This window comes from Equus asinus, chromosome 2, assembly GCF_041296235.1.
Source record: "Equus asinus isolate D_3611 breed Donkey chromosome 2, EquAss-T2T_v2, whole genome shotgun sequence".
Lineage (NCBI taxonomy): Eukaryota > Metazoa > Chordata > Mammalia > Perissodactyla > Equidae > Equus > Equus asinus.
The window spans coordinates 99285558-99415929 of record NC_091791.1 but is presented as its reverse complement, the minus strand read 5'-3'; the positions used below and the strand labels follow the sequence as shown (position 1 = coordinate 99415929).

Sequence of the window (130372 nt, the reverse complement as noted above, 5' to 3'; positions counted from 1 at the left end):
GGATTTTATTATATGGATACTGTAAATTCAGATCCTAAACCTAGATAGAGCCAAGTTTTTCATTTCTCCAGGAGCTTTCTTCCCCCTCCTTAGATCCAGCCAGAAATAGCCGAGCTTCTCTGCTAACTTTTCCAGTGGGTAGACTTCACCCTTTCTGGGTGGGATTCTACCCTACTTACAAGCTCGTACTTTACCATGTTACTGTTTCACAGATGCTGGCAGGAGGTGTGAGATTCCTCCGTCAGAAACATTGCACAGCAAGCAGCATGAACATTGTTTTTGTGTCAGTTCCCCTTACCCACCAAGTCCCACAGGGGTGGTTCAGAAGGCTGCCTACACATGCAGTGGGTTCTGTTACAGGAAAGGAACAAACCTGCTGTTTGCCCCCGAAAGAAGGCATTACCTCGTCCCTGAAAGTTTTTCACTGCCAACTCAACCCTGAGAAGTGGCCCAGTAAAGAATGATCAGAGCTTTGCATTTGTGGCATAACCAACCAGAGCATCCAGGAATGCTCGGAGCCCATAGAGGGTTGCCTCTCCCAACACACCCTAGGGGGCAGCCTTTGAGGGTCCTGGCTTCAGTTCCAAGTCTAACGCCCTGGCTCGTGAAACTCCATCATCTCCTTTTACCAGTGGGCATTAAAAACTAAACTCCAACTGTCACAGCCAAGAGGGGCCTAAGGTGACCTGATGACTAAATATAATGTGACATCCTGGAACTGAAAAAGGATAATAGGTAAACACTGGGGAAATCTGAATAAAGTATGGATTTTAGTTAATTAAAAAAAACAAGCTTGAAACTCCTAGATTACCGGGATTACTGGGATAAATAAGCAAGTGTTTAGTATCTAATTTTTAGTCACTTGAGGATTTTTCTCATGAGCTCAACTATGCATTACAGTTTTTGTTGTTTTAGCCAGGATTTCTAGGTGTTTTACTAAGTTTTCCATTTACTTTTGTCTATGACTTTGTTGGAACCCAAGCATTTGTTTAAAATCTACATTCCTGGATCCCACGCCGAGAGATTATGATTTATGCAAACTGGGCTGCGAACCAGGATTCTGCCTTTATAACAAATGATTCTAATATAGGTGGTCTATGATCAAACCTTAAGAAATACTACCATTAAGAATGGAATCAGGGGCTAGCCTGGTGGCGTAGTGGTTGGCAACGGATGTTAGCTCAGGGCTAATCTTCCTCACCTGAAAAAAAAAAGAATGGGATCATAGAATGGGTCAAAGAATTAATATGGCCTGTATTTTTCAAATTAAGAGCAGCTAATGTCTTAGAATGGTCAACACTCCCTCCAGTCTTCTAGTGCAGAAATCAGAGAGGCATGTGGCACTTCCCGGCTTCCCTCACAAATGGGGTTGGCCATGTGACCCATGTGGTTACTGAGACATAAGGGAAAGCCTGTTGGAAAGCTTTTAGGAAAACTTTTGTTTTTCAAATCAAAGGGACATATTCAGGGGCACAGGGGTTAAGTTCATGTGCTCGACTTTGGTGGCCTGGGGTTCACAGGTTTGGATCCTGGGTATGGACCTACACACCACTCATCAAGCTATGCTGTGGCTGTGACCCACATACAAAATAGAAGAAGATTGGCACAGAGGTTAGCTCAGGGCCAATCTTCCTCCCCCCGAAAAGAAGAAAAACAACCCCAAAACAAAGAGACATATTCAGCTGCAGCAAGCCCCTTTCTCCTTTATGCTTTGAATAGAGAAGTGATGCCTGGAGCTATGGAGCCATCTTGCAACCATGAAAAGAGAAAGCATAAAAACAAATTCAGGAGCCAGCCCTGATGGCCTAGTGGTGAAAGTTTGGTGCGCTCTGCTTCAGCGGCCCGGGTTTGGTTCCCCGGTACAGAACCACACCACTTGTCTGTCAGTAGCCATGCTGTAGCAGCAACTCACATAGAACTAGAAGGATCTACAACTAGAATATAGAACTATGTACTGGGGCTATGGGAAGGGAAAAAAAGGAGAGGAAGATTGGCACCAGATATTAGCTCAGGGCGAATCTTTTCCAGAAAAAACCAAAAAAACAAATTCAGGATTCAGAAAGATAGAAAACCTTGCTCAGGTCCGCATTGTCGAGCAGTTAAACCAACACCTGCAACTGCTTTCCTCTAGACTGATGTGAAATAAAGCTAACCCGATGTGTTTAAAGCACTGGAAGTCAGTTTTCCATCTCTTGCAGCCCACATCATTCCTGGTGCACTTAAGTAAAGACCCTTAATTCTTTTTTTTTTAACTTAATTTTTACGTAATTTTAGACTTGCAGAAAACTTGCAGTATTATAAAGAATTCCCATATATTCTTTATCTAGATTCCCCAAGTGTTAAGAGTTACTGTACTTGCTTTATCATTTCTCTGTGTATATTCATTTCTTCTAAACTATTTGAGAGCAAGTTGATATGATGTCTCTTTACGTGTAATCACTTCAGTGTTTATTTCATAAAAACAAAGATATTCTCTTACATAAATAATCCCAGTAAAATTATCAAAATCTGCAAATTAACATGGGTATAGTACTATTCTCTAATCTACAGATATTATTAAAAATTTTACCAACCGTCCCAATATAAAACTATGGCAAAAAGAAAATCCAAGATCACTCATTATATTCAGCTGTCATGTCTCTTTAGTATCCCTCAATTTGGAACAGTTATTCAGTTTTTGTCTTTCATGATTGAAAATTTTTGAAGTGACAGGCCAGTTATTTTGTAGAATGTGCCTTAATTAGAGTTTGTCTCATATGTTCTCATGATTGGTTTCGGATTTTGCATTTTGGGCAGGATTGGAACAGACGCAATGTCGCATTCTTCCCAGTTTGTCAATCCGGAGGTGTATGGTGTCAAGTTGTCCATTACCGACGTTAAGCTTGATCCCTTGCTGAAGATGACATCTGCCAGGTTTCTCCATGGTAAAGTTTCTGGGTTTTTCCCTTTGTAATTAATAAGACTCTTGAAGAGAGATACTCTGAGGCTATATAAATATCTTGTTGTTCAACAAACTTGCACTCACTGGTTTCAGCATCTATTGATGATTCTTGCCCTTTCTCTATTCACTTGTTTATATCAGAATGGGCTCATGAATTCTTATTTTATCCAATAGGTTATCCATTACTGTTATTATTTTCATACTTAAATTACCCCAGATTTGACCTTCAAACTGGCTTCTGTGTCCTTTTAACATGTTCCCATCTACTTTTTAGTATTTTTTTTTCTTCTAGGCACAAAAGATGTTCTAGGCTCATCTTATACTTTTTATACCCAACCCTGGAATCAGCCATTTCTCCAAGCGGTCCTGGGTTCTTCTCATGGAGAGGGGTGTTTGAGCTGCTCCTTATTTTCAGAAGCTAGTTCTTTCTGAGTTGGCTTTTTATGAGAGGAGTTATCCTTTAACTTCTATCACATCATCCTTTCTATCATGTGCCTGTTCAACTCCCACCTCCAGATTCTTCCTCCATCCTCCAGACCTCTGGGCCTCTGAACCTACAGGAACGGGGAATGGGTTTCTCCAGAGACAAAAGCCAGTGGCTATGAGCAAGTACAGTGAGTTTATCAAGTATCCATTCCTACATATTCAGATCAAAATCATTTCCTCGACAAGTAGGTGCAGAATGCAGAATAAATATCTGCAATTTAAGGCCAAAAGTGTTCAACAAGTAATTTTGCCAAACTCGAATTGTGGAATGGAATCCAGAATTCTTTAGGGAATGTGAAATACAAGTGCACATTTTTGCTTTTTTGTTCCCTCAGTGATATTTACCAGCTATAAAAAGCTTCAAGTTGTGTTCTAGCCTCCTCTTTCTCCAGCCGTTCAGAGTGCATTCCATGAACGTGAGTTTCATAGGTGGCCAAAGGAGCTTCCTGAAAAGAGGGGTGAGATGGTACTGTCAGATCCATTTGGGGAGAGCTAGGTTACATGAAGTTAAGCAAGTTTCTTGACTGCGGGACTTCTCAGAGCTTTTAAATATGCTGATGTGTGTTGTGACCTGCAGGTAGAATGACGGAATACAGCACTTCTAAAATTTTCTTGATCGTAGAATACTTCCTGAGGGGCACTTGCTGGCGCAGTGTCCCACTGTCCCCTCAACGGCCAGTACATCGACTCTGTTTCCTAACTCTCTCTAGAATTCACCCACCTTTTTCCATCCTAACAACCACTATCCAATTCAGGCCACCAAATCTCTCACTAACTGAGAACTTAATTGGTACACTTGTGTATCAGTCAGGGTCCCAGCAGGAAACAGATGGCACACTCAAACCGGTAATTTGGAGAAAAGCTAATAAAGAGACAGGGCAGGGTTTGGGGCTAGCGCAGGGCCCCTGGGGCTAGTTACAGCAGGAATCATTAGCACTCTGGGCCTGGAGGGTGGGGAGGAGGGGCTGCTTACTGCGATGTTCCAGAGAGGTGGGTGTCTGACAGGAGCTCTGGCCTTTGGCAGGGAGAGGCAGCCAGTTCAGTGACCTGGAAGAATAAATCCTAACCTCGCTGTCTTCCAGACCTCCAGTCTCCTTGTGATGCCTGCCATTGGCCAAGCCCAACAGGAAGCTGGAGGAATACAGTGATGCAGTCCTTGTGGCCATCTTCCCAGGCCACAGAGGCGAGTGAAGGGTAGAGAGCGGGTCTGGAGGGCCAAATAGAAGCTATCTACACAACCTGTCTTGAGTCTTGCCTCCTCATCCCCCTCCATCCTCCACAGTTCTAAGGCCCAAATTGGATCATTTCTTGCTCTTCTTCTTAAAATCCATCAATCGCTCCCTATTATTCCCGGAATAAAACAGTAGTTGACTACTAGCTCATGAGAGCCGACTGTTAGCACCTCTTCCCAACTCCACATTCAGTGACCAGTGACATCAAGCTTGAAATCAGCTATGGGCAAGTATTTATACCGGGGAATTGGCAAATGCTACTAATCAGGGCTTTTTTATTTTTTTTCTTTCATAGACCTGCATATATTAAAAGTATTTTATTAAAAAATTTGTTTTGTTATGAACTCAGGAAATGTTCTCTTTAAAAAAAATACTGCCTGAGGCCGGCCCCGTGGCCGAGTGGTTAAGTTCGCGCGCTCCACTGTGGCAGCCCAGGGTTTCGCTGGTTTAGATTCTGGGCACGGACATGGCACTGCTCATCAGACCATTCTGAGGTGGCATCCCACATGCTACAACTAGAAGAACGCACAACTAAAAATATACAACTATGTACCAGGGGGCTTTGGGGAGAAAAAGGAAAACATAAAATCTTTAAAAAAAAAAAAACTATTTCCGTTCAAAAAGCTAAGAAAAAATGACCAACCTAATAGTGACGAGGACCCCTAGCACCCAGACTGTATTCTCTAAATACCATTTCCCACTAAAAGGAACCAGCACTGCTTGGAAAAATGGTTGATTCCAGGTGTGGGGTGAGAAAAGTAACAAGACAGGGCTGGAACATCTTATGCCAGAAAGCAAGGAAGCTATCAAAGACTACTGGGGGCATGTCAAAGGACTCGAGAGTCACCACAAAGGTACTTCTATTAGCCAAAAAGGGGACAATTTGAGGATGGGGGAAAAAATCTGCATTGGATTGAAAGACATCAAATATATTAAAAATTCAGGAGTCATAGTGATTTTGAAAGACAAAATTTCATTGGTCACCTTTAGATGTTAGGGAACCAGCTCATTCTGAAAACTGGTAAGTAATGGGAGTGAAACAAGCATTCATCATCTTTTCCTGTATAAATACTGTTCAAGGTAACGAAATAGTTGATGGTAAGAAATTCTTTTTAGAAGAATTCTAACTGATACATGAAGAGGGAATGATTGGCTTAAAATATCACCATTCTGCAACCCCTAATGAAATAAGAAATCTAGGCAGTCATGGTCAGCAGCTGCTGGATCCACATGTGATGAGACGCTCATGGGAAGCTTTGTAATTAACGGGTCAAGTCGGCAGCATTTGAACCCAGTGACCAGTCTTTATTTTCATCGTAAAAAGATAAGCCCCTGATGTAATAGGAATTCTGAAATATTTTTGCCAAAACGTTGAAACTGAGTCTAATCCACAAGGATGTAATAAGAAACCCAGAATGTAAAACTTCTACAGGATCAACATCAAGTAAATTGCAAGACTAACAAAAAAAAAAAAGAGGGAGGTAGAATTTATAGATTGAGGGATATAAGAGACCTATTGACTCAAAGTAATGGGTGGACCTTGTTCGGGACCTGATTCAAGTGTACGAACTGGTTAAGCAGTTATAAGATGACCGGGGAAATGCAAACACTGCATGTTTGATATTTTAAAATTATTTTTTAGGTGATAATAGTTTGGGGATTTTTTAAAAAGTCCTTGCCTATAAAGAGTGGAATTTCTCAACCCAGTACCATTGACGTTTTTGGACTGGAGAATTCTTTGCTAAGGGAGGCTGTCCTGTGCGCTGTTAAGATGTTTAGCAGCATCTCTGGCCTCTACCCACTAGATGCCAGTAGCACCCCCATAGTTGGGCCAACAAAAAGTATCTCCAGACATTGTCACATGTCTCCTGGTGGCACAATTGCTCCCTATTGAGAAACAGTATGTTAGAGATACACACTGAAGTATTTACAGTTGAAATGATACTGTATCTGGGATTTGTCAAAATAACTCAAGGCAGTGTGGGTGGAGGTGGAGCTGAAACAGTGTGATGATGTGTTGATAACTTGAGTGTGGATGGTGGGCACATGGAAGTTCATTATGTTAATCTCTCTGTTTATGTTAGAAGTTTTCCAAAATAAAAAAAGGATGTTAAAAAATTGTAGTGCCAACGGAGTATTAAAATATTTCTATTTTTCCAAAGCATCTTTAGCATATTGGGTTAAACAAGTTGTCTCTAAGTCAAAAGGTTATGAGTGTAATTCATAATCATTTGATAAGTCTTAGTAAAGCTCCTTGTCTAATTCCCAAGTCCTGACAAAGTGGATGATCTAATGACTGGATGATAAATTCTTTTCCAAACTAGGTAATCCCCCCCTCTTTTTTTTTGGCTTTCAACAAAATTGGAGGACATAATCATAATTTTTTTTATGTTCTTTTTTTTCCTGAGGAAGATCCACCCTGAGCTAACATCTGTGCCAACCTTTCTCCACTTTATACGTGGGTCGCCGCTACAGCATGGCTGACAAGTGGTGTAGGTCTGCACCCGGGATCCAAACCTGTGAACCCAGGCCACTGAAGCAGAGCATGCCTAACTTAACCACGGGCCAGCCCCATATTATAATTTTTTATTATAAATCATTGAGTTTTTGGATAAAACTTAGGAGTCCTATGAAATGTGTGACATTGCTATCAACAAAACACCTTCCGTTTCCATTGCTTATTATGACAGCAAGGCTTCTCAGAGCTTACATTTCTAAAAGTGAAAAATAGGAAGAGAACTGGTCATGAGCCCTATCTCGCTCTAGCAAGTAGTAATAGTTACCCATAAGTTCTTTAAACATTCATTTTAAAAACCTTCAGGGCCGGCCTGGTGGTGCAGCGGTTAAGTGTGCACATTCTGTTTCTCAGTGGCCTAGGGTTTGCCGGTTCAGATCCCAGGTGCGGACATGGCACCGCTTGGCAAAAGCCATGCTGTGGCAGGCGTCCCACGTATAAAGTAGAGGAAGATGGGCAAGGATGTTAACTCAGAGCCAGTCTTCCTCAGCAAGAAGAGGAGGATTGGCAGTAGTTAGCTCAGAGCTAATCTTCCTCAAAAAAAAAAAAAGAAAAACCTTCATTTATCTCATTAAAAAATGGACTTCAAATATGTGACTTTCAGAATTGTTTGTCAAGACAATATATTACATTACTTTGATCAAATGTGCACCAACTATAATTATGATGATGCAAAATACTTTTGTGGATTAACAGCCTTATGGTACAGGAAAAAATAATCAAAACTAAGACATGCTTAAAAATACTACATTTGGATAAAATTCTGAGGGAAGTGGAATAGAAACGAGTTTAAAGAGAAAAAAATGTCAAGTTTCCAACCAACAAAGAGCTTTGTTCATGTACCTTTAAAATGGATGGGGTTCCACTGGACACCTTTACCTGGGATGATTTTTGGGGTGACTTTTACCTGGGAATTCACAATATGTTGGCAATTAAACATTTTAAAATTTAAACATAAAAAAAATTTAGGTGTCAAAACGGTGGAGGAACGTAGTCTTCCCGAATTCTTTCCGGGTTTACACAGGCGTAACAATGGGAGCAGGACTGCTGTGGCGGGTGGCAGGTGGCGGCTCCCGGCTCCCTCTCCATGTGGCTGCACTGCCTGGCCTTCACGGTCTACCAGCATCACGGCAGGCTCCGTGTCACCTTCCTCCTCCTAGTTCCCCTTTGTTCTGGTTTCCTCACTGAACATCGTCATACCTTGATAAGCACCTTCCTAACTCACTTGACTTCTTTGTGGGCCAACGTGGAGCATGCTGTTAGAACAGACTTTGTTTCAATAACACACCTACCGGAGCATCCTCCGTTCCAGAATGAGAAAGCTGCGGCTCGGGGGGCACCTCCCACAAGGGACCACGGCCAGGAAAAGCCCGTGTTCTTACCACATCACGCGTCCTCACACGGGGTCATCTCAGCCACCCACATAAACCATCGCTTCCAATTTTTCACTTATGTTTACTTTAGAATTATTCCGTTTTTCCCCTTATTTCTTCTTGTCACTGATTTTCCAACCGAGTCTGGCCACAGTTTATAAACACAAAGGATACTTATATACATATTTGTGTTTTGAAGGTCTGCCCCCCAGGACCTTACTTAGAAGGAAACCGCTTTTTTTCCCTTTTGCTGCTGTTTCCTTTTTCCATATCCAACTTCCCTAGTCTTTTCTGGTGACTTGTGTGTAACACAGTATGTCCCTCAGGGAGCTTCTATGACTGTGTGCTCAACACATAGCGTGCTGCTGTTCATAAAATAATATTAAATGCTGCCGCAATTTTAAGCTTTCAGCCATTAGCCAGTCAGAACTAAGTGATGTATTTGTCCTCCCCACTCACTGTCTTTTTATGTCGAGCTACTTCAAGCATATTACATTTACAAAGGCTAAACTCACGTTAAAAAATCACTTTGAGATACTTCACTGATCTGATAGCTGACTTGCGCTCACTCCTTCAAAGACTAGAAAGAGGTTGTTTCCTGTGGTGGTTTTCAGTTATTAAATCTCATTCTCGTCAACACTGTTTAGCAGGAACTGCTAACAATGAAACTGAGAAAAATAAACAGAAACATGAACAAATGACCTTTTATTTCAGAGATACAAAGGCGACTGTGTGCAGCAGTAGTCTGACGGGCAGGCCAAATTCTCGGGAGGAGGTAAATTCATGGTAACTGTCATGATGGCTGGCGGAAAAGAAGGTCAAGGAAGCAGAGAGATGAGACAGGGAAGGCTACAGCTAATAAATAAAAGTAGTAAGAGCTACATGGTTTCAATGTCATGACTTAAGTTTGTCCGGACATTCTCAATGGTATTAAAACCATAATTCTGTATAGTTACCATCAAAATTCTTGAAGTGCATTTTGTGCTCTTTTGCATTAGAAGTTGTCTCAAGGGATGTATAATCCTTACAAATAATTGAAACACCCTGTTTTATTGAAGGAGTTGTAAACTTTGCTCAGTTTGTCATGGGGCCCGACAAGCCTTTGGGATGGGTATCCTCTTTTAAGGTAAAAAGGTTGACGCTTTGGTTGGTACTAGCTTTTGAGGCAATGCTACTTGTTAACAGCATCTTCTTTTAATCCGGGGAAAATATTTACTAAAAATTTGTCTTCCAAAAAACAAGATCGGGTAGCAGCGGCTCCTTCCGCGGCGCTCCACGCCTGTCTCGTCGCCTGCCGCGGGCCGCCTGGGTGTGGAAAGACCCACACAGCTTACATCTGCACCTGCGGCCCTGCCGAGCCCACCATCTACCACGAGAAACATGTCTCCAATACTCACACTTGTAACAGGGACACTGCACATGATTTGTTATTAATGAAACAGTTTATTGGCTTTAAATATACATCAGTAAATTTTTAAATGTTAGTTTATGTTCTATCATAAAAGAAAACTGAACCAACACATCAGAGAAAGTGGAGGCTCAGCAGCATGATTTCAATATATTTTCCTGGATAAACAGATTTTTAAAAAAATGTATATGACTTTTTATCTAAGAAAAAAAGCTTCCTAAATTCAATGTTGAGAACTGAATTGTTTCTGACTAAACCCATAAAACTGGAGCTCATAAAAATAAAGGCACCATGTGGGCAGCAAGAGAAAAGAGAAAGAAATGAGGGAAAACAGATTTTAATATCAAGTGTAACAGCGTCGGCTGGTTTTGTTTGGTTTTGTTTCAGTCTATTTCAGGCAGGATTCTCTCTCTGCAACCCTGCAGATAAATCCTAGTGTTTCAGCTATAAGAAAGTTCTAAGAGTTCAGATATACAGATAAGCCAATTTTTAAAAAACCCTTTTCTTACAGTATTCTAAAGGCTTTTGAAGCATTATATAAATCTTTAAATTCCTATCATCCACATTTTAAGAAGTAAATCTACACTTTAATAAGGCACTCTTAAGATATAAAACAGTTTTGAAAACAATTCCCTTCTCCACTAGGGCTAACCCGTTCCTCTGCTACAGGGGCGGGGCGCATGTCCTCCCGGACCTAGTCAGTCTCTGGGCACCAACACAAGGCGTGGGCGCCTCAGACTGTCCTGAATTTACCTAAATAGCCGAATTCTATCAATGGGACTCTCCCATTCACTGATGAGACAGCTACACTAACAGAATTGTCCAAGTTTAATGGCAAATTTAAAACCAGTATCTTGCCTTTTCTGGAAATGCTTCCTTTGAACACAGAGCAGTGACTTCTATTAGCCCAGAGAGAACAGAATGAAGAGAACCCATGATGCCCATATCCTTCAGTCTTCCTCATGGGAGAGAGTCATAAAGGAACTCCACTTTCAATGACAACCTAAGGAATCATAGATAACCTGACACTGTAACTGTGTCTTAAATGTATGTATGTTATTGATGCTCATATCTTCCTCTTCTAAACAAAGAATTCAAATCCCACCATCCCTGTTGCTAATTAAAACAAACACCAAAGCTTACAACATAGTCATGCAACAACACAGAAAGCGTCTAGTGGAGCCGCCACTCTTTCCTAAGTGACAGAAAACGAAGGCACAAAAAGGGTCAGACTAAGCCTGAAATACAATTTCCCTATGAAAAAAGGGCAACAACTGTCCCGTCAGAGCAGGAGGAGTTAGAAATGTGGCAGTGGGAGTGTATCAAATTGAGGCATTGTTCTGGGCTGGGTCTTTGCTTCCGATGAGTAAAGAAGGACCTAAAAAGGAGGCTGTGAGGTGCTTCTTCCTTCATCCTTCTGGGGTGGCAGCACACGGTCAACTACTTCCCATAGAACTTTTTGTTGAGAAGGAAGATCAGAAGGTTGACGTTTACTTTAGCTCTATCGAATAATTTCATGACTGCAACTCCTTCATACTGTAGCTGCAGCAGGTCCTGTTCAAAAAAACATTTTGACAGTTAAGTCTGTGCCAGAAGAAAAGAGAGGACGCAATGTAGGCAGGGGTCCAGCAGGAACGAGGCATGCCTGGTGTGCCAGATGTGAAATGGGGTGAGAAAAAGTTCCCAACTATGGAACTGCCCACTGCCCAAGCACCCGGCGAGCTCGAGGAATAGGGCTTGTTGGTCAATTGAATTTTCTAGTACCTTTGGAGTTAAGAAGTCAAGAGGTTCATATCAAAGTACGCCGAACATGAAAAAGCCACATATTCAGGCATCACACACATTCATACTTTGTGTTTCAGAAGCTACAGTGATGCGCCTCCAGTTTGTGTGAGTGATGGCTCACTGGAGAAGGTGAAGGCATTTCGATCTGTGATGAGACACGCTAATCACTGAAAACAAGACACGGCCAGTAATGCTGTCTCAACAACGGGCCAAGTTCTATTTCACATGAGACAGCTTTTATATTCTAAAGGCAAGAGAAAACAAGAGGACAAGATGTTTCTTAGGAGCCTACTATGTGCTTGTCGTTGTAGAAGCACATTATACAGTGTCCTCTAAGTCCTGACAGAAGTCCTATGAGGTGTCATTATCCCAAGTTTAAAGATGAGGCTGCTGACAAGACATGGAAGCAACCTAAGTGCCCAGCAACAGACGAATGGATAAAGAAGATGTGGTACATATATACAATGGAATACTACTCAGCTGCAAAACAGAACAAAATCATTCCATTTGCAACAACATGGATGGACCTTGAGGGAATTATGTTAAGTGAAATAAGCCAGCTAGAGAAGGATAATCTGTGTATGACTCCACTCATATGAGGAATTTAAAAATGTGGACTAAGAACAGTTTAGTGGCTACCAGGGGAAAGGTGGGGTGGGGGGGATGGGCACAAAGGGTGAAGTGGTGCACCTACAACATGACTGACAAACATTAATGTACAGCTGAAATTTCATAAGATTGTAACCTATCATTAACTCAATTAAAAATAAATAAATAAATAAAAGGAGAGAGAAAAAAAAAAGATGAGGCTGCTGAGGCCCTGGGACAGCAGCGCGGAGTGGCCATTGGGAATCTGCATCTGACTCTTCCCACTGCCCTCCACCGTCCAGAACAAACTTAGGAAATCTAAGTGGCTCACCCCTAAATTTCAGAAGAGCAGTGATGAGAAAGCAAGAGGCAAAGGGCTTGAAGGGACCTCAGAAGTTCAACCAATTCATCTTTTGTAAAAATCCTAGCAGCTCCATGAGGACGAGGACCCTGGTGTGTCACCTGTGCCGAACATAATACCTCGCACCTGGCAGTCATTCCACGTTCCATCAATCTATGCATGGCTGAATACATTACCTGAGGCAGACTGGGCGGCCTACGTGAATTTGGTGACACTGAGGGACCAAAAGAATCTTTTTTTGTATAAGTACGTTAATTAGCCGTGTGCATCACAAAATCATTTCACATTTGTTCAGCCAACATGTTTTGAGGGTCGACTAGTCATCAAGAAGGAAACACAGAAATATGACTTGTCCTTAAAGAGTTCACAGTTTGGGAGGATGAGAGAGAGAGAAGTCAACATTACTGTTAACAGAGGCCATCTCTAAAGGTGATGGAAGCACAGGAGAAACCGACTGTGGCTGGGCTGGTCGGGGAGGCTCCAGCGGCGGGAACACCCGTGTGAGTACTCAATAAATGACAGAGGAAGAGAAGAGAAGGAGAGGGGAAGGAGGGCCCCCAATTAAGGGGGAGCAGAATGTGCAAAAGCCCAAATGCACGTTCAGAGAAAGGCACCTGCCCAGCCTGATGGGCTGCAGCTGTGCGAAGCAGTGAAGGAAAGAGTCGGACTGACGAGGAAGCACTCAATACACAAAGCTAAAGGAGTCTGGACCTTACCTAGGCATCCCTCAAGGCCCAGAGAGGTTTAATGCATAAAAATTAGAGATATGTCAGAATAAAAACTAGGAATAACTATGTTACAAAATGATTCACAGCAGAGTTCTTTTTGAATTTAAAATGACATTCAATTTACAGAGATGCAATCTACACACACCTTGTCAGAAATACACCTTTAAGCACCTACATCAAGTCAAAATGAGAAGAAAAACCCCACGAGATTTCAAGCTACTGAGAGGGCTTATAATTTTGTACTGTCGAGATTCATACTTAAGCATTTGTTCAAGTCCCCGGGATCAGCTCACTTCAGCGGCAACACTAAGTGGAAGCTTCAGACAAAGGCTTCCTGAAGACACACACATCTGCACACGCACTCTGGCATGGACCAGATGAGACCCACACAGACCCCCGCCTCCTCCCCCCGGTGTGGAGCCCAGCTCAGTGCTGACTGTGGACAGCTTTCCCCAGATGGGTCTCCTTTCTAAGGACTCTCGCAGCTTACAAGATCGGCGCTGCCTCCGACAGAGCACTTGGCCCTCTCTGGGGGAACCCACCTGATAATGTAACATAAACGTCTCCATCTGAACTCCCATGAATTTGGCTTTCACTTCAAAGTCGCCAACTTCTTCTGTTGGACTGATTTCAAAGATAACGTTTTTAAACCTGTTGGAACACAACATCATTAGGGTGTGATTTTCATCTTCTCTTATAAACATAGTCTGAGAAGTGGCGAGGAGATGAACAATGTCTCCAAGAGGGAAAGGAGTACAAAATAAAGGTGCAAAGGACTTCTGCGGGTGCGGGGCTGCTACTCTGAGTACCAAGCGCTCTGGGACTCGGGGAGGACGGCAGCCTCTCCCCGGAGCGCCTGCAGTCCACAGATGGAGCACCACTGAGGGAGGCCACAAACGGTCTCTAAGCAAGGCTGTCAGAGTTCTCCCAGCCTCCCATGGGGCCATTGCTGAGACCTGACGATAAAAGGAGAATCAAGAGGAAACTGGGCTGGAAGGAGAGGGAGGAAAGGGTGTGTGTGTGAATGCACACGTTTGAGGACTGGAAGAAGTGAGTAAATAAACAAAATGGGGTCGGAACAAAAGAACCAAGAGAGGAGGTTTTCTGGAAAGAGTAGGTGCCATAGATATAAATCGCTATTACTGAAAATGTTTGAGGTATCACTCGTTTTCAACATGTTAACATGCCGGCAAATTATATGGCACCAGAAGAGGGTGGGAATGTGCTGTCCCCAGGTGCTCAAAGTATATCACCCCAGATTTCCAGACTCAGCTGTGGAGCACCCGCATCTGCTGTGAACAGAGCTGAGAACCAGGAAGGATGCAGAAGAGGCCACTGAGAAGCTAAAGGAGAGTCACAATGTCCATGCACTAAAACACACGCATTTTACTCAACAGGAAATCCTCACAGGTTATCCCTTAAAGATATTTATTTCATGTATAAATAATTTTACTTTAACTAGTTTGGTTTGTTATCTGGTTTCTAAGCCCATAGTAGCAAATTAAAAAGTAAGAGAGGCAGAGGCTGGCCCCGTGGCCGAGTGGTTAAGTTCCCACGCTCTGCTTCGGCAGCCCAGGGTTTCACCGGTTTGAATCCTGGGCGCGGACATGGCACCACTCATCAAGCCATGCTGAAGTGGCGTCCCACATGCCACGACTAGAAGGACCCACAACTAAAAATACACAACTATGTACCGGGGAGCTTTGGGGAGAAAAAGGAAAAATAAAATCTTTGGAAAAAACAAAACAAAAAGCCGGAGTTCTTTGTATATTTAAAAAAAAAAAAAAGTAAGAGAGGCAAATAATGGTAGGCCCTTAACAGTAGGGAAAATAATGACAAAAAGAAGGGAAGACTCAATCATAAGTAGAAGATAAAAACAACCACAAAAAAAACACATAGCATTGGAGATTGGACTGGTGGTTACCATTGGGGGAGGGGGGAGGGCAAAAGGGGTGATTAGGCTCACATGTGAGGGGATAGACTATAATTAGTGTTTGGGCGATGAACATGATGTAATGTACACAGAATTCGAAATATGATGTACATCTGAAAAAAATTAAAAAAAAAAAAGAAGTGAAGGGATAATAAATATTATGTTATGGGACAGATTTGAAAAATGCACCAAGTGCTCAATCAAAAAATCCCCCAGGGGCTGGCCCAGTGGCACAGTGGTTAAGTTTGCACGCTCCACTTTGGCAGCCCAGGGTTCGCTGGTTTGGATCCCAGGTGTGGACCTACACACCACTTACCAAGCCATGCTGTGGTGGTGTCCCACATATAAAACAGAGGAAGAGGGCACAGATGTTAGCTCAGGGCTAGTCTTCCTCAAAAAAAGAAGAAAAAAAAAATCCCTCAAAAGACCAAGGTCCCCAATCGAAAAAAATGACCAGAGAAAATATAAGCCATAATTAAAAAAATAAGTCATGATGAAAAACACACACATACACAAACTCAATCAGAACTCTAAGAAAAGCAAAATTTAAAAATGAGATACTACTTTTTAACTACTGAATTCAAAAACATCAAAAATTATTTTATTACTCAATGATGGCAAGGAACTATGAGATAATTAAGCACTTTCATACACATTTCAGACACTACTGGACACATTTCAGACACTACTGGAAAGTACCCTGACAATATATATGAGCTAAAAATTCTTCTTCAGGGGCTGGCCCTGTGGCTGAGCGGTTAAGTTCGTGTGCTCCGCTTAGGTGGCCCAGGGTTTTGCCATGGGCACGGACATGGCACCACTCATCAAGCCATGCTGAGGCGGTGGTCCACATGCCACAGCTAGAAGGACCCACAACTATGTACCTTTGGGAGAAAAAGGAAAAAATTTTTTTTAATTCTTCTTCAACTGCTATGGAAAACAGTATGGCAGTTTCTCAAAAAATTAAAAACAGAACTCTCATATGATCCAGCAACCCCACTTCTGGGTATACATCCAAAAGTACTGAAAGCAGGGTCTTAAAGAGATGTTTACAATTCCATATTCATAGCAGCATCGTTCACAACAGCAAAGAGGTGGAAGCAACCCAAATGTCCATCAACAGATGAATGGATAAACAAAATGTGGTCTATCCATATAATGGAATACTACTCAGCCTTAAAAAGGAAGGAAATCGGTCACATGTTACAACATGGATGAACCATGAGGACATCACGCTCAGTGAAATGAGCCAAGTAACAAAAAGACAAGTACTGTATGATTCCACTTATATGAAGCACCTAGAGCAGTCAAACTCAGAGAGACAGAAAAGAGAACGGTGGCTGCCCAGGGCTGGTGGGGAGGGGAAGTGGGAGTTGTTTAATAAGTATAGTTTCAGTTTTGTAAGACGAAAAGGTTCTGGAGATCAGTTGCACAACAATGTGAATATACTTAACACTACCGAACGGTACACTTAAAATAGTTAAGATGCTAAGTTTCATGTTTTGTGTTTTTTGAATAAAAAAGAATTTTTGGGGGCTGGCCCTGTGGCCGAGTGGTTAAGTTCCCGCGCTCTGCTGCAGGCAGCCCAGTGTTTCGTCGGTTTGGGTCCTGGGTGTGGATGTGATACTGCTCATCGAACCATGCTGGGGCGGCGTCCCACATGCCACAGCTGGAGGGACCCACGACGAAGAATATACAACTGTGTACCAGGGGCGTTTGGGGAGAAAAAGGAAGAAAAATAAAATCTTTAACAAAAAAAAAAAAAAAAAAAGAATTTCTGACCAGAAATTCCATCTTTAGGCATCTATCATAAAAAAATAATCAGAAGTAGGATCAAAGATTTACATAAAAAGGCATGATCACATGTATAATAATGTAAAAAGTAAGATCACCTTAAATGTACAATAGATGAATGGTTGAATTAGAACTACATATGAAATATTATGTGGCCATTAAAAAGGATGCTTTCAAAGAATGTGAAAAATGCTCACAATATGTTATAAGAAAAAAGTTGGATACATGACTATAAACAGTATTATCCCAATTTATGTTAAAAAAAATACTAAGTATGTAGACAAGTAAGTGGGTTGTTGGATAATCTTTATGTGAATAGAGGCACAGAAGAAAATATACTAAAATGAGGCTGGCCCGGTGGCACAGCAGTTAAGTGCGCACATTCTGCTTTGGCGGCCCAGGGTTTGCCAGTTCGCATCCCGGGTGCAGACATGGCATCGCCAGGCACGCCATGCTGTGGTAGGTGTCCCACATATAAAGTAGAGGAAGATGGGCATGGATGTTAGCTCAGGGCCAGCCTTTCTCACCAAAAAGAGGAGGATTGGTAGCAGTTAGCTCAGGGCTAATCTTCCTCAAAAAAAAGAAAGAAAAAGAAAATATACTAAAATGATTTCAGTGGTTATCTTTGGCTTGCAGGATTATAGTTGCTTTTTCTTTATGCTTTTCCATATTTTCAAAGTTCAATAATCAATACATATTATTTTAGAATCAGAAAAACATAAAAATTTCCTTTTAAACAAAGTTTTTTGACTTTTTACACAGACACAGGAACAGAAAGCTCAGCTGCCTGAGATCACAGGGCTGACTGAGATGGTGCTTAATAAATGCTCGCTAATGACAGCTGGGCCAGGACCCGAGGGAGGACGGAAAGGTCAGCCTGCGTGTCACGTGCAAAGCAAGCCACAAGTGGAGTAAACTCATCTTCTTGTTATTCTTGTTTATTCTTGGCTTAGACATAGAAGAAAAGGCTTCCTTCTTAAAGAGGAAAAATTAGGACGGGGCCCACACGGGCAGGTGTAAACCCGTCCTGAGACAAGCGTTCCACAAACAAGGAAAATAAGGACTTTCCTTCTGTGACAGACAAATCAAGTCTATTAGGCCAAATTCTGCACATAAAGATATATATATAAATAGACAGAAAATACCAAAATGACCACTCCAGATAAGAAAAATAAAGGCAATAAGATAAAGATGTGATAAACCCAGAAATAAAAAATCAAGGCATAAAACAAAGTGAAAAAGTAAACACTCACTGGTTCACTTGCAGGTCCTCAATTTCCAGAAGAACTCCTTTTTCATGCAGTCTTGCTGCTGTGTATTTCAGAGAAATCTTTTTGCTTTTCTTTCCTTTCATTTCCCTAGGCTTCTTGGAGACCCTGTAAAAATTGCATCATGTTACTTTCTATAAGTAACTATCCACCATAAGTCTGTTGGTAATTCAACGATATGAGATCAAAAAGCAAACTTCTGGGGCCAGCCCAACAGTGTAGTGGTTAAGTTTGCACACTTCGCTTTGGCAGCCCAGGGTTCATGGGTTTGGGTCCCAGGTGCAGCCATACACACCACTCCTCAAGCCACACTGTGGTGGAGTCCCACATACAAAACAGAGGAAGACTGGCACGGATGTTAGCTCAGCGACAATCTTCCTCAAGCAGAAAGAGAAAGACTGGCAACGGATGTTAGCTCAGGGCCAATCTTCCTCACACAAAAAAAGAGCAAACTTCCCATACACAAGCATAAACAACATACCAATTCTAAAATGGCAAATAAATGTTGGGATTAGCCTAAGAAACATCTCTGCAAAACTGGGCAAACATTACTAAATTGCTTTTGTCTTTAATTTATATCTGAGAGCACACCATGAATCTGACAGTGTCTTAATCCTGCTATGCCCCTCTTGGAACCTAAGCTCCTACGAGTCAGTGTGAAGGCTTCTCATGCCAGCCTGAGGGAACCGTCCTGCATCCCAGAGAAGTTGCTCTAAGCCCCTCAGCTGTGGAGGAAAAAATAAAAATATCTCATAATAAAAGAGTTGAAGCCAGCATAGCAATTACAGACAAATGGGAGCAAAGAAAAAGAAACAGATGTTAGGAGGCTACTGGGATAATCAAATTGAGAAGCGATAAGAAAAGCAAGCAACGGGGGCTGGCCCCGTTGCTGAGTGGTTAAGTTCGTGCGCTCCGCTGCAGGCGGCCCAGTGATTCGTCAGTTCGAATCCTGGGCGCGGACATGGCACTGCTCATCAAACCACGCTGAGGCGGCATCCCACATGCCACAACTAGGAGGACCCACAACGAAGAATATGCAACTATGTACCAGGGGGCTTTGGGGGAAAAAAAAATCTAAAAAAAAAAAATATCAAAATCACAATTGTACAAAACTTCTGACCTAGCAATTCCACTTTTGGGAATTTACCTTAAAAAATATGCCCACATTTGCAAAATGACAAATATGTACAAGAGGTTATTTGTTGCAGAGTCTTTTCTAATAAGTAACTGGAAACAATGCAAATGTCTATCAACAGAGGACCTTGATTAAATCAATTGTTATACCTATCCAGACAATGGAGTACCATGCAGCCATTAAAAAGAAATGAGAACCTAGCTCTGTCTGCTGAGAAGGCCTAGAAGCAATGACGATTCCACGGGAAGGAGCACACCTCGTGCCTAGATCTTGGTTTCCAAATACCATTCCTCATTAGAAGGAACCAGGGATGCTTGGAGAAATAGCTCATTCCAAGTCTGGGGAGGGGACAGTACAAGTTGAACCAGAAACATCTTGTGCCATAAAGTCCACAAGTGCTCAAAGAACGATGGAGACATGTGAAAAGGACACAGGAGCCAGCTCTGCAGGCAGGGTTGGGTGGACCTGATTTTTATCCCTTCACATGAGCTCTGCCTCACTTCAGCAAGTCTTTCAAGGAGGGAGAGAAAGAGAGAGAGAGAGAGAGTGGAGGCAGAAGAGTAAGTGAGCCAGAGAGAGGGGAAGCTGATGGGGCAAAATGTTAAAAACAGGTGAATCCGGGTGAAGGGTACGTGGGTGTTTATTTTTTATTCACTCAACCTTTCTGAGGTTTGAAAATTCTTAAAATGAAAGGTTAGGAGTAAAAAATAAACTAAGCCTACAAGTAGCACCTGCACTTTGCAACTCAGCTCTCTGGGTTTTCAGTTCACTCCCTGTAAAATGGGCACACGGATGGTCTGTGGCTGCATCCGACTTTCCTCGGCAGCTGGGAAAATGTCAGGTCTGGGATCTCGTCCCCAGGACGTATAGAGAAGGCCAGGGAATCGAAATGTTTATAACACTGCTAACGTGATTCTGAGGCACATCCAGGTTTGGGGACCACTAGATTATCTCCTTCCATGATTCTTTAATTTCTAGGGCCAAGAAGATATTTTGGAACAAAGGATGCTTAGCAATAAGCATCTTTGAAATCCTCCACACATTATTTATTTACATCCTACAATAACAAGTGGAACCAGGAAATTCTGCAAATGCCAGAAGCAAAATAAAGAACTGATGCAATAAGTAGATCCAGTGTGTTTTAACTAAAAGTTGCCAATGTCACTTCAGTTGCCTCTACTTCTTTTTCCTCTGACATTAATTTTTTTTTTTTTTTTTTGAGGAAGATTAGCCCTGAGCTAACATCTGTGCCCATCTTCCTCCACTTTATATGTGGGACGCCTACCACAGCATGGCTTGCCAAGCGGTGCCATGTCCACACCTGTGATCCGAACCTGTGAACCCCGGGCCGCCGAAGCGGAACGTGCGCACTTAACCACTGCGCCACTGGGCTGGCCCCAAACCTCTGACGTTGCTTCTTTAAAAAAACACTCACTTGCCCTTGCTGGCTAAGTTGTCCAAGCAGGTTTTGATGTAGCTTTTATAGTAATCCACTTGCTCGCCATAAAAGGTGGCCTTAGAGTTCAGAGCAGCATACGTTTGTTGCAATTTCACCAGCTCAGCCTTTCTCCTCTGTCGGTATCTCCGCTGATTCCGAATGTCCTGAGACATAATTATTAAAATTAGGAAAATAGTGCCAGATACCATATGTTTCTTGAATCATTAACACTAGAACCCAGCAGCGCTTAACTTTGCCTTGCATGACCACACATTCTTAATAGGCAGCAATTTATGTTCAAAAATAAAGAAATTCAGATCTCATCAGTTTTTTTCCCCATTTGTATTTTCTAAAGGTAGGGAACTGTGTTACTTTTACAGACTTCTACATTCTTAGAATTTACTTGCAAAGCTGGTTTAAACCTCTTAAATATGTTGTCAGGAGAGGGAGAAAAAGATAATTTTACTCTCTCAGTGACGAAGCTCCCAGGTGTGCACGGCACTGTCTCAGTGCAACAGCAGAGGACACGTAAACCCTCAGCCCACCCCAGAGGCCCTTTCTTGAGAAGATTCACACAAATCAAGGACTTGATGACCAACTGATGTGAACTTATATTTCATGGTAATCGTTAAAAAGATCTGGAAGAAGTCTTTAAGGCCAAAGACAAACTGAACGCAGGCAGCACTAACGCGGGGCCTCTCCCTATTAATTTAGGCAGTGGATTAAGTCATCAAGGGGCGGGCAAGGTCCTTGTGCTGCAAATCAGAAACAATTCTGCAGGAGAGGACACTAATTTGCCCATGAACTGAAGGCGGCTTGCTGTCATCTGAACAGCCATTGTCTCTTTACGAGCCTCTGAGACAGCCTTAAACTCAGCCAGGCCATCAACGTGCCCCACGTGCAGTACCCTGGCAATGTCGTTGATCAGTTCCTGGTATCTGTTCTTTGGGTCCACGGTCCCAAGCTCTGTCAGCTTCTTCAAGCCCGACTGGATCTTCTCCTTCTTCTCCTGAAGAGTGAGGTTGTTGTCTTCCTTTACAAATTTTGACTTTTTCATCTTGTCAGGAGTTTTGGCGTCACGAATAGCACGTCTCTGCATGGCCCTCTGATGTTCTGCTTCCTACAGATAAGAAGAAGAAGTTCCTGGCAAATTCACCACACTCATCTGAAACCTGAATTTATATAGCGTATCCACACCTGAATTTATATAGCTCTCAAACTCCATTCTGGAAACAGAGGGGAACAAACTGACCGCTGACAAGTGACAGACAGAGAAACTGCACGGAGCAGAGGAGATAGATGCATCAATGAGACCACATGGCTTCCTCCTGGACTCAGGGATGGTCAGGAGATTGGGCTCTACTGGCTACAAAATCCCTTTTTTTCCCTACCACATTTGGGACATGGAAGCCGTTGCATTTTATCTGAAACTCAGCTCAACGAATGTTGTAGCGTCACCAGTGCTCAGTAAATCCCTGCTAACTCTTTTCGCTGCTTTGTCCAGGCTGAATCACGCTCAAGCCTTCTGTCTGCTTTCAAACATGCTGCAAACACCAGTATCTTGAAAATAAAAAGACCTTGGCTTGGTCCTGCTATCTTTCCTAGTCAACACGCAACATTCGTCCATTATGTCCCTGCCCAACATATGATTCACACTTGCTATTCCATTCTTCCAGCACCTTCTCCTTTAATTCCTAGCAATCTGGCTTCTGCATCTACTGCTGTCATTACCAATTACCATTCTCCCCAGCCCAAATCTAGTGCCTTTTCTTAGTTGTCACCTTGCTCATCACCTCTGCATTTTCTCCTTGCCCTAAGCATGCGTTTGGTACCTCCAAGTGACCCATGGTCATTTTGCTGCAACTGTTCACTCTCAACGCTTCAAAGATCACCTCTGTGCTGACAGATCCCAAAACTACCGAAGGTTCTGGTACCGTATCTGGAACTATTTGTGCTGGGATGTTTACATTTGGAACAGCTTGTGGTTCCTCCCACGCTGGAGCGATTCCCTCTTCCTCTAACGTCAAGACTACTCTGCATCACGTAACGCGAAGAGCAGGAACTCTGGACTCAGGCAGAACTGGATCCAAGTCTGGTTCTGCCACTACCGGCACGTGATCTTGGGCCAGTTGTTTAACCTCTAAGGGCCTTGGTCTCCTCCTCTGTAAAATCAGGAGGCCAGGACTCCCCGCACAGGGATAGTGTGAGGATTAAATGAAACAACATCGGTGAAAGCGCCCAACCAACAGGGGGTTCTCAACAAAGACTGGTTCCTCCTTCTCTCCTTCCATCTTCCTTCTGGGTTAAACAGGCGGCAGTTACTGGCTTTGCCTCTCTTCTGCCCCTCACACAAATGTATTCAGTAATCAAACACAGCATCTGAAAGCTGGGAATTCATTTAACACAGTGGTTTCCAAATAGTCCTCTGTGCAGCCTGAAGGGTTTCCCAGAGGGACCACAGGGTCCTAGAGGGCGAGGTTCCGAGACCTCTATTCCTGGTGCCACCAGAGCAGCTCCAATTTTACCTGTTTATTGGGGTCCAAGTAACTGCCGTTTCATGAAAAGGACTCCTCTGCCCGAAATTTGAAAACGAATGACTTGATCTACTTTTCTCATTTTATAAATGCGAAATGGGAGTCTTAAACATGAAGTGACTCAGCCATCCCTTCCCACTGCCATCCACCCCCAACCAACTGGGCCGGGGACCTTATCACACACCTGGATGACTCAACTACCATCTGCTCTGACAGCGCTGCCAACTCATCAGTACTCAGGGCTTCCCAAGGTGACAAAGGCTCTTTACTCCCCTCTCTCTGGTGCCCAATTCCTGTCCAGGTTTTGGGTTCTATACAATTTGTTCTCCTGTTTTATTTCTCTCTGCTCACCTTCACCCTCGTCTTCAGCCTAGAGAAGGAAGTCTGGTCACGACACGCCCGTCCCTCCTCTGTGCCTCTGTTCCCGTGGACTGCCCTGCCTGGGCTCTCTCATCTCAGGTGCACGCCAAACCCCATCTGCTCTTTCTAAGGCTCACTCAGGTCCCACTGCTTCCTGATGCTTCGCTCCTCACTGACCTCTTTCCTGAACTTCCAGCATTTTTATAGCAAACACTACAGTTAATTTTTAATGGTTTTCTAATTGTTTCAGATATAGATATCACATTTCCCCAACTGAATCATGAGTTCACTGAATTTAGGAGCCACATCCTGTGCTTTTCTTCTCTCTACCAAGGCACTTAAAAGTCTAACTACATGGCATTCAATACATCACTGGGCAGACTCACTGATTCTGCCTCAGGTTAAATTAAAACACACATGCTGCAGTGAGTGCCGTGCCCTAGGGACGTCTGCCTCTGGATCTAAGAACCAACAGCTTTCTCAGCAAGTCCCAACCACCACCATCCTCCAGGCCACCCCAGTTACCACCTCTTGTTGTCGGCATCCCACTCAACTCTGGCACGTGCCTATCGCGGGAGCACCTAGGTACCTTGTTACAGTATATGTTAAACCCCTAAATTTTACCTGTTCACTGGTAGCTGGTGTCTCCAGGATTTCAGTCAAGGTCTCTCCGGGCTGGAACCGGATGACATCCACAATTAAACGCTTTGTGCTGAAGGGAGAGGGGGAAAGCATTTAAACATTACCAGCTGTTCTACTTCCTCTCAAATGGACCCTGGAAGCAGCAGTACAAACACCACCTCACAGAGGTCCCTCTGGGCAGCTGCTAACACAAGGTGTTCAAGGCCCCAGGCTCATTTATGCACCATCACAGAGTGGCTTCTAAGGTTAGGATTTCCAGGATGTAAATTTCACTTTGGCATCTTATTAGTAAAGAAGGCAGGATAAGGCCTCTGCCAAGTGCAATGTGTGAGTGACCAGAACTATGACAGGCTTAAAAGGCCAAGACGATCATTTCAGGTATGAATACACTGACCGTTCACAAGGCCGAGGGACCGCTGCTCTACACTCGCTCCACTGTGCGACTTGCAGCACTCACTTCAGCAAGATGGTCCGAGCGTCCATTTCTGCATTCTCATCGCCAGGCACGTCGAACTTGTTGGTCAATGTGAGAGAGACTTCTGTCTTAGCCAGCGCCTCCTTGTTTGGGTCATTTAAATTGCCAGAGCTTTCTCCTGAAGTTTTGGAAGGGTAGAAAGAATCAGAATAAAGAACAGCAATATTGGAGAGGAGATATTAATACGAGTAAAAGGTAATGCGAGTCTAAGAAGATACTTGAAGAAGCCAACAGGTACACTGTGGCCAGGACACCTTTTACTGAGAAAAAAAGGAAAATATGTGCCAAATGATAAAGGCAAAGGATCCATAATAAAATCATCTCATAAATGCTTAACAAAATCATTTCAAAACTGTAATATTATGATTCTGTCTCAAAATACTCTGGTCAGGGGCCAGCCCGGTGGCGCAGCCGTTAAGTTCGCACGTTCCACTTCTCGGCGGCCCGGGGTTTGCCAGTTCAGATCCTGGGTGCGGACGTGGCACTGCTCAGCAAGCCATTCTGTGGCAGGCGTCCCACATATAAAGTAGAGGAAGATGGGCATGGATGTTAGCTCAGGGCCAGTCTTCCTCAGCAAAAAGAGGAGGATTGGCAGATGTGAGCTCAGGGCTGATCTTCCTTAAAAAAAAAATACTCTGTTCATTTCTTTTGCAGGACTTATAATTTCTAATTATATGATTTTGTGCATATATACATTTAAAATGATCTCTTCCACTAGACGTCAGTTCCTTACGGCTGGGGCCACATCTGTTTTCTCCCCAGTGCATATTCAGAGCTTGCACAGTGCAGAAACAGAGGGGGTGACAACTATCCCCTCCTCTGTCACGCTCCCCCTCGCCTCCTGGGCAGTTACGTCAGAGCTTTACCTATCAGGGACTCGATGGTGGGCACCTCGCCCAGGTCGTCCAGCAGCTCATGGATTGGGTCGTTGTGCTCAGGAGCAATGGCGTCCTGGTGATCTAACAGGAGCTGCATCAGACAGCCAGGGATCAGTTTCCACTTGCACACTCAACCCATTAGCCCTCGTCCCTGCCCACAGTGTCTAACAGCACAAAAGTAGTTAAATAACAAAGCCCCTACGTTCAAAGAACTGATAAGGCAATCCTCAGCAAACTAACCCAAACAAACAATACAATACATAAAGCATCACAGTGGCCTCTGTTGAATGACTTATGTTATGATGTATGGAGAGTAAACACTGGTACTCTCTCACCCTCACAGATACGAGGGATTTAAATGTACCTACATAAGAAAGAACAAAACCTGCAGATCTTAATATCCAAAGTCATCAATGTACCTTACAACCAGTTACAAATAACTCTCATTCATACTTTTACTTAATGTTTTCAGTATACAGTATCTTTTAATTCAGAGAAAAGTGCGCCGGATCAATGTTATCATTATCTTAGGGGCACTCAAGCAAAGCCTTTAAGATGCTCTTATCCCAGGTGATGTCTTCAGAAATGACAACACCTGGAATTTCATTTACATTTTATGTATTTCCTCATTCCCTGTTCTGTATGCTCCTCAAGGGGAAAGGAATGAGTTATAAAAATTTGGAGGGGAAAAAAGAGCAGCCAAGGGACAATCACTCTAAGGTGACAAAGAGGGAAAAGCTGGCATTCTAGATCGTGTTAGGAAAATAACACCGAAGGCCGGCGTAAAAAGAAGGAACAGTAAAAACAGTATTTCCTCAAGGCCCTGTATCAGTGGCCACAATGGAGAGCGTGGAGCCCCGCCTTGGGATTCTGATGCAGCAGGTCTGTGGCAGAGCTCAGGAACTCCATTTTTAATGAGCCCAGACGATTCTGATGCAGGTGGCCTGGGATCACTTTGAGAAACTCAGCAGACGTCGTTAAGAATAATAAGCAAAGGGAGAGAAACAATGAGGCAGATGTGATGTCAGTAAGATCAGAGGAAGGTGAGCTGTCTACCTTCCAGACACGGGGAGCAGCAGCCAGGGGAGGCAATTAAGGACAGAGCAAGGAAATTAAGCAATTAAAGAAAAATACTTACAGTGTGGGTGTTGATGATCTCACCAATGGAAATGTAGATGACTGGTTTTGTGAGGGTCACCAAGTCAGAGTACTCATCCACATTAAATTTATCCTGAAGCTCTGGGACATCACAAGCAGTCTGGAAAAACCGTCTGGAAATAAACACAAGAGTCAGACCCCAGCAAGTGACATGTGTGTGAGAAGTTGGCATGAGGACATGCCACAAACCTCTGGAGCAATGAGTTCAAACAGAAGACAGTTAATCCTAGAGAAACTGCGGCATGTTCGCTGTGCCTGATGGCCCTGGGACGCTAGTTCTAACTCTCTCCACCTAGTTTTAGTTCTACCCACAAGAACCGCTCAACCATAATTTAAAACAGTTTTCAAACACCTGTATCGTCAGGAGGACCAACTTTCTCTCTAAGACAATGGCCTGAACTCACAACTGAATGTTTAACTTACAGATATTAAAAGCACCCTCCAGTTCTTCTCTGATTACAGAGAAACATGCGCCTAAATGCAGAACCATTGTTTGTATGTTAAGTACTGTCTATTCCATAAGAATACATTTTAATAGCTCAAGAGTCCGCTTCACCATCTCCTGGAGCTCTGAGCACATCAAACAAGCATCCTACAATACGACTGTCCAGGCAGAGCTAGGTGTGGGATTTAATCTTGTCTTTACCCGCAGAGATAGACACACACACACAGAATCTTTCGAGTACTTGTCCCTTCCCCCTTACCTGAATTTCTGGTAGGACTGGGAAAGATACTCATTAATGATGCTTAAGTGAGCATTATCTCCCAGAAACATCTTATTGGAAGCTGCATGCTGGAGCATCTTTGCAATGGAGCCAAGATTTCGGCGTTGGTCTGTGGTAAGCTGGCCTCCTGCCGACAGGTCAATGATGTCAAAGGCATCAGGAGCAACAATGGCGGGGTTCATGTATCGGTAGTAAAGCAAGTTACCAATGATCTGGGAACAGATGGAAAAGAAAGATGGGTGTTAATAATCAGCCCACCAAGTAGGCCACAAATGACTTTGCTAGCAACGAAAACCAGAAAATGCATTCCTGTGAGGAAAAAATGAACGCTACACAAACACACACACGCATGCATGCATGCACGCATGCACACACACTTTCTCTCAAGGCCTGAAACTAAAACGACCAAACATCCCTTGGTTGGATGCAGAAAAATAAGAAAATGAGAACAGAACTCAAAATCACTACACTGAAAGAGCAGATTCAGAAGGTAAAAATGATGGACTTTAAGCCTATTATTGAGCGTTTTAGGGCATCCTTTATTCACATATCGTAGCAGCAAATAAGGTTGCTGTCACCCACATGCACTTTCCGTTTTCAAGTAGATGGGCTTTCATTCTAAGAAGCTAATGAATATGGCTAAAACAATCCTTAAACATGACTAATTAGCACAGTGTAATTGGTCCAACCCCCTTTATCCTCATGCTGCAGACGTCAAAGATGGACAAGTTCATGCCTCTGAAATTAAAGTCACTCAGCACACATCTCTGCCACAGAATTCAAGGATAGTCACAGCATTTCCCCTAGAGTTTCATTCAGAAAAAAGTAAAATTAATTCACCTGAACAGAAAGTCTAGAATCGAGGCCTCACTGTAGGAAAGCACAGAACTAGGAGAGAGAAGAAAAAAGCGTTCAGATTAAAAAAAAAAAAAAGGAAGGAGCATAGCCGAGTAAAAAGGAGTTAGCAGCAGCAGCCTTAGCAGAAACACTTGTGCTTGATAGAATTCACCTGCCACCAACAGAGGGAGCAATTCTTCAGCAAAAAGACAGGGCTCAAAGACATCATCTCAAGACAGGAGAATCCATCGTCTCTGCTTGTTTGATCTCTGGGTGCCATTCGAACAATACAGGAACTAGGAGAGGTGTCATTTACTATTTAAAAGCACTTTCAAAAGCTCACAATCAATGGCGAGCTACTGCCAGAATCTACCCTTTGGCCCTTATTAAAGGTCTAAGGTCATTAGGCCTAGTTTGACAACTTTTTCCTCAGAGGGCATTGGAAAGGCAAGAACGTGCCAGCTTTCAGATTCTTACCTTCAGCAGCTCATCCTCACCAGCATCGGGGAACTTCTCATGCAATGAATCCTTCAGCACTTTGGCAATGAAGCGCATCCCATAACTGTGGGAGGGACGAAACTTAAGTGAGAAGGGCCTGGGAACAGAAGGGCACTAATGCTGGGCTCTATCTGGGGTCACAGCTGATGGCACTCACGGGATTTTGTCCACAGAGCTGATGATGGCTGCGAGGAACTTGTCTGTCACGGTCCGCATGTTCCTGATGGAGTTGTCTAGCCGTGTCTTGACTTCTTCGTGAGCCAGAGCCTGCTCAGGGGTCACGTCATAGGGTAGTTTGCTGGGAAAGCAAAAATTATCCCCAACTGTGTTAGATCAAGAACAGGAACAGGCTGAGGCAGGGCTGTGTCCCTCACAAACAGAAAGACCCAGAGAGATTAGGGAACTTGCTCATGCTCACAGAGCTGGTAAACGGAGGGGCCAGAATTGGAACTCAGGTTTTCAACTGTGAATTGGGTGCCTTGAACTACGTGCCAGGCACTATGACAGGCACTTGGGATAAAAGCTATTTGAGACATGATAGCTTCTCGAGTCTCTTACAATCTGGTGGGAGAGAGACACAAACAGGTATTTGTTTAAATATATTGTCCTGTAAATAAGGAGGTTGACCAGAAGTGCTACAGGGCCATAGAGAAGAGGCCTCTACTCAGACTGGAGCAATCAAGGAAGACTTCCATAAGGAAGGGACATAAACTTAGGAAAAAGAAAGAAGAGGCTTGTAGGAAGATCAAATGCAAAAGGAAGAAGAAGGAGAAATGAGAGTGGAAAAGTAAACAGGGCCAGGTCGTGGAGACCCCTGTTAGAATGCTAAGAAGTCTGGACTTTCCTAGAAGCCCGGGAGAGCCATTAAAAAACAAGAGCTCTTGGGCCGGCCCTGTGGCCGAGTGGTTAAGTTCATGTGCTCCGCTGCGGCGGCTCAGGGCTTCACTGGTTCAGATCCTGGGCGTGGACATGGCACCACTCATCAGGCCATGCTGAGGAGGCGTCCCACATGCCACAACTAGAAGGACCCACAACTAAAAATGCACAACTATGTACTGGGGGTCTTTGGGGAGAAAAAGGAAAAATAAAATCTTAAAGAAAAAATTTAAATTAAAATTAAAAAAAAAACAGGAGCTCTGAATTTTGAGGAAGATTGCTCTGGCCCACATGAGGAATGAAGTAAAGATGGACAGAGATGGACAATGACAGACTAAAGAGATAGGAGACTAGTGCCACAGTCTGTTCAAGAAATGATGACGGCATGAACAAGGATGCAGCAGTGGGGAGCAGAGATAGATCCGAGAGATGCTAAGGAGACACAATCAATGGGACCTGGTGACCCTTTGGAACTGGTGAGGGAAGTTACAGTTATATACAGGAATTGAAGTAAGAGGAGCTGACAAGATCAGTCAAGGAGAGGACACTAAGTCAGAAGAAACTGACAAGAGATAGTAGATGTGCCAGAACATAGAGCCTATGTTAACTGGGAAGAAAATAAGGGTAAGAGGGAGGTGCAAGACAAAAATGAAATGAGGGGTCAAGGTTCTGGTGCTTTCAATGAGGCCAAAAAGTAGTAGTGATTCTCTTGGGTTATCTGAGGGGCCCAAACCCATCACAAGTGCCCTAATGAGAGAGGCAGAGGGAGCTTTGGGACACACAGAAGAGGAGCCAGTGTGACTTTGGAGGCAGAGACTGGAGTGACACGGCCACAAATCAAGGAATCTCAACAGCCAGAGGGAGCACGGCCCTGCCCACACCTTGATTTCAGCCCAATGATATGGGTTTTGGATTTCTGGCCTCCAGAACTGGGAGAGAGTAAATTCCTGTTGTTTCAAGCCACCGAGTTTGTGGTCATTTGTCATGGGAGCAACAGGAAACTGATATAAGCAGATAGAGATACAACTCCATTTGTCGTACCAGAATTACAAATATAGTAAGACTGCCAACAAGAATTCAGCAAAAATCAACAAAAGCAGTCTGTGAAAAACTGGCTGCATGAAATTTATAAGAAGGAATGTTGTATATTTTATTACTTGTAAGTTATGTGCTATATACATCTTTCATATCAGTAGCATTTATAACTTTATGTGTATGACATTTTTTAAAAAGCAGTAATGAGCAAAGGGAATAAAAGTGCTCAACTCAATGGCTGAGTCAGAGAACAGAATATTATTTCTAAGATTTCAGAGGTGACCATTCCCAGAGGTGACAAGGCCCCAGTTTGTCATGTGTTTGGTGGCTGAAGCTCAAGGATCTGTGATACTTACACGCAGGATGGTTTCACCACACCAGCACACCTCCCAGTTATCAGTATCAAAAAAATGTATTAAAATCAATTCCTACTTTATGAAGAACAAAATAAGATAGTTTGTGATAGACACCCAGTATAAAAAAAGCGTAAAATGTCTATGGGAATTTTGATCTAAAAATGACTGACTCGACAGAGAAAGACAAATACTATCTGATTTCACCCAAGTGGAAGATAAAACACCACCACCACACAAACACGTAGATACAGAGAACAGACTGGTGGTCACCAGAAGGGAAGAGGGGTGGGGAGGGTAAAAGGGGTAAAGAGGGACATTTTTACAGTGACAGGTGGAAAGTAGACTTTTGGTGGTAAACACGATAGAGCCCATACACAAGTTGAAACATCATGATGTACACCTGAAATTTATATAATGTTGTAAACCAATGTTACCACAATTAAATAAATAAATAAAATAAAAATGACTGACCCATAGACCATCAGAAGAAATATCTTAGCGCCCTTGAGCCAATGTCCACGGGGCTGTCATCCATGCCCCGATTTGCATGCAAAACTTCCTAGTCAAGAACTGCAGCTGACAGACTGCCTTCCTGGATTTGAGCCTCAGGTGTGCAGGTCAATGTAAAAATGGACTTTTCATCACATCCAGCAACGATCTAAGTCCTGGCGACAGACTACTACATTACTGAGAACAAAATCAGGTGCCAAATGATTCCCGAGAGGGGATAAGCCCTCTCTAAGAGTCAGCAGACTGCTCTGCGCTCTGTCTGGGTACACCTCTCCCTTTGCCTCGTGTCCAGGTACCCGAAAGCAGAATGACGTAGAGCAGCACAACTCCAAGTGTGGACCAGTGCCAGTCTATGGATCAGCCCAAGATGGGGTAAGGAACTTGAGCCAGAATGTAATCAGCACACTGCTTCCTTCATTGACAAAGTCTTGCTATGAAAAAAACATCAGCTGAACTAAACAGTGTGCTTGGTGACCCAGGGGATTATCAGTCACTGGTCCACAGACCCCACGTGGAGCAGCAACGGTACAGAGAGCTACTCCTCCTCAGCTCCACGGAACTTCCTGCGTGCCCTGGCCCTGCTCCACAACAGCAAGAAAACCCACCAGAGGTTAAGCTGCTCACACCGCCACTCCTCACGCAAGCTGGATAAAACCAGAAACATTCCGGCTCTCTGAACTACATTTTCTGAGCATCACCCATATTCTATTGACACACTTTTGCTTCAGATGAGTTAATGGCGGTGGTTAAACTACGGTCCTGGCACAGAAATCTGAACTACGTTAATTCAGTTAGTTCAATTCTCAGTATCCCGGGCAGCTCACGGGATTCCAGGGCTCCTCATTCGCCCCACACCACCTCCTCCTTCCTTTAACAAAACCCAGCCATCCCTTTCAGGGCTGTGCGAGTCTTCCCCCCCAAGCGCACTCCAGAGATGCCAGTGCCTTCCAGGGCCTGGACTCTCCCACGCCGCTTCCCCTCAGAGCGTTCAGACGTGAATACTCTGCGCCGAGCTCTTGGTGACGCTGGCCCCACCTCACCCTTCAGGCCTCGGCCAGGTGAAATTCCGCCTGCTCAGAGAGGCTTTCCCTCACCACTCCATCCAAGCGAGCTCCCTCTTGTATTCTCCAATACAGTTCCCCACAGAAAACTCTCCTCAGGGTAATTTTATTTTTAGGCACCTGTTTGTTGTCTCTCCCACACAATACACTATGAACAGAGGGTACGGAGCAAGTCGATTCCATTCATTATTGTATGTTTCATTCATTACCATATTATTAAATGTGCATCTAACACAGTGCCTGGCACATAGGAAGTACTCAATAAATATTTGCTAAATAAGTGAATAAATTACCAGGTCAAAAATTTAAAGAAGTGGTTTCTAAGGAAAAACTATTTGAATAATTATTAGTTTATAAACCAAAAGTTAACTGCTTAAAAAAGAGAGAAATAAAAAGGTGTTGTGGTTATCATACCTTGCCTCTCCTGTCTGAGACTCCATCTGATTGACCCAAGACTTGTAAATATCCACAGGGTCAGTCTTGATGTTGAGAGATTTGTCATCCATAATTTCTTTCACGACTGGGGCCAAGATCTGTCTCAGGGCATTCTGGCCCCGGGCACCACGGTTGAAACTTACAACCATCTTAATGACTGTAGGATTTCCTGTCACAATCTCTTGAATCTGATCTACTTTTGACCTATAAAACATCAGATACAAAATCAATTAAACTAATCACAGACTCTATCAACTTAAAGATCCATCTTACTTAAAAACCCCATTTCCTAGAACCATAAATAGTTGGCAGAAAGGGCTATATGCTCTCTTTCTAGAAACATCTCCCAACACTCATCTGCCCACAGGACCTTCCTGCTGTTGCAAACTCGACCATGGGAACACGATCGGGTCCTTTATTAGACAGAAACGTGGAATCTTCACGTTTGGATCAGCTTTGTAAAAACTGTATCTTAATATAGAATGCTCCTAAAATTAATTTAGCAAATCTCTTATCCCATCACCTCCCCAGAAGAAGCAATACTTCATATTAATTAGAAAAGCAGACGCTTCTTCAAATCCTTCAAATTCTGACAGGCCGAAATTTCAATCTGCGAGCATGTCTGATAGGGGGAAGGGGCCCCATGCCCTGCAGAAATCTGTTCCTACTTGATCTCCTCCTGGAGCGCGGTCTTAAAGAGCCGGAGGAGCAGGTACTCCTCACGCTGGTTGGATGCGTAGTTGTAGAGCGTGAAGATTACCGAGTCCATGAACTTGGTGGACTTGTTCTGGGGCATTTGAAAAATCAGCTTCGCCAGGTAGGTGGGGTTGGTCTGAAATAAAACCAAAGGATAAGTAATTTCTAGATAAATATTTGTGCCAGCCTTTATTAAGTTTTTTTTTTTAATTGAAGGATTAGAATACACACAAGCAATAAAGAAAAATAAGACAGCCCTTTGCTAACCCTTCAGCGGAAATCAGAAATACTTCCATAGAGATCTACGGGTAAGGTTTTCTTGTGGAAAAGTAAATCAGCTAAGGTTTACAATGCCCCTTCGAGGTGCCACTCACCTGCAACAAATAAAACAAGTGTTGATAAGCTTCCAGTTTCTCTCTCTTCTCCTTGCTCAAAGCCTTCAGACCTCCCTTCTGTTTGTTTAGCATCATCATGTCAGACAACTGCTCCTTATTTTTTTTGGTAAGTTTTTTACTGTGGGAAACCACATCCTGTAAACAAAAACATATACATAATCAAAAAGTTTTCAAACACGAAACTCTGGGCACTGTGGAAAGGTCTTTTGGCACCTAAAACCTGCATGAAGATCCATCGCACCGGAAGGTCCCCATTAAACATTCTAGAATCACCACATTGTCTCCTATTTTCAGAACACAAATCAAATCCATTCCTTACTTCCATCCTCCTATAAAGAACCCGAACCATAAAAATGTCCACTGACTCAGGAAACCAACTTCTAGGAATCTATCTTAAAAACAAAGTCTTAAATACAATAAAAACTACTTGTACATTAAGACATTAACTGCAGTGTTATTTCTAATAATAAAAACTTGGAAAACAAACTAAATGGCAAACAGTTGGAAAAAAGAAGTAAATCACAGAATTTTTTCTAATGAATTATGCTGCCATTAAAAATAATATTTATGACTACTTATTATAGGAAAGCACCTTATCCTCTATTATTAATTTAAATGTAGGACAGAGAATGATTGCGGAGTGGTAAAATTACGGGATGATTTTTATCTTCTTTTCTCTATTTAAAATTCTGCTAGTAAATTATTTCATTTCTTATATAACTTTTAAAATATTTATGGCATTGATGAGAAAAAAGTCAGCCTCTACCCTCCCTGCAAGTCAGGAAAGGTGAGCTGGGCGTCCCAAGCAGGACAAATGCCCCAAGTCCTATGCTGGCACTGGACCATACCTGCAGTGTAATTTTATTTTTCACCAGCAGTCCAATTTTGATATCCATGAGATTGAGGTCATTCTCCAGCTGTTGATTAGAACGAATAAGCGTGATGACCTCTTCTCGCATCTTCATAAGATCAAGCTCCTCTTGAAAATCCTGGTCACTTTGGTCGAGCAGGTGAACAAATTTTCGGACCACAACCATAGGAGGATCCTCAGCATTAACTGACGGAGGGAAAAGTATGTGTCAGACAAAGAGCAGAATTCCCAGAAAAAGTTCTACGTCTCATGAAATATCAGCGTTGTCTTGAAAAAACAGCTCTATTCACACATAAGACATTTGCTTATTTTTTGAGATGTGCAAAGACAACCACCAAGTGCAACCCTCTCGGTCACGCCATTGCCACGAATGACAGTGGCCAACACAGCAAGCAACAAGACAGCTAGCCACAGGTGAGCAAAGGGGCTTAAGTCACGAGCAGCAGCCCACCCCCAAGCCTTGCCTTCAGGACAAGAAAAGAGCTCCGTGAAGAATACCCAGAACCCGATGGCTCTCAACTCTTCTCTGCTGAGCCACAGTTACTCACTGAGAGTCTTGTAGTCGTCACGAGCTTTGTTTGCCCGAATAAAAGCCTGGATTTTGATAATGTCATTTATCTGAGGAATAAAGAAGAAGAAATTTCTTTGTTCATTGGTCCACCAAAAATTAGCAAAACTGACTCTACTGGTCCTGACTAGCCAAGGGTGCTTACGTGGTCTCGGAAATACTGCAGGCGATCTCGATAGCGCTTTCTGGCTTGATGCATCCTCGCCAGGGACTGGATCTGTGGAAAAGGGATCCTGCAAATCAGAAGAGTCCTCCATCCCAACACACGTCACACTCACGCCCCACACGGAGAAACCCTGCTCGCGCCAGCATACCTTGACAACTTCGTCTTTATGGGAACGCAGGTAAGCTAAACGGTCTTGATAAGCCTTCTTCTGCTTGTACCCTCTCCACTGCGACTGAAACCATCAAACGTTACGGTTGACACATTATTTCCCAAGGATCAGAAGAAGTTAAAAAATCCCATCTCGATACATTATCCAAGTACAATTCAGGATGAAGCTTGAGAAACGACCCTGTCCACCAGTGACAGGGGAATGGGGGCAGGGTGCTCCTCCACCGGGAGAGCACAGCGGCTAACTCTCCTGACGTTAGCACAGCACTTCCTACCATTGAAAGCACACACATGAATTCTCTTATTGGCTCCTTACAACAAATCAGGTGAGGAAGAGAAAGATTAGTGTCCCCATTTACAGATGAGGAAACCAACTTAGGGAGGTTCACCACTATTTTACAGTGGTGGAGCCATAACTCCTAACTCAGAATTCCTTTCCGTGACATTGTGCTACCCTGTCGGTGAAGCAAAACCACAGCTGTTTCCCTCAATGTTCAAATCTGACACAAAGGAACAGTCTTAGAAGACAGTGAAGTGCTCAGGAACTGCCACTGAGCAAGACAACTCACCACTAAACACCATTAGGCACACTCTGGTGACGAGTTAGTAAAGAGGAAGAGTTTGTCAGAAAAAGGACGAGACTAAGAGGTCAGAAGGCAAAAAACACACACAGACGGTTAATCCCCAGAGCTGACTGTTTATTAGGCCCGCTCTAGAAGCCCACCTGCTGTCTGAATAACGGACTCTGAGATACCTGAATGCAGGTGATGGCAGGGATCTGCTTCTTCAGGAAATTCATCCTGGATCGGAATTCCTGTCGGACTAAGTATCCACGGCAGCAAGCCTGCAGCTTGGTGATCAAGCCTTCGTTGGCCAGCCACAGCTGTTCTCGGTTATACGCAGCAGTCACCCCAGAGATGGAACTCTGGAAAAGCATTTGGTCACATTAGAAGACAGACACTGGTGGGAATCATCCACAGTGCACAAACCAACCCTCCCTGCTTTCTAACTCCGTACACACCAGATCTTTGGCTAAGCAATGGGAATGAAGACCTCAGGTCTATTTTTCAGGGCCAAGTTGTTCTCACATCCAAAAGAAAAGGTCATAAACAAAAACCTGATCTTCTTTTACATCCTATGTTATCTCCCTTACCCATTCACCTACCCAGCACTGACTGTGCCACCAACTGTGCTTGCTGACCTGGAGTCACTGTTGATGAGAAGACAGCGCGACACGTGCCAACACAGCGCTGGGTACCAAGCCCCAGAAACCCCTAGAATGCCACAGAGGAGGACAGTGCAGGGGAATGGCCAGATTGCAAATGGTCTGGAAAAACAGCCTAGAGTGTCTGGACTGTTACTATAGGCACTGGGAACCAGCAACTTTCAAACGGAGGAATAAAACCAGCAGATTTATTTTAGAAAAGCAGCACTATGAGCAGAACAGCTGACAGATTAGCATGAGTGGGTGAATCAGAATTGAAACAAGCAGGTCAGTGGGAATGCTGTTACTGTAATCCAAGTGGGAGATGACCTGGGCCTGAGGGCGGGCAGCGGTGGTGAGAAGGGTCGGTGAGAACGCCTGGTTACCCACCTAATATCCACGTCCCCCCTTTTCCTTGGTATCAGGGCCTTGATTTTTCTTCTGGGCAACAATGTGTGCAGTTAAAAGACAACATGAGCTAGGGCAAGCTCACACAATGTAAGCAGAAGTCGTCTTGTAAGACCTTTGGGAAGGCTCCTAGAGAGAGACAGGCAGCACCGTGCCTTTTTGGCTCTTCTTCCCTTCCTGCTTCCTGCCTGAACTGCTAACTTAATGGCTTGAGTTCCAAGCTGTCAATTCTGGATGAGAAGGTGACCTTGAGAATAGAAGCCACATGCTAAGAACGGCAGAGCAGAAAGACAGGACCCTTGGAGAGATGATATCATGGAGCCACCACACCTTCCCTTAACGGCCCAACTCTAGAATTATACATGAGAAGAGACATATACGCTTATAGACTATTTCAGCCTCTGTTTTTCCGTCAAACTGTGTTTGAGGCGTCTGCTGGACTTCTAGACTGTAAATGAAAAGGCAAATCTGGTGGTGAGGAGAGGGACTCAAGTCTGGAGGTACATGATTTGGGATTCACCAGCACCAAGGTGAGGGCTGGAGCCACAGCCTTGAATGAGATCACTGAGGAAGAACGTGTAGAGGAAGAGAAGGGGCAGGGGAATCCTGATAGAATTCGAGTGGACGCAGAGAAAAGGCAGGTAGTGAGAGAGATTAAGGAGGAGGAGGGCCAGAAGAGAACTGCACTCAAGAAGCCAAGAGTTGAGGGTTTAAGGAAGACGACACATTGAGAAGTCAAATACGATGAGAGCTCTTAACTGATTTTGGCAATTAAAAGGTGTTTTGGAATAGTTAGAAAAGAGACTGAAAATGTAAATTGGGAGAGATTAACAGTAGTTGCATGTAGTGAGGAGTCAGAGCAATTGTTCGTTTTTCCTTTTTTCTAGATCATCCAAATTTTCTTTATTAAGCACATAAGTTATCTGACTTAATTCTACAATCTAGCTGTGTTATGAATTTAGGCCTTAGTTGCTCTCCCAACCGCTAGAAAAAAAATTACTCAAAAATAGTTAATCATATAGCCTTAATTTTAGTCTAGGGCTTCTGACCACAGGCCCTGTTCCTCCTAACTCTTATTAGCTCTAAAACACTCTCTCTTAGCTGCTTGTTATGTGAAGAATGTGACCGACCTGGATCTCCTCCCGCGAAAGCTGCATGGAATTCTGCACAAAGTCTGCGGGTTCATCCCATCCTCCGCCTTTGGTCTCCAGGTTGTGGTAATAATAATAGCCGCCTTTCACCCAGTGCTTCACCCACTTGCTCTTATTATCTCCTAGCAGAAAAGAGAGGGAAGATAAAGAAACCCAGAGCCACACACCCCACACTCATCTGGCTAATACTCCGGGATCATTCTGGTCAGGGTTAGCAGTCTAAATGAGGACCATTCCAAAAACCTGTTCCTTGGATCTGAGGGTGAGGGGGCATCTGAAGTCCCTCTTAAATTACGGCTTTGTAACGTCCCACTTAGCTCACTTATATGTATGTTATAAAAAAAAAAAAACCTACGAAGTCCAGCTGTGGAATTAAACTTGACTACCTTTGCTCCTCCCAAAGTCCACATCTAAGACTGCGTGTGTCAGAAAACTGGTCCGATAAAGATTTGCAAGCATTCAGCTGCTCCAGTTAAATAAAAAGGCCATGAAATGGGATGAAAAATCTTACCTTTATTTCCTTCTTTTTGCAGATAAACTACTTTTAACTATCTATGGGCTTAGATAGTCAGAACTACTGACATCCCATGAAGGATCAACAGTCAGATATTTTGATCTTTCCTGAATTTTCAGAAAATTGACCTTTTTAACATAGCTGCCTTCATGGGGGAGAAAAAAGAATATTTTCAACAACAGGGATATTCTCTCCTTAGGGTCTTTAAACTAAGCCTACATACTGGACTTCTATACTAAAGTCTGTCCCTTTCCTCTACACCTGTCCGCTCATATATTCATATATCCAAGTTCTTATTTTCAGGGCACATATTTACTTTCCCACTAACCCACCTGCTGCCAGTTTTTTCTTCTTGGCTTCGGCGAGGTCACTCTGGTAGGTTTCCCCACACTCGGGGATGACTCCATACAAGCCGACGTCAGGTGAACGAAGGGCACTCAGTGTTTTCCCAACGTCGCCGCTCTCAACTGCCTCATTAATGGCAAAGATTCCTAAGGCAACTATCCCAGAAGAGAGTTGTTACCAGAAGAGTTTAGAAAGTGTCTAAATTCACACACTAGTTCACCTACTATACCTACTGGCAAACTGTTCCCACATATCTATCTTGGTCAAGCTGAGGAGTGACATGGAGCCCCTCGCCACCCCCACCCTCCAGCAAAATAGAAATAAACCCGTCGCACGTACACCTCTGTGCTTCCTGGGAGTCTTTGTTGGACTGCCAGATTCCACCTTGAATCTCATCCAACCACAGCACTGCCGACTCATCCTGGGTCTCCTACACACATCAAAAGCAAAACGGCGGGAGAGTCACAAAATCAGGGTACGTGTGATGCAGGGGGCTTCTGAGACTCAGTCAGATATGAAGGAAAAAGCTTCAAACATATCAGACATGTGGAACAGTAAACTGGAAGAAGTCAGGCATCAAAAAACTGGTAAAACATTACAAGAGAAATGCCTCAGATGTAGGTGATGGATACATGAAGATGAATTCAAGTGGTTCAGGTCAAGAGCAGCTAGAAGGGGCAGAAGGAGCAAACGGGGAAGGGGCCCAGGGACGTTAATAGTGTGGCAAGGGCCATGATGCGTACATGAATTTGCAGTACTTTTTAGAAAGCTTCCTTTGCCAATGTATACAGAGGAAGTTAATATTCTCTGTTTTTAAGACTATCAAGACTTTACCACATGTAAAGCCAGGAGTCGCCACAGGCAAGCTAAACTTATCACCAGCTTATATTCTAAAACCTGAATGTTAAGTCAGTTCTTGGGAATTTAAAAACACATTTGCACACAGAAACATGACAAATGGTGATTAACTTCCTCAGCATGATCAAGAAAAGTCTCTCTAGTTCATAGTGTAGTTTGAGGTGAATACTGGAGACAGAGTGAAATAGAAATGGTGGCTTATTTCCCTCTTCTAAATATGGTCTTAGACGATTTTTTAAAAAGCAACTTATTGGTGATCATTTGCTCTGAAAGGCATTCTAAACAGATTTGGATTAGCAGAAATATCTTTCTCTAGCATCTTCCAATTTCCAAGAAACTGGCTACCACCCTCTGAGCCAGGGACATGGCTTATGGATTGGCCCCGGGTCGTCACTAATGTTAGGGCTAGGCAGCACAGTTCTCCTAAAAGTCAGAGCTGGAAACCACTCTGACACCAACTTAGATTTCAGTGGTCAAACTGAGGTTATATAAACGTCGACTATCTCAAAGAGCGAGAGTCCTTTGTTTGTTAAGGTGTCTCCAAGGTCTTTACAGAAAGCATCAGTTCAGTAGACTAGTGTGGCAGTCTTCTCCAGAAAAGGTGAAGCACCTCAGGTCTTAAAGTGGCCAGGTCGACAAGAGTCATGCTTGAGGCAATCTTGGCAAACCCAACAAAATTAATTGCTCCTGAGGCTTATGCTAATAGCGATTGGGATAAACAGCAGCTCAAAAGTTCATTTAGACACTGCCTGATGTAAATATAATTTGCCAGGGCACCAATGAGGCAACTGGGATCAGTCACTCTAGCTGTCGTGCCAGACAAGGCAGGGTCTGGGCTTCGGGGCCAAGTGGAAAGTTTCCTTGCCGTCAGCAGGCCCAACAGTTGAGTCGCAAAACCTCAGAGGAGCTTGGCTTTCCTCCCACGTCATAGTGGAGAGGGACACAATATTTCACTCAGCAGAGCCAAGCAGCCACAAATGCCTGCAATTTATAAAGCGCCCTGATGACAGGCTAAGGCCAAAGGAAGGCATCTAAAATTGAAAGCAATGATTTCTCTCAAACGCAGAGTTTTAGAAAGAAAGATCATTTAAGCAAATTATGGTAAGTGCTGGGCTTACAATCATTAAGAGGCACTGTCCCAATTTTAAGGAGCTCACAGTCTTGCGAAAGGAAAAGAGTAAAGACATAAATAGAATGCAAGAGTAAATCACCCAATGGCTGCAGAACTTAGCATGTTCCTGCCACTAGTCACTTTCTGTTACTGAAAATAGAAAATGGCCAAACAGAATCCCCCAGAGTCACACGAATAAACACTGGAAATGCTAAGCAATAGTTCTAACGTGAGACAATACAATGAGTCAGCCACAGATGTGCAACAACTTAAACTGAGAAGTCATAAGCTGGAGGGCTGAAGGTACAGTCTCCAAGAAAAGGAGCACAAAAATCCTTGCATCAGAAAAACAGAAATATTTCCACAGAACCTGACCATTTTGGGTTCACTTTTAAGCTAATCACACATCAGAATCTCTGAGAAGAATCTACTGTAAGCAAAACTGGGAGGTTTAGCACAAGCTTCCTTGCTTTCAGAGAAAGGCATAGCTTATCAAGAATTCTGACCATTCAGAGTTCTGTCTTCTCTGTCCCATGCAGACTACAGTAAATAGATTAAAATTAAAACGTTCACACACAGTCCCCTAAGAAACAAGTGACGGAGCTATAGTATGAAAGGCAAGAAAAAGAGAATGGATCAGTGTCCTAGATGTGTCATGGAAAAATGATACAGAAATACCCCTCACCAGACTGAAGGAGGAGACAGATGACATGTATCACCTCATCCCACTGCAAGGGAAGAACAGGTCCTCTCTGCTCCAAATAGACTGAATAAGACGACAAACCAAAATCCTCCTGTTAACGTTTGCTCTGAAGGGATCACCCAAGATTAACTCAAATCATGAGCAGAGTTAAAACCCTGGGCTAGATATTGTGGAGAATATTGAGACAAAACAGACTGAATATGAAAATATTATATAAAATATAGTGAAATACTGCCCACTAATAACTCTCACTGACACTTAGAAGCACACTGACTGCATTTCAGAAGAGGTGAAGAGATAGGGACCAGAAATAGGAACCAAAAAAGGAGTGGGCAGTGCTTGGAGGTAAAAGAGGTGAAGGAGCCACAAAATACAGGGAAAGGAAAGGAGAAGGGGTGAAAGAATGGCCATGATATGTGTATGGGGGTGTGTGTGTGTATATTATATATATTAATGACAGGGATACGTTCTGAGAAATGTGTCATTAGGTGACTTTGTGTTTTGCAAACATCATAGAGTATACTCTCACAAACCTAGATAGTATAGCCCACTACACACCTAACCTATATGGTACTAATCTTATAGGACCACTATCATATACACAGTCCATCGTTGGCCGAAATGTTGTTATGCGGTGCACGACTCTGTGCGTGTGTGTGTGTTAGCCCTATATTTCCACAGGTGCCACACCCACAGATTCGACCAACTGTGGACTGTGCACTATGTTTACAATCTGAGGTTAGCTGAACCCTCCAATGGTCCTGGAAGTGATCTCCAGCGGATCCCAAGGGGTGACTGCATACGGAAAGCACAAACACACAAGCCTCTAAAGGACACTTTTCACCCCTTAAAACTTCCTTTCAAAAGTCTCTCCTGTTGGGGCTGGCCCCGTGGCCGAGTGGTTAAGTTCGTGCGCTCCGCTGCAGGCGGCCCAGTGTTTCGTCGGTTCGAATCCTGGGCGCGGACATGGCACTGCTCATCAAGCCACGCTGAGGCAGCGTCCCACATACCACAACTAGAAGGACCCACAATGAAGAATATACAACTATGTACCGAGGGGCTTTGGGGAGGAGAAGGGGAAAAAGTAAATTAAAAAAAAAAAAAAAGTCTCTCCTGTTATATGTGGCATGGTTTGTGTGTGTGATGATACATATAAATGTTACATATATATATATACACACACATATTACATATGTATATGAGATATTTTTCTATCATCACACACAAACTGTGCCACATATATATAAACCATGCCATAGATACACATAAAAACACATATATTTACATGTACTGTATATATAAACCATGCCACACGTACCATATACACATGTGAACACACACATCCCTGAATCTATACAACATATTTATCAACTCCCAACATAAGCCCTGACCAATCAGAACGGACCAGAGTCCTTATGGCCCCTGCTAGTTTAGATATTAATCCTTTAGATGCTGCACAGCGAAAGCTCAGGAAAAGAACTAGAAGTGAGAGTGGCACAGATTTGGGAAGGTTGGGACAGTAGCGATGTACCAAACAAAAGTATTTCAATATTCTAATAACTGGTACAGGTGTGCTGGTGCATACCGGCTGACTTTAAGCTACACACAAGCATGCATATCCCTGTACACACACTGCAGGGTAGGCACAAGACAGATTTAAAAGTCATTCATATTTGTAATTATAAAATGGGCTCCTTGAGCATCTCTGATATCTGTGCCTTGGCATTCAGACATTACTACCCAGTGACTAGTAATCTACTTTTAGCAAGTATTCCAAAGGCACTAAATTTAAATGAAGAGAGAAGTGACATCAGCGAAAATGGTAGAGGAAGGACCTCGGAAAACCCCCTCCTACATAAAACCAACAAAAACACCAGCAAAAATCATCAGAATCAACTTTCTCAAAACTATGGAAATTAACCAAAAGCTCGCAGCAATTGGAGACAGTTTATTCAAGAAAAAGAGTTGAATCTCAGTAGGAACAGTGAGCTTTGCAGCACTTTAAAGTGTCCTACTCCCATTTGTGCTCCCTCCTGCCACCCAACACACACACACCTCTTTCAAAGCCCTGTGTATTCCCAGAGAACTGTCATTAGTTGACATGTTAGGTAGTTTCCTGGAAGACCACTGACCTGACTTAGAGCTTGCCCAGTGCCAACAACCTTTTCTCCAGGGGAATTTGTCAAAAACAGAAAGAGGTATCTGTTTAACATCACAGATGTCTGGGGCAGTGGATGAAAATTTAGACAAACAATAGGCAACCAGAAAAAGCTTAAAAGGAAAAGCTGGGGAATGAGACATCCACAGAGAGCTTTGAAAAGCTCTGACATTCCTGGGATGGCAATCTAGAAGGCCATGCTGCATGTGCAGGCTGTGCACATGCTCAGAAACAATCTGATAAGGCTATAAACTCTCACCTCTGGCTGACATAGAGGCTCTGGGCGAGCACAAAGTGAAGGCTAAGGCAGAACTGTAAACTGCCTGGCTGAGTGTTGAAGGCATGCCCCAACATGCACATAGGCCCTCAGCAAAGGCTGGGAGCTTTACTGGTTCTAGGCATTTAGAGAAATTTCTATCTAATCATTAGCTGACCACTAGGTAACCAAGCAGAGACACACATGAAAAAGAATACAAACTTAATAGAATCAAAAGTCACTAAACAAACAACAATAATAACAAACAAGGACAACGATAAACCCTGAGGAGGGGTTAGAATCTGATTTCCAGAGTTGCCCCATTAGATTATTAAAATGTCCAGTTTTCAACAAAAAATTACAAGACATGCAAAGAAACAAGAAAGCATGGTCCAAACAGGAAAAAAGCAGATAAGAGAAATTGTCCAAATTGAACTTGGTAGACAAAGACTTAAATAAGCTATTTTAAACATGTTCAAAGAACTTAAAGGAAACCATGTCCAAAGAACTAAAAGAAAGTATGAGAACAATGTCTCACCAGATAGAGAATATCAACAGAGAAATTATTTTTAAAAGAAAAGGAAATTCTTTATTGCAGCACTGTTTACAATAGCCAAGACGTGGAAGCAACCTAAGTGTCCAGCAACAGACGAATGGATAAAGAAGATGTGGTACATATATACAATGGAATACTACTCAGCTGCAAAACAGAACAAAATCATTCCATTTGCAATAACATGGATGGACCTTGAGAGAATTATGTTAAGTGAAATAAGCCAGCGAGAGAAAGATAATCTGTGTATGACTCCACTCATACGAGGAATTTAAAATTATGGACTAAGAACAGTTTAGTGGATGCCAGGGGAAAGGTGGGGTGGGGGGTGGGCACAAAGGGTGAAGTGGTGCACCTACAACATGACTGACAAACATTAATGTACAATTGAAATTTCACAAGATTGTAACCTATCAATAACTCAATAAAAAAAAATGAGAAATATAAAATAAATAAATAAATAAATAAATAAATAAATTCTGGAGTTGAAAAGTACAATAACTGCAGTAAAAAATTCACCAGAGGGACACAGCATATTTGAGCAAGCAGAAAAAAGCATCAGCAAACTTGAAGACAGGCCAACTGAAATTATCCACTCTGAGGAACGGTGAAAAAAAGAATGAAGAAAAAAGGACAAAGCCTCAGAGACCTGTGGACACCATCAATAATATCAACATACGCATAACGGAATTCCCAGAAGGCAAGGAGAAAGAGAAAGAATACTTAAAGAAACTCTAAATAGACCTATAACAAATATAGAGATGAAATTAGTAATCAAAACACATCTTACCAAAAAACACAAAACCAAAACCCAAAAACCCGTGACTTCACAAACTCTTCTAAAACATAGAAGAGGAAGGAACACTTCCCAATTCATCCTAAGAGGTCAGTATTCACACAATACCAAAACCAGACGCAAAGAAAACTACAGACCAAATTTAAATTAAGATCTTTCGCTTGCTAAATTTGGAACTCAGATGATTTTTTTTTCTCTCTCTTTTTGTTTTTTTTTTTTGAGGAAGATTAGCCCTGAGCTAACTACTGCCAATCCTCCTCTTTTTGCTGAGGAAGACTGGCCCTGAGCTAACATCCATGCCCATCTTTCTCTACCTTATACGTGGGACGCCTACCACAGCATGGCTTTTGCCAAGCGGTGCCATGTCCGCACCCGGGATCCAAACCGGCGAACCCTGGGCCGCCGAGAAGTGGAACGTGTGAACTTAACTGCTGCTCCACCAGGCCGGCCCTCAGATGATTATTTTTAAAACCACTCCCAAGATGGCTCAGAGAAACTTAGAAGCAGAGCTGAGGCCTAAAAAAAGACAATTTTACCTAATGTATAGTTTACGTAGCCAGGCCTGGCAGTCAGTCTCAAGCAAATTTTTCTCTAACTCTCCCTTCCCTTCACCTTTGATGAACTCTCAAAAGTTATTCCACAGCAAAAGGAAATGCTTCAAACTCTAGTCACATCCTCTAAAAGTTTAACTCCCATGACCCAAACAACAGGTCAGGCTCACAGCATGAGCGAGAGCAGGTACAAGTTACATAATCAATCTCCTTTCCTTTTTTAGACGTGGAACCCAACCTAGCTCATCCTCTCAAAGCCCACTCCTCTGTCAGTCAGATATAAAACTCCTTCTGGACTTACATGGCAACAAAAACAAACACCACTGTCACTGGCCTACACAGAGTCACTGCAGTCAGGCTCCAGGTTAGAGATTTGGAATCAGGAGAAACAGAGCTAAAGTTTAGGAGTCTGTATTTTGAAAATGACTTTTCAAGTGTTCTAATGATCAGCCAAGCTTGGGAAGCTCTGATCCAATAAATTGATATCAAAGACAGACCTCCTCTCACACTTCCCTACGGCCAGCTGCTTCTCATCTGAGTAAGTAGAATCATTTGATCCTTTGTCTCAATTTCCTGGCTACAAAACAGAGGAGCTGTGATTCAGCCCACAGCACAAGATCAACTGACATCCTGCACAATGATGTACTTCTTAAACGAAACCTGGTACTTGCTACATTTACATGATTAGGACATGGCAACGTCAACTACTCTCATGACAACGGAATCAAGGGCGATCTGTCAACATTATATTACCCACAACTCCTCCATCCCTAACCCAAATGTACTGAGCCCATCTGGGTGTCAGTGCACAAAAGCTCCAGTAACACAAAGCCCTGGTCTGGCTTCCCAGAAAGAATCCGATGCCCTGATGAAAGAATTCCCCTTAGCTCTTCTGTTTGCAGCAACAACCTCACTGTAGGGATCTTCTAAGTCAGAAAAGAAAGCTGTGACCCTCTCTACCCAATTGTTGTTAGTTAAGAACTTTAAAGGAGATCAATTTTAATTACAAAAACAGGTGTCATGATGCTTAATCACAAAACTAATATCTGAGGGCCTACGACATACAAGGCAATCCCTACTCCGGACCAAAAGAAAAGGGGATAAATCTTGTCCATTTCCCCAACAAACTAGCTGAGGGCAAGACAAACTTTTTAAAAGATGCGTCTCTGTTACCATTACTTTAGGAAACTTTCATGTTCACAGCAGCATTATTCCTCAGCCATAAAGTAGAAACAACCTGTGTGCCCACCAAGTCATGAATGGACAAATAAGATGTGACACAGCCACACAATGGAATATTATTCAACAGTAGAAAGAAGTGAAGTACTAATACACCCTACAACTGGGATGAACCAAGTTAAGTGAAAGAAGTCCGTCAGTCATAAAAGACCACATATTGTATGATTCCGTTTATATGAAGCGTCCACAGCAGGCAAATCTGTAGACAGAAAAAGTAGACTGATGGTTGCCGAGGGCTGGGGAGATGGAGGGAAAATGAGGGGTGACTACCAATGGGCACCAGCTTTTTTCGAGGATGATGAAAATGTTCTAAGATTAATAGTGGTGATAGCTGCACAATTCTGTAAATAGACTAAAACCATTGAATCGTACATTTCCAAATGATGAGTCGTATGGTATATGAATTTTATCTCAGTAAAGCTGTTATAAAAAAAAACTTCATGGCATTATTCCCTAAAGCTTAACATGTATGTAGTCTCTATGACCCACAAAGTCCACTTCTAAATGTATAGCTAGTAGCAATGTATACATATATTTACTAAAAGACATACACTAGAATGTTCAATGTTCATAGAAGCACTATTTGCAATAGCCATAAAGTGAGAAACAATAAAAAATTCACCAATAATAGAATATACAACCACACAACAGAATAGTACACAGCAATGAGAATGAACAAACTATTGTACACGCAACCACATGGATGAATGTCACTAACATTACGTCAGGCAGAAGAGTACCTAATGTATGAGCTCACTTAAACACAGTTCAAAACCAGGCAAAACCAACTGTGGGGTCAGAAATCAGGAGAGTGGTTACCACCGGATTGGGTGGGTGGGTAAGGATGGAAGGGGAAATAAGGGGGGTTCCATCAACGCTTTTTATAATCTGAGCACCAGTTACACAGGTATGCTCACTTTGGAAAACATATACAACCGTATACTGACATAATGTATGCACTTTTCTGGATCTTATATTTCAATACAGAATTTATTTAAAGAGACATAAGACATATTTCTACAACAAAAACAACGAAGAATAACAAAAAAGCCTAATGTGTAAAACAGCACGAGCTTCTGGAACTGTGTCCCTCCTGCGCTCTGAATCTACGGGTGCCCAGGAGACAGTCAATGGGTGAACTGAGACAGGTCCCTCCCTCTGTCTTGCTTCTAGGAGGGATGAAGTTCTCAGAACAGAAAGGAACAACTGCGCGCCGCTCACCTGCGCCTTCTCTCTCTTTGCTCTGATGAGCGTGTCTTGGTAATGCTGGGCCACTTCTGCCAGGACGCCCTCGAGCTTCGCCGCAGGAATCTGCAGCGCCTGTAGCGTCTTTTGGGCATCACCTTCATCCAGGGCTTCGTTGATTAAACCAATGGCTAAAATCCCTAAATAAGAGGGACAAAGGTTGTTTTCTTAATTAAGATATTACATAAACAAATCAATCTTTAGGCATGCTAAGCAGTCATAAATCCACCCAAGGGTCACCATGATTCAAACTACAATCTGTCACCCATAATATCAAGCAGCATAAAATTTTCTTTTAATTTATTGTTTGTTTCATCTAAACTCCCTTGTATCTATATTCCCACTGAACCCTCAAGTCCTTTTGTTTTATTTTTCATTGCTCTAACCTAAAAGTGACAAGGATTTTGATGAAGCTGGCTTTTTGATGAAGTATAGCTTTCAGGTACATTATAATGTATAATCAAAACCATGCTTGATTCACAAAAAGTCAGAGTTCAAGGGATCTTCAAAAGTCACCTAAGTCAACGTCTTCATAAGAGAAAAGACGAGGCTTAGGGATCTCTTCAAGACCACACAGCCAACAAGCGGCAGATGAGGACCGAAGCCCAGGGCTCCCCGTTCCAGGGTAAGGCTCTTCCCACTCCATCAACTAACTAACTCAGGAGATACAGACTAAAACTAGAAACGCTCACACCTCAGGGTCTTAGGCAATGAGGCCACTTCTGTACAGACTCTGTTGTATAATAATAAATTTAGCTGGCCTTAGTCCCTGGTTCCTGGAAAGGAGCCTCTGAACCCTTGGAATTTCCCAAGTGACAGGAGTACCCCTGTTATTCATGGTGGGCCCCTAGGACCACACCTGAGTTTACACTAACCAGGTGACTCCTGGTAGGCCCCTGGGTAGTTTCAGGATGGGGGCTGGCTATGGTGGAAGGACCAACCACAGGATTAGAAGACAGGGGCTTTGAGCCATGTGATATCAGCCCAGCCTCCCTATCCAGGGAGAGGGGGCAGACAGGAAATTGAGTCCAACTACACAGGCAGTAATCCAGTCAATCATTCATATAAAATGAAGCCCCAATAAAAACTCTGCATATGCAGAGCTCAGGTGAGCTTCCCTGGTTGTGATATGCATCAATGTGCCAGGAGGGCAAAACATCCTGAGGACACATAACTTAGCATTTGGGACCCTACTAGACATTGTCCTATGGGTCTCCTCTTTTGACTGGTCCTGATTTGTATCCTTTATAATAAAACTATAATCACAAGCATAGCACTTTCCTGAGTTCTGTGAGTCATTCTAGCAAATTATTGAACCTGAGGAGGTAGAAGGAACCCCAGAATTTATAGTCAGTTTTCCAGAAGTATGGTAACCTGGGACGTCTGGAGCTTACGGCTGGTGCCTGAAGTAAGAGGAGTCTTGTGGAGGACTGTGCCCTCAACTCACGTAACATGATCTAACTTTAGGTAGTTAACGTCAGAACTAGTTGTTATAACACCATTTAAAAATAACAGATAATGTTCAATTCATCTCCTGAAAAATTTAGTTCTTATTACATACAGATCTAATTATAGCAGTTGCCTGGTGTTTTAAAAACAATATCCAACATTAGCTTTTTGAGTTATATATATTTTTTTCAATTTCCAAAAATCCTTCCAGGAGTAGTGTTTAGCACCAGTTCATGGAATCACACTATCGTTAATTGTGACATTATTTGAGGGGATGAGAAGTAGATTACTCACTCTCATGTTCCTCCTGCACCACCAGATTCACGTGGTCCACACAAGCCTGGATGTCATTCCACGTAATAAACTTATTATTCTCTGCATGTGCCTGAGCTTTCAGTTTCATCAACTCGTCAAGATACCTGCTCCATTCCAACAGAAAAGAAAATGAAGTGTAACGTGAGAAAAGGGACCTGCAGGATTGCTATGGATGACAGGAATGAGAAGACCTGGGGCAGAGCATCCAAGGATCAAAGATGCTAAGGCACTCTGACAGTTTGATACATTCGAGAGGCCAGCTTCGGGACTGAGGAGTCACCTTAAACAAAGTGTAAAAATGCAAAGATATCACTTATTCTTAACAGCCTATTACATGTTGTAAATTCCAGGTAAGACTAACTCTAGAATCAGGGGCAGCAGCTCAAGCAATCCCGCTAAAGACAAGAAAACAAGGCATATACCACTAATAAACACAGACAGAATGACAGATCAACAAGTCATCATTCAGTAACTCTTCCGGAAAGTATTCATTTAGGCTAGGCTTATTAATTGGGGTTAGAAATATTAGGAGAATGGTTAATGGGGAACTGGACATTTTGATAGTGCAAAAGGCGTAAGAAGAGATTGTGTTCAGGGCCAGCGCCGTGGCACAGTGGTTAAGTTTAGCGCGCTCTGCTTCGGGGGCTGGGTTTGCGGGTTTGGATCCCAGGCGCAGTCCTACACTACTTGTCAGCCATGTTGTGGCAACGATGCACATAATAAAGTGGAGGAGGACTGGCAAAGATAGTAGCTTGGGGCGAATGTTTCACAAGAAAAAAAGAGGAAGGTTGGCAACAGAGGTTAGTTCAGGGCTAATCTTCTTCAGCAAAAAACACAAAACAAACAGCAAAAAAGAAACAGTAGCAGTTGCTCACACAGAAGAACTAGAATGACTGATGACGAGAACATACAACTATGTGCTGGGGCTTTGGGGAGGGAAAAGAGATCATGCTCTACTGATAAGGGAAAACATAAACACACAACGGAGGGATCAGCTGTCTCCGGAACCCAAGGATCAATCTTAGTATCTCTACTGGTGGGACAAGGAGATTTTAGATACCTCTTGATATGAGAAAATAGGAAATACACATCACCAAAAATATTTAATTGAATCTTCACAAGTCTTTAGACCTCATTTCCAATTTACAAGACTAAGCCAAATGTTAAGAAGCAACTAGAACCAGAAGATGGGAGATTTTCTAGGACAACTGGCCCCGTCTCTTTAACATGTCAGTGTCATGAGGAAAGGGACAATGCTAGAATAATAGAAACCTAAGGGACACAACAGCCTGATGTAACATATGGTCCTGGCTTGGATTCTGGTTTGAACAAACCCGATGAAAAGGACAGTTTTGGAACAATTGAGGAAGTATAAAAACAGACCAGGCTTAGAGGATAGTAAAGAGCAGTATTGATTTTTGTCAGGGTATAAGACAGTGTTATTTTGGCTATACAACAAAGATCCTCATTGTTTTAGATAAGCAGATTTATCGATTTAGGAGTGGAATCTCATGATATCTGTAATTTACTATAAATCTTTCGGCATAATAAAGAATAAAATGAATCAAAATAGGAAAAAAAAAAAAAAAAGATGGTTACACTAAAGTCACGAGGCCTGCAAAGAAAATATGAGTGTTGACACACACAAGACAGAGGAAACAGCTTTCGAATGGACTCGATCCGCCCCGCTGGGCACGCACCTCTGGCAGTTTTCTTCTTCGATGTTGGTCAGGCCTGTCACTGAACTGCTCAGCTGTTTCCACACTGTGTTCATGTCTCCTGATTCCAGCGCCCGGTTGATCAGGGCCACCGAGGACAACATCTCCACCGCAACAGAGAGCTCGGGATGGGTGAGGCTGTGCTGTACGGACAGGGAGAGCGGGAGAGGGTGAGGAAGGACATCCTCGGATACCAAGAAAGTCGGATGTTTAACAAAACTGTAAAGAGTCTAAGTTTCTGGTAAAAAAGCTTTTCCTAACCACACTAAGAAAAAAAGCCAAAGAAGTGGGTATAAAGTTCCCTTCCACTCCATTTTGCTCACCGACAGCACAGGCTCAGTTAACTCACCTCAGGACTCTGCTGCTGCAGGGTCGCCAGCTCCTTCTGATAAAGATCGGCAGCAAATGGATACACCTGAGGCAGCTGGGCTTCGGGATTCATGAGTTCCAGAACAGTCTTCTCAGCAACACCCTTCTGGATTGCAGCATTAATTGCTGCCACCGCTGCCAATCCTGAGTAGAAAACAGGGCAGAAATGCAGTTGGTGTAGAGAGCCCTGAGGGGGAAGAGATGCCAACTGTCACAGAAGAAAGTCACATTCTGTGGATAAACTATCAGCCGTGATGTCTGAAGTGGAACTTGCATCTTTCAAAAGCAGCCTCCTTTGTAAGAGGATCAACTGCATGGTACATGAACCATAGCTCAATCAAGTTGTTTAAAAAAGCAGTCTCCTCCTCTCCGCACCCATACTTTCTTTCCAGCTCATCCTGCATGCCACCACTACTCTCCACCAAGAACATCTCGTCCTTCCCCGGTAACCCAGCAAATCAAGTGCCGCCTTCTTGAGCTGCCATTCAAAGCTCTCCACCCGCTATCTTATATAACCCAGCCCCAAGCAGCCACAAAAACTCCATTCTTGCCAATGTTCCTTAAATACGTCTTTCACCTTCTGCACCTCTGCTCGCACTTCCTTTTACTCTATTGCCCCACAGTAGGAACAGCCTTCTCTCTCCTCTTTCACCTTCCAGATACTACCAAGCAAGACCCTAAGTGTCGCCTCCTCCAGATGTTTTCCTAACCAAGCTTGAAGGACTTACTAGCCAAAGTGAGCCTAGGGCGACTCCAGTTCTCCTTCTAAAACTAGAGGAACCCTACAGCCAAAGGCACCTGGTAGTCAACTGTGGCTCGTTGAGGGGAGGGGGATAGAGGGGTGACAGAATCTAACCTTGGACCCCCAGTGACATAAAGCCACTTTCCTCTCTGACTCAGTATTTCAGCGGACACCCAGCTGAGAGGACTTACTTCTCTGGTACTGCTGGGCGGCGCTGTTCGCGGCATCCACTCCAGACTGAAGCTCCTCCTTCTGCAGGGGGCCAGCCTGACCGCCCTGAGGAAAGCAAAGGACATTGATGTAAAGGTCACTGCTGCCTGTGCCCAGACCTTGCTGTGAACATGTCTCAACAGCAGTCATGAGGGACAGAGAGCCACAGGCCTAAGTGACAGCTTCTGGACACGGGCATCAAAGTGGCAGCCGTGGAGCCAAGGGCCCTTGCCAAATCAGGGGCAGAGTGACTTTCCAGATACCAGTACAGTGAAAGAAGCATTTTGTGAGAAGCATCAACATGTCCTGAGATCAATGTTGACAGAATCCTTACCACATTAATGCTGCTTATTCCGGCCAGACATGCTGGGAATTTGTGAAATGTATACTTGTCCTTATTTAGACAAAAAAGAAAGCCCCTCATATTTGCCCTAAAAAACCCACAAAGCACCATCCCACACAGTTTATTCTTATTGCACATTAAGTACTTTCCCAGTGGTGGCCAGAGTAAACAAGGGAGGTATGGCTTTTTTTAAGTGGAAATTTCTGAAGTAAGAATGTAAAAAAATGCATGTTTTCCCCAATGGCTTTTAGTTGGCTGATTAAGGGGCATGCTTCAAGTGAAAGAGGTTAGATTCAGAGGGTGGGAATTGTTTATTTTAAAAGAGGATTTATAACTCTAAAAGCAAAAGAGAGCTGAAGACAATGTGTTCTTTACCTGAGGATATTTTAAAAACCTAATTTATACGCAGGAGAAAAAGTTCTACTAGGAAAAAAAGGCCCCATAAATACCGTTCAACAATAGCACAGGATTCAAAGAGATGTACAGACACCCCCGCAGGTTCGACCCAGGATGCTGTCACCTGTCTCTTCTGCTGTCTGTCACTCTGGAGCTGCTTGAGGTACCAGTCACTGTTCTGCGGCTGCAGTCCGCGAAGGCCCAGGGCCGGCGACTGCAGCACCTTGAACAAGGGCAGTGCGGCCCCCTGCTCCAAAGCCAGGTCTACATTTGCTAATGCAGAAAGCGCTGAGGGGGGAAAAGGCAAAAACTTAAGGAAAAACCATGTTAATGTTTTAGCCTAGAATACTGTTCCTTCCCCAAAACCAATCTCAGTTCCAGATTAGGGAAATATAATTCAGACAGCCTTTATTCTGGTGTATCATAGAAGGATAAGATCTTGGGACCGGAAGAGAATCTTAAACTCGTCAAGTCCAGGAGTTCCCAGCCAGGGCATTCATCAGATTAACAGACTCCTGGACCACGCCCCAGGCCTTCTTAAAAGCTCCCAGCTGTAGACGGCTTGGCACCAATGAGTGGTAACATAAGAGGTGCCAATCCAGACCAACACGTGCCTAAATTCGCTCTGAGATGCCCAGTCATTGTCCACATTAAACTTCGAAACAGAAGAAAGCATCTCCCCCAGCAATTTACTACATTTTAGGAGAATTTGGTTTCAAAAAAAAATTGTTAAACCTCTCACCCTAGAGTTGACACTTGGAAACATCCAGTCCCCTCTTCTCTGTGACAGTCTACTTCTGACTAAAGAGACTTAGTTCCTTCAACCATTTCTTACAGAGCATCATTCTGAATCCCCTCGTTATCCCAGTATCTCCTGAACACATTCCACCCAGAGCAGTCAGTGCCCAGACACAGGGGCGGGCTGGACCACGTGGAGCCGAAGGGGCTGTCTACATCCTCTTGATATCCTCCACTTCTAGTCACAGAACCTGAGGTCACACAAGGTCTTTGATATACTATCTGACAGATGTCCTTTCATGTGAAAGTGACAATAAAGATACCTTCTTCATAGAGTTACTGTTGAGGTTAAATGAAAGCATACACATGAAAGCACACACATGAGAGCACTTTGTATGCTGCAGAATATATGGTATTATCAGGTTGGAGGTCAGAATAGGATATTCTCTATTTCAGAAATGACAGCCAACGGAAAATCATAATTACTGTATTATTTTCAGTTTTCCTATATTTAGAAGACTTCTCCCTCCCATGCCCCACCCAGGGACGAACATCTGATTTTATCAACAAAGTAGCAAAGCAAATCAATAATAAGATAATACTAAATATCAAAATATTTGAGGCATAACTGTACTTATCGATTTTAAATGTTTTCATTAGTAAAAAAAAACAAAAAAAAAAAAGAAGGAAAATATAAGGACTTAGAAAGAAAACAAAACAGTTCAAGGAAAAATAAAGTCTCAAACTAGAAAACGGAGGATGAGGGCAGTGGAGAAGAGCAGAACTAGTAAATACAACCAAGAGGGAAAAGGATGAGGGACCAGCTCGGTGGTGTGGTTGTTAAATTCGCGTGCTCCACTTCAGCAGCCCAGGGTTTGTGGGTTCAGATCCTGGGCACTGCCCTACACACTTCTAATCAAGCCATGCTGTGGTGGCGTCCCACATACAAAACAGAGGAAGACTGCCACAGATGTTAGCTCAGCAACAATCTTCCTCAAGCAAAAAGAGGAAGATTGGCAACAGATGTTAGCTCAAGGGCAGTCTTCCTCATCAAGAAAAGAGAAAAGAAAGAAAAAAAGAGGTAAAAGGATGAGAAGGTTAAAAACTTCTATGGATTTGTGGTTTCACTGTAGACTCCTGAGAGACTGCTCACTTCCCAGTGATCACTCCTGCAATTCAGCTAAATGATCGCCACACCAAGGTGCTGGCTCCTTGCATGTGGCCAAACAACCATCCATCCCTTCACCACTTACCGAGCTCCTGCTGTATGCCGCAGACACACCATGAACAAGACAGACAAATATCTCTGTCCTTGTGGAGCATTCGGAGTAGTGGGAAGCAAAAAGTAAAACCAAAATGGGTAATAACCAGGCTTTCTCTAGGGACGGAATGCAGAACCTCAGACTATCTATCTACAAAAGCAGCTAGTCAATCACGCTTTTACTAGAAACACAAACCTACTACTTAAATAAGCATGTAAATATTTAAACGAACATTTACCAACATTTATACTATAAAGATGATAAAGTTTAGAACATTAAATACTTCCTCCCACTCAGCTTTAATTAGCACACTCTAATTTTCCTTATTCTAATTAACAAAAAATAAAAACCCTTCCTCATTTTTAACTCTTTGGCCCGCAGCTTTCTTCTGGGGTAGTGTCAATGGCTTCACTGCTGTCCTCACATTCCAAGGAAAGCATCTTATCTATAATTACATTAAGATAATTCCTGGGACCTAAAGTCCCTTATCTTCCTAGGATACAACTTTCCCTTGCCTCAGACTTTCTCCACAATTAGGAAAAGATTGCGCCCTCCCAGGGAATTCTGCCTTATCTTCACCTTCTTATCCACCCTAAGAATTTCAGTGAAGGTTCACAGACAAACTCCAAGAAGTCATCATTCCCTTCATTATGCTGCGACTGCCACTCATGCACCTCGGGTGCCCTGAAATTATTCCTTTGCATGTCTGCCTTCCTCACTATGCTGAAAGCTAAAACTATTTTGCTCCTCTAACCACATGAGAACAGTATGAATGGAACACTTGAAAAACATATATATATGGTTCTCTCCTTACATGTTTACAACTGACTCTCATATAATTAGCCAGGTAAAGCTGTAAGGTTATAAAAATCCCAAACAACATAGTGGGGGAAAATCCCTTAGTAAAACAAAAAGAGTATTTCACACCCTGTATGCGTGCTCAACTTCCTTCTCACACGGACAGCTAAGGATAAGGACACTCCAGCTTATATCTGCTCACTTAAGTACTCATACAGACACAGCACAACACATCACCCATACTTTAATGGAACCACTACTCTCTTCAGAAAGCCATTTTCCTGAATGAACCAGAATGGAACAGAACACAGACTCCTGGTCAGAATTTAGAACTCCAGATCATATGGCGTTGGTAAAATCTCATAAATTCTCTCTAGCTATTCAGAGTATTAGAATCAAGTGAGAAATTAGGATCTCCAAATGAACAAAGAAGACACTGATTACTGTTACTGTTGTTATTTTTATCTTGAGCAAAACAAGATCAAGCCTGGTTGAATTAAATAAATTTTTTTTAGTTCTTTTGGTGAGTCTAACCCTTTGCTAAGAATTGCGAGGATTTCAAAATAAGCAGAATTCATAATTAATCTCTCCTTTAAGGAGTTTATAAGCTGACAGAAACAAAGAGCAAGCAATACAAGACAAAACATAATTAAGTACAAAATTGTGTGGTTTAGGCTATAAATGCTGTAGAAGATTTGAAAGGCAAGTATATTATGAGCTGAGATAGGCACTCGGGTGAGAACTGAGCTGGATCTTGGATGCTGGGTACGATTTGGATTAGGTAAGAGATGAGGCATGAAGGCATTATGGCAGGGAGGTAATATGATTAACAAAAGCCATAATAATACTGTCTACTGAGTGCTTGCAAAATACCAGGCAATTTACATACATTATCTCATCACTCACATAAAGATTCTGTGCCACAGGTGCCCAGTGTCACACAGCTATTAATCAGAGGGCAAGAGATCAAATCCCAGAGTCATGGAATGAACAGAATGAATACTGAAGACAGTTAGGCAAATGAGTTTCTATAGAGAGTTGTACGCATAAAATATTGCATAAAGAACTCCACTAGGCTAGGGATCTGCATTTTGTCTGGCCAAGTAATACGGAACCAATGCAGGTTCTTTAGCAGAAGAGTGACAAAAATGAAGATGATACTTTCAAGAAATTAATTTCTCAAAAAAATGTAACACATACACAAAAATCAATATGAATAGTATAATCTCATTTTTGTTTAAATATATATTTTGAAGGATATGCATAAAAATATCAATAGTGGTTATTCCTAGGTGATGGGGCTGTAATTTTTGGTTTGTCATTTGTTTCTGGATAACCTGTATTACTCTTTAAAAGAAAAACAAACTATAATGTTACTTTAAAAATAGGATAGAATCCCTCTTCAGATTTTCTTTTTAAAGTGCATCACACAGGGCAAAAGAGTGAGACTATAGCCAAAAAGACCAGTCCGGAAGCCATAACAGGAGCAGATGGAGGAGTGAGGGCCTGCCTGAGGACAACGGTAGCTGAAACAGGAGACATATGAACACCAAACACAGTGATAAGGAACAGTTTGTAAACAAATCCACTAATGTCTGAAATAAATAAACTTAAACGTCACAAGTCCAAGAACAGATCAACACTCACATTATTCTCTAACACCCCTTTACTTAGGTGCCTGACCAGGGACATACTTACTATTGACTTTGTTTATATTGCCTTGAATTTCAGCTTGAGTGAGCAGCTCCTCATAAACGTCCCTTTCTCTCTCAGAATTTTCTGTCTGAAGATGAGTAAAAAAGTGTAATTAAGTTAGGTCAGGTCTCTAAGAAGACCACAGAAATACACCTGTGCTCCTCCCCCACCGTTAACAGAACCAAGAGCAAGTAAGGTTGTGGCTTAAAATCCTTAATAAAGAAAAAAGCAGAATGCTACACAACTGTAACAAAAACACAAAAAGCGGCTCCACTTGCAAACGACAAGCCCGGGGTTCTTCCCGAGTTGGGCAGGAGAAGGGAGCACTGGTGCATCCTGCCCTGCTCACTTGTGAGCCTGCATCCCTGCCTCAGACCTGAGCAGACTGGGCACATCCAGGGACCAGATCTCACAGTCCCTCATTTGGTTTGCACAAAATTCAAGAAGAAAGTAGAAGTCAAAAGGGAATCTAATACCGAAAAACCACATAGTGCATAATTCCATTTCATTTATATGAAATTCTGGAAAAGGTAAACCATAGTGATAGAAAAGAGACCGGTAGCTGCCTGGGGGCACGGGCAAGGAGTGGGGGAGTAGAGATTGACTGCAAAGGGGGACCGGGAACTTTTGGAGTGAAGATTACACAACAATATACATTTGTCAAAACTCATCAAACTGTACAGTTAAAATGAGTGAATTTTATGTAAAATTATACCTCAATAACATTGATTTTAAAAATGGAGTCATATCAAATGACAAAAGAATATAAATCAATTAGAAAGAAGAGATGTTCCATTTTTACCCTGTTTTTAGCATTTGTCATTTTATCCTGCTTGGCCTGGTAAAGTACATCCTGGTAAGTGGAAGCCAAGGGCTCTTCAAGGTTCACAAGCATGGCATTGGGGTTTTTCAAAGCTGCAAACGTGTCAGCTGGAATTCTCCGGTCAACAGCTTCATTAATAGCAATAACAGCAGCATGTACTAAAAAAAAATTCAAAACAGAACACTGAGGTCATATAAAGTATAGGATGTACATTACACAGACAAAACGACACTGCCACGCCCCGTTACAGAGAAAGGCTCCTTTTCACACATAGAGAAACGCCGTGTGGGGTTGGAGGAAGGGCTCCCTGCGTCCTGGAAGCCTGGTCTCTTCCTTAGGGGGCACAAAGCCACAGCTCTGCCTGGGACCCATGTTTGGGATGCCCATTTGGAATCTCATAGGGGAATATTCACAAGACAGCCTTCAAAGGAGCATTTGTTATCTCAATGTTCACCCTTAATCATCATGTAAATACCATAAAAAAAGAAAAGGAAAGAAAACTCAAAAAGGCACTGAAATGTAGAACTCACTTTTAAAGGCTTTTTATTTTAATCAAAATCAATCATTTCTTTGCAAATAACAGTAGCATACAAGACTACATAGCAGTGTTTAAAAGTCCATCTACTGACCTAAACTTGCTAGCAAAATCCCTAACGTCCAAGATCATCATTATAGTATTCATTATTGAAAGTAGTAGCAATAATCCCATTTGAACCCACAAAATTTCTCTCTTCTTACATGCGGCTTCATCCACTGACAGTTCATTGGCCAGGATGCCCCCGATCTTGCTGAAGGCGGGCATCTGGATCCCATACTTCTCCAGTTCGATTTTCATGTTGTTGATTTCCTCTTCTGCGGGAAAGAATTAAGACCCAATCAAGCAAGTTAAGCACCTTTCCTTAACTCAGAGAAGGAAAGAGTTTCCTCATCCACAAAATGGAACAAAATGGCATCAACCTCTTAGGGTTGTTAAAAGGATTTAATGAGATAATATATGGAAAGCACTTCACACAATACCTGGTACAGAACATGCATTCACTAGACATTAACTATTATTACTCTTATCAAGAGTATCAAAAATAACTGCAACATGAGAATGGCCCTAGAGAAAATAGTTTTTCAAAATTGCTACTCATGGCATTTCCTGCAACGAACTTACCAATGGACCAGCTTCAAAAGGAGCTCAACAAGAGGCGAGTCACAAGCCAGTCAGTTATCTCCGTCTCTACGATCCACACCACTAGCTACTATTAAATAATTTCATTTCTAAGGCAGGAAGTCAAGTGATAAAGAGAACAACACGTAAAGCTTGGCCCTTGCCCAAGGTCTAGTGAACGACTCCCTTGGACGGAAAAATATCATAGATAAGAATTTTATTACCAATTTTTAAAACTCCTAGGCCTACAAGACAATCACCAGTTCAAAAGATTTGAATCTACCCTACCCTTAACCAATATTACCACTGTTCTTCTTCTCCCCAAGCCCTCATCTCTTCGAGTAGCTAACGAGAGCAGTACACACAGACACATCCGCCCAAATAAGCTCAAGTTTTAAAATTACTAAATTGTCATCTTGCACCATCTCACTCCCCTTGCTTTGCCCACAACAGGGGCTCGCTGGAAGGGAAACGGAAGACTGGTGTAAAGTTTCTCACCATACATGAACATTTAATGTTAGATGTTAATATCTTGTGTTTTACATATTATACGTTAATATTATTTCCAATTTACATATAAGAAAACTGAGACTTACCAATCATACCCACTTCCTAACTGAGAGAACAGAACCTGAAGTCCCAAGTTTAGTGTTCTTTCTAGCACACCAGGAGAAGCAAGTTATTCAGACTTGTTTCATCTCTGTTGCCAGAGTACTTTTCAGGCCCTACGTCTTTAAGATTGGTATGGTTGACTCTCCAGGCTATTTCCACATAAATTAAGCATTTCCTGCCAAGTTTGTAACTCCTTACCTGTGAAGTCAACCTTTCCATATAGGTCTTGAATCTGAGGAGCCAGGCCTAGTTTGAACAGGTACAAACTGGAAGACACAATATGCAAAAGAGTCAGGCCTCCCAGCTGTACCTATGCCGCTCTTGGTTAAAGGTGAAAATCAGCATAAAGAACAGAAATATTCAAAACACACAGACTCCTAGTACTCTACCATATTCCCCTTTGCAGTTACAATACTTTACTTCAGAGCGGTTTTTTTTTTTAATTTTACATAACGCTGACCTAAAAAGTCATATAATGTGATGCAAAAAGCACTAGACTAAGAATGAGCAGACACTGTTCAAGTCCCAGTTCTGGCACAAATCCAGTGTGTTAGCATTAGATGTCAATATAAACGTTAATACGATTCATGTAAGTGGAGTCTGTTCCCTTCTGTTTACCTTCCTGTAGTCAATAAGATTTAAGTAACAAGACATTTTAGGAAAGTCTCTTGAAAATGATTCAGATAGCAAATCTTATTTAAGCTGAATTCAAATTATTGATGGAAAAGTTTAATTCAGGTAATTTAAGAGTTTTAAATAAAAGACATATTATATATCTCTACTCTTCAAATAAAAAAAAGAAATCTCCTAGACTCTAAGCTCCATGAAGACATGGGGGAATGTCACCTTCACAGCCCTAAGAGTGAGTTAGCTTCACTGTCTTTTCACCAGTAAATTAAAGGTGTTACAACCATGTCACTAGCTGCTATAAAAAGGAGAGAAGGAAAGTGGAAAGCAGATGGGCACCATCTTTCTTTTATCTCATTTTAATTATTTGGAGTATTTTAAGGAGATGCTGGATCTATAAATGGAATCACAATGGCCACTTAGATCCTCTTACTCAGAATTAAAAGTACTTAAACCTCAAAGCCGAAACTTAAAAATCCTAAAAGTAAACATCACTTTTCAATCTTTGTTCCTGCTCCTGTCCCATGCCTGCTTTTACAAATAAGCTGTTAGGTTCCTGTAACGGTCAGCCTGTAACTGAGCTCAGATTTCTTCTTCTTCTCTTGTTCTCCCAGTTAAGCTGCACTTTATAGCAAAGGAGAGAAGGAAGTTGTGTTAGCCTATGTGGATTCCAATTATCTTTGCTGACTGAGGAGTAACCTAAAAGAAATCACTATGCCAATCTCAAAGATTATCAGTGAAGGCTCTTAAACACAGCAGTTGATTAGCAAACAGAATCTAGTTCAGGCCCACAGTCCCTTATCTAAATTCCTTGGACCAGACAGGAATTTAAGATTTCTCAGATATTAGACAGGTTTTACAGTATATACAGTATTATAAAACACCCCCAGCAAGTCTTGGGGCAGCACCCCTAATCAAATACATTACTTTTCTGCAGAGAAACATATGAATGATCATATTAAGTAGGTAAATATTCTAAATAACCTCCATTAATTCTCACCAGATCTTGCCAACAAATGAATTTGAACCAAATTTAAACTCAATCTTCAGGGCTTCTAGGGTTTTTTAAAAATTTAAGATAGAAGATTATGGGCCTATTTAATCCCCAAATCAGTTCTCAGAAAGATAAAACGTCAGGGCAAATGGAAAAGAAGGATGCCAACATATTTGGAATAATGGGGAATTGGGGTCTTATCTGAGAGGGAAATGTAATCTACAAGAGCAACTTAGTTTGCCTAAAGCACGGTGACTGTCTCTGGAAGAACGCCAGTCAAGACTTTAAGCAGGAAGGGAGAAAACAAGGAGATAATGCCCCTCTGTCACTGTTGATCCAAAAAGGAGACAGGGCCTCGCCCAACACAGTGAAGTAAGGAACCTGCTGTGAACACTGCTGTGTTTTACAGCAAAGAAGAGGCTCAGGCACCTACAAATACTTCCTACTTACCATCAAGTGTTGCCAACCCACTCTTCAGGAAAAACAAGATAAGGAAGGAAAGAAATCATAAATCACCAACCAGAACCCACTGCTCTGTGTGTACTCTCTAGGCACGGACTGCATATCAAAGAGAAATGGAAAACAATAGTAGGCTTCCCCCTGTGTCTTTCTGACTCCATCAGTAGAAAGGCACAGTTAAATCTTCGTCTCTATTTCAGAGAATTTGAGGGCCTCAGGACCCAGGTTACATCGCAAAAGAGCAGCGGCTACAGAACTAGCCGAGAGGAATTCTGCCAGCTTAGCCGCTGTGCCTGCCAAATTCAGATGTCCACTGTAGGTACAGCTCCACAGGTTATCACACAGACAGACCTCACGCAATGCTAAGCCAATCACAATACTTGGAATTAATCTGATTTTGGCTCAGGTACAGACATCTGAAACTGCTACCTTCTGAAAATTCCCTGATATATCACCTATTTTTAAACATTTTTTAAAAATTCTCATGTACCATTGTTTGTCCAACATTATGTTATGTACCTAGGAGAGAAAAAAAGATGTAAAGCATGACTTCCCTCCCCAAGATACTAATAATGTAACAGGGAGAAAAGATTAAACATATGAAAGAAGCAATATATAACTAAAAAAAAAAACACCCCAAAACCAACCAAAAAATCCCAGGAGTTTAGACAAGGGAATGAGCTGGAGTCATTGGAGAAAACTTCACAAAGAAGGTGAAATTGAGCTAAAACTTGACCAAAGAGCTGTCTGATAAAGATCAAGTACCATTTCCTTTTTTCATTTATAGGACACAAAATATCCCCTTGAGCTGGAGGAGGAGGAGGAGGAAGATTTGTTACAATGCATGATTTTGACACATTTATTGATTACCTTACTATATGCTAGGCATCTAAGTACTAGAGACATAAAGATAAAGAAGAAAGGAAATAGTTCTTGCCCCGAAGGAGTCTACAAAAAGCAAGCTATAAGAACAAGTAACCAGAGTTCAATGTAACAAGCACTGCGCCTGAAGTAAGAGGTCTGCACAAAACAGCAAGGAGCACAAAGAGGGGGAGCAGCTAATTCTGCCCGAGAGGGAAAAAGAAAGAAGAGACCAACGAAGAGGCAGCATTCTCAGGTGGCACCTGGAGAAGAGCATACGCTAAACTGGGGAGGAAAAGGGCATTTCACGCAGAGGAAACAGCATAACCAAAGGCCAAAGGCACGAGAGTACATGGCATGTTTGGTGAAAATACTAGAGCATAGGTACACAGGATGGAATGGCTGAGGTGAGACTGGAAAAGAAACTTCAAAATATTGTACAGAGGGTCCCATATGATCAGGGCTGTTTTGGAAGGACAGCTCTGACAGCAGCATGGCAGACGGACCAGAAGGGAGAGAGCCCAGGGAGAGAAACTCCTAAGAGGTTAATGCATGAGTCCACACAAGCGCTCCATTAGTCCTCAGTTATATTCATTCTTTGGAGGGTTTCACATGGATTCCAGTGATGCCAAGGATCTGGCACACGTTTGACCAAGAAACTGAAGACAACAGGCTTCTTATGGGTCAATATTATACATACGTTCATATTTATAATTAACATTTATTAGGTACACATACTACAAGATGCTATATAAAAAATGGCAGCCCAAGCAAAGAAATCTCATACTCATGTCCCACTCACTTCTACTGTCTTCCCCTTTAACCCCGTGGGCCATCGAGTAAATACACACCACTCTGAAATTTGCACCTTCCCTCCAGACATATCACCTCTTCCCTCCAATCTAGTACTTTGTTGATTCTAGGAGCTGGGGACCTGAAATTAAGTCATCTTCCAAATTTACTATGAAATTGTGAAAATATTAAACTTTGTTTCAGGTCCTATTTATCATGTGCGTGTTGGCATAAAAATTTAATCAACAGATGGCTTGGCGAGGACCCAGATAACTAAATAAATTATAAATCAACCATTTGATATTTGCTGGTATTTGAAGATGTTGCCAAAATTTGTACTACTAAAGAGTATCAGGACACAGTGAATTTTGTGATTCAGTTTATCAGCTTGAAACAAAATGGTAAACAATAAAAGTTTTCAAATGTGTAGTTTTCATAATTTTTAAGAGATTTTAATTAAAAAGATAGGGAGTGCATCCCAAGTGAAACACACAGTTCACAGAAACACTAGCTCAATAATGAAAGATTAGACTACGTTTTTAGAGCATAATTATCTGCTATTATGGAAATAAATAAATCCCTTCTCCCTACTCCCTAGAAAAACACAGCTGTTTCTCACCACCTTGTTAAGATAATAGTACTCTATTCTATGAGAAAATTCCAAAGCAAATGGAAAAACTTTTTCATTACACTATGGACAAAAAGCTACACACTCAATCCAGATGTCATTCCTAAACTGCTTTTTTTAACTGAGATATAATTGACATAAGATTATATTAGTTTCAGGTGTATAACATAATGATTCTATACATATATATAGAGAGAGAATACTTCACTATATATATATAGTGAAAAGATAACCAAAATAAGTCTAGTTAACATCTAACACCACACATGGTCACAAATTTTTTTTCTTGTGATGAGAATTTTTAAGATCTACTCTCTTAGCAACTTTCAGATATACAGTACAGTATTATCAACTATAGTCTCCAAGCTGTACATTACATCCCCAGGACTGAGTTATTTTATAACTGGAAGTTTGTACCTTTGGACCACCTTCACCCATTTCATCCACCCCCAAAACTCCACCTCTGCCAACTACCAATCTGTTCTCTGTATCTATATAAACTGCTATTTTACCAAGAAAATCTGATTACCTGAGTGCATGGATACAGTAGATACATCTTGGCATGTTCTTTCGATCATAGATATCTGTAGTTTCTGGGTAAAAAATCTAAGGAGAAATAAAAGAAGTAGAGTAAAGTATCCATCCACTGGGGTTTATTTGATCATTCATTAATCATCAGTAATACAAACAAAGCTTTGGACAGTTAGAAAACACTGTTGGCATTCAGCAAACAACCTCATTAGGGTGAACAAACATTTCATCATAAGTTACACAAGGAATAAAATGCTACAGTACAGAATGAAAAGCACTACTTGGAACATCTTTATTCGGTCAACTCATTGAATTTCACCAGGTATGTGAAAGTGATTTCTTACCGCAGACATACACACAGGTAATTGAAACCTAAGTTCTAGTCCAGTTTAAATCGCTGGCAACAGTGATGAGGTTTTGACGGATCGCGATCTGCCTAGTTACTTTCTACCATGCCTAGACAGAGTAAGAACTCAACAGCGAACATTTACTAAGTGCTTTAGTTTGTGCAGACCACTACTCAATGTTGGAAAAACTACAAAATATTAAAATGTGTTATAATGCTTGGGAGAAGTGGAAAGATACACAGATGAAGTAGGTGGAACAGAGGATGGGTCCTGGGATGTGGGAGATAATTTTCCTTAGTAGCACTTAGCATAATTAATCAATCCTGTGAGTTATTATCTGTTCGACGACTCCAACAGACTATGAGCCACGTGACGGCAAGGACCAGTCTACGCTGTTCCCTGCTGTATCTTCAATGCCAAGTCCAAGCCAAGGTCACGGACGGAGGACTGTATTTGATGAATGAATGAATGAGGGAGGCTAGGAACACAGTAGGTCTACATTGGGGATAGCCTGGAATTTTAAGACCTAGTCTCATGGTAATGTGGCACCACACAACTCAGTCTGTAATTTAGGCGAAAAAGGGGGTAGGAGTGGATTGGAGAAGTGCAAGGCTGAATGACGACGTAATCAGAAGAATATCGATGAGCCACAGAAGCCTGAAGTAAGGCTGTGGGAAGAGCACTGCAGCACTTTGCACCTAACTCTGACAGCACCTAACACGTCTGCATCTAACTCTCTGACAGCACCTAACACGTCGTGTTGATTATTTGTATTTATGCTTGTTTCCCCACAACACCTGTGGCTCTTGACTAGCAAGAAGTGGCCCCCCACCAGAGAAATGGGATGTACTAGAATCATCTTTTTTGATAATTTTTCAAACCTTCTCCTGAAAGGTGAAAAATCAGTCACCACGAGCCAGGCTTCCCAAAACAGTACAGAATACACTTTAGAAAGTGATAGAAGAATAAGGGTGGGGAGGTAGGATGGAATCAGACTATGAGAACCCCGAAAGTTGAACAAGTTTGAACTTGATATGCAGGCCAGAGAGGTCCTAGCTTTGGAGGCAAGGATAAACACAGAGCCTCAGGCAGATGTGCCTGGAGACAGGACACGGGATATACTGAACAGTGAAGAGACTGAAACTGAGGAGGCAGGCTGGGAGGCTGTTTCAACAGATAATAGAGATATTTCAAATAAATGAGCAGGGCTTGGGGAACGACTGCATTTAGGAGGCCAAGGTAACTCCACAGTTGTGAGACTGGATGACTGGGAAAATGACGACATGGTACCATTTATCATAGAGGAGGGAAAGTTCACTTGGGGGGAAAAGGTAGGTTTAGTTTTAGATATGACAAATTCTAGGAGACAGAAAGCTATCCAAGGAGAAATGTCCAGCAGCCAACTAAAGATACTGTGTTTATCTTATAGTAAAGAGTCTTCAATATAACTGAGACCATGAGAACGAGAGAACGTAGCGACAATAAGGACTGTATCTTAAGGAATGTCCACCTTAAGGATATGGAAGGTAGAACAGTTGAAAAAAACAGGACCATTTGGGCAGTCCTCTGCCCAAATTAGTTTTAAAAAACTAATTGTTTTTTAAAAACAATTTAAAAAATCAAAATAGCAAAATATTTCATGGAGGAGTTGGTCAATAGTACCAATTATAAAAAGAGTCAAAAAGGATAAGAACCTGAAAATTATCATATTAAGTTTCTATGACTAGCCTGTACATATCATATAAAGAGATTAGGAAAGACATCCCGATAAATGATATATATGTAACGTCAATTATAGATCTTACATTATACTATGGGCAACAAGACACTTTTGGGCTAACTGTATTTAGTCTACATTACTCTAAAATCTGCTGGACCTAAATCATGTAAGGGTGGACATTTCACAACTGATAGCATGATAACCCTGTTGTCCCTAAAAGCCTTTAGGAATTCTATGTCTGCTGCACCTGTGGTCCAGGGCAATCCATTACGTTAGTAAACAAAAAAGGTAATAAAATTAAATCATTAAAAAAGCATTTTGTAGTAACAATACTACTGGCAACAGCAAACATTAACAAAGCTCTTAGTACCATTCAAAAGAGGTTAAATCATCATTGCCCATTGGGCGTACTATATAAAACGGGAACAGGAAGTTACAGGTGCACAGAAAGACCAGTAGCTGTAACAACTTGACGTATTGCATTTCCTGACATTTGTGGGGCTTAATTCTCAAACATACCAGTGCAAGGAAGAGAACTTCAGCACTCTGCTCTGAAAAAAAGAGGACAAAAGCTAGGCTTCTGCAAAGACTGAGCTCTGGATTTAACTCAATTCAGTAGGCACGTCTGCAGCAACACACTCAGCACTGTGCTAAACACTAAATGTTCATTTCCAAGTGGCTTCAGCCACATTCTGAAACTCCACATCTCACTTTTTTTTTAAACTTTTTATTAAGATTATGATGGTTTACAACCTTGTGAAATTTCAGTTATACATTATTGTTAGTCATGTTGTAGGTGCACCACTTCACCCTTTGTGCCCTCCCCCCACCCACCCCCTTTCCCCTGGTAACCACCAATCAGTTCTCTTTGTCTACATGTTTAACTTCCACCTCTGAGTGGAGTCATACAGGGTTTGTCTTTCTCTATCTGGCTTATTTCACTTAACATAATACCCTCAAGGTCCATTCATGTTGTTATGAATGGGACGATTTTATCCTTTTTTATGGCTGAGAAGTATTCCATTGTATATCACATCTCACTTTTTTTAAAAAATCTTTCTTTGGTTACAAAAATTTAAGACTCCACAGGAAAGTATAAAGAAAATAAAAACCACCCCTTAATCTCATCACGCAGAAATGAAAACTGTATCTTCTTACTGATTTTTCCCAAGAATACTACTTGATTTTTACACAAAAATAGTGATCTCAGCTGGAACACAAACTCTTATAACTTTAGCCTGTTGTTTCGTGGTCACTTAATACATCAGACAACTTCCTTTGTCACTATAGATTGACATCATCCTTTCTAATGGCAGCACCAGTATTTGACTGGCTGTCACACAGTTAATACCCTTAGTGAAGGAATGTGCAGTTTGCCATCAATTTTTTCTATCATAAGCAATGCTGAAAAATCCTTACATAGACATTTTTTTGTGCTTGTCTGATTTGGGGGGTGGGGGGACAGGGGGAATAAATTTCTAGAAGTAGAATTCTTTGGTCAAAGGATATTTTTAAAAAAGCTGTCCATGCCTCTAAGAGTGACAATACAGCACGGCTTCTACAGGTTCAAGGCAGGACGGCGGAGTTAGCGATGGCAATTTCACGAAGAGCAGCACTAAAACTCCTGAGCAAAATGCTTGAGGATGCGCATTCCCATATCAAAACCGCGGCCATTATTCCAAACTCATCAAGTTGTACACATTAAAGATGTGCGGTTTTTCTGTATATCGATTACACCTCAATAAAGCTGTTAAAAAAAACCTACAGCCTTCACCAAAACCAGAAATAAGAAGTATATGTCATTATATTGCCTCTACAATGTGAAATACAAAATGACCCTTCATAAGCCCTACAGATTTGGTTATTCTGAAGCCAGGAGATAACGTTTCTAAAATATTCCCTTATATTTCCTAAAGTCAAAGTTGAATGCAACAACTTCGTGAATAAATAAAAACCACTGAATTGGAGAGTTTAAAATGGTGAATTTCACAGTATGTGAATTCTAATGTAAGTCTACAGTTTGGTGTACTAAAAGTAAATGAAAGCAAAGAGAATTTCTCTAGGGTGAGGTGAAGCAGGGATGAAGAATACAAAAGAAAAGAAATAAAACTATTTCCTAAAACAAACAGAAAAGAGCCTTTAGTATTTAAAAAACTAAATCACCAAAGATTCAATTGAGAATAATTTTACTGGTAGAATTAGAATTGTTATGCCAAAACAGCCAGAACGAGGAACATCACACAAATTACCTTAGGCAGGCCAATCTCATCCATGGCATTCAACCACTGAATCACATTATCAGTGTGTCTAAAGTGGAGGCCAGTTGCCTAGAACAAAGAAGAGACCATTAGGCACTGGTGGCAATAGCGAAGGAAACACTAAATTAAAAGTCTCCTTGCAAAAGTTTCCCTGTGAGACTTTACAAGGTCCCCTTAAATTTAAGGTCTGTCTATAGCATCACGTTCACATTCCAATCCCAAGAAGCCAAATGCTCCTCTCAGCTCTTCTCACTTAAGAACCATCTGGAGAACCATCCTGTGTATAGTGCGCTTGACAGAACACAGTCTTTGGGATTCATCTATCTGGGATTCAATTCCTGGCAACACTGGGCAAGTCACTCCACCCTTTGGAGTCTGAGTTTCCTCATCTGTAACACTTACTTTATATGTTTGTTGTGAAGATTAAATGAGAAAATGTACATATAGCACTCAATGTGGTGTCTGGCGGGTAGAAGATACAAAACGACAGATATTTTTAAATCTATCAGTTAGGGTTTTCATACTACACACACAAATATCCCCCTCTCAACCTCTAAGTCTCATTTTTCAGCAACATTTCCTCTAAAGAGGGCTGGAGGGGTGGACTGTTGTTTTCGTTGTTGCTGCAGTCTCCACTCTTCCTTTTAGTCTGGCTATTCTGTCAGGCATTTTGGAGACTCAGCACAGCAGCTCAGAGTCGTCTCCAGAATAACTGCTTATTTAAAACAATATATAAATCTTTGCTTTTTGATTAAGAAAAGTTCCTCTTTGAGATGTTAATTTTGGCTTAGAACCTACATCATCTTTGTTTTCCTTTGAATTTAAACATAAAACAGAAAAATCTCCTTTGACTGTCTCATCTTTGCTTCAATTCTTCTGGCCCAATTCTTACAGCTGATCATTCTTACATTTGCTCTTGGTTTTGCAATCTTCCAGTATCTTTTATACTCTCCTTTTTCAAATAAGAGTTATAGGAAAGCTCCTCACAGAAGCTCTGTAGACAATAGGATCTGGTCCTTGTCAACATCCCAACTCAATCAAGCCGTCTTCTTTTGTAGGGCCGTGGGCCACAACAATCAAATCCTTTCACTTCTCTCTCAATTTTCTGAAATTGGATCGCTTTCCCATTTTACCTTGAACTCTAACATCACAGGGTGATCTTTTCTCCTAAAGTTGCTATTGCTTTCAATTTGCCAACAAATCTCGGTGCTTGGTTAACATTAAAGCAGTAATTCCTCTAGTTACTTCCTCTACCTTCTAAGAAATAAAAAATTCATCAAGAACCATGAAAATTTCTAGAAAACACATCATCATAAGAATTGTACCAGAAACATAGACCGCTACAGTTCTTTTACTACTATATCTTGACTCTGCACTATTTCCTCTACTCTGCCAGGTATTTTATTTTGTAGGAACACACATACTTACACATATTTCTCAATTACTCTTACGCAGGATAAAGTAGGCTAACCTTCTCTCTCAAGTTGACAGAAATGTAAGCACCAAGCAAGGACGGGCTCACCTTGTATCTGGTCTGCTCTCGGTCGTAGATTTTCTTCAGGGACACCACTTTGGGAGAGAAGAAGTTGCCCAGCTTGGCAAGGTAGACCCCGTTCCTAAGCCCCTCCTCCAGCTCTGTGGTGGGCGGCAGCTCCTCCCCGAGGCATGCTTCCATCCACCTGCACAAAAGGAGAGAGGACGTGAGAACGGAGAGCGAAGGTCTGGACGCTCTCTTCCTGAGAGATTTTAAACTTAATTTCCATTTTCCCTGGAGTTTAAGTGAAACTCAGCAACGCTCTTTTAAGATTCAATTTCACACACCCCCATCCTGGCCCAGTCGGGTCTCAGGGAGAGGGAACTTAAAATTCCTTAGCATAAATGCCACCTTCTTCTCTACCCTACTTTCCTCTCCTGCAGCCACAGAGCTGGCTGGCTCCCCAGATCCTTACTGCCCGTGAACCTCAGGCTCCTTTCCTTACTCCTTAAATTACTCCTTAAGAACTCCTAGGAAAAATCATCTGTAACTAAAGCCACCGCCTCAACTGTTCAGAAACTTAAATTTGTTGCTGAAGTTCTCTGCTGGTTTCAGAATCCACAGTGAATTTCTAGGTTCAGGTTTTAAGGTTGTCTTGGGATTACCGAAACAGTCAGTATCTCAGCTAAAACACTGAAGGAAACACCAGTGAAAAGAGTGAAAACGAATTCTGACGCGCTTTTTGGAGCAAGTGGGGAGCAGGATCTAAAGGGGAGAGGAAAACTCTATTTCCCCCTCGAACACCTCGCATGAGGCTTCAGGAAAGCCCAAGAGAAAACCAAGTTTATTTTCTACCAACAGAAATGTAGGTAGCTAAAAATCACTTAGGGCAATGGTTTTAAACCATTTTTTGAGTCACAGAAACCTTGGAATATCTAAAGAAAGACATAGATCCTTCCCCAGAAAAAAAATGTATGTATAGTTAAATTTAATATATAATTTCAGAAATTTCATTGACCTCACATCAAAAACCCCTAATTTAAAATTATTCTACTCAAATTTTACAAGGCTGATGTTATCCCCACATTCTTCACCATACTGGGGGAAAAAATTCCCAAAATACTAGATGCTGCCTGGTCTTTTTCACTAGTGATCTTTGAAAAGCCAAATGAAAACAAAAAATCCAAAGATACAGAAGACTGAAGTAAAAACTAGATTTACTGCAAAACAGGACAACATAAAAATGAAACATTTATAATGTTCATTGATATACAGAAGTAAATTAAAAGGTAAATAACACTGGAAGAAACATTTAAAAACTATATTTTATACACACACACACACACATATCTCCATGAAAATTTATATGAAAATACTAACATACCAATAGAAAAACAGGCCAAATGTAAACACAGTTACGATCCTATTTATGTGTGTTTTTATAAAATTCTTTACATTAATAAAATTGCATGAAAGATATACAAGAGTTTGAATTTACCATACTTTTATAAATCAGAATAAAATTTCTTGTATTAATTCTGTTTTCAAATTGAGATTACTGCTCAGAATCATTAAAAAAAATAAGAAGGGAAAGTAAGTACTGAATAAAAACTGGCTGGATATATAAATGGGCCAGAGAATGACCTCCTGTACCCAATAAGTTTCCTCCTCTGGCTTTTCCTTCAGGTAGCAGAACTTAAACGTCAGTGGGGGGGGGGGGGGGGAGAACGGACGAACACAATGAGTTTTCCAGAAGAGTTGCTGTAGTAACTAAATTAGATACCAATTTCTAACAGCTCCAAAATCCAAGCTCTACCTTTGCAAGGGCCTAAAGACCAGAAGGGTCATGTGGAAAAGAACGCAGGTGGCTGGTTTGGAAAGAGCTGTAGTCCAAGTACACATCTCACATAATGGTCCCTCCAATACTTTACTGCTGAAAAAGACACGCAAACAGCTCCTGGCAACCCCAGCCCTCAGGGGACAGTCTAACCTGTGCTCTCAGTAACAGGCACAAACCTAGAACAGCTCTAGTCTAAGCCCAAACCAGCCCTTTACCACATAATAGGATGGAGGAAAATCACTTATTTTCTTCTCAAAATGAGAACTCACAGGGGAGACTGGCCACGCAGCAGGGAGGTGCTCTTCCTTCCATCAGAGCCAGTGACCAGAGGTGCGAGCTTCTCCTCCTCTCTGAGATTACCAGATGAAACCCAGGCAAAAGGAAGGACCGCGGCAAGAACCCAGCAATCCTTCACCTCTGCCTTTCCCCGTCTAACTCTACACAACAGTCTACAGTGGAGTAAAACACCCTGACATCATACAGGTGTCAGGCCAAGAGAAGAGCCCATTGTGATCTGGTGCAAAGGGGGAAGCAGAGAGGGAGAGCTGGAATAATTGGGCAAAACACAGCAGTGTCTCTAAACAACTCTCCCAAACCCAGAGCAGCCCTCCAAGCGACCACACGTGGGGCTCACCCTCTAGTCTAAGCGCTGTTTCGCAACTCTGGTTTGTTTATAAGAATGAAATAAGTTAAATCAGGACCAAATTGCTTCGAAAAATTAAGAGCATTAAGTACGGTGCTATGTTACTAAAATTTATTATATTAGCAGAAGTTCAGATTCTACTAGAATTCCAAGAAGAGATAACAAACTCCCCCTTCTGTCCTTTTCTATAGCCCATCTGAGATTTCCCCCCGTCACTAAATCACAGAATCACAGAACGTGAGAGGCCAGGAACTGAAGGCACTCCTAAGGCAAATCCCTTTGGTTTTTTCCCCCAATATAATACATATCCATTAAAGAAAATTATTAAACATTTCTCAATATTTTATGAATATTTCCCATGTTATTATATAGTTTCCGAAGACTTTAAGTTACATAAAAATTCCATCACGTGCTTAATCAGTCACCTATGTTGGACACTCATGTCATTTCTAAACGTTTTCAACCATTTAAATAATACCGCAAGGAACAACTTTGTGCACAGTGTTTTTCTGTATTTGGAATTCCTAAAGAGAGGTCTTTAGAAGTATAACGCAAAAATTTCAAATTATGAACATTAAAAGAAAATTTTATTGCCCAAAAACTCACTCAAAGACAGTAACTACTCGCACAACCCCCTCATTTTACGAATCAGAACAAGGTCTATCCAAGGTCACCTGCTGCCTAGTGCAAAGGTGCAATACCAGGACCCTGAGTCCCAGTGCAGAATCCTCACCATACCACTCTTGCCCTTACCACATCACCCCAAAGCCTAACAGGGCCCAGCTCCACCAGGCAAAGTTTCAGATGTCCCACGCAGGGTAAAAGGCTGATATCTTTCGACATCCCGTCCACTTAATAGAGGATTTTAGTTCAACTCTAAGTCCACCAGTGACTATCAACTCAGACACAAACCTTTCTTACAAAACTCAAGTATTTAATTTAATTAGCTTTATATAAATACATTTTAAAATAAATCTAAGCATGGATCCCTACCTTACACTATACACAAAAACCAGATCAAAATGGGTTAAAGACTTGAAGCTGAGACCGGAAACCATCAACTCCTACAAGAAAACATAGGCGGTAAGCTCCTTGACACAGGTCTTGGCTATGATCTTTCGAATCTGACCTCGGAAGCAAAGGCAAAAACAAACAAGTGGGACTACATCAAGCTAAAAAGCTTCTGCACAGCAAAGGAAAACATCAACAAAATGAAAAGGTGGCCTACTGAATGGGACAAAATATTTGCAAATCATATGTCTGATAAAGGGTTAATATCCAAAATACATAAAGAACTCATACAACTCAGTAGCAAAGAAACAAACAATCCAAATAAAAAATGGACAGAGGGGCCGGCCCGGTGGCACATGGTTAAGTTCATGCACTACGCTCTGGCAGCCCAGGGTTCAGAGGTTGAGATCCTGGGCATGGACCTAGCACCGCTCGTCAAGCCACACTGTGGTGGCATCCCACGTGAAACAGAGGAAGATCGGCACAGATGTTAGCTCAGGGCCAATCTTCCTCACAAAAAAAGGGAGGGGGGGCACAGAGGAAATGAATAGACATTTTTCCAAAGAAGACATACAAATGGCCCACAGGTACATGAAAAGGCTCAACATCAGTAATCAGCAGGGAAATTCAAATCAAAACCACAATGAGATATCACCTCATATCCGTTAGAATAGCTTTTCTCAAAAAGACAAGAGGTAAGTGCTGGAAGACCCTTGTGCACTAGGGTGGGACTATAAATTGGTGCGGCCAATACGGAGGCAATACTGAAGTTCCTCAAAAAACCAAAAAGAGAACTGCCATATGGTCCAGCAATCCCGCTTCTGAGTATTTAGTCAAAGGAAATGAAAACAGGATCTCGAAGATATATTTGTACTTCCATGTTCAGCACAGCATTATTCACAAAAGCCAAGATATGGAAACAACCTAAGTGTCCATCACAGCTGAATGGATAAAGAAGATGTGGTATATGTGTGTGTGTACACACACACACACAGGAATATCATTCAACCATGAGAAAGAAGGAAATCCTGCCATTTGTGACGACACAGATGGACACTGAGGGCATTATGCTAAGTGAAATAAGTCAGACAGAGAAAGATAAATACTACATGGTGTCACTTATATGTGGAAACAAAAAAAAGTCGTAACTCACAAAAACAGAATAGAAAGTGGTTTCCAGGGGGTAAGAGGTAAGGAAAATAAGGAGAGGTTGGTAAAAGTGTACAAACTTTCAGCGATACGATGAATCAGGTCCGAGGATCTGAAGTAAAGCATGGTAACTAGAGTTGACAACACTGTATTATACAACTGAAATCTGCTAAGAGTAGAAATTAAATGTTCTCACCAAAACAAAAGAAAGAAAAAAAGGGAAAGAAATATATAAGTTGATGGATGTGTTCATTAACTAGATGAGGGAACCCTTTCACAATGCGTACACATAGCAAATTACCACGATGCATACTTTAAATATTTTACAATTCTCTATGTTAATTACACCTCAATAAAGCTGAAATAAAAAATAAAATAAATCTATGCGCAAAAGAAAACTCTTTGGCCAACACAAGTTTTTACCAATTCTCACCTTTAACAATATTCTGTCTCAACAATATTCACAGACTCTCACAGTTGGAAGGCTCATTAAAGATCTTCTACTAGTCTACCCCAACATTTCCACCCTCCTCTTACTTCCCATTCTCACTTTCTCTCCCACTTTAATGCTTGAATGCTCCCAAAACATCTCAGCCAAATCATGACACAGGCTGAGCCTGAACACTGCTGCTGACGTGGAATCAAACACTCAAGTCAACTCATTTCATTTCTGGATTCTAGTAGCCAAAAGTTTTCAAGCCGGAATCAGTTCCCATTGGCACCTAAGCTGCCTTCTGGAGCAAGACAACATATGGAGTTAAAATATAATGTGACCAGTGCTGGCCAGAGACTTTAAAAGATCTGGATTTATATCCTGTCTCTGTCATTTATCAAGACAGCAAGTCACTTAACCAGTTTCTTCATTTGTTGCATAGGAATAACAATACTTTCCAAACAGGTCTGTTGCCGAGGATTAAGTAAGACTGCATGTGAAGTGCAGAGCTAGCACAGTGCTTGGCTGGATATTAAAAAATATTTGTGGGGCTGGCCCCGTGGCCAAGTGGTTAAGTTCGCGCACTCCGCTGCAGGCGGCCCAGTGTTTCATTGGTTCGAATCCTGGGCGTGGACATGGCACTGCTCATCGAGCCATGCTGGGGCAGCGGCCCACATGCCACAGCTAGGAGGACCCACAACGAAGAACATACAACTATGTACTGGGGGGCTTTGAGGAGAAAAAGGAAATAAATAAAATATTTAAAAATATATATATATTTGTGCTGTGGCCAGCCTGGCAGCATAGCGGTTAAGTTCGCACGTTCTGCTTCGGTGGCCCGGGGTTTGCCAGTTCAGATCCTGGGTGCGGACCTGCGCACTGCTTGACAAGCCATGCTGTGGGAGGCATCCCGCAAATAAAGTAGAGGAAGATGGGCACAGATGTTAGCTCAGGGCCAGACTTTCTCAGCAAAAAGAGGAGGATTGGCAGCAGACGTTAGCTCAGGGCTAATCTTCCTCAAAAAATATATATATATTTGTGCTTTTCCTCCTCTCCCCTCCTATGATGAGTCACATGCTGACACCTCTGTAAGTAAAATGATTCTGGTTCCTTCAAGCATTCTCTGTAAAAAGGGAATGATCATAGCATCTACCTCTTGAGATGGCTGTGAGGATTAAGAGATAACACATATAATGTGTTAAGAACAGTAACTGGAATCCAGTAAGCACTCACAGTGTCAGCTGGTATTACCAGCAGTGTTAGACTTAACTCTCTGGCCCCTCGCATCTTTCTCACTCACTCCTAACATTCTCCAACCGAACACAAAGTTCCAGGTATGGTCTGACCAAAATGGAACAGGATGATCACCTTCCTTCTTCTGAAGACTCCATAACCACAAACCAAGCCTCAGATCAAATTATTTTGTTACGCTTTTCCAACCAACTGAAACTCTTGGTACTTTTTTCCCCAAATATGCAGCTGCTAAACCCTCTCTCTCTAATTCCATATTAGAACCATTACTTGCACTCACCTCTAGTTATATTTCATGCTCGATTCAGCCCATTGTCCCTAATGTCAGCATCTTTGGGGATCCGAATTCTGTTACCCAAAATATAAACTTCTCTTCCAGCTTCACATCATCCACAAATATCAATGGGTTTTAAAGAACGAGGAGGAGCTTACCAAGCGGGCCAGGCAAAGAAGGCCTCCAAGGAGAAGAAATACTGTGAACAAAGGCGGGGAGGCGTGACAAAACCAGGTGGGTTACAAAATAGCTCAGCACTGCCATTGCTGGAAGGGAGAGCGGAGGGAACAGTGGAAGGTGAGGGAGAAACACGAGCAGGCTGGATCACGCAAGGTTTGCCGTCAAGCTAAGAAAGCTGCCCCTCATCCTAGTCGAGAGGGGCGCCGAAGGATTTTAAGAGGAACACCCTGTGTTTTGGAAAATCACGTTAGCAAGAATGCATGCTTTTTCAAATCTTTTTTCATTAGCAAACAAGTACAAATGTTTCAACAAATGAGTCACTTTTAAAAAAAGTTCTGAGAACACCAGACCAGGTGGTGACATCAGCACCCCCACCTGTGATCAGGACTCAGCCACGGCCACAAGTACAGCTCGGCGACAAAACTCATTCTCACAAGAGGTGAAGAAAGTGGACAGGCGAGTTCTTAGTCCTGCCCCTCACAACAAGGGACATAAACTTCAACATTTTCTCCTCCTCAACTTTAACCCCAGAACTGCTTTAGCAAATCTAACTCAAATGAAAATTATTAAAAAAAGAAAAGAAAAAGGTGATATCAGAGCTGAAACACAACTACTAAATAGGAAAACAGTAACATCTGAATGGTTCGTTTTCAATATAAATAACACTCAAAAATAATCTCTAAGCTCACACAGCAGATATTAAGCTAAACACTCTGCCTGTGTTATCTCACCTGATCCTTGCAACAACCACACAAGTAAGCGGGATTGTTCTGACTTCACAGATAAGGACGCCATGGGCTTTAAAAGTAAAACTAACCTGTCCAAGATCACCCAGCTGGTAAGTGGCTGAGCTCCCACGTGAACCCAAGTTGGTGTGATTCTAAAACTCACACTCCACTGCTCCAATGTTTTGCCTCCTTCAAAAATAATACCAGCTGCCACCTCCCGACCGCTCACTAGCAAAGTCTCAAAGTCCTGAAGCGCCCACACCACAGCACACAGTCTCACTAACACTTGCTCCGTCGAGTGCCAAGGAGAGGGGAGTATTAAGTATTAAACACTGGTGACGTTGACACAATTGGCGTGAAAAATTAGTGCTTATATGAATGCCTGTCTTCAATATAATTACATAATAATTCTTGTAATTCGTACCTTTCATATTCACCTATTTTTATAAAGCTTTGTTTTATTCATATTTTAAATCAATTTTCCAAAAAACTATCTACTTCGACAGCCACGTATCCATTCAGGAAACAGTGCTAATGGACCACTCTGTGCAACCTTATCAGTGGCACAGCATGTGCTGAATACCACCAGTCCCCACCTTCAAGACCACCCTGTGGGAAAGAGATGTCTAAACAACGAGCTATAACGAGGAGATGATATTTGAAGCAGGCTTTTGTAAGACAAATTGTGTTTAAAGAGGTGAAAAATGGGAAAAGAAGACATTTAAGATACAGGAAACAGTGTAAACAAAGGGCCCATGAAAACAAATGGCATACTTAGGGAATGACAAATCACTGTGGTAGAAGAGATGGACATGCATCTAGAACATGAGCACTTTCTCTTTTTTTGCTGAGGAAGATTCGCCCTGAGCTAACATCCACTACCAATCTTCCTGTTTTTGTATGTGAGCCACTGCAACAGCATGGCCACTGACAGACGAGTGGTGTAGGTCTAAACTGGGGAACCAAACCAGGGCCGCTGAGGCAGGGCGAGCCGAACTTACCACCAGGCCACTGGGGCTGGCCCCGGAACAGCAGTATTTTAATCTGGAGGTAATGGGAACCATGGAAGTTTTCAAGTAGAAGAATGGCTTGGTTGGCTCTGAGACAGAATGGTAATGAGGGCGATACTGTGGAAGACAGACTGCAGGGAGAAATATTAAGAACTATACCCGAAATCCAGGTGAGAGATAACAAGGTCTTTAACTAGGGCAATGGCAGAAACAGAAAGAAAAATGAAGAATAATTACAAAGGAAGCACTGACCCCATTTGACAGTCTATTAGATGGGCTGAAGAGGGGTTAGAAGGGCACTGGGGAAGACGAAGGCTTTACAGACAACTGGAAAAGAGACAGAAAGCACAGCTAACTCCTCACCTGATATTTTCCTACCGACAATAAACACCAAACAGATTAGGGATTTTAAAAAATAAAAAAATAAAAGGAAGAAGAAATATAAACGAATGGCTGTACTTGAAATGGTAAAGGCCTTTCCAAACAAGACTATAAAGGCAGAAATCAGAAAGGAAAAGATAAATTGGCTACATAAAACATATTTAAACCTCTATCAGGCAATTAAAAAAAACAACTTGAAAGAAATTGGAGGGGAAATTTACAACACACAACAACGAGCTAATATTGTCCTATAATCTTTATATATATGTACATTCTTAGACACGAATTAAATGACAACTATTTCCTTACAAAAATGGGCTAGAAACACAAATAGGCAACTGACAAAACAATACAAATGGCGAGTAATTATACGAAAAATTTTTAATCTCACTCCTAATCAAAGAAATGCAAATTAAAGTAACAGTATCACCATTTCAGCTATCAGACTGGCAAAGATTTAAAAAAAAAAAAAGTAACATTATTGTCCGGTATCTGGGGAAACTCCACATTCTTACACTGTTCCAGAAGAAAATGTGGCAACACATACCATCTATAGTAAACTTGCAGAAACTTCTATAAAAGGAAAACAGTCTATTTTATTTTTAAAAGATGACTTGGTGACTTGCGACATGGATGACTAAATAAAAGATGATGCCATTAAACAAGACTGGGGACACCAGGAGAAGCAGGCCAGAATGATAAATTCATGCCTGCAACATGTTCAGCTTGACATGTCAATGGGACATCCAGGTAGGGACATCCTGCAGGCTGTTGGAAAGACAGGTCTGAAAAATTCAGGAGAGACACCAGGTTGGAGACCCAGATGTGAAAAGTGGCACCAGAGGAGTGGATGAGCTCCCCAGAGACACAGATTGTACAGAAAAATAAAAAACGTCAAGGAGTGTGCCTCAGAGAACACCAACATTTAAGAGGTGAATATTCCAGAGAAAGAATGGTCACCATGGTAAATGAGAACCATGAGAGAATCACAGGACAGTAATCAAGGAAGAAAAAATTTTCAGGAAGCTGGGAGGTCACCAACTCAAATGCTGCAGAGATGTGTGGCAAAGAGAAAAGGATAAGGCAAATAAGGAAGAAGGTCATCTGTGACCCCAGCTGGCGGGATCTCAGTGGAGTGGTGAGGCAGGAGAAGTCAGATCGCTCTAACTAGGAAAGTAACTAGAAGTGGGGAACTAGAACACCAAATGCAGACTTTTTCCAAGAGGCTTAAGAAGGGAAGAAGAGAACTTGGGGAAATGGAGAAAGGGTGAGTCTGAGGTGGTGGCATGTTCAGGGAAGGCGTCTCTCTCTCTCCATCTCCTTTTTTTTATTGAGAAGAGGCACTTACTTGCGGCCTGCAAAATAACAAGTGAAGGAGGGACTAAAGATACGAGAAATAAAGAACAAAAGGGGGCTGGCCCCATGGCCGAGTGGTTAAGTTCTCATACTCCACTTCAGTGGCCCAGGGTCTCTGGTTCAGATCCTGAGTGCGGACATGGCCCCACTCATCAGGCCATGCTGAGGTGGCGTCCCACATGCCACAGCTAGAGAGGGACCCACAACTAAAAATATACAACTATGTACTAGGGGGATCTGGGGAAGAAAAAGCAGAAAACAAAAACAAAAGCAAGGTTCTGAAGGATACAGGGAGCAGCTAGCTATGGAAAGCCACATACCCACTTCTTCCTTGAGAAAAGAGGGAAGGAAATAAGAATGAGCAAGAATGACCATGTTGTCTAACTAACCTCTCTCAGCTTCAGTTTCCTGTCTGTAAAAGAATTAAGAACAATACCCGGGCTGGCCTGGTGGCCAAGTTAAGCTCACATATTCTGCTTCAGCAGCCCAGGGTTTCACCGGTTCAGATCCTGGGTGAGGATATGGCACGGCTCATCAGGCCATGCTGAGGTGGCGTCCTACACAGCAGAGCCAGAAGGACATACAACTAGACCATACAACTATGTACCGGGGGGCTTTGGGGAGAAGAAGAAAAAGAAAAGACTGGCAACAGTTGTTAGCTCAGGTGCCAAACTTAAAAAAAATAAAAAATAGTACCTATTCTCATAAGATTGTTGTGGAGATTAACTGAGATAACATATACAAACACTAGCAGGCTCTAAAAAATGGTAGCGGGGCTGGCCCAGTGGCCGAGGGGTTAAGTTTGCGCGCTCCGCTTTGGCGGCCCAGGGTCTCTCTGGTTCGGATCCCGGGCACGGACATGGCACCGCTCATCAGGTCATGTTGAGGTGGCGTCCCATATGCCACAACCAGAAGGACCCACAACTAAAATATACAACTATGTACTGGGGGGATTTGGGGAGGGAAAAAAAAAAGGTAGCGATGTATTTGTGTATGCATACATAGGATGTGTGTGAAATAGCTAGATCCCAGAAACAAATCTACTTCTAGAGTCTGACACTCAGTGACTTGTGTAATACCTTCTAACTCGTCCTACTGACAACGTTTGTCAAAAGGAGCGTGTACTTGGCCCTACCCATTCCACCACTCAGTAAGACAAAGAAGTGACTATTCAGAGAACTCCACTGCGGTAAGCCTTCAAACAAGCCCAGACCAAAAGCAGATGGAGAAAAGAATCAAGGTGAGAATCTGACTTAGGGGTCTGTGAAGAGGAAACCAGTTGAACCAGTTCTGCAGAGCACATGACCTCAGCGGTTTCCCAGCTCTGTGCAATACAGAAGGGGAACAGACCAATGCCGGAACTGACTACTCCAAACCATTGAGATTCAGTTCCTCCAGGAGCAGCCCCTCCAGCACCACACCCAGCTTGCAGTGCAAATGCCCCCAAGCGCCAGGGTTACTGGCTGCTAATACCCTCCCAAGCTGGGCCGTCTGTCCTCCCAGTTAGGATTCTGCTGGGCCACTAACGCAACTGAGCACCATCTAGGCACTGGAAACAGCCTAGCAATTTCAATATAACGTGGCAAGCAAGAACAAGCCTGAGAGGAAGAAATGTAGAGTAGTCGATAAAGCATTCCTCACCATGTGAAGAGGAGGGAATGGGGCTGGCTTCTCGGAGAAAATGGCAGTTAGGTCATGAAGGACTCTCTGCGTGTGCGTGCGCATTTGTGCCTGTGTTTTGATGAAGGAGAACATGTCAGGCCAAGGGAAGAGAATGCACAGACCCTTTGAAGGATGTGAAACAGGAATGAAATGATCAGATCTGATCTAAAACACACTCTAAACAGCATGGATGAGGAGGAGGGACCAGGAAGGCGTGAGGAAGTGCTAAGAAAGTACTACAGTAATCTAGGCCAGAAACGCTAAAAGCTTGTTTTCTAAGCCATGCAAGAAAAATGAGAAATCTTGATAGTGTCTGTCTTAAGAAACTTCTGAGTATAAATTAAACCAATCTACGAGCTACAGGAATAAGCAAGAAATGGAAAGGAAACTTTTTTCTTTTTCTTAAGTAACTTATTTAACCTCTGTGTTTCTTGATACCTAATACAGACCCATCCCTGAGCAAACGATTTCACTCTTTGCTGAACTGGACAAGGTATGTCAAGTCTACTTGCCAAAATTAAATGTCTAATTGTTATCACATGGTCTGACTGGTCTTACTGGGGTGATGGAAACTAGACTATGGTGACAGTTGCACCATTCGGTAAATTTACTAAAAATCATTAAGTTGTACATTAAAAACAGGAGAATTTTATAGCATGTAAAATATACTTCAATAAAAAAAAAGTCCCTAGGATAACAGGATTCATTACTTACTCCCAGACCAAGACTTCAGACACAGAGCTTGGTGAAACATTACCACGTTTGATGGATCTATCCATCCATCTCTACTTTCCCATATATCACGAAGCATGAAAGCCCTTTTAACCTTAAATGAAAAAATCTTCAAACTGAGTTAAACCTAGATGATAGCAAAGTCTCAGCAGCCACAGCCCAGTCGTTGCTGGTTGTGAGCAGCTCCTGAGAAAGAAACAAGAGAAAGATAGGTACACACTTCTTTGCAAAAGCAATTCCGTTGAGTCACTGCCTACTGCAGCAACTACTAGAGCCCCAGGGTGAACAGGAGAGCCTGCAGAGCGAGCACATGTCAAAAATTTAATTTCCAGATCTAGTACTTAGTGAGAACAGATCAGGAGGAGTGGTCAACCACTACTCATGAAGGACACAGTCCTTGCGCTCTCAGGCTCACAATATATTAGGGAAGAGAAAAGTCTCAGGCACTTACAATACATTGTGAAAAGTTATAATAAAGATGCAGGGGTGGGGGGTTGTCTATAGAAACACAAGAGAAGAGCATCTAACTCAGACCTGGGGTAAGGGTGGTGGATATCCAGATAAGCCTCCTGGAGGAGGTGCTACCTGAATTTATTTTCTTAGACAGGCAACATATTTACACAGGTCAAAATTCAAAAAGTATAAAAAGCTACCCAGTTAAAAGGAAGAAAATTTCATGAAGTGAACAGACAAGAGTATCAATATGTTGCAGAGATTAAGAATAAATGCTGAAAATTGTCCAATGGACACAGCAGTTAGGTCATCAGTGATCTGAGCAAGAGACATCTCAGTGAGGGAAAGGAACATGCATGAATCACACCCACAGGAGTTAAGATAAAGAAGTGTGGACACAGTGGGTACAGACAAGACTTCCTTGAAGGAAAAAAGAAGAGCCAATGATCAGAGTAGGGTCTGAGATTAAGGCAGTCCATCTTGAATAAGTGAAGATGTTTACGTGCTAAGGAGCAAGAATCAGCAGAAACAAGTATGAGTTACAGTTAAGAAAATAAAACTGGAAGAGGGACCCTAGAGGACAAGAAGGGACAAGATCCAGACCACAGATAGAAGACCGAGTCTTAGGAAGAAAGAAGACACTTCGCCCATTGCTACAGGGAAGGAGGTCAAGACGCATGTTAAATGGGACGGGGTGGCTCAGTTAGGGCTGGGAAAATTGAGAGAGTTGGTAGAGAAAATAGAGGTCACCAAGCTGTGAGACGGGGAGCTGGGATGGAGATGCCTTCTAAGAATAAAGATTGGTAAAACTTCATCAGCCTCACCCATCTCTGAAAACTCAAACGCTACTTTCAACAGTCACCTCCTCCGTGAGCTCTTCCATGATCTACCACTGGAAATAATCTCTTTTTCCTCCAAACTTCCTCTAAACTTTCCTATGGCACTTTCTATCCCTTCACCTCTTAAGGCAGTTATTTCAGTACATAATGGTGGACTCCTTTTCTGAAGGAAGCATGGTGCTCAATAAACAACTGCTGAATGACACAAACTCTTCTTTCTCTCTTGCTTGAGGACCCTAGTCCTGGTCTCAGTTATAACCAAATAATAAAAGAAAAAGAAATTACCCTAGGATCTCATCACCACAAGACTCAAATTCTCTTAACCGCCCAACCCCCACATTCCACACAACTATGCACCAATTCAACTGAATGCTATTCCTGAGCATCTACTCTGCGGAAAAGCGCTGTGGAAGGAGGTGCTGTTGGATACCAAGAAGTAGAAAAAGACAGTCTCAACTCTAAAGGAACACAAAAGAATAAGACAAATACACATAGAGTTAGGCCTTCCCTTCTGCCCCATACAATCTCCGTTTATCTTGCAAAACTCAGTCGTAAAATAATCCTCTCATCTAAACTCTCACACATTAACTGCATCATTTCCTTGGCAATCATACACTGCCTGGTGACATTAGTTAGAGCTTTCGTCCTTTGATGTTGAGCAACTTTGCAAATGGCTATGCCCTTTCGGTCCAATTAATCTGTAAGCCGCGGAAGGGCAAGACTGGGCCTTACTTCCCCGTCTTCTCCAGTTCTGCCAGAGGGTCCTAAACAAAGGAGGAGCTAAAAAATGTTTTTGACCTGTCTTATTTTTATTTTTTTTTGAGGAAGATTAGTCCTGAGCTAACATCTGCTGCCAATCCTCCTCTTTTTGCTGAGGAAGACTTGCCCTGAGCTAACATCCGTGCCCATCTTCCTCTACTTTATATGTGGGACGCCTACCACAGCATGGCTTGCCAAGCGGTGCCATGTCCGCACCAGGGATCCAAACCGGCAAACCCCGGGCTGCCGAAGCAGAACATGAACACTTAACCGCTGCACCACCAGGCCGGGCCCCCCGTGACCTGTTCTATTTTATTGGAAGTGTTTTCCCAGACTATTTTAGCCATGTTAGAAAAAAATGAGCAAGGGAACGTTATCAAATCATTCAAAATAAAAATACCTTTTAATAACAGAGGAAATGAAAGTAAAAATTGTTTTAAGTAACTTGAGAAAGTACTTAGGTTAGATCATAATCTTCCATTAACAGCCATACAGTCTATGCTTGAAAATCTTCTGCAACATGGGTTTTTCCAAAGCAGTTTTTTTGGGGGAATTTTTTTAGCAATTTCTTATTGTTATAAACTTCTTCCTCATATTAAGCAGATTTCTATTGCCTAGTTCTGTTCCTCTGGTACCTCACATAAGAAATTGAACTCCTCTTCCATTTTTCAGGAATTTTTTAATAATTAGGCTGAATGAATTCCCATACTGGATGACACACTGAACTTCTGAGAGTCTGTTTCTATATTCCCTCTAAATCTTGTGTCCATATTAAATAATCTCAGTCCTTTCAACTATTCTTCACATATCATAATTTATGGACCCTTTGTCATCCTAGTCATGCTCATCCAACATGCTCTAATCCTGGAGCAAGAACCAAGTCTCAATTAGTGGACTAACACCCACTGACTGGGAACGGTTCCTCGGGTTCTCAGGTTCAGGAAAAGGATTACGATCTATCTGCCGTGCTTGCTGCAGGTGTGAAAGAATCCCACCACTATCGAGCCTCCCTGCTCCAGACCACCACGGCCCCTCTTAAAGTATGGCCTCCAGGACTGAAGACCAACTTCAGGTAGCCTTGCACCAGTACAGAGGACAACGGAACCATCTCCTCCTTTGCTGTGTATACCATATTTCTATTAATGAGTTAATGAACATCTCAGGTTTGTTTCATTTTGTTTTCCCACTAATGCTACTTCTCCATCCTGTACTTAGACGCTCCATTTTTTCAACACCAATGTAGGATGTCACATTTATCACTATTAAATCTCATCACTAGATTCAAGGTATTTTGAAAGCAGCACTTATCATGTAGGATATTAACCATCCCTCCGGCAACAAGCCAAACTCAAGTTTGATTGCTACATCACTGACGCCTTCATAAGTCCCAGTAAAAATGTTTTACATGTGACACGCCCTAAAGAGCTTTCTTTGAATTAAACACCTAGCAGTTCTCTTTTTTATTGAGATAAAATTCACCTTTTTGAAACTATGTTTAAAAATGCAATTCAGTGGTTTTTGGTATATCCAGTTGTGCAACCACCCTGACTACCTTAATTCCAGAAATTTTCCACCACCCAAAAAGAAACCCCACACCCATTCAGCAGTCACTCCCCACTAGCAGCTCTTTTTGGATATGGTTTATTCACCTGGCTACAAATGTTAGTTACATTACAATCTGGTCCACATTTATCCAACTTGTCTGCAAAAGTATCACAAGACACACTTTCAAACGCTGTACTGATCTAGACCTTACTGTGCTTCTCTGATTCACCAATCTGGTAGCCCCGTCCAAAAGGAAATGACGTTAGTGTGACAGGGCTTTCCTCAGGGAGTCCTGGCTGACTCCTAAGCACCACTTCCATCTCCCTAGGTGCTCATGGGCCATCCATTTGACAACATGTTATGGGATTCTGCCAGAGGCTGGTTCACTAGACTAGAACTTGGGATATCTTCTTTTGCTTTTTAATAGTACATTGGCACTCCCCTACTTGTAAAAACCAGTCTCCTGTTCTTCACAGTGCCTTAAAGAGCAGTGACAATAGTTCAACAATTATACCTACCCATTAGTACAAGAAATAATGGCTTTAATTTAAGCTTTATAAGCCAATAACATGAGAACTCAATGGAGAATGGAAAGAAACTACAGATAAAACAGCTGAGAATTGACTATGACCATGTCCCAAATCCCTACTTGAAACAGTCCCTCAAATTCTTCATTCTGACAGAGAACAGTATTTCTCAAACCAGTATTCCCTGGAACGTTAGTCCTAAGAAAGATGATCTGTGAGAAAAGAGTCTGACAGTAAACTCGGTGTGAGGAATGATCCTCACACTATCCTCTCCCTTGGAGATTCAGAATTTACAGCCCGTGACAAAGAGTATAAGTAATCTACCAGTTAAATAATCTGTTTCACTTTGTTCAATCCAGTATTTCTAAAATTTATTTGACCACTAAACTCTTTCTTCCTTAATGTCACAGCACTCACTAACAGAATACATCTCAAAACACAGTGACACAGAAAATCAGCGACACAAATCCCAAATCCCAGACTGTACTCTCCTTTACCACAAAGAATAAATTATGTTAATTTGGCAAGTCTATTCATCTCTTCACAGTATATATGTCAGAGCTCTTAATTCAAAACCTGTTTCCTCAATGCCGACTTCATTACACACTATTAATCTTTTTAACATCACAACACAACTTGCTTGAAAGCACTCTGGAAAATTCCAGCAAGTTTCCCTAAACGGATATTTAAGCCACACATTTCCAAAATCTCAACAGATGAAGCTGCTTTGTTCTGAAAAAAATTAAGATCTCAACTCATAGACTAGAGGGTATGGCCAACTCCAGAGCATATGCCATAAGAGAGCCATTGCTGAGACTCAATATTTAAGATATTATCCAAATCTCACCCAGAGAAAAGAATAAAGCAGGATCTCCACCTCGTTCCTCACACAAAAATAAATTCCAAATGGATCAAAGGGTTAAATGGCAAAACTCTTCACATTCTAAAAATACTAGAAGAAACCATGGGGAAATGTTTTTGTATGATCTCATTATAGATACGGACTCTCTAAAAATGACATAAAACCCAAAAGCTAAAAATAAAAGATTAATACAATCAAATACGTTTTAAAATTCTAAATTGTTTTAAACACTTTAAAGTCAAAAGCTAAAGGACAAACTGGAATATTTACCAGACATATGGCGTCCAAAGAGTCAATCTCTTCAATTTATAAAGAGCTCTTACAAATCAATAAGAAAAGATCAATAACCCACTTGAAAAATGAGCAAAGGATTCTGCCACAACAGTTGACAGAATAGGAAATACAAATGGCTCTTAAACATATGTAAAGCTGCTTAGCTTCACTCAGAATTAGATAATCTGAAAATGAAATACAATGAAATACCATTTCCACCTATAAAATTTACAAATATTAAAAAAAATTATGATACTCCACGTTGGTGAAACTATGGGGAAAGCAGCCCTCTCATATACTATTGATGGACATGTAAACTGGTACAACTTCCACAGAGGACAAACTGACAATATTTATCACTCTTTTTTTTTTTTTTTTTTAAGATTGGCACCTGAGCTAACATCTGTTGCCAATCTTCTTTTTCTTCTTCGTCTTCTTCTTCTTCTTCTTCTCCCCAAAGCCCTCCAGTACATAGTGGAATATTCTAGTTGTGAGTACCTCTGGTTGTGCAATGTGGGACACCACCTCAGCATGGCCTGATGAGCAGTGCCATGTCCGTGCCCGGGATCCGAACCAGTGAAAGCCTGGGCTGCCGAAGCAGAGTGTGCGAACTTAACCACGCAGCCATGAGGCTGGCCCCCTGACAATATTTATCAAAACTAAATGTACATATTCCTTTTGACTCCGAAATTCCACTTTTAGAAATTTAACCTGCAAGAATACTCACAAGTGCAAGATGGCATCCAAAGTTGCTAACCACGACACTATTTATAACAGCAAAAGCTGAAGGGAAAAGCCCACTGACAGGTAAAATCCACACACTGAAAAACTGTGCAACTGTCAAGAAAAAAAAAATGAGGCACTCTAATGTATTCATATAGAATGAGCTACAAGACGCAAAGCAAAATGTATAGTGTGCGATCACTTCTAAACAAGGAAATAAAAGTTTTTACAATTTTTTAATATGCATACAATACTCTGAAGATACACAATCAGTGGTTCCATCTGGGGAAAAGTGGGGGCCTGAGAAACAGGACTAAGGAGACAATTTTTTTCAGTGTATATCCTAGCACAGCCTCTGAATTAAATATCACGTCTGTGTATTATAAATTTTTTAAGGATTTTTAAAACATTTCAATTAAAAAAATTAAGACCAAATCTGCCTAAAAAATATTTTTGTGGAAATTCTCAAGTTTTTAAAGGAAAACTCCCAAAGTCAAGTCACTCACTGTGAAGCACTACTTTTTCAAACTTTCTATGATTAAGAAGCATTGTCCAAACTAATGACATAGCATTGTCTTCAGGACAGGAAAACATCTTGTTATAAAAGTCACGTAAGTAATAACTTCTGTTTCCTTTTAACTGCTTTAAAGGTCATCTGAGACGTATACGTTATTTGTAATAAAATGATCTGCTATACTGTGAGATTTTTCTATTTAAATTTTGTTTTCATATCATTTTCTATCTTTAATGATCACCAGTTTTTTCTTCTTTTCAATTCCTTTTCTAATTTTGCCCCATTCCCTCTTCTTATACTTCAGCTCCTTCTGCTTCAGTTTTTAGGAACGCTAGTTAATCCTATTCCAGAAACTATTTTTAGTTTTTTATGTTGCTGATTGATGATCCCTAGAACAGGCTGATACTTTCTACCTTATGGATAAATCCCTATCACAATAGTATTTCCTTGAACTACAAAAGTCTCACAATTTTTCCTAAAGCCAGCGTTCTCTCAGTCCCCAAACATCGGCCCCGGCAGAAGCCAGGAGCTGGGCTGGCAGCTGCCTCTCCAAGCTCCTTCTGCTTTTCGTTACGTTTTCCAGTGAGTCAACAGGAAGGTATTCTGAGAAAAGAAATAGAGGCCTTGAGACAGGCCTTTCCTCCACCCACAACACCAAAAAATACAGTTCTTGCCAAACGATCCAAGGCAATTTCCAATGCAATTCGCCACTCCCGTCTGCATGAGGTCACTATTCAAAAAACAAGCAAGTGGAGGAAGAAATGCCTTTCTAAACAGAATGAGAAGCAGATACCAGGTTACGAAGAAGACAACCAATCGGGACGGGAACTCTCCAGCCTCCCCAGCCACTGTACGTAACTCTACAACCCCTACTGCACGCGCTTCCGCTTCCAGCGAAACCATCTTCGCGAGCAGGAATTAGGTCAAAAAAGTCAAATCTACACATTTATCACAGAACAGTTATCACGTTTCTGGACATCTATAAAGATCACTTAACTTAGATTTTATGTTTTCTATATTTCTTGTAAGCATGTATGCACAAATCTTCCACCAGTCAACAGTTAACAGCTACCCGTGATCGTCTATCACTATCTCAGCTCTGCAGTGACTAAGGAAAGTCTAAGACCGAGTCCAACAAGCTAGTTAGACACAAAAGTACGTGAGACGATTCGGAGAACTGCCCTCATTTATCGGAGGGGCAGGTGAGAGAGGCTCTGCGACAGAGGTAGGGAAGAGCTCCCATTCCCTGGCCCATTTGACGGCTAGGAAATTACTTTCTTAACGTCTCTAGGAACAAGCTGAGGTAGCGTTGGCCCTCAATGCTGCCCTTTCAGCGCCTGTCCAGGCTGAAGCACTAGCACTGGTGAGACCCGGGCCTGAATTCCACAGACAGCTACATGACCTTGAGACAGGTGATACTAACTCATTTTTCCCCTGTTTAAAATAAAAAAATAAATAAAATGCGTGTTACACTGTAATGTCCTATGGAAAGTACATCATCATTCTGCTTAATTACCACTGGCAGTTACTGTCGCTGCCATCACTTTTAGAAGCAGATGTCGTACTGCAGTGGCAGACCGACCCTGTGGGCGAGAGCAAAGGCCTGGGAGCCCTCGGCAAACTCGAACACTGGATCTACCCCTCACTGGAACGGCGAGTCAATCTTGCTCAGCTTTGCTTTCTTTCCTGTTAAATGTAGATGAGAACAAGCAACTCATGGGACTTCAAGAATAGCTATGTAAACAATGCATATAAAGTGCTCAGCACAGTGCCTAGCACATAATAAGTGCTCGATAAATGGTACTGAGGATGACAATGACGAGGAGGGTGAGAAGGAGGAGGACACTGACCTTGGGGCAGATAGGAAATATTTTATATCATGATGTCCTTGCAAATTGCAGGATTGGGTTTTGTTGTTGTTGTTGCTGCTGCTGCTTCCTTTTAGCTGTTGTAAAGGTATCTGAAGTAACGAAGTTTCTATACCAAAATGCCTTATTGAAAAACAACACACTAATTCTTCCCAGCATATAAGAACACTTTTTTAAGAAAAACATTCAAACTTAAGCAAGTAAACTTCCTCTTCAAAATAAACCATTAACCAGACCTAAGATTTTTTTGACTCACACAGTGTCAAAACATTGGGATCAATCAGATTACCAGGAGGCTCTTTCACAGAAGAAAAATCAAGTGGCAGAGTCCTGCTTTGATCAGGTCGGCAATGAGACCTCTGCGTTCAAGTGGCCCTTCACTTGGCCTGCTCAAACAAACGGTCTCTAGGCAACCAAGTTCCAAATTAACAAACAGCCCCAGTGGCATGAATCACTTCCGGACGGTCTCACTTTGCCTACCAGCACTTTCTTACGCGTATACTTCCTGTGAAGTTTACTTAGCAACCCCAATTGGAAATAATCACAAGTCCATCAAATACCACACGGCTTAAAATGTTCAATACAGGTCCTGCTACCAACGGGTATCCCCGAATTGCTCAACTGTGAAGCAGAAGGAACTACACAGAAATCAAACAGGTCACCACGCAAAGCCAGGAAATTAAATTACTAGAACATGCCAACTTAGGCCCTCAAATACATTTTTACTATTTTTTCATTGGGAACATTAAATATATAAACACCATTGTTGCTCTGACCTCTAAGACCAGAAGAAACATACGCCAAATTAGGTCAAACAATGGCCCACTTAGCCCAATCAGACTTTCCCAGCCTTGACTGGTGGACAACCCGTGCACTCAGCTGGCCAAGTTAACACTAGTTTCCTGTGGCCACATCCACTCCAAGACTTATTAAAAATAAGAGGAATTGGTAAAGTATTTAACCCAACTCTTTTGACTACAAGCTCCTTTTTTCCACCTGAAAAAGATCCTATGTGTCACACTATTCTTCATTAACTAATTAGAGACCTTTAATCTATTAACAAGACTAGAGAAGGAAAAGGAGTTAATAGACCAAAATGAAAACTGCAATAGGACAAAGCAACTACCATTAACAGAACCTAGGAAAAAAATCAAGACTAGAAAATCAAGTCAGTGAAACAGAAGATATATGTGAGACACATACCTAGAATGTCAACCTAATATTAACAAAGTGAAGAATAGCCATAAAACAGACCGTGCAGATTTAACATTTAACCTACCAAGAGGCACTCCTAAGACAGAACTAATGAATCAGAACAATTATTAAAGGTCTAGTAATTTCCTAGAGCTAAAATAAATAAACGAAAAAGGTACTATAAATCAAGAAAAGTTTCCACATTACAGGCAAAATTACTAAGCCAACATCAACTCTAATATATAACTTAAGGAAACTTCAAGAAACAAATTTTACAAGTTTCAAATCCTGAAAAAGTGTAAAAAAAAAAAAAGTTACTTGTCACGGAGCTAAAATCAGGCTAGCTTCAGAGGTTGTCACTCAATAAGTAGAAGAAGGTGAAGTCACATACCTTTTCTCAAGAAAAATGAAATACAGTTCACCATAACAGAATAAAAAGTCTAGAAACAGAACTATATGTAATTTAATATTTGACAAAGTAGGTATCAGTCGCTAATAGGTAGTCAAAAGATTGTTTTTAAATGATATCAGAATAATTTAGAAACACTATGAGATTTAAAGACTTAGATTCTTAAAAAAATCTAAATCATTAAATCAGAAAAGCCAACAGAATATAAAACTTCAAATTTTAGCAAAGCTTTAGAGAAATTAAACTATCTAGGCTTTGAACTGATAGAAGTTACAAAGAGAAAGATTAACATAAACTAAATAAAATGTTAAACTTCTGTTCAGTGAAAAAACAAATAAAGTGGAAAATACTTGTAGCAAATACAACAGAAAGTTGTCCATATTAAGAGAACTCACAAAAGTTAACATCATGACCCTAGGAGATAGACAAACAGCATCAACAATTTGCATAATAAAATAAAATTGGTAAACAAATAGACGAGAAAACATTTAACCTTTCTGTCGATCAAAGCAATATAACTTTAAACTGGAATAAGTCTCAATAAATTATGAACATTATGCAACCACTGAAAATAGTAATTAAGACAACACAGCAATTTAAAAATCTACATTTGTGATTACAACCATCTAAAAATTATGTCCTTAGTTTTTCGTTTCTCTTAATCCCTTTTCTCTTATTATAAAATTCATGATCATTGTAAAAAGCATACTAAATATACAGAAGGGCATTAAACACAAAGGAAAAGTCTTCTCACATCCTCCACCCCCATTCCATTCTCTAGGGGTATCCTCTGTTTCTGGTGTTTCCTTTCAGACAAAAGCTGAAATCTGAAGTGAAAAAACTAAGGCTACCAACCTTTAGAACCTTGAAAGTGCCCAGAAAATTCCCCAGAAAAGTTTATTAACACCTCATCATCTTCATATTGAATCTGCTTTTGCCCCAAGGACCAGGATCAAGAATACATTTACTGAGCGTCTACTGTATTTCAGACACGGCCCCAAGCACTTAACCCCCACAGCAGCTCTGTAAGACGCAGGGTCTCTCCACTCTGCAGATTCAGGCTCACCCCCTGAGGTGAAGCGACGTGCAAAACCAGAATCAGAACTCACACCTGCAAAACTGAAAGTCCTCATTCTTTTCACTTCACGTATCTCAACAGTCAAGATTTTCAAAGACGTTTAAGGCAGACTTTTTAAATTTCTATTTTACTTAATTACAAGTATCATGAGATTATAGTTACATGATTTTTCTTAGTAATAATGACAGCTACTAACTAGTTGACTGCCTAATATTACCAGACTACTTTCCACATTTCTTAACTGTAAATTTTGGTAAGTGTCTCTGCTGCACAGTAGGGTAAAAAGCTTTTTGTGGCCACAGGAGGAACTAACCCTCCCGTTTGTAACATTGTTACTATGTGAAAAAAACACTCAGTTTGAAACACTGTAACAAATATGCTTTTAAAAGAAACCCACTTGTTACACTGGAGTCTGTCCAAGGCAGTTGCATTAGGGTAAATTTCAGAAAACAGAACAGTCCAGGTTTTCATCTATGTCATCATTTTAAGAGTTAAGAATAAATCCCACCCTACAGTTCCCCTTGATAATTATGAATATGTGAATGCATCCAGCTTGTAGTCCCAACGTGCCATTCTATGTGTGCCCTTAATCATACTGGGTCTCATGAGGCAATTAAATTAGCTTTCTCATTTGTACAAGGAGAGTGCTTGGATCAACCTCCTAAAAATGATCCCCCTCAATCTTAAGTGATATCCCTCCATTCGAGAACTCTAGAAGCTGGGGAGCAAGCTGTTCTTCCTAGTCACCTCACTGTCCGCTTTATTTTCTTGCCTCTAAATGTCTTTAACTTCTGTGTTCGTGATCACAGTGTGCCAGCCTGGATATAACCAAGTGTTGCTGGAATTCTGATCCCTCTTATAAGAGAGGAGATCTGAATGGCCCATCCTGGAAAATGCCAACAACAAAGACACTACACAAATGAGAATTTGTTCTCAAGAACTGATTTCTTTCCAAGATACTTTTTCAATTCCCCTAAATTACAAAAGGTAAAGTGCGTCCACTTAGTGCTAAGCTCTTGTTAACACCATGTAGTTTCTGACAGTCTCCAACCCGCCACAGCCCTTACTTCCCCTCCCACAAGGGGGGTGTGCCCTGCCCCTTGAACTGGGGTATGGACATGAGCAGGAGGAAGGTGGCCTATGACAGGCTCAAAAGGGCATACCCACAAACCTCTGAAAGGAATCCTAAATTGTCAAACCTAGAGAGTGCTGGAATTAACCTTCTTCCTGTGACCTTTAACCTAACTGAATTTTCTCCAGTTTCTAATACTACTCCTACATTCTCCTCACCTGCAGGCTGCCCTACTCTGCCCTGCCCTTGTTATCTTCTTGCTTCTTTTCCCCTGAACCTTCTATCTCTGTTATCCCTCCTGTCCAAGACCTGAGTAACCCACCATATCTCACATATTGAAATCTCGCCTCCTTCGACAGACAGAAAATGCTATTCATGGCTACTATACAACTGCTCTTTAGCCAAAACAAATGTAAAGCCCAATCAGAACAGGAAAAAGGATAAACATAAACCCACATTTAAGCATAAATACATAATTTAAGATGTGTCCCTTTATAAATCCTTGGTCTGCTCTGCAGCCCTTAACAGAAAGCCCTGAGTCCTTAGATGATATTTCATTAGAACAATAACTTAATTCCCATATTGAAGCTACTCTCTAAACAACAGAGAAAAGCAGAATCTATTTTCTATTTCCCAACCACTCCCTGCACACTTTATGGAATCACTGCTAAATTTTCCCGCTTAACCTTCTGGGGACACACAAACCCACGCCGGGAACACACTGTCATTTCTCTACACGCACTCTTCCTTACACTCACTGTCTCCACACATTCATACTCCCTCTCTACACATTCTCCTCTTCCCACGAAAGAGCTGTACCAGGTACAGGAGAAAATGGAGAGCCCTAGGATACACAATGGGGCCACTGTGCTATAAGGTGGAGCTCTCAACGGGAGGAGCGGCGGTAGCATAAATAGAAGCAAAGAGGGGAAATCTTTCTCCCTCGGATCTCTCTGATCTTTCTTCCTGGCCTTGGAGTGGGTGTAAATTCCAGAACTTGGGGCTCCTCCAACTTGGGAGGGGTGGAGTTTATAGAGGAAACAGGATGGGACCAATCCAAAAAGGTAAACTGGGCATGTGCTAGAGGGGAAAGAGAGGCCCCAGCAGCATATGAGGCACAGACCAGCTCCCGGGGTAGGAGACACAAACGGGAGCTGAAGCCCCAGCTAACGGGGAAGAGCTTGTGATTTGTCTGTGGTGTGCCCTGAACACTTTTTAGGGGTGTCAGCAGCCACGTTAGCTGGCCAGGAGGAATCCCAGTCTTCTTCTCTCAGCATGACATTCCCAGGCTTCTTTTCCTGGCTCTCACTAGTTGTAAAAGCTCAACAGATGCTTCCAAAGTTGATATTCTAATCAAAGCTTCAAATAAAAAAGTCACCGCATCCAGATTTTATATGATTGCCTCCATAAAATAAACCAGGCACAGTTCCACAATGCCAGGCCAACAGGCAGAGTGTACAGGGCAATATGCCACCATTATGCCCTCCTTTATAACCCAAAGCATAAAAAATAAAGACGATCACAAATGTCTCGCTGCCTTAGTCACGTTCCCAAGCGCGTAGAAGCACCCAACAAAAACACCCCAGGGGATCACGGCCCCCTGGATGGGTTCTAAAGGAAATAGGCTACTTTTCTATTCTGGAAAAAACACCTGATGGAAAGGAACATGCTCCGGAGCAGACGGAAATGAACAGTGTTGCTAGTGCAGCTCTGAAAGGAGCCGTGCTAAGAGCACCATTCTATTCGGGCTCTCAAAACCCAGCAAAAGGCAGGGTCTAAAACTGCTTTAAACCTTGTTTCTCAACTAGGAGGGCCATCAGAGCCACCAGAAGCATTTTAAATATAGACGTATCCGGACCTTCCAGCCCTGATCGACTGAACCAGCAGCTCTGTGGAAAGGCATCTGTACTTTTTTTTTAAGTTCCCCAGGTGATTCTAATGCACACACCTGGTTAAGAACCAGCGTATAAAATGATGAAAACTCTTCTTCCATCAAAAAAACTACAAGTAAACCACGAAAACTCAGGCCTCAGTTTCCTCACTGAAGTGAGATGGTTGAACCACGAGTGGTAACAAGAGGGTGTTAGCCAAGACATCCTCTGCGAAAAGGGAATTCTACTACAGAAACCCAATACTAAAACAAAGCAGAACCGCTTTAGATGGGGGCAGGATGGCGAGCTGGGGCTCTTCCCGCTCATCCCAAGGTCACCTCAGCAGAGACACCAAGGCTTCACAGAGCACAAGATGGTCTCTCATACCAGCTGCAGCTTGCAAAGTCTATCACCTTCCAAAACTAGATCTACTCCACAATTCAAGTAGGAGAGGACCTAAGATTTTTATACAAGGGGCCCTTACAAACTGTGTATGAGAAACATCCCCTTTTCTAATAACATATTCACCTCCTGCTGTCTAACCTTCCATTTACAAAAATGTTATTATCATTCTCCCCACCTAAACCATCACTAATCCTCCCCTAGTCTAATGGAAGGGCTTTAAGCTCAGAAAAGCAGCCTGGAATCAAGAAGACACACCAAATGCACGTTAATGGTAGCCCCAGGGATGGGAAGGAAGACAATGGGACCAAAGACAGGCACAGAGGGACTCCAGGTCTTTTGAGAGGAAGGGGAAAGATCTGAAGGGCTAACATATGTTAGTTCTGGAATACTTGGATGTTTGCTGTTTTGTTCTCTGGACCTTCCTGTAGCATTTTAGGATTTTTGGAATTACAAAAACAAAACAAAACAAAACCACTCTTGTTTATTAGCACCATTTGAAACAGCCTTGATTTTCATTAGACTGTGATCACAAATACCTTTTTTTACGCTTGCTGGCTTTTTTCACCAAAGCTCACTTATAGGATACATGATCTGTAATTATATCTATCTATCCTGGGACTTTGCAAAGGAACACAAGCACCAGAACAAAACAAATGAACCACTGACAGCAAATAGACTCTAACAATAAGACCACAAGGTCTGGGAGCATCTGAAAAAGGAAAACAGAAGTCGTACGTTCACTTCACAAAGAATGCAGAAGATGTTGCCTTTGCTAAACTGCCTTTTAATACTGCCAAATGGAGGCTCTATACCCAGAGCACTAGCAAGAGGAGAATGGACCCAATTCATATACAAATCAAAACCAGTGAGAAACCAGTGAAACATTAAGGCCAAGAGCTTCAAACCCTAAAAACGCTATTTCTTCTTGCAGCTGGTAGTGCCCAAAACATGCACCATAAGCATAAAACTGAACAACACAAATCTGGAAATTTTTCAGTAAACGTAAGTGTCCATCAGAGTGTTTCGTGATAAACTGCTATCAAGGCTACTTGCTGGGGCCGGCCCGGTGGCGCAGTGGTTAAGTTCCCATATTCCACTTTGGCAGCCCAGGGTTCGCTGGTTCGGATCCCGGATGCGGACATGGCACCACTTGTCAAAGCTATACTGTGGCAGGTGTCCCACATACAAAGTAGAGGAAGATGGGCATGGATGTTAGCTCAGGGCCAGTCTTCCTCAGCAAAAAAGAGGAGGACTGGCAGCAGATGTTAGCTCAGGGGTAATCTTCCTCAAAAAAAAAGGCCACCTGCTCCCATGAATAAATACCCTACCTGTATTTAGTCCTTCAAACTACCAGCTTCCCACAGCCTCAGCTACAACATACTCAAAGAGATCTTTATGTGTTCACACCATATCAACTCCCTCCTCTCAACCTTCTCTTCAGCCAGCCAATCTTTACCTCTTTGCTTCTTCCAAATGACAAAGGTATTCATAAGCCACATTCTGCCGTCTCCTTTCATCCATCTCCTCTGCAGTGAGTCTCTCATTATCCAGGACAGCTAAAATGTAAAAGAAAGAATGCAAACATAAGAATCTGTAACCTTCCCAGGTGATAAAATGCCACAGGGGCTGGCCCAGTGGCGCAGCAGTTAAGTTCTCACGTTTCACTTCTTGGGGGCCCGGGGTTCACCAGTTCGGATCCCGCGTGTGGACATGGCACTGAGTGGCAAAAGCCATGCTGTGGTAGGTGTCCCAGGTATAAAGTAGAGGAAGATGGGCATGGATGTTAGCTCAGGGCCAGTCTTCCTCCGCAAAAAGAGGAGGATTGGCAGTAGTCAGCTCAGGGCTAATCTTCCTCAAAAAAAAAAAGAATGCCACAGCTAAGTTCTTGCTAGAGAACTTGAACTAGGTGTTAGAAGTCACCTGGAGAGTGAGGGTAACCTGTGGATGTGTGGCTAGCCAGGTGTAGTACAATGACTTTCCTAAAACAGGAATTATGGGGTTTCAACTATATTCATCTTTTTTTTTAAGTAAGATAATATGAACACGTACTAAGTTTTAGTGTAACCTAAAAAATACTGACTTGAGATTTTTGGCCCAAATTTGTCCTGGTCTATCTGCCAGATTCTAAGTACAGAGCTGATCATGTTATCTTCCTCTTTTATTAATAACCAAAGCCAGCAGCCATTGAGAACTAAGTGGCAGTAACTATGCTAAGCAATTTACATGCATTCTCTCACTGAAGCGCCCCAGCAACCCTGTGATTATCACTCTCATTTTACAGATGAGGAAATTGAGGCTGGGTGATCTTAGCCCCACGGCTAATAAATGGTGGGGCCTCGATTCCAACCCAGGCAGTGTGTCTCAAGCCTGTGAGCTTAGCCTCTGCAATCTGCCTCCTTCGTGGGCACCAAGGTATGGAATAAATTCGTTAACTCCTTGGGACGGCAGACAAGACCTTTCCCAATTTAGCCCCAACTACTTTTGGAAACTCTCCTCCCTCTCCTTCCCTTCCTCCCACCACTGTGCACTCCACACCGCTCAGTTCCCAGCACACACAGCGCCCCTCCACTCTCCAATGCCTTAGTTTATGCTCTTCCCTCTTCAAGCCACGTCCCGTGGCCCACCCTGCCCCGTCAAACTTCACACAGCTTCCTTCAAGGCTCTGTTCCAATGTCACTCCCTGTGTTCCTCCTGCCTTCCCCACGCTCCTCCTCCTCACGCAGAGCACTGTTTACGCCTGGTCAGTTCACTGCATCCTTTATCTTCATCACACCTTATTATCATTAGGTTGTACACCTGTCTGTGTCTCCGATGAAAACGTTCTTTAAAGGCGGGGCCTACGCTTACTCATCTTTAATTTCACAAACGTGACGCAAGACCTCACAAATAACTGTTGAGTGAAATTATCCTAAAAACAGGGCATTATTCGCAGAATATAAAAGAACATCGGAAACCTCGAGACTCCAAAGGACTCTCCTTTGGCCAGTGGTAACCATCCCGCCTGGCGCAATGATGTCCCAGGGACGGCTACAGAAAATGAGGAAGTCAGAGGTGTTTTTTTACTTTTGAAATCCGGACAAGAGGACTAAGCCCACGAAAGCGAAGCGACCCGCCCAGGATCACACCTCTCAGCTAGCCCGGGGCCGGGCAGGTCTGGACGCTCGGTCCACCGCGCAGGCAGCGCCTTCGCACGCGGCCAAGCGGAGCCCCGGTCCCCGTTCCCGGTCCCGGGACACGCCCTGCGGCGTCCTCTGCCACCTCCCGCGAGGCGTCTCCCCAATCTCGGCCGAGCCGCAGCGGGAGCAGCGGGGTGCGGCCCTCCAGCCGCCGCGGAGCCCGGGGGCGCGGGCCAGGGGCCTCGCCGCCCCCCGCCGCGCTGGCTCTTCCGGGTCCGCGCGGCCCGCAGCCGCCCTGCCCCACCCGCCCGGCCGCGTCCCGGGGAAAGGGCACCCCGGAGGCAGCGAGCCGGCCCGAAACCCCCGCGCCCCGGCGCCCCGCACTCACAGCCATAGTGCGGCCGGGCCACGCCGAGCCCGTCAACCTCGTCCGTGGCGGACATGGCGGCCAAGCCCGGTCTCTGCGGAGGAAGCGGAGAGACCTCGGAGGCGCGGGCGGTGGCGGCAGCAGCTCCTGCACAGTGCGCGGGCTGCCCTCCACCCGAGGCCCCGCCCCGCGCCGCCGCCCGCCTGCCCGCAGGCCCCGCCCCGGGACCCCACCCTGCTGCGCCGCAAGAGCGGGAGGAAGGGGGCGGGCACGAGCCGCCGGCCTCGCCTCAAGCCACGCCCCCGGTGACGCCCCGCGCGCCCCACCCTGCTGCGCCTACCGGAGCGGACGGAAGGGGGCGGGGCGCGAGCCGCCGGCCACGCCCCCCCAGCCACGCCCCGCGCGCTGCGCCCGCGAGAGGCAGAAGGAAGGAGGCGGAGCCTGGCTGCCAGGGCGGCTGCGAGGAGCTCCGCTGGGCTGGCAGGATCTGTACCCGCCCTGGAGCCTTGCCTTCTCTGGCCGCCGCCCCATCCGCACCTCGGACAGAAAGGCCGCCAGTGTTGGCGGCTTGAAATATAAAACGTGGGCCTTCCCCTTCCTCTGCCTGCCACGATGAACTCCACTGCACCAAAGCGCCTAAGGAAGGCGTCTGTTGAAGTGGCCTAGAGTGTTCTTGCTGGACACAGGCAGGACCCAAACTGCCGTAAGGGACGGCGCAGTCTGGCCGTCTGGCCTCAGTCCTCTCTAGATTCCCCAGCAGTGGCCAGATTTGAACTGCTCCACTGCCTAGTATTTGAGAAGTGGATGCTAAAGCAAAAGAACTCTGCCCAAACTTCCCGCCCTTAGATTCTCATGCCACTGTTCTTGGCAAGTTCTTCTTTTTTGCCCCTTTTAAGGATGCCTCTTCCCCTTGCACTTTGTGGCCTGCCCTTAAAATATTGGTATTCAAAGAAATTCTGTCCTCAGCCCTCTTCCATTTTTTCTTTGCCACTGTTTCTGAGTAATTTTATCCGCGCTCCCCTTAAACTCCTGAAGAGCCCTAAATATATGTAGCTCCGGACCAGACTCTCTAGAAGCCCTAACTCAATATTTTCAGCTGCGTAATGGACATTTTCACGGGTGAATCCCGCAGACACTTCGAATTTAACGTGCGAAACGCTGACCGGCTCCTGCTCTCTTCTCTTCTAATAGAAGTGCTCGGTTCGCAGTCGGGAGAGGCCAGGCTCCCTGCCTCACGCCCTCTATCCAATCCGTATTACTTCTGAAGTGTCTTGCTTTTGTCTCTATCTCCACTGTGATTAGACTGTTTAGATTGTCATTATCTCTATTCTCCCTTCTGCCAGCTAACTCCTCACAGTCACCAGCACGTTCTTTCTAAGGTGCAAACGTGGTTATGTTCCTCCTTTTTATATTTTTTTCCTATTACTCCCTTCAGGATGAGGTCCAAGTTCCTTGACATACCAAATAAGCCCCCTCACACCTGACTCCAGGCTTTTTGCGCTAGCCATTTTCAATTTGTTCGCTCTTCTTTCAAAGTATTAAAGTAAGATACGTGAAAACCTATAAGAACAGAACATCCCCATTAAAAAACAGGCAAAGATTTAATTCATTACAAATTCAAAAGTTAGTTCCTTCTTAAGATTTTAAGTTCAGCTTACAAATTTTATTATTCTCGTTACAGGTCTAGTATATTTTACCAATCACTTTTCAGAAACTTTGAATAATTTTTGGTCCCATTCACAAAGTTAGTTAATTCAACATCTTCAAACGTTTAAAATTATGTCTATGAACTTAATATATTAGATTTTCTTTTTAATTTCTCCAATTGCCTAAACTAGGCCTTTTCAAAGCTTAGTAATCCTTATAAATCAAACTTACAAGTATAATGAATCTAAAGTTCTCTTAGATGGCCCAGTTCCAGGTAGACAGTAAGATTTCAGCTCAAAATCTTAAGTCTAAAACTAACTCAATTATACATTTAAAGTGAGTTATAATGCTATCACTTTAATAAGCCAAATTTTCTTAAATATTGCAAATGCATGAAATGTGAAATATACACATATTTCTTCTTAATGCCAACATATTAATCTCATAGTTTTTACCCATTAAGCCTTTCTGTACTTAATTCTCTTTTTTTTTTAAAGATTTTATTTTTCCTTTTCCTCCCCAAAGCCACGCATTACATAATTGTGAATTTTTAGTTATGGGTCCTTCTAGTTGTGTCATGTGGGATGCCACCTCAACATGGCCTGATGAGCGGTGCCATGTCCGCACCCAGGATTTGAACCGGGGAAACTCTGGGCTGCCGAAGTGGAGCGCAGGAACTTAACCACTTGGCCATGGGGCCAGCCCCTCTGTACTTAATTCTAAAGCTTCTCTGAATTGAAAGACACAGAGCTGCCAAGGAAGACAGTTTCCAACCTAGTTAACTAAGATTACTTTTGATCAGACATTTCTACCAGACATAAGTCTTGGAGCTACAGACTTTTAGAGCCATTCTTCTCACTGTGTCAACTGTCATCTTGAGCCTCTTTTTATGTTATGTCATGGACTTCAAAACTCATTACCTCATCCTCTGACTACTCTGAGAAATCTGCAAGTCCTCTCAAGTTTATATTTTGATTTTATTTTATATTTCTTGGCTTTTAAGACATATGCACGTTTTGGGGCCGGCCCGGAGGTGCAGCGGTTAAGTTCGCACGTTCTGCTTCTTGGCAGCCCGGGGTTCGCTGGTTTAGATCCCAGTATGGACATGGTACTGCTTGGCAAAAAGCCATGCTGTGGTAGGCGTCCCACATATAAAGTAGAGGAAGATGGGCACAGAGGTTAGCTCAGGGCCAGTCTTCCTGAGCAAAAAGAGGAGGATTGGCAGTAGTTATCTCAGGGCTAATCTTCCTGAAAAAAAAAAAAAAAGACTGAAATTTAAAAAAAAGTATGTGCATGTTTTAATTTAATTCTAAAGATCTGTGCAATGGATGGTATCTAAATATGTAAATGTATTGTCTCTCTAATGATAAAGATTATGAACCTAATGGCCTCTTGAATTCTTTCTCATTCCTAGGACCATACAATTCTAACCAGTATTTAAATCAATATCCCATCGAGTTTCAGATAGCTCACATCACTTTATCTGATGGTCACAAATTAAGTCATACTTCAGAACCGTAATAATTGAAATGTACTGAGGCTTTACTGGACCAAGTGTTTTGTATTTATTTTCTCATCTGAGCCTAATAATAATCCTACAAAGTAAGAACTACTATTATCTCCAATTTACAGAGGAGAAAATGGAGAACTAAGTAACTCAACTGAAGCCGCACAGCAAGAGGCACACCTGGAACTCAAACCCAGGTCTGTCTAATCACAAAGCCCACATGCCTGGTCAACAAACACAAGATTCAGAGAAACGCACATTAAGATCATAACTGGCCACTTACCACTTCTTGCCTATCAGAGTAGCAATGTTTTGTTTTGCTTTTTTTAATTGATACTATCAGCAAAGGAGTGAAAAAGCAACCACTCTCATGTACTGCTGGTTGGGCTGTAAGTTGATACAATCTTTCTGCTTTCTGAAGTCCAACTTGGCATTATGTAGCAATCTTTCAAAGAATTCCACTTCTTTGAAAGAATATATCATAACGAAATTATTTTCTAATGTACAAAAATTAGTGATGAAGATGCACATTGGAAATGTCTCAAATGCCCATCACTAGGTTGTTAAATCAGTGATGGCACCTCCACACAATGGGATGCTATACAGTCATGATAGTGATGATTTGTGGTTCCAGTCAGGCTTACCTGGCTACAAGGAATAGAGACCCACTTGTTTTACCTCTAGAAGAAAAAAGTCTGGAAGGGAGGCATTTCTAATAAAGATATATATATGGATTGGAATTAGAGGAAGAAAAAACAGGACTAGTGGAAGCTTGAAGGCAAGGCTTCTGCTTCTCCATAAGTCTGCTCTTAACCTCCTCTCTTTAACAACCAGCTTTCTCCATTCTAATATTTTCTGCTCCCTCACGACTCTGGCTTCTATTTGGCTGGCCATGGCCCTGGGCCATGGCATCCTGACACCATCAGTTCCATTGAGAATAATCTCAGTTGCCCATTTCCATAACCCAGTGGCATGTGATTTGCCCAGCTCAGCTTTTCACGCCATGGGTATGTCTCTGACCGCCCATAGGTGGGCTGCCCTTGGATCAGATGCCAACCCTTTCATTTAATTAGCTGTGGTCAGGAGACACAGCCAATTAAAGATAGAAAACTATGAGCTGGGCATTATTTCCTTCAACAGGAGACTGGGTAGGTAAACAATGATCAATATTCCTAATATGATGGTTAAGTGAAAAAAACAAATTACAAACTAATAAATATTTTATGATAGTATTTTTGCTTTAAAAATATAGAGAGATAGAGATGTGCATATGAATTTTAAAAAGCCTTGAAGCATATACACCGATATATTAACAGTAGTTTCTCCAGGGTTGGAATTACAGTGGATTTGTGTGGGATTTGTTTGTTTATTTGCTTCTTTGCACTTACCGAGTTTTCTGAAATGAGCTACTAGAAATACTGTTTTGTCAGTATGTATAAATACGGGTAACATTAGTAAATATGAAATGAATAAATAAAAATTAAATGGCAAAATAATGAGCTAAATGGTCATTTGGGGAAATAGAATTGGTTCGTGACCTCAAGGAGTACACAGACTCTGGAGAGTGAAGCAATATTAACAGGATAGCTTCTGATAAGGACCATGATAAAGGTTTCTGTTGGCCTGGAATACCTTTTAGCATCTTATCTGCTTGGGAAACTCCTACTCAACTTCTCAGACCCAATTCAAATGTCACCTCCTCTCCCAGGTAAAATTAACCACTTCTTCATTTATTTCCCAGTAGCACTTTAGAAACCACACTTCTTCAAAAATAAGTCCCAAGTTTTCTCACATTTTAACTTCTGAAATCAGGATAGGTCTTATAATAAGTATTAAAAGAAACTAGCCAGCTCCCAGGTAGAGAAGTAGACGGACAAGTAACATAATTGTCATTGCTTGCCGATGTGTGAATTTAACTAATTTCTCAGAAAAGTTCAGAGAACTTTCAGAGCTAGAATTGATGACAGGTTCACACTTTAGGAATCGCTAAGTGGATCCAGATAGAGTTAGACTCTTCACAAAAAGCTTGGTTCACACTTTGATTTAGAGAAGAGGCTAGTAAGTAATTCTAGGGATAAATGTATGCTATTGTCCATCGTTTTTTTTTAAACATATACATTTGATAGGTATTCTTTTTTTATTTTTCCTTTTTCTCCCCAAAGCCCCCTGGTACATAGTTGTATCTTTTTAGCTGTGGTTCCTTCTAGTTGTGGCATGTGGGAGGCCGCCTCAGTATGGCTGGATGTGCGGTGCCGTGTCTGCACCCAGGATCCGAACCGGCAAAACCCCGGGCTGCCAAAGCAGAGCGCGTGAACTTAACCACTCGGCCACAAGGCTGGCCCTGATACAACATTCTTAATGGGCCCCAAAGATGTTGAAATATTTATGGTACATCCCACAGTCAAAGGTGTCTTCAATTCTAGGAAGTGTGTAACCTTATGTGACTCTATTATAACACTTAATTACTCACTGAATTATAATTAGTTATTTACATGTCCACCTTCCCAGACAGATCATTAACTCCTCAAAGACAGAAATCTGGGTAAATAAACTCAGTGTGAATAGTTAACAAATGTAGCATTCTTATGGTTGGAATTTTAATATTAGCTTTTTATGTAGTTTATATAGAAATTTTCCAGAAGGATGGATTCCCTGGGACAGATAGTAATATTTTGACTGATTTAGTCCCTTGTTTTGTGTGAGAACATGTAAGGCTTTGGATACCAACATCTTGTGAGAGAGGCTGGGAAATCTGAGCCTATGGCTTCTCCACATTCTTAAAGATCAGGTGTCAAGGACCTCAAGGGATAGATTTTCAGGGGGTTGTAGCCATGCTACAGTTAGCAGAAATCTAGGATGGCTGCCCAAGATTCCCAATCCTTGGTTATTTAATCAAACACTAATCTAGGTACTGTTCTGAAGGGATTTTTCAGACATAATCAAGGCTACCAATAAATTTATCTTAAGATAGGGAGATTATCCTGGTAATCACAAGAGCCCTTTAAAAGCAGAGAGTTTTCTCCAGATGGCAGCAGAAGTCAAAAAGACTCAAAGCAGGGGAAGGATTTGATGGGCCATGGCCAGTTTCAAAGATGGAGGGGGCCACATAGAGAGGGCCTGAGAGCAGCCTTGAGGAGCTGGGTGTGACCCCTGGCTCACAGCCATCCAGGAAATAGGGACCTCAGATCTACAACTACAAGGAACTTGATTCCACCAACGACCTACATGAGTCTGGATGTGGGTTCTTTCCCAGATCCTCAAGATAAGAGCCCAGCTCAGTGAACATTTTGACTTTTGCCTTATAAGACCTTGAGCAAAGAATCCAGTCAAGTTTGCCTAGTCTTCAATAGAAAACTAATACCTATGCCCTAGGATATTTGGGCGTATAGGGAGGGGAATGAGGTGATTCACAGGCCGTGTTGCCAAATTTGCTGATGAAAAAATTTTGCAAAAAGAAGACTGTGAGCTAGCTGGGCACGCTGCTCCTTTCTGACAGGACTGACTCCATAAATTCAATGAGGCTTCTGAGCAGATGTAGCCAGTAATAAAGTGAGTACTCCATTTGGTCTATGCAATCTCGGATCTGATTTCTCTGTCTTCCGATAGGCTGAACACCTTGGGTAAACTAAGGCCAGAGATAGAACAAAGGGGAAAACATACAGCACATTACAGAATCCCATCAAATGGCCCTCTATTATGAGCCAGTTTTCATCGTCATTAAACTTTGTTGTCTATTACTGTTTAACTCTCCTTTCCCTCTTCATTTGAAGAAAACCCATTTTGCCTTGTACTTCAGGTGCTCAGATATTCTGGATCTTGTGTCTGAGCATAGCTCCTGCCAAGTATTCTGACTTTAGACACTTCAACTTCATGGTTTTTCAGAAAGGAGCAAAAGTTTTTAACTACCTGTTTATAATTGCAGCCATTTACCAACTGCCTACCATGTTCCAGAATGCACTAGGTGCTTTTAATTCTCATTTAATCCTCACAATAACCCTATGAGGAAGATGTAATTATCCTCGTTTTATAAATTAGGAAACAGGTACAAAGAAGTTAGGTATTTTGCTCAAGGTCATAAGATTCAGAGTTAGGAATCAAGCCTAGGTCTTTCTGATTCTAAAATCTCTGACAAATCACCATTCAATACCACCTCCCAGGTTATAGACAGGATATCACTGAGAAGGTGTTCATTTACTTCCTGCACATCCCTAACTCCCTCTAGAAACCCTTCAGCAAACATTTATGATCATCCAAGTCCTGATCTAGGGACATCTGACAACAACAGCAACCAGGAAGTTGTGGGAGGAAACCAGGAAGTCAGCCCAGAATGGAGTTGGGGCATTGGTTTCCGGGCTGGGGTTAGAATTGGCCACAAGACCCTACTGCAGTCTCAAGACAAAAGACAACATAAGGAGCCATCAAGAGATATAGTTAGGAACCGTGAGCTCAGGAGGTAGCCAGATCAAAGTAGGAGAAAAGAGAGGGAGATGAGACAAGGAACACCAGATGCCTTCACAGGACTGGCCCCTGAGACAAGCCTGCATGGGCAGGGTTCCCTCATGGCATGCTTTTAAACATCTACAGGATGACAAAGGGTTACTACTAACAATAGCTAACTTGTAATGAGTGCCCTCCAGGTCCAGTTCTAAATGTTTGATATGCATCATCTTATTTGATCTTCACAACAGGTCTATGAGGCAGAAACTACTACAGTTCTCGAATTTATGGATGAGGAAACAGACTCAACAATGTTAACTAATTCTCCAAAGATTACACACCTAATTAGTGACATAGCTAGGATTCAAACTGCACCTGACCCAAAGCCCACATATGTGAACACTATTGTCTGCCGATGTGCCAACCCTCATCCATGGTAGTGGCTACCTAGAGAGCAGAGTTGAAAGATTTGTGAAACCACATCCACCAAAGAATGTGATGGATACAGACATAGCAAAGCACCCTCAAGAAGCTTTCAGATGTCAAGAGAGAGTTCGGGGATCACAGATCAGAGAACTGTAGATTTTTACTAGATGATATAAGAAAGTTTCCTAGAAGAGATGTTATTTATGTAAGGCTTCCAAGGAAGACGAGTGGAAAGGGTGAGAAAGAGCACAGGCTGGGGAAACAGTGTAAGCAAAGCCAGGAAATTGTGAAAATGAATTGTGTATAGACGTGTGCATGTGTGAATGTGCCTGGCCTACTTCCTAGCTCACTTCACTCTTCTCAAAGAGCAGAAGCCACACAATGCTTCAAGAAGTCCAAGTGGAACCTCTTGGGAAAGATGTCCCATCCTTGCAGAAGGTGTGACCTCCTCTTTCCTTGGGTGCCATGGGTTGCTGGTTGGGGAAGGGGTGGATGTTTTTGGTGGGAGGGGTTATAAATATCCTCTCCCTTTGTTACTCCTCATTCCCGTTAAGATTGGTATTCAGACAGCACGATGCTCACATCCTTTGCAGAATGCCACTTTCCTAGGGGTTCCTCCAGAGGGGAGTGCGGAAAATCTTATGGGGCCTTTCATGAGATTACAGACAAACTGGGGACATTTCTACCATCACTTGTATCACCAGAACAGGACAAGGTAGAATACGGTGAGACTTCAAAGGTATGTAAAGATTATCACAGAAAAAAGTGCGAGAAACATACATATGCAGCCGTGTTCCTCCCTAAGACACTAGTCTGTCAACTGACTCACGATCCGTCTGGCAGGAAAATGGCCAAGTTCTACCTACCTCCTCACAGTACAGAGATGGGCTCTCTGAACCATAAGCACCAATCATGTTGTTCAATTCAGTGGAATCACTGGCAACACCCCCATGTATCAGAGTGTCTTCCGAGGCAGAATTCATAGGTAAAGCTTAATTTCAAGATCATGCCTTGTATTCACCTACTCATTTATACACCAACTGCCCTAAGTGACCTCCCCTCCAGGGAGCCTTCCTTGACTCTCAAAATAGCCCTTCTCTGGCTCCCATACTCCTCTTCATATTGAAACGATATGTCTGTACAGCTGTCTTCCCCAACTACTCTGTGTGCTTCTCAAGACAATTGCCATGTTTATAGCTGTGTCCTCAGCACCTTGGACTGGGCCTGGATGTAATAGGTGCATAATGAATGTTTACTGATTTAAAGTGAATCAGTTGGAAAGATACAATATGGGGTTGGGCGTGTACTCATATATTCTGTTTGTGATATGCCTCTGATTCTGAAGAGGTAGGATAGGCTGTGTCCAGGCCTAGACTCAAGGTCAAGGTGCTGAAGTTAAGTGCTTTAGGTTTCCTTCAGTGGAATCCAAGGCCCCCGGGTAAAGAAATTTATGTATTCTTAGGACACAAATGACAGATTCAGTGCAAAAGTCCTACACGGTACTAAAAGTAAGCTTCTGGCTTCAGGATCCCTAGATTTTCTCTTAAATAATCTGATGGGCAGCTAAAACAGGTGGGATTGACCTGCCATCCTGGCTGCAGGGAGAGAAGCCAAACATTTGCAGACTGGGACCTCATTGCGGACAAAGAATCTAGTATCTGGGGCAGAAGGCAGGGTCATACCAGGAGAAGAGGCAGGAAAGTTGATGCCAGACCCCATGTAAGGGTCTTAAATTCTACATTAAGGAGATTCAGATCTCTCCTGTAGACAATAGGAAGCTATTTAGGATTTTATAAGCAGGGGAGGAGTATGATTTGATTCAACAAAGATTTATGAAATGTTTACTTTGCACCAGGTACTAACAAAGACATAAAGTTGAGTTAAACATAGTACCTGCCCTTTAGACGAGTACACAAATGACAGTAAAGATGAAATAAAAAGTAAATGAAACCCAAGATGTAGATAGGGTTCTAGAGATCCAAAGGAGATCCCATTTGCTTCATGGAGGGGATGTGGGAATACGGCATGAAGAGGGAGTGTTCTCAAGGGGCCTTGAAGAATGGTTTCTTTATGAGCATAGACTTCACTGAAGATGCAACATGAAAAGCTAATAAATTTGTAAAAGTTGTTCAACTTCCCTCCTAATCAGGGAGATGCATGTTGAAAACCAGAATGAGAGTCATTTCACACCCATCAGGTTGGAAAAATTAAAAAGTCTGACAAAACTAAGGGTTGACAAGAAAGAATAGTGAAGGGAATATTGATACACTACTGGTGAGAACAGAAATTCGTACAACCACTTTGGAGAATAATTTGGCAATATCTAGCTAAAGATGCACTTATCCTATGACCTCAGAATTCCACTCAGAGAAACTCCTAACGTGTCCACAAGGAGATGTACCAAAACATTCATCATAGAAATGCATGTGGCAGCAAAAAACAGAAGTGACCTAAATGGCTATCATCAGGAAAACAGATAAATTGTGGAGTGATTATATACTGAATATTAAAGCAAAGAAATAAATTAAGTACAGCTACATGTACCAACACGGATGAATCTCACAAACATAATATTGAGGGGGGAACGTACAGAATCCTTACCTTGATACCCATTCACATGCAGTTTAAAAAAGATTTTGCAAACCAATATTATACATGGCTTAGGGATCTATGTTAATATCTCCATGTAAATATATATAAAGAGAAGAGAGAGAGCACAAATATAAAGGCACAGGAGTCAGAAATATGAAATTCGGGAGAGTAGAGTATGGGTTGGGGAAGGGCTATAATTGGGGAGGGGGTCACAGGAACCTTTAAGTGTATTGGTAAAATTTCCTTTCTTTCTTTTCTTTTTTTCTTCTGAGGAAGACTGGCCCTGAGCTAACATCTGTGCCCATCTTCCTCTACTTTATATGTGGGACACCTACCACAGCATGGCTTGCCCCGCGGTGCCACGTCCCCCCCTGGGATCCGAACTGGCAAACCCCAGGCCGCTGAAGCGGAACGTGCACACTTAACCGCTGTGCCACCAAGCCAGCGCCTCTTTTTTTTTTTTTTAAAGAAATTTTATTTCTTAAGCTGCATGGTAGGTACATAGTTGTTCTTTGCACTATCATTTATAACTTTTGTATACCTTACATATTGAATTTTTAAAAATAGAGTGGACACTTATTTAGCTCGAAGAATTGAGGCAGGAATCAGTTTAGAAAGAAGAAACTGCACCAGTGAGGGCAGACTATGTTCGGGGAATAAAGTGTCATCGTTCTGTTTGGCAGAGTAAAGGGTATTTTATGTCATAAGAACAGCAACTTGCGTTTATCTAACATCCTGCACTTTAGAAATCACTTTTGCGTACACCAGCTCATTTAACTCTCAACTTGAGGGACAAGCGTTGCCATTTTATAGACGAGGAAATAGGATCAGAAAGGTTAGGTGATATACTTGTGAATATTTTTCCTAGAGAAAAACTTTAAAAGGATATACAATAAACAGTGGTGGTTATCTCTGGAAGGTGGGATTTCACTTTTTTTCTTTGCTTAACTGTGTTTTCTGATATTTGCAAAATGAACATGTATTGTTTATGAAGTAAAAAAGTAATAAAGCAGGGAGGGGAAGGGGAGGGAACAGGAGAAAAAGCAAGCGGCTTCCGCAAAGTCAAACAGTCAAGGGTTTTGATTCTGATCCTATGCTCTAAGTACACAAATGACAAACAACAGAAGAAAAAATGTGTGAACATACGAAAAAATGTACAACTTCACTGGTAATCAAAGAAATGCAAATTAAAACAATATGTAAGAATCGTGTCTATTAAACTAGCAGAACTGTTTTTCAAGGATGAGGGTGTGGTGAAACTGGTAGTCATTTATTGCTGGTAGCATTGCAAATTGGTGCAATTTGCTCAGAAAATGATTTGGCAGCAAAGTGACGGAGCTGTAAAAACATTCACGCCCCTGTGGAAATAATGTAAAATGTGGAAATATTTTTTTCAGGGCAAAAAAAGATGTTCTCAAGAGCATTATTAATGTGGCAGGGCATCCTCCATTCAGACAGGACATCCAAGTTTGGCAATTCTTAGCAGGGTGGGCCTATGATCTTCTGGATATTTATTTGCACTAATTGATACACATAAGGGGAGGGTTTATTTATTTATTTATTTTTAAAGATTTTATTATTTCCTTTTTCTCCCCAAAGCCCCCCGGTACATAGTTGTATATTCTTCGTTGTGGGTTCTTCTAGTTGTGGCATGTGGGACGCTGCCTCAGCGTGGTCTGACGAGCAGTGCCATGTCCACGCCCAGGATTCGAACCAACGAAACACTGGGCTGCCTGCAGCAGAGCGTGCGAACTTAACCACTCAGCCACGGGGCCAGCCCCAGGGGAGGGTTTATTTTTGAAAGAATGGAGGGGATTGGCCTAGCGTCTGTCCTGGTTCAGGCACTTAAATTGTCTTTTTTTTTTTTTCTTAGTATAACTCAACCTTTATGAATGGAAAAAGTAAGTCTCTGGAGGAGTATTCTGTTTTCCTATTTGCTTTTTTGTGTTTTTTTTTTCCTTGTGAAATATCTTGTAAATAAAAAGTAGGTAAGTAATTCATATTAATTTAAAGAATTATAATAAAAAGAAAACTTGTGTGCTCCAACACTCAGCTTAAGAAATAGAAACTTATGGGGGCCAGCCCCAGTGGTGTAGTGGTTAAGTTTGTGCTCTCCACTTCAGCAGCCTGGGGTTCGCAGGTTCGGATCCCAGGCATAGACCTATGCACCACTCATCAAGCTGTGCTGTGGTGGTATCCCACATACCCAACTAGAGGAAGATTGCCATGGATGTTAGCTGAGAGACAATCTTCCTCAAGCAAAAAGAGGAAGATTGCAACAACAGATGTTAGCTCAGGGCCAATCTTCCTCACCAAAAAAAAAGAAAAAAGAAACTTACCATTCTTCTTCCCCATTCCAGTTAACCTCTCCCCTGCATTTTGTATTAATAAACCCTCTGCTTTTTATTACAGTTTGTAATGAAACTGTAACTTGCGTCCTTACTGCTCAAGCAATATAGTATTTAGTTTTGCCTGATTCTATCTTTATTGCATTTTGACCCTTACTATTTGTATTTTTCTTATTTTTTATACTCAATATTGAGTTTTTGAGGCTTATCTGAGTTGATGCGTATAACTGAAGTTTGATAATTTTCATTGATGAATATTATTCCAGTGTGTGAATTTACCAACCTGGTCAGAAGTGGGGCCACTAAATCTGCATTTTGAACAAGCACCCCGGGTGAGATTAACGCAGCTGGTCCTGGGCTCACAATCTGAGACACATTCATAGAGGACAAAGTCCAAGTTCTTACCACTCAGTCTCCCAACTCTCTACCTCAACCTTTTAATTTCAGTTAAACTGCTTCTCTCCCTTTTTCCAGAAATATTTTCCCATCTTTCTTCACCTAGATGACACCTATTCGACAACTGTCCCTATTAAACTACAAATCCCTCCAAGGCAAAGATTATCATCATTGTCATTGTTGTCATTGACATTTATGGAGCAGATACAATCTACCAAGTACTATACAAAGGGTTTTACATGTGTCATCTCATTAATCCTCAGCCAACCCCATGAAGAAGGTTCTGGGATTACAGCACCTTACAGATAAGGAAATAAGGATTAAAGAGAGGAACTTGCCGGAAGTCCAACAGCAATTAAATGTGGGCCTCTTTCACTGTCTTATTTGTCTTTGCACCTCCAGGGTGTAGTGTAGGACTTGGTATGTAGTAGGCACTCAATAAATGTTTGCGGAGTTGAACTAAAAGAAAAAGTCATGGGGACCAGATGGAAACCATCCTTTCAGTTCAGATGATGGCAGTGGAGATGGAAAAAGGGGAGCTAAAAACAAAGACGTAGCACGCCAGGCTATTACAGAGCTGAAATCCGCGGAGTGAGACTGGGGGAAGGAATGAGGAAGAGACGAGGCATTTCCATTTTTTTTGCTTTGGGCACTCCTGCATTTTTTTGAAAATTTTACAGAAAGCACATGGTGCTTTTACAATTTAAAAAGAGAAAGAGTGTGTAGAGGCAGAGGCCACGTGACTTGGCACCAGAAAAATACAGGAAACGAGGGAGAAAGAGAAATCTAAGCTGACCAGGAGGTTTCAGGTAAGGGTATATAGGAGACTTTGGGGTCATTTGTAGAAAGAGGAATGTCAGGAGGGGTGCTTTGGGAGGAGATGCTGACTATAATTTGGAGATTCTGGGTTTGGGAAGCAGTACGTCATCCTTGGGGAGGGTCCACCAAGCAGCTGGACTTGTAGGTGTGAAATTCAGGAGAGAGGTTGACCTAGACCCATGTTCTGAGAGATGATGGTTGAAGTCATAAGATTAGTGTGCAGAACAGGAAAGAAAGATATGAAAGAGGGTCAAAGGTCAGAATGTTGAGGGGCTAAGGCATATCTAATGGGAAGAAGAAGAGGAACCAGGGAGGGAACTTGAAAAGGAGTAGCCAGAAATGTAGGAGAACCATCTCACAGCCACCAAGGGAAAAGAGAATTTCAAGAAGCAGCATATGTAAGTGGTATCAAAAAGTAAACAGTTCTTGAGTGGGAAGAAGATAAACAGGAGGCCTTCAGCTGTGGACATCAAGAGACTTTTGCGAGGCAGGCTGGGGGTGGCCAGCCCTATTAAAATAGCCAATATATGATAGCTTTGAGGGTAACTACATGTTAGTGGAAGCTTGACAAAAAAGAGAAGGGAAGGAATGTGACAATGATCTTGCCTTTTTGTCTGGTATTTCACAGCGCCTGCCATGGTGCTTGGATAACAATTACTTATTGGAGACTTACTACCAGCCGGGCACTGTGCTCAGCCCTTTAGATCATAAATTGTCTCAATGTCTTCAGTTTTCCTCTCTGTAATGTGACTTACACAAAGCTGCCAAATCAAACTTCCTCAAGTGCTGATCCTCCCTCTCCTCTACTGGAAAACCATTGGCGACACCCCATTCCCCAGGGAATAATATCCAAACTCCTCAGTTTGGCAACTCAGAGCCTCCTTGGTGTGGTCCTTGCTCACCCAGACAGCTTCATCTCACACTGCTGCTTTTCCAGCACAAGTTCCTTGTCTGTGAGCATGTATTCATTCACTCATTCAACGCGCCCTGCACTGTTTTAGGTGCCGAGGAAAGAATGGTAAACAAGAGAAATGGCTCCCTCCTCTCATGGAGTTTACCAAAACAAATAAGTAAACAAGAACATAGCAGACAGCTGTAAGGACTTGGATGAAAATAAAAGAGGCTAATGTGATAGACAGTGACTGTTAGGGGGAGGGGGACTAATTTAGATGAGATGATAAGAGAAAGTCTCTGTAAGAAGGTGAGTTTTAGGCTGAAACTTGGTTGCCAAATAGGAGCCTAAGCAAAGATTTGGGCAAGGAACATTCTGGGAAGAGAGAACAGTTAGCACCAAGACTCTAAAGTGTGCCCAACCTGCTGTGATCAAGGAACAGAGAGAACACAGTGGGCCGAAGCTCAGCGAATGAGAGGGAAGGTGATATCGGAAGAAGCGGGGGACGGGCTGGTGTCTAACTGTGGGGGGCCTTGTAGGCTGAGTTAAAGATTTGGGTCTTTATCCTAAAAGCGATGGGAAGCTGCCACTTTTAAGCACAGAGGTGGTGTGATTAGATTTAGGACTTTAGAAGATCCCTCTGGCTTCCATGAGAAGACGTTAGAGCAAAAACAAACTCTGGGCTATCAGGAGGCTACTGCAGGAATTCAGGCAAGAGATGGTGGTCATTTGGGACTGGACAGCAGCAGTGGAGACAGACAGGTTGATAGACAGGTTTGAGAGGAATCTGAGAGGTAAAATTGGTAGGGCTTGTTGATGTGGATTTGGAAATGAGAGAGAGAGGAGGTGTGGAGCATGTGCAAGAAGCTAATAGCCCGGTCACAGGGTAGACACAAAGGGAAAATATGGAAAGTCAGTTACCTCCACACTCACCAACACCATTTAAGCATTCCCTGCTCATGGCTGGGAGGGGTGGCGGGGAGATGTGGCAGAGCCATAAAGCAAGTCACGCATTGCCCTTCAAGAGCTCACATCTTATAGGACAGACACATCTGTAGATATGCAACATGAAAAACAAGGTGACAGAAAAAGACTCAATTGATGTTACAAACAGTGACCTGTGTCTGTACTTACACCGTTTGGAAGTCAGGATAGGAGGGGCTGGAACCTGGGGAGTCTTTGGTTTGGAGGCAATGTGCTAACTCTGCTGGCGGCTATGAGCTTTAGCTTCTCCTCCGAGAACCTGGAGAGGGCAGAGGAGTGGGGGATGGAGAGGGAGACAGGCTCTAAACCACTTGGTTTTATCTTCTCAGGGCACGCAGGTGCACATGTCTAAGAGCCTGCTCACCACGTCGGACAAGCCTGGGGTCTGAGAGAGCCCACATTTGTAAAGTGATAGAGACAGAGGGATCTTTTTCTGACTTAACAGATAGACTGAAGCCTAGAGTGATTAAGTGACCTGTCCAAAGACAGCGGGCTAGTAAATAACTGCACCAAAACTAGAAGCTGGGTCTTCTGACCTCTGATTCTGTGCTGCTTCCACATCCTGTCTCCTAAATTTAGGGTCAATCACAGCCAAATAAGCGACACATCACATTCCCAGCTGGGTTTAGGGTTATGCCTGCTTGTGCTAACACGTAGCTTTTGTGTCCCCTGTGTCTTCTAACTGGTTTCCTCTCGTGGGACACTCTGCCAGGTCATTTTACATTAATCCAGTGCAAAATTCTCAGAATGTCATTTCTGAGGGGCATCATACTGAACTCTGCCACTTTCTCATTCTGCACCCTCCCTCTGGCCAAAACACTTCCATACCCGGAGAGATGGTACTCCTGGATTTTACATAAATTACCCATCACCTCTGCCTGCCAGGCTTTTCCCCTACCTTCTCATCTGATTTTTACGAATTATGGTTGTTGTTTAACATACTGAACATATTTGGCTTAGAGCAATACTTAGGTAGATCAGATAAATGGAGGTGGGATACTCTCATAGGAATGTAAAATCATTCCCAGCTAATAGGGATGTAGTTTCCTCTCCTGTTTTCAGGTCTGGATAATATTGAGAAATATTAATCAGCAAGTTAGAGAGTCCATCCCTGACAAAGGAACCACTCAAGAATTTATTGAGCTCTTTAGCACACTGCTTTCTGGGGAACCTAGACAAACTGGAGAGGAGTAAGGCAGGAGAAAAACAACAGAATACATTGGACAAGTTATTACAAGGTTTATGCATTTATAAATATCCTGTCACAACAGAGTCTCTCAGTGGAAGGGGCTTAGAAATCTAGGGCATGGAGGCCGAAACTTAGATAGTGATAGTAAAAAATCTAAGGAGTTCTAATCAAGCAGCTATTGTGCTGTTCCTAAACAAATTGTACCTCAGGGGACCCAAATAACTGATAAGGGGGAATTCTCTTTATAGAAGTATTCCAGCTAATAAATGAAGAAGGAATGATAGAAATAAAATACCACCGTTTGGCAAACCCACGTGAAGTAAGGGCTTATCGATGGCTACTAACATCATAAGAAAAGAGACAAAATAACACTCTGTACCTTCTGATAGAAGTAGGTAAGATCACTATAGCGTATTCTTGCCAAAAAAATCTGAATCTGATCATGTTTACAGATCCAACTGCCAATATTGGGAAAGGAGGGGATAGGAGAGGATGGAATTGGCAAAATACAGATCTGATGGAGACACTACAGGACAATGAGGTTTCTTCAACAAATGAGATACAAGAAAAGGAGAGAGAGAGAGAAAGAGAGAGAGAGAGCAAAAGGAGGGAGGACTTTAGATCCAGACTTGTAAGGAACGTATCAACCAAATGAATGTAGAGATCTCATTTGGATTTTGATTCAAATAAACTAAAAAGCAAAAACAAAAAACATAAGATAATTGGGGGAATGTGAACAGTGACTGGACTATTTGATGATATTACAAAATCACTGTTAATTTTTTTCAGGAGTAAAATAGCATTGTGGCAGTTTGGTAGAAGAGATGCCTTTTAAAGCAGTGGTTCTCAAACTTGAGCATGCATCATGATTATCTGGAGGGCTTATTAAAACACAGACTGCTGGGGCCCGCCCAGTGGCATAGTGGTTAAGTTTGCCGGCTCTGCTTTGGCAGCCAGGGGTTTGCGGGTTCAGATCCTGGGTGTGGACCTGCACAGCGCGCTCATCAAGCCATGCTGTGGTGACATCCCACATACAAAATAGAGGAAGATTGGCACAGGTGTTAGCTCAGCGACAATCTTCTTCACCAAAAAAAACCCAAAAAGGGGCTGGCCCCGTGGCCGAGTGGTTAAGTTCGTGCGCTCCGCTGCAGGCGGCCCAGTGTTTCATCAGTTCGAATCCTGGGCACGGACATGGCACTGCTCATTAAGCCACGCTGAGGCGGCATCCCACATGCCACAACTAGAAGGACCCACAACGAAGAATATACAACTATGTAGCGGGGGGCTTTGGGGAGAAAAAGGAAAAACATAAAATCTTAAAAAAAAAAAAACCCAAAACAAACCACAGATTGCTGAGCCCCACCCTAGAGTTTCTGATTCAGCGGGTCTGGGGTGGGGACTTATAACTTGCATTTCCAACAAGTTCCCAGGTGATGCTACTGCTCACATTTTGAGAACCACTGCACTGGATCAACCAGATTTTTTTGTTCTGGTCAATTATCTAATTACCCTTTCAAAGAAAGAGCTTAGATTATCAGTTGAGCTCTATCCCCCATGAGTTCCAGCACTCAGATGGCATTCCAGAGAATGAACTGGTGTTCCAAGGCTGACGTAATAATTTACGTGGTATTGACGTAGAAAGGCTTGAAAGAAAAAACCTTCCATCCACCACTTTTCTCTCTAGAATGTTAAACACCCTACTCCTTCCTCAGCCCCTTGCATCTGCCCTTGCCCCTCCACTCTTACTCCACGAGCATCAAGGATCCCCAGCACAGAATCTTGTAAAGCTCTTGGGAACTCAGGCTACACCCCTCCATCATTTCCAAATTCAGGGTGGTTTGATGGATATAATATGGGTCCTCCAGTCCTACAGTGTCTCAGAGACACTCTTAACAAATCCCAGAGCTGGTCTGTTCCATGTTGTTGAAGAGAAGGCCTGCAGCCAAGTTCTGGCTCTTCTGTTAACTATGTGACCCACAATGAGTCCTTTAGCATTTGCAGCCCTTAGGTTTTCAACAGGTTAAAAAAGAAGTCCCTCTTTACGAGAAAAAATGGGACACCTGGAGAGATAATAGCCAGAGTTCCTTGGAAAAAAAGAGATTAGCAATAATACTGTAACATTAAACTTTAGAGATATTACACTTCATAGTGTAACAACAAAGTGCTGGCGTGTGTGTGTGTGTGTGTGTGTGTGTGTGTGTGTTAGATCCTAACAACAACCTTGTAAGGTAGGGCCTAAGAGGGTGGAAGTCTGGCCAATTTATGTGTCAGGACCAGGACTCAAACACCTCACCTCCTCAATGAAGGCAGTGTTCTTTCTAACACACTGCCTTCCTTCAATTTATTTCATTTAAACTCAGGAATGTACTAGTGCACAAAATGAATGACCCTAAAAGGATCAGAAAGTTGCCTTAACTTAAAACTAAAGGGCCAATGACCCAGAAAATTAGAAAGCAAGAGTGGTTTCCTTCAGCTAAATGCCAGGAAGGATCCCTGTAAAATCATTTAACATTCTCAGCAATTTTGCTTTCACAATTTTACCGTCCTCTTCCAGGTCCCTCTGGCTTGTGCATCACAGGATATTTTCTACGCCTCAGATGGCAGCAAACCTCCAGTGCGAGAACCTCACACGCTGCTCCACAAAGAGCTTCTGAGATTTTTCAGCCTCTAAGTCACAAGACCACAGCTTCTCTATGATAATTCTGCCTCATCATGGCAATGACACATCTGGTGACTAATGTCTGCATAGCACTGGATGGGAGAGTGTTTTCCATTTCATTCAGTCTGTGTTCACACCCCAAACCTTCTAGTTCCACTCTAATTTCTTGCAAATTCTGGGCTTGGGAGGCTGCACTAATAAATTCCTTATTGAGTAATAAGCCTGATAAAACCAACCAACCGTGTATTGAGCGTCTTTTAAGGGCGAGGCACTATATGGAGGGCTTTACAGAAGACCTCTAATCTTAACCATTAATAGTGACAACGTGCCCATTTAGTACTGAGCCCCCACTTTGTGCAGGGACTGCACTAGGTAGCTTACACGTGATCTCTTTGCCACATTTATCTCACTTCTCTTGTAAGAACCAGGCATGAACCATTAAACTCGCCTTTCCCTAAGAGTCAGTTAAAAACACTGAAGGAATGTGTTTTGTGGTCATAACATTACTTGGACCCTGTATGTTTATCCTCGCCATTCAAACATGGAAAAAAGAGAATAGATCAGGGCCCAACTTGAGCCGCTGACGCCCAGGTTCACTCTATTTGGGGTACTCGAAGACAGCGGCAATGGAAATTTGGAAGGGAGCATCAGAACTACTAAAGACTATATTCTAAATCAAATGGGTGTTTTGGTGACATAAAAGATGTGCTTTCTGACGGAAGCTCTTGTCACACTTACTACAGTGAAAAGGTTTTTCTCCTGTGTGTGTTCTCTGGTGGGTGAGAAAATGGGAGCGCTGATTGAAGGTTTTGCCACACTCAGGACACGGATAGGGTCTGTCTCCCAAGTGGATCCGTTGGTGGGTAATGAAGTGGGAGCTCTGATTGAAGCTCTTCCCACACTCGCCACATTTATAGGGTCTTTCCCCCGTGTGGATCCGTTGGTGCTTAACGAGGGCAGAGCTGTCGGTGAACCCTTTCCCACAGTCATCGCACTTAAAAGGCCTCTCGCCTGTGTGAGTTCTCTGGTGCGTGGCCAGATGTGAGCTCTGACTGAAACTCTTGTGGCAATGAGGACAGCTGAAGGGCCTCTCTCCCGAGTGGGTGCTCATGTGAGCTACGAAATGAGAGCTGTCTCTAAAGCCCTTCCCGCACTCTGGGCACTGAAAGGGCCGTTCTCCTGTGTGGGTTCGTTGGTGCTTAGTCAAATCTGAGCTCTGGCTAAAATTCTCCCCACAGTTATGACATCTGTATGGCTTCACTCCCGTGTGGGTCCTCTGGTGGGTGATGAAATTGGAGCTTCGACTAAAGCTTTTATGACATTCGAGGCACGTGTAGGGCTTCTCTCCCGTGTGGGTCCTTTGGTGCATTATGAGGTGGGGCTTCCGCCCAAAAGTCTTCCCACACTCTGGGCACTCGTAGGGTCTCTCGCCCGTGTGGGTTCTCTGATGTTTGACGAGCGTCGAGCTGTCGCTGAATTTCCTCTCACACCCACTGCATTGGTAGGGCTTCTCTCCTGTGTGTGTTCTGCGATGGGTGACCAGGTCGGAACTCTGTTTGAAGCCTTTCCCACACTCAATGCATTTATAAGGCCTCTCACCAGTATGGGTTCTGAGGTGTCTCACGAGATAGGAACTCTGGTTAAAGCTTTTTCCACATTCTTCACACACAGGCTTCTTTCCTACATATCCAGCCAGGAGCTTGTTTAAATCCTTCTCCTGCGAAAAGGGACCCTGATGGCCCTCTCTTGGAAGAGTTCCATGTTGCCCTTCTAATTCAAGGCCCCTCTCCCAGTTTCCTCCCCAGCTAGGAGTCTGAGAAATATCTTTATTGGCCCTTGCTGAGGATGTTCCACATTGTTCTGCTGTTTCAGAAATGTCCCGATTGAGTTTTACCACCTGATTCTCAAAGTCTGAAAAGTTAACAGAAGTAACAGAATAAAGTTATCAGTTATCGGGAAAGAAAATCAGAAAGCAGCAAAATTAAAATCAGTGTTTTTGCAACAGACTACGCTTAATTTGACTAGTTTGGTTTTCACTTTGTGAAAAATTTATTGAAGTTCATTCAGCTTACAGAAAACGTGAATTCCTAACCCCTTTTTATTTTAAGATGGCCAGATGAACCTTGAGATGACCTTATTATTCTCCAAGCGTATACCACATATTGTCCAAACTGGGCAACCCCTTTTGAAGATGTTAAAGTCTGGACGAAAGTGAAATGCTTACTTAAAATGAAGACTTTCTTTAGTCAATTACTGACTGCCCAAGAAATCAAATTTAAACTTCTAATAGTAAGAACGAAAGTCTGGGGCAGCATTCCAATTTTTCATCTAAACAAGGAATGAAATGCTATGGTTCCTCCCACCAGGTAACACTCACATCTCACCTGTGTGACTTTCCCGTAGGATCTTCCTCACCTCAAAATTCGGGAGTGGCAGGACCCATGGCTCCTCTTTCTGCTCCAGCTGGGAGATCACACTTGGTCTAGAAATGCTATATAGGAGGATGAACATAGGAGGTTAATCTGAGCCAATCACACAAGGCCTGGCCAAAATCTAAACCCTCCTCCTTCCCTAAGTAGAAGAGAACACCCAGGGAAACTCAAATGTGTGTTTGGTCTCATTAAAAGGGCAGTCATTCTATCAATAATCCATTTTTCAAGTTTTCTCAATTTATTAGCAGGCAAACACAAGACAATGAAAAAAAAGGGCAGCCAAGATGAAGTGAGAAAAGAGGGTGATCTCCCCAAGAGACTGAGAAAAAAAGCCTTTTTCCTCCCATTAAAAAAAAAAATCAGGCGCCAGCCCCGTGCCCAAGTGGTTAAGTTCATGCACTCCACTTTGGCGGCCCAGGTTTTCCCTGGTTCGGACACATTAGCTAATTATTAACTAACTATATTTCAATAAATGAGACTTTAAAAAAAGACAATTAGCATCTCACTCATATGTAGAAGATAAAAACAATGACAAACACATAGCTACGGAGATTGGATTGGTGGTTACCATGGGGAAGAGGGTAGGGTGGGAAAGGGGTGATTAGGCTCACATGTGAGGGGATGGACTATAGTTAGTTTTTGGGTGGTGAACATGATGTAATCTACACAGAATTCGAAATATATTACGATGTACATCTGAAAGCTATATAATGTTATAATCCAATGTTACTGCAATAAAAAAAAAGACAATTAGCTTTTTTAAAAAAGGACAAAGAGCTGTTCATCACAATACTGGTGACTATTTGGAAATGACCTAAACTTCCCACAAGAAAGGAATGATTATATTTGATTGAGCCGTATGAAACTGCCATTTTATAGGTAAAAAATGGTCAAATATATGATTCAATCTAATGTAAATTACTGTATTCCATACAACAAAATACTAAGTGGTTATTCTAAGTGATGTAGAGAAAGATAACAGTATTTATTGTTGTAGAAATATATTCACAAAACCATGTGTAAGAAAGTATGATGTACAACTGGAACTACAGTAGGATCCTAATTGTTCTGTTTTATTTTTCTAATCATATATATGCTTAGAAAAAAGGCTGGAAGGACAGCAGCTCTTCAGCGGTGGGATGGATGACTTTTATTTTCACTTTGCTTGTCTCCTTCTTCAATGAGCAGATATTACTTGTGTAGCAGGTATGAAGGAAAGCAGGGAGAAGGGGTAGCCATGGTATTTTAGAAAAAGCACTGGGCTGGACTCGTATCTCTGCCACTTAACTCTGAGTCTCAGCGTCCCGAGCTGGAAAAGGGGGATAATAACACACACATCAAAGGCTTATGGTGAGCCATCAACGAAGACACCTGCAAACCATAAAGTGCCATAGAAAAGGATGTTATTCTCTTTCTGCCAGGGAGGCTACCATGATTCCCACAGAGAGTCAGAGCTCTAGGAGACCAGCATCCCCAGAGACCACTCAGACCTGAGCGCTCTCAAGATATCTGAGTCTTAAATCCAAAGGAGAGTAGCATCCTTACCCGTTGAGAGCCCATTCTTCTACGTGTGCTGGGTGGTGTCCCTGAAGAGGATTCTGTAAGCAGGGTCCAGGTAACCCACTCTTCCCTGAAGTCCCCAGCCACATCATTGAGGGTCATCAGGTCCTACAGCAAGAGACCTCAACATGCATCAACAGCTCTCTACATGTTCTCCCCATTGTCTGAAAACCAAATGACAGCCGTCATGGCCACCAGTACACCCAAACGGAACGCCCTGACTAGAAAGGCTCTCAGGTAAATTCTCTCAACCACGGAAGGGTTGCTTTTCTTATTCTGTTTTTACATAATCCTTCCCTTGGCCAACTCTCCCATCACTGAGTGAGGCCTGGGCTTCCCAGACACATCTGCAGAACTTCTGTCTTTGAACACACTAACTTCTTGAGGAACAAATTGTCCATGACACACAAGATAAACAAAGGAGAGCGTGTGCAGGTATAACTTGATTTCTAGAAAGCTTTGGATTCTCTCCAACTACGTTTTCTTCAGCAAGCCAGGAAGTCGTGGGCTTAATTCTACTCATATTAGTTATGAGAACAGCTGACTTTTCGCGGCTTGTCGATTGGTGGCAACCTCATGGGACAGCCTATGCAGAACTCCAAAGGGAACTGTCCTGGGGACCATCTATTTCAGGGTTTAATGGAGTTAGAAATGAGACTTAAAAAGATATGGATTACAAGGGGAAAAAAAGGCATGGACAAGCTGTAAATTAAGCGAAATTCAATGGGGATAAGAACAAAACATGACCCTTGGGGGCTGAAGCAATCATTAACACATTAATAAAGTTGACAGCAGGATCACGAAAAAATTATTTTGAGGGAGATGGTCAGATTCCTGGATGGATCAGTGATTTATTCAGTAAGTAATATGTTGTAAGGTATTAGGGGTCACAAAGAAGTGTAAGATAACATGTCCCTGCCTTAAAGAGTTTCCAATGGAAACAAACACAGGTCAGCCAGCTGAGCCTGCTACAAAGAATCCTGGGTTTCAGTGCAGGATGGAGCAGGTGCGGTGAGGGGGTTTTTCCCTTTCCCATCTTCTGTCTCACCATCAAAGCACCGGTCCTACTAGAACACCCTCGCAAACACTTCTCATGGAGACAGTTATGCATTTACAGACATTGCTCTGGGTCACTGACAAAGTAGCGAGTTTCTAAGGATCTAAAAACCCTAGGGATGCAATTCATCTGTCTGGCTTAAAACCTTCACAAGCAAAAATAATGTCAGTAGGAAGTGGACATTGGAAGGAGTTTTGAGCATACATTTTATTTCTGCATCCATTACAAAACACGACAGCAGGGCCGCCTGCAGGAGGCGAGTTCTCAGCCACTGTCCCAGAAACCCTGTTTCCCGCCCAGCCTCCTGTCCCCTGCACAGGTGACCTCGAAGGCCGTGCAGCGTCCAGGTGCTGTGACTAAGTGCCATTGTGAGGAGCAGCCCTCTGCTCACTGGGGTTATTAATAGGAACATGACCGCAGGGGCAGCGCCGACACCCATCTCCTCCCTCGTGGTGCTGCAGGCCCCAGTCGGGGGCTGGGGACCGCCATGAGGACCAAGAGCACGGATGGGGAGGATGAGCCATCCCGACGACGGCGCGGAAAACCGCAGCTACCTCAGCCCGCTCCTCAGCAGGACCTGCGGGCTCCGAAGGGCGGGCGCGGGGACCCGGCAGCGACACGTCGGGGCGGCGGGCGCGCCCTTCCACGCCCCTCTGTGGTGCCCGGGCGGCCGCCGCCGTCTGCTTCCCGGATCACTCACCGCCCCAGGGCCCAGCCCGGGGATGGAGCAGGAAGTGAGTCCTCCACCGCCGAGCCGCACCCGGCCCGCAGCGCCGAGGTGGTTCCTCCCAGAACCCGACTGTGATTCGTGCGTGACAGGACTGTGGGGACACAGGTGGGACTCCGAGCCCGACAGCCAGCCGCCGGAAAACACCGCCCCTGTCCTCTTGCCATTGGCTCCTCAGTTTCCATGACGAGATATCTTCCCCGTCCATAGGCTGGGCTTTCAATCACCGCGGGGCCTTCTGGGAAATGTAGTCCAGAGCAAGATTTCCTCAAAAGACGAGCACCGGGACGCTCAGTTCTGAGCGGTGGCAAGTGCTAAACCCGATTCCCGCGCTACCTGACTGCGACGGGGGCTCTCCGGAGCTGACGGGGCCTCCAAAGACTGTACGCCCAGAGAGGGATCTGCAGGTGCGAGCCTCCTGGCCTCACCCAACTACCGCGGAGCAGCCTTGCACCACCGGCGGCATCTCCCGGGATCTGGCGCCTCGCCCTTTCAGAGCGCCAAGCAGCACATTGCTCCTACCGTGCTGCGCATCCTCCTCTGCCCGGTCCCCTGCCCGAGCCCGGGGTGGCCAGAGCCTGGAATGGTGTCTGCCATCTCACGCTGGGCTTAAGAAACCCCAAGCAGAAGGCGATAATGGAAAACAGATGTCTGCGTCCTTCCATTGGCATCACAGTTCCCAGGCATATCTCCTCCCCGTTGGTTAAGGCACTGTTAATAGCCCAATGTGGCAGGCGAGGGCGTCGAGTACTATTCTAGGAAGTGTGTATTGGGTTCCAAACTGTGGAGGCTCCTGGGTCTTGTGTGAGAGCCAGTGTTCCCTTGTGGGCGGGCCCCTACCTAAAAAATAATAGAGGCCTTACCTTACAATGAAGAAAATGGGCCTGTCTATCCTATTTGTTGGTTCAATACAATTTAAAAAAGAAAAGAACATTTTGTGATGCACTGTAAAATGCTTAGAATTACCAGCCAATGGGCTATTGTGGAAGAAGCCTTTGATGCTAATTCAACCATTCCTTCAACAAACATGTCTAGTGTGTCTTCCAACAAATATTCACTGGGAACGTGCTATACTCAAGACGGTTCTGGGCACTGTGGTGACCACAGGATCACACATGACCCTCGATTTCATGAAGCTAACAGTCCAACAGGGAAGATAAACCATAAAGATACTAAAATACTAAGTAATATTTTGTCTTTTCTTCTTTTTCTCATGTAGCTTATAGCTCAGTTATTTTGCTACATAGTTGTAATCATCTGCAAGATAACCACAATAGCATTTTGAGGAATTCTGTCCACTATAAACAAATGTCTGGTTTTGTTTAGCAGATGTATCTTAGTTATATGGAAATTATGAAAATGGAAATCTCATGGGAACAGCAAGGAACACCCAAGAAACCTAGGGAGTGCCAGGCGTCACGTGACTGGAACATAGTTCAGGACCTGGAGAATCAAGTCATCTCCAGGCCCCTCAGGAGTCTTTGTGGTGTTCTGCCATCTGAGAGATTCTGTGGCTCTTCAGCCAATCAGCAGGGAG

At 42.6% G+C, this 130372-nt stretch overlaps 2 protein-coding genes across 5 annotated transcripts; both read right to left on the bottom strand.

Annotated features, from left to right (window-relative positions):
- Nucleotides 1-9237: 9237 nt before the first annotated feature.
- IQGAP1 (IQ motif containing GTPase activating protein 1) lies at nt 9238-103379 on the bottom strand. 3 transcript variants are annotated; one of them, XM_044760976.2, is made up of 38 exons: nt 103185-103379; nt 101137-101236; nt 72687-72843; nt 71156-71233; nt 66838-66914; nt 62146-62213; nt 60918-61031; nt 60159-60337; nt 59360-59444; nt 54988-55151; nt 54106-54190; nt 53153-53316; nt 52786-52946; nt 51065-51189; nt 49298-49461; nt 40191-40281; nt 39839-40006; nt 38972-39114; nt 36984-37154; nt 36210-36293; nt 36041-36112; nt 35876-35945; nt 35305-35513; nt 34436-34591; nt 34034-34197; nt 33345-33569; nt 29250-29390; nt 29072-29156; nt 27737-27969; nt 27013-27145; nt 25863-25965; nt 24979-25114; nt 24504-24591; nt 21893-22105; nt 20983-21149; nt 18398-18520; nt 13960-14068; nt 9238-11509 (listed from the first exon to the last, which is right to left on the bottom strand). In XM_044760976.2, exons 1-38 carry the CDS (start codon nt 103237-103239, stop codon nt 11396-11398), a joined length of 4974 nt encoding a protein of 1657 aa, XP_044616911.1. In that variant the 5' UTR covers nt 103240-103379; the 3' UTR covers nt 9238-11395. The 3 variants fall into 3 exon arrangements, with proteins under 3 accessions (XP_044616911.1, XP_070350940.1, XP_070350942.1); XM_070494839.1 differs by lacking the exons at nt 101137-101236; nt 103185-103379 and adding an exon at nt 93908-93998; XM_070494841.1 differs by lacking the exons at nt 101137-101236; nt 103185-103379 and adding an exon at nt 93941-93998.
- A 15938-nt stretch (nt 103380-119317) lies between these two features.
- ZNF774 (zinc finger protein 774) lies at nt 119318-128976 on the bottom strand. 2 transcript variants are annotated; one of them, XM_044760968.2, is made up of 5 exons: nt 128663-128976; nt 127037-127159; nt 125444-125550; nt 123798-124970; nt 119318-119470 (listed from the first exon to the last, which is right to left on the bottom strand). In XM_044760968.2, exons 2-5 carry the CDS (start codon nt 127141-127143, stop codon nt 119451-119453), a joined length of 1407 nt encoding a protein of 468 aa, XP_044616903.1. In that variant the 5' UTR covers nt 127144-127159; nt 128663-128976; the 3' UTR covers nt 119318-119450. The 2 variants fall into 2 exon arrangements, with proteins under 2 accessions (XP_044616903.1, XP_014698097.1); XM_014842611.3 differs by lacking the exon at nt 119318-119470 and having other exon boundaries at nt 120321-124970.
- Between the last annotated feature and the right edge of the window lie 1396 nt (nt 128977-130372).

What these genes read in the sequence shown, in the direction of transcription:
- ZNF774 (XM_014842611.3), bottom strand. Translation starts at nt 127,143, where the DNA reads ATGATGTGGCTGGGGACTTCAGGGAAGAGTGGGTTACCTGGACCCTGC. An exon ending in GAAGAATGGGCTCTCAACGG is followed by an intron (nt 125,551 to 127,036) that starts GTAAGGATGCTA and finishes CCTCCTATATAG; the next exon opens with CATTTCTAGACCAAGTGTGA. An exon ending in CCTACGGGAAAGTCACACAG is followed by an intron (nt 124,971 to 125,443) that starts GTGAGATGTGAG and finishes TTAACTTTTCAG; the next exon opens with ACTTTGAGAATCAGGTGGTA.
- IQGAP1 (XM_044760976.2), bottom strand. Translation starts at nt 103,239, where the DNA reads ATGTCCGCCACGGACGAGGTTGACGGGCTCGGCGTGGCCCGGCCGCAC. An exon ending in CATTTGGAAGAAGCAAAGAG is followed by an intron (nt 72,844 to 101,136) that starts GTAAAGATTGGC and finishes CCTTTTGTGCAG; the next exon opens with GTGGATGGAAGCATGCCTCG. An exon ending in AACTTAGCCAGCAAGGGCAA is followed by an intron (nt 18,521 to 20,982) that starts GTGAGTGTTTTT and finishes CAATTTTTACAG; the next exon opens with GGTCTCCAAGAAGCCTAGGG.